Genomic DNA, 121,008 nt, shown 5'->3' with positions numbered 1-121,008 from the left:
TAAAATAATATTAAATAATAATATTAAATAATATTAAACTGGATTCAATGAGTCTGAATACTTTTCTGCACTTAGAGACTTTATGGTTTTAACATTCTTGGTATAATTTCACTTTGTTTGGTCAGTATTGCCTGCTATAAATGTCAGGTGTGCAATAGGGCTTCTTTTGTTTCATGGAGAGTAGAAGAATTACAGGTATAAAATGCTGGCCCAAAATGTTGATTTTGGAATTAGAATTGAAAGAAGGAAAAATAGGGAAAAGTCATGCCTGAGGCTTAAACTGAAATGTAGTTATTGTTCATAAATGCATTAAATTCTTTTCCCTGTGTGACAGAAAATGCAACTTAACAAGACCTAATTTAAGAAGTTGAGCTTAAAGTATTTATAAAGAAGAGCTTTTTAAAAAAAACACTTTTATTTAAAGCTCATCTTTTGCAAAATAGCAGTATTAATTTACTATTTAGTTGGAAATTTATTTTTCTTATTTAATCTATTTAATATAATTTTAAAAAATCATACCGTCTCCAATAGATGCAAATCCTCACTTTCAGTAGCAGAGCCTAGGCTATTGGGCTTTAAAAATAAGTTATCATTTTCCTAATAATTGTGCCTGTTTATATTTTAAACAGGAATAGTTCAGAGTATCAATAAATGTGGGGCTCAGCTATGATAATGCCTGCTAAAAAGAGAAAATACAGAGCACAAGGATTCAGCTTTCCTTAATCCCAGTTCCTGGTGGGATTGCTGCTCTACTGCCTACTGAACTTCAGGAGTTACTACACCATATCCAACACGCTGAACAAATATGTAGAATCCATTGTGAAAACTGAAATATTCCACAGATGAGGAAAGGTTTTCACTATTTTTTCCCCTCCCTTCTCCTATGGAGCAATACTTAAGTCTCTTAGACGTTGGTAAAGAGTGCAGTAACGAGGCCCATGTGTCTTAATCAGCAACCTGGATGGGTGACACAGGTATACTCAACAACTTTGTGATAATACTAAATTGAGGGGTGGCTGAAAAATGGCAGAGCTTCATTCTGGTAGGAGCTTGATAAACTTGAAGATCAGATGGACATAAATCTGGTAAGTGTCCACATCTGTGGCAGAAAACCCCATATATCACTGTGGTTTGGGAATTTGCTCCTCTGAGATGCATTGTAGGGTACAGTCTGAAGATGCCCTGGGTGTCCAAATACAGTCTAGCTTCTTCTGATGTTGTATTTATACATTTCCTTGAAAAGAAATGGTGTGACAGAATTGTTTAATGATGTTCAATTTTATGACATTGGTCAGTAGAAAGCCTTCCCCTTCCAACTGCAGGGTTTTCCTGTAGGGTTAAACTGTGGGTACACCATAGGTAAGCTCCAGGAACACAGTGCATTTTCCTGTTAGCCCATTCCATTACAAAGGCTGAGTCTATGTAGGTGTCTAAAGGCTATGTACATTTTTCTAATTTTTTTGTTGTTCTTTTCCGTTTTTTGGATGATCCTGTAACATGAAGAACATCAGCTCTAGCAAGGTGCTAGGTGTTCTGCTCTTGCTATTTTCACTCCCTATAAGTGTATACCTTCTTTTGTTGCATTTCTGCTACTCCGATTGTACTGACTGTGTTGCTAAAAAACAAAAAACAAAACCAAAAAAACCCTTCAACCTTTTCTGTAATCAAAAGTAGTATATGGGTTGTCAGTAGAATGAAGAGAGATGATGATGTTCAAAATTATATTAAATGTTCAATTTAAACAAATGGGAATAATAACAAAATATCTTTACAATACTTTGATAGCAGTCTTCACAATACAAGTCTTTGATAGCAGTGATATGGTTAAAAACGTGCAGGCTGAGATGTAGGGCTGTTTATTGGAGTTCGTAGGACTGGCTTTCACACAATTTCAGTTTGAAGGCAGCTGAGGAAAGCGCTGTTTTCTCCTGTGTTTGTTAGAACAGTCTCATTTCTTAAATTTATATCAATGGCTTGACACCTCTGATGTCAAAACTATTGTTGATTATTGGACCTGTAGACATATCCTTTATGCTTTTGAAGGGAAGGACTCCTTGCGTAACCTGCTTATTGCTGGAGGTGATTTTGGGATAATGCTTCTCCAGCTGCTAGTAGCTGGCTGCGAACTCTCTGTATCCAGATCCAGCTCTTCAGGGTGGCTGAACTGTGGAAGCCAAAAGCTGTTGCCACATGCTAGAAGGCAAGATGAAGCAGTCGAGCTTGATTCAGAGACTAAAGACTAAGGTTTTTTTTTTTAAGAAATAAATATAACAGATTATGTACTTGAACACAAGTTCTCAGTAAATACCAGGGACTGTGGGGTATGAACTGATGTTTTCTTATTCTCATGATCCATATAGACTGAAATTCACTGTATATCAAGCAAGAAAGTACTCCTCTTATCGCTGTCTACAACTACCTGAAAGGAGGTTGTAGCAAGGTGGGAGTCAGTCTCTTCTCCCAGGTAACAAATGATAAAATGAGAGGAAATGGCCTCAAATTGCACCAGGGGAGGTTTAGACTGGATATTAAGAAGAATTTCTTCACCAAAAGGGTTGTCAAGCACTGGAAGAGTCTGCCCAGGGGAGTGGTGGAGTCTATGCCTGGAGGTATTTAAAAGACATGTAGACGTGGTGCTTAGGGACATGGTTTAGTGGTGGGCTTGGCAGTGTTAGGTTAAGAGTTGAACTCAATGACCTTAAAGGTCTTTTCCAACCTGAACGATTCTATGCTGCTATGATTCTCTAAAGGCTCAAAATGTGACGCAGAGCTTTACCTTCTCAAGGTCACACATAATCACCTGGTGTTACATTAAATGATCTTCAGTAAAAAATACTTAGATTTGAAAACAGATACCAAATGAGAAGAAAATTTATTGTATTTTAATCTGCAGATGAAAGTTTTATGTTTTAGACAGCTTGTGATGATTTAGTCATGCTGTTTAACCCTTGTGTGGTGATCCCAAATCATTACCTACTAGAGTGCTCTAATGGACTCCATGATGTAATTATCTTCCCTGGATGTGCTAACTGCATAACACATGTCCCTGTGCAGATGCGTGGAAACAAATTCTGTATTTTTCCTGTGTGTGTTAGAATTAGAAGCTCAGGTGTCAGCATTAGTAGCATGTGAGATATATGGAAAGATTTAAGTGAAAACCTGTATTTACCTCTTCAATTCAATTGCCTTCAAAAAAGTATTGGGGTGCTCTGTTTAGAATACATTTATGGCACTATATCTAAATTCAGAATATTCTGTGGTAATTTTATAGTTGCATACTTTTGATCTAGGAAATATGAAAAAATAGAGCATTTTAATGCATATTTAATGACAAAACAACCTTCCTGCCTCAGAAAAAAAATTCAGCCAGGTGAACTATGATCTAATTTTCTTCTGTAATGAAAACAAAATCATAGCTCCTGAAGCATTATTCTTGGCTCCCAGCAGTTTCAAGGCATGCAAACATTACCATTTCGACTCCATCCTGCAGTTTAACTGGAAGGATTATGTCACAACATAGTATGTTTGTTTTCCAACTTTTTGTCTGTTTGTCCATCAAGACGGTTTTGTAGAAGTATTGGTGATTGTTGACTTTGGAGGTAGTGGAAGAAAAAATAATTATTAAAAAAAAAAAAAAGCAGACAGTACGATTGAAGTAACTGTGCTTCTGTCATTGGAGAATGAATACTCCTTTCAACAAATCTATAATTTGCAGAAGTTGCAAAAAGAAAATAGCCGTAAGGTGACTGTTAACATACTTCAGTTCATCCTGCCAAGAAAGTTAACTTCATAAAGTCATTAAACCAGTGATTACATTTTAAAATATTATTCCCCAGCCATTTCTTCTTAGACTTTAAAATACAGTTACTGTATATACTACCTTCTTTGTAATGTGAAAAATTGTAAAATACCCTTATTTTTCATAAACTCCTAATTATTAACAGAGCTATTTGCGCTCCTATAGTTAAAGTAGTTTCAACACTTCCGTTATTTAAACTTCACTTTTAGGGGTTCATAATTTGGCACTCATAAAAAATATATTCAGACTCTGAGGCCTCAAGTATTGTTTGGTGGTATTAGGAAATGTAGCCTGTTTTTCTTTAAAAAGCTAAGTAATTTGGATTACTTGCTGTTCTTCAAGGTAACCCCAAACAAAATATTTTGTAATTTGAAATAAATAATTTTAATCATTAAAAAAATTAGGAAAAAACAGTGAGTATGTTGGAACTACTGCTGCCCCAGATTCTGTGACTGGCACTGAATATCACTGAAGCTTGGAGAAGGGAGGTGGTGGGAGATTCTTGCCATATCATCTCCACTGTTGCCATATAGTAACCTCATATATGACAAGTTATTGCAGCATTTATATCACACCTATCATCTGGAGTCACGGGCAGTAGACCTGCTGCTCACAAAGTAAAAACCCCTTGTGCTTCCACTGCAGCGAAAGGTGAAAGACCTCCAGACTTCAAGGTTGCATAGCTGAAAATTGCTTTTCTGGAATGATAAATGCTTGAGTGCTCGGAGATGGATCGTTTCTTTGGTATGGCTTCCTGAAATCCCCCTTCATCGTGTAATGCAGCCACGGTAATGATTCAACAAGGCCTTCAGCTCCGGAAATTAAGGAATCAGGGCTTATTGCATATTAATGGCAACTCTGGGACAGTCAAATAAGACAGTTTGTTATAATACTAATTATAGCAAAGCACTCATGTTGTGGTTTGAATGAGTCAATTATGTGTGTGTTAAAACTATAAATACATCTTCCTCCCAACTTCGGCTGTGTGGTACGTAATTTTTTTTTAATTGCTTGGATACATATTTACCTGAGCATATCCTGGTTTCCCAGGTAAATATGTGTACCAATGCAGAACTCATTATGGTCTATCTGGATAAATAATCCATATTTTATAACTATACAGGAAGTAATTATTTTCGTATTTTGCTTTCTTTAAGCCAAAGAAATTAAATGCTGCATGTTCATTCCTTAAAATAAAATAGATGCAAAATTCGAGGCAATACGAGAATAAAGTTTTCATTGTTTTGGTAGAAACTGAAAATATTATTCCAGATTTTGATCTTGTGTTTAGCCCAGAATAACTCCGTTAAAGTAAACAGTGTTATTCAGGATTTACTTAGATGCAAATGGGACGTGAATTTGGCCTCCTCTCCTTACTCTCCCTTACTTCATTGGGAGGTTCCTATAAGCAGCTTGCACACAGTCTTTGCTTTAAATGACACTGTCACATGTTTATCATTCAGAAAACTAAGGTATTTCAGCTACACACAGAAATTAACATATCTGAATTTTGTCCTAAGAAAATTAATGTCGTATAGAATCAGAATGGTTTGGGTTGGAAGGAACTTTAAAAATTGTAGTTACAGTCCTATATTAGGGAACTAGAGCATACTTTCACATTGGATATTTCTGCCATTATTTTATAAGATATTTCAAAAAGCTGTGTTGTGTTATCACCGTGCTAAGGTCAGGTTTTGTAACACTTTTAAGCTTAGTGGGGCCAAAGTCAGCCTTGGCATAAATCCATTAACTGCAATAGATTTACACCAGAGATGAATATTGGCTCATTCTTGGTAAATTTATTTTTATCCAACTCTTTATATTTTATGTTAGAAATATAAGTAGCTTGTGTGCCCTCGAACTAATCAGAATAAGAAACAGTTTTGCTTATGCCAAAAAATAGAAGTATCATTTTTCACATTCTTACATTTTTCAAGTAAGATTATATTACTGTGACTTCTGAATTCCTGAAATCTCTCTGGTCTCTGTGACTGCAAGGGCCAAGAGAGGGTTTCAAGGGGAAAATCTGAAACTCTTCATGCAGTATGTTTTGTGTTGTGCAAACAAGATACAGTTAACGTTTTGTATGCATGTGATTAGTGTGGAAAAAAATTAATGCAGTTCAGTATTATGATTTATGGACTGAATCTTTTGCCCACTGAACACTTGCCAAAATGAAAATCTTTTTCCCCCCTCTCTCCTCCTTTGGATATTAGAAACAGCTACTGTTTTTGTTGATCTTTTTAACTTCTGAATAGGCCTATTTCAAGTCATAGCAGCATGGGAGCTCAGATTAATAATATACTTATTCAGCCAGTGATACTGAGTGAAACCATTGCTAGTGTGAGTATGAAGGATAGGATTTCTTTAAATTATTTTCAGGTGCATTAATGCATTTCTGAAAGAAGAATATAGAGATATTTGAAAATAAATTGCAGTTTATTGATCATGGTACAGGTGTGTATGAATTTTAATATCAAGAATTTTTTAAGGTGCCTCTCCTTTTGATAACTTTTGTACTGTGCTCACTGTCAGTTCATTCATCAGATGGTTAACAAGGATAAGAGCAAAGAAGCTATGATTTAATCTTGCCTTTTGGAAAATGTTTTTGAATTTAGAGGATAAGTTGTATTCCATGCTGTGAAGCGTCTATCCCACCTACTCTACAGCATCATCTTATGCCAGAACCAAAGGCTAGCAAGGTGAAAGGAGCAAATCCCGTAGACTTCCCGTGTGCATTTGGGCTGGACCTCCTTAGCCCAGTAGTTTGATAAGCATCAGCTTGCCCAAGTTTGGTTTCTAATCTTGTGCTAGTTTTGACATGATCTATTTGTATAAACTAGCCCGATTTCCTGCACCTACTGAAAGTGAATCCAGGGCTGATGTGCTTAGTCCCTTACAAAGAGATTTTTGCTCTTTACAGCACAGTTGGAGGAGCTTGGGGCCTTTAGAGGCACTGTCGCAGCGGAGGAGAGGACAGTTCTTTGCTTCACACTCCTTTGGCCACCTCTTATCAAATTTTGTGGCATTCATTGCTCAATCCCATCTTTATCTCTTTCATATCTGAATAGCCTGGTCTACTCAATAAGGTTTTTCAAATTACTTTACTAATAGGGTCAGTGTTTCCTATCAATTCATTTTCTTTCTCTCAAACGAAATAAGAATGTGCCTAAAAAAGTTCTTCATGTGAGTCTGGTTTGTACTAATGTTAAGTCAAGTAGGGGTAGAGTTTATTTCAAAAAATACTTAGATAAGCTGTTTAAAATTAATATTTGTTATTCTAAAAAATTGTGAGAGGGATCAGCCACCCTTCCACAGTTGCAGATAAGGTGCTATGGCAAGAATTTGGCATTTTTACATTGCCTGAGAGAATTATACATTCATTTTCTGGGCTAATGTGGTGCAAGGAAAGAAAAAAAGGGATGTAGTGCTTTTTAAAAGCAAACATTTTAAATATAAACAAAAAAGCTTTTGCTTGAGATTTGTTAAAAGTCTTTCAGGCTTTTCATAAAATTGTTGTTCACTTCTTGGCTAACAAGAGCTGAGTGAGTGACACCTCTGAGAGTCCCAGCTTGTGTTTTAGTGCATAACTTGTATTTTACTATGCACGACCATACAAAATATTAAGTGAACTTACTTAAAACAAACCCTAGTGAATAAATTTTTAACACAGAAACAGCCAACCTAATTTATTCATTTATTTTAGTTGCAGCAAGCAGCTGAAGTTTCTCAGCTGAGAGGAGCTCGAGTCATCTCTGCTGAAGATCTCCTGTTCTTAATGCGCAAAGATAAGGTACAGTAATGACAGAAATTTCTTACTTTACATAATAAGCTGCTTATCATGTTTTAAAGTGCTTACTTAACCTATGTGAAAGGAGTCCATCATCATGAATAACTTTATTTAAAAGTATAGCTGCTCTGCAATTGTATTGTATTGTGCACAGTACAATAATTGTATAACATTTTAATTATTCTCATTTTTTCCTGAAACTTCAATTATCAATAGATTTTTTTTCACTAAGCTTCAGGGTGGGTAATGTACCTTAGAGCTCAAAACAATTTCTTAATAAAGGTATAAATATTGATCCTTATCCTTTATATCCCTTTTATTGAAAATCAGTCATTCTAATTTCCCCCTAGTTATGCAGAGTGTTGGTGTGACACTTGACACTGTGACCATTACATTTTTGTCATCTAGGGTGTCAGTAAATCCTGTCTTGATTTTCCGTTATAGCATTTTTCCTGTACTCTATATCACTGAAATCTCCAAACTTAGGGATGATCTTGCTTTCTCTGCAGGTCAATAATTAAATAAAAAAAAAATCCATACAGAGATTAAATTAAATTTCTTTCTTCAAATTTCAAAATTATTAAAAAACTTATTGTCAACTATTTTTGTCATTATTTATTCTTCCTTTATCTCCTTTTCTTCCTTAGTTCCCCCCTTTCTCTACCCCTTTTCTCTCCCTTTGTTTTTCTTTCCTCTTTTGATAGATGAAACCTAATGACCAACCATATCAAAATTGAAAAACACTAAAATGTGAAAGCCAATTGCAGTTTCTTTATCTGATATGATCCCTAAGGCTATATTGAAAACAGTGGTTAATATAGATGTCAAAGTTCATGAAAATATGCATTTGTAAGCTTGAATTTCCAAACTAAGCGAAGATTTTGGAGTGCCCTAAAGACGACTGATTTCTGAATTTCTGCTTTCTGAAATTCAAACCCATTTCTGTCTCACAGTTGGCAAGGAAAGTACCAAGGAGCTCAAATAAATAAAATTTAATGTGGAATTGTTACTGACCTTGATGTATTTTCTATGTATGGATTTTCTGCAGAATCGAAAATTATGAACGTTTAAAAAAATATATTTACTAAATAATGTATTACACATTTGTATGTTTGTGTATTACAGTTAGTCTAAATAAAAAATAACTATGTAATATTAATTAATATAAATGTATTTTTTTTCTCTTAGAAGAAGCTTAGAAGGCTACTTAAATACATGTTTTTTCGAGACTATAAGTCTAAAATTGTCAAAGGAATAGAAGAAGATGACCTCCTTGAAGGTAGATAAAAGAAATTACTGAATTTGGGGGAAGCTTGATATTTTATAAATATGCTGAGCGGCTTAATGCAAAGTATTAAGGTCTTAATAGTTAAAGACACAAAAATACTGTCTTCAGAGTAATTTGGTTTAAAATCTCTGCTTTTCCATTTGAAATAGTTCTAAAATAAGTATTTGCATCTACCATCCAAATTATAACTAAGGCTGCTTAGTGTCAGAACTCTGTTGAAGTAAGAAACGGGTGCTGATTAAAGAGCTAATTGATTTCAGCGTGTGTAATTTAAATGCAGCAGCTACTGTGTGCAATTGAATAGACATTTGTTAAATTATTATCAAAGGGTTTTGACATGTTTTACAAAAAAATCTGGTAATCCGAAGTCATTGACTACTAATATATGACCTGGGTTTGTTTTCAGTGTGGTTTAACATTTTATGTTTTGAATCTGTAATTTAAAGAATGGGAAACGCTTTTGTTTCCCAATTCCATGAGCAAGTCAAAGATTTTAAAACCGATGCATTTAACGGAAAAGCTCTTTGAATTGAAAATATACTAATTTATCCCATATAGTTTGCTTGTATGAAGTTTTGTTGATTTATAGTACTAGAAGGATTAGCATTTCTTTTGTAGAAAGTTAGAACTTATCATAGCAAATCTAAACCTTGCCATACTTTTCTAACATCTAGCAATGTCCGTACACAACTTTTTGTATTTAACTTATTTCCTTTCTCAGAACCTTTTATTTTTTTTTTCCCTTACAATGTATTCCTTGTGTTTGATTCCTCTGAGCATCCACATTGATGTTAGGTAAACATTGTACTTCTTGCTTTGACTTAGTCAATCTATGGATAAGTTTTTGTCAAGTCATATGAGATTTTATTTGCCTATGGCTTTCTATTTTCTCCACACGTGAAAGTATATTGTTTTGTGTAAGCAATCTGGCAGTATGGCTTCCTACCTGGCAGCTTTGGTTTTTTAATACTGAAGTCTATGTCACTGTTTAAAACAAATAAACAATTTTTGTAAGACATTTAGACGCTCATGAAATGCTTCCTAAACACAGTTCATCTGGGAATTGAAGAATTGCATTTTCTGGTAGACTTTGGTAATTGAAGCCATTAATTTTGTTTTGTGAAGCTAATGTCTTCATAGCTCCTATGCTGTTTAGAACAACAGAGATCACCTTGCCAGGTTTCTCTAGGTTCCACTGTAGAGCAGTGGTCCATCACCTGTGGAGCTGCATCTTAATGTTTGTGTTATGATTTGCTTTAGGCTGTAGGTAATAAGGATAAGCTCTGATGCTTTCTGGATGCTTTCCTCTAGATAGTCTGTTCTACAAGTGAGGTTTTTTGTGCAACCAAAGAAAGGTGGTTTCTTCTGCAGCTCTGTCCACTGTGAATCCTTCAGTGAGAAATAATGTTATATCAGCAGTAGACTAGGTTTCTCTAGATTACGGGAAAACTCTAGGTTATACTAGAAAACACTGAAGGTGATTTTTTACTACAGTGCTACTGCAGCACACCAGTGGCATCATCTTGGTCAGGTAGCACAACTTGTATAGGCAGAACAGTAAGAACAGGCCTTTTCTTCATAGTGCATCTGACTCTAAAACATGTCCCTCCTAGGGACATCAGTTGATGTTTGGAGAAGCCAAATAACTTAAATTTGTTGTTCTTTGCTTGTCTCTGTGAAGACAAATTCAACAGTAATAACACCAACAAACGGCAGAAGCTTGCTCAAGACTTTCTCAACTCCATTGACCAGACTGGAGAGCTCTTAGCCATGTTTGAAGATGATGAAATTGATGATGTCAAGCAAGAACGGATGGAGGTAATTCTTTTCTTTTACTGATACCCAGCTCCAGCAGAGAAAACTGTGAAATATTTCATACATCATGCTGGTCTGATGCCTTTTTCATGCTGCATATTATATGATTGTTACATGTTTTTTCCTTTTGCCCAGATGGTCTAAAGGAATCCTATTTCCATATTTTTCCTATTCCCTCAAACGTTTCCTGATATCTAAGCACACATGCTGAGAAGGAAGATTACGAAAGAGTAGTTACGAATCTTTCTGTCTGCCATGTATTTGTATTTCCTTTCTGTAGAAAGCAGATTCTATTTATAAACACTTCACATGCATTTTTCACAATCTTTTTTTTCTTTTTCATTATTTGTCTCATTAGAAAATTGTTTCAATGGCGTTTGAGGACTCTTTTCATATAACACAACTTACAAATAAAATTAACATATTACGTGCAAACATGCTTCAGTATATGCTCTTCTCTCCATCCTTCTTTCAAGTCTTGTTTTCTGATCTATGCATTTATGAAAAATTATGTCTACATTACAGACAGTACCATATCACTCTCTTAAAAAGCTAGGTGGATCAAGAAGCAGTATAGGTGTGTTAGCATGGAAGTCTGTGGCATGATGGTTTTGATACCAGTTTTACTCAGTTTCACTGAGGTTTAGCTATACTGGCACAGAATACTGTATCATAGCAAGTATGCCTTATAGATCTTACCAACCCTATGTCCTCTCTATCATTAGAGCATCTTCTTGAATGTCATTTACTCTGAAGTATTTATAAGATCCAAATGCTTTATCTGTACCAATTAATAAACTAGGCCAGGACCAGTTCTCTAGCAGGTGACATGGCCTGGCTTGGATGCCTATGGCTAAATTTTCTGTAGGTGGACAGGACTACCATGTCTTTTTGGTAGTCTTGATCATAGCAAATACAGAGGAACAGTCCATGGCCACTGTTCATCCTCAGTTGCTCAATTCCTCAGCATGTCTTGTGTGGGCAATTAGAGGTCAAGGGCAAAATTGTGCTGGGAGCACGCTCACAATTCCACACTAGTGTTTGAGCCACTTTCCACCCATTTTTAGACAGCAATATGGTATCCATGGCTGTTGGAAATTTGCTATTTTTAGAGTGCTTTATATACCCTTTCGGTGCTTTGATTTTCTTTTCTATGCTGAGGTGGCTCATGTGTTCAGTAATATTTGTGTATTTAATATTTGACTATTAGGGCCTCATTTCACCTTCAAGATTTCATGGAAAATTCTAAGAAATAATGAAATTTTTATCCTGCCATAGTTGTAATTTGCATGTTTTCTTCTTAATGGAGCCCCTTTTCAAAACTGGGACTTTCCCAATCTTGTTTCCCCTTCCTTCTCCCCTGTAATGGGGAGAAATCAAAACCTAATCAAGGATCCCTTCTCTCTTAAGAATTTGGCTTGGAACAAGTCCCATTTCTCCCCAGCTGAGACTTAGTGTCATAGAACATTTGTTCCCAACTACTGTTTGTGTTTTGGAAATTGATGGTTCTTTTCTTTTCTCTTCTCTGCTTCCTTCCTTATTTATTTATGCAAAATGCTATGTTTTGCATAAAGGCGGGGAAGTCCTTTGAGCTTGTATGCACAAAAATACATAACGGCACTGTTCTGAATGAACAGGTAATGTGCTGAACTTTACATTCTGTTCTGTCATAATATTTTTTTGGTCTGAAAAACTACACAAGTTGCTAGAAGTATGAAGTTCCCTGTCCTGGAGAAGGACAAATCTCACTCTATGTTTGTCTGTCAAGGAATGTGTTCCTGTAATCAAATATTTATCTTTCATCTGGCTACATATTCTGTTTTTTTCTCACTAGACTATAATTCATGAACTGTAGTGTGTGCGCATATATATATATATACATATATAAAAAGTAATTTCTCTCTCTATTGCTCTACTTTATTACATTTTGTGAACTCTTGGTCTGTTTCCATGTTACAAAAAAAAAAAAAAGAAAAATCAAGATCTACTTATTTTATAATAGATCCTTGAATTATATACAGGTATGAAGTTAGTACTGTGTATTTTCTTTCATATTAGTTTTCAAAACTAATGACAAAACATGAAAGATTGCTTGAGATGTGCTATTCAAAACGTTTAACATATTTTTGGCTTTGTTTTGTTTGGGATTTTGTTGTCACTTTGAGGTGGATGGAAAGGAAACAAAGATAGTGGGAAATGTGATCCATTCCTAAAGGAAGAGTTGTTAGTGCACGGGCTAATCTCGTGTATCACATTTTCTTTGTGCAGTAGATTGTTTAATCCATGCTATGTTTTGGAGGAAATCCAATAGACGCTTTAACAGCGTTCTTTAAGAATTAGTATACTTAAATCATGAACTGCGATATAAAAGCAGTGTTCCTTTTAGGTATCAATTACCTCAGAAATGTGTAGTTATCTTAGTTTGGACAACTGTAAATCATTTCAGTTCCCCTTTGCCTTGGGCCAAAATCATGGTAAGTTGTCCAGAGCAGATGATAAACATATATTTCTGATGTCATTATGGGCTAAACAGGATACGATTGTTTAGCAATATGGTTTCAGTTATGATACAAAAAGCAAATATTGTTTATACTCATTTCTTTTAAAACATTTTATAAAATTAGAGCTAAGACTTCATGAGATCGCTTGCTGTTCTGTGAGGTCTATCCCGTATTTGTATGATGGAGGAGTAAGCAAAGCTCCAAGCCTGCTTTCAAACATTACTAAAGGAGAACAAACAATTCTACGCTTTTGACTGATAAACATCCACCCACTAACGCTATTATATTAAAAAGAAAGGACATTCTTCTAGGATTGTATACAGAACTTATTGACATATCCTGTGGTTTTAATTTGAAGCGAAGGGACTATCTCTAAAACAGTAATAATAGCAATGTGCAAAGGAAAGTGGAGTACTCTTAAAATACAGGGCAGAAATTAAGAACAAAATTCACATTACTTTGTCATAATACATGATTGTGTTATCAATACATTGTGATTAGATGAAGTATTACAAAAACTTCAATAGTAGCAAACAACAGTGGCAAACCATCCAACTGTAGTGGCAAAATCAAAACAAAATAAAAACTGGAATAGCACCTCTGTCTTACTTCATAACAGTTAGTATTTTGCCCTCCTAAGATAGCAATAAAACACCAGTGAAACACTGCTCCTCAGAGTAAGAACAGTTGTAGGTGGAATAAGCTATTTGCATTCATAGGTGTAATTGAACTGTGCACATGAAGGAGAGCTATCCGGATCACAGAAGTTGTCTTCATAACAGGTGACAGTCTCTTGAGAATAACACATATAATGGCGATCTACCTAACGCCCCTTTTTTATTGTACAGGCCAGGCTCTGGAATAACCAGAGCTGGTAGTGCTCAGGAATTCAATTTCCCTTCTATTGCCTGTTGTATGACAGAATCCACGAGAAATAAAACCTTGCAAGTAGATTGCAATCTTGCTTTCCTCTGTCTCTTAAAAATCATTTAGAGAGGAGAGTTGGAATCCCTGTGGGATATGGCTGAATTGGTGTGGGAAGAAGGTGCGTGTCCATTTAAAATCTTTGCATTTTTCTTTATTTTGCTGTCTGGGTAGGGATGCAGTTTTCGGTGCTTGTGTCCTTAAGTTGCTACTCTGAACCTCTCAGGTGACCTGTCCGTAGTAAAACTAACTGCAGGTTTGGCTGTGATTTTGTAACTGGTAACTCCAGGTCTGCTAAATTTTTGCATGAGAACCACTATCAAATTCTCCACGTCTTGTTATTAAAATCAAGTATAGCTATTTTAAAACTTCAGCCAATGTCATTGCAAAGCTTTCTCCCTCATTCTCTAAATATCCATTTTTTCATCTTTTTTTTAATAGTTCTAATACCTCCCCCACCAGGAAAAAGTCTTCCCATCAGAAATCTGAACTGACATTAAAGGGAATGCATGGAGCATCACACTGTGAATGCACTGTTTCACTTTTGTTCCCCTAGGGTTAAGAGAAACACCATTCATCTGTCACTCTGACTGCTAGTTTAGGGATGTATTTCCAACATTCAAATGTTACATAGCAATAATTCAGTTGCAGTAGCTACCATAATGCTTTCATAGTACATTGCAAGTTTGAATGAACAGTGGAGGGAAAATAGCTTCCCTAGAAGAGTACACTACCTTGAAAGCAGGCTAGATGCCAGCAAAATGTTAAAACTGTTACATCCCTACAGAAAGGGATTGGCAGAAGCTTGTGTTTCTTTAAGGTGTATTGTCCTATGAATTACATTAGGTATTTAAAAACTACAGATACATGTTATTGTTCTAGGAAGTTCATTGTGGATGTGATTTTTCCTGTGCTGCTCATTAGCATGCTTCTGTTAATGGAAAATCTGTACAAAGCTCACAGAAATGCAATGGGCCCTGTGCAAAATACAGTAGATTGCAATAAAATATAGGTGCATTTGGCATATATCCTTTTTTCACATGAGTCTTAATTAGTCCCATTTATTTGTTCAGATACAGTTAATTTGTGTCTGGACAAGACACCCAAACACACCTGAATGCACCTTGGGGTACGAGGAGCCATGCTCTGGAAGTCTGCTCTGTTTCAGTCATAAAAAGAAGGTAGACTTGGCATATAGTAGCAAATTAGACAGTGACCAACAAGACTTCTTTCTTCCTACTGGAACATCATCAGCTTTTGAGGGGTCACACTTTGACCTGAGCCAGGTAGTGTTGTCCCAAACGATTCCTGGGAGTCAGCCTGGGCCAGGAGCTCTCTCCACTGCACAGCTTGGATGTGGCCACTCTCTTTGGGAGGCTTGGAGAGCAGGAGCACGGACACAACTGCTCCATTCTGGCTGCCCTTGGACCTAGGGCATCGACCTGGCATTTTTTAATTGAGAGTGCTAAAATTTGGTGGCATAATTCAGAAAAAGAGATCATATGAGCTCTTCTGTTCAGGGAGGATCTGAAAGATGGTGTTGAAGTACTCAAAATCATTGTACTAATTTAGAAAAGATGTACAAAGTAAATAAGCAGGAAATGATTTAGAAAGAGCTCTGAGGCCTTTTGGTACTACTGTGCTCATTTCACTGGTGAAAATTATGCCAGTGTAAGTGCTGTGTGGGGTCATTACTCTTTAGGGAGTATCTGTTCATGCAGGGTGTATCAATAGCAAACTGGAATTTGATTTAAAGCCCATATGGAGAGCTTAGTGCTGTAGTACAGACAACACATACTTAATAGAAACTGCATGCCGAGAGACAGACTAAGAAGTTTTATGTTACTAAGTGTCAGGGCATTGTTTCTCAGAGCACATCTTTTTTGCTGTATGATTTTCATGATAAACTTATTTTTCTTCAGAAAGGAGTATTTTTAACTTTCTTACTGATTTCAGATTCTTGCTGACAGAATCTATATTTTGGGACAGAATATTTGCATTTAATTGAGCGGTGACTTCTGTTACCTCACAATATTGTGCTCTAATAATTTATTAATTTTTAGAATCACAGTTTATAAGCACTAACCCTTCTTCAATTCTAACAGCTATACCCTATGAAATAATGCATCTTTAGGGTAAGATTTGACTGCAGATGAAAATGTTTAAATTTGGTTTGGGTTTTTGCATGTGAGCTAGGTGTCTCATCTCCCACTGTAATTACTGGAGACCCAGACAGTATAAATAGCAGAGTTTAATTGAGCTATTCAACTGATGAAATATTTGTGATTTCTTTACAGTGAGCTACACAGGTCTGTAGACTCCTGGATGTATTTATCTTGCATGGGAATTTCTCTGTGTTGGCAGTGACCATTCTGCTTCTGTCCTGGCCATATGTGAGAAGTGGAGGCTAAAAGACTAAGATAAAAAGTTTTAGAAGTGGAAAAGGCTTGAGTTTGGGGGAACTAGTAAAGGGATGGAGTATTTATGCCTACAAGTAGATATGGTTGCTCAGGTTCACTTGAGAATAGGAGTTTAATCCTTGTTGTATATTTGTGCTGTCTTTAAAAAGTACTCTCACAGATCTATCATCTGTTTGTCTTGTGCTGGTCCACATATAGAGTTGAATCTTTCTAATATTGTATCATTTACACCAACAACTCAAGTTAAAGCCTTACATTTTAAGACATTAAGTTTTGAAAAAAAGGGAGTAGAAAATAAGATTCCTTATTCTTTACCCAACATTGTCAAATATGGGCAAAGGGATCCCAGTGATGAGATGCTGGACAAGCCATACCATTGAAAACCTTATATCTTATGATACATTCTTGTGTGGACTAAATAATTGTAGCCCTGAGTGTAAACCAGTATCATCCTCACCTGTGTGTCCAAGCTGAATAAGAGGAGGTTGTCTCGAATTTGAAAACAGACTTAAAATGGCTAAGTAATGTACTCGAATAGGAGTGTGAAAGTTCCTGCTTTTCCACAGTGAAGACGAAAACCCAGGATGTCCTTTTCCCAGCCCCTCATGCTGCTCTGAGAACTCGGTTCATCTCTACTACAAGTTGGGCTGAATTTCACTTAACTGTACCTGCCAAAAAGTTTAAACGTCCCAGTAATTTAGGCCAGCTTCTGTACTCAGAAATGAGAAAGAAACAATCCAGGAGGAAGTTCATTTCTTAGATCACAGAGAAAAATGCTTTTTCTTTGCTTTTTTTTTTTTTTTTTCCCCCTTCCCCAAAATCATTTAAGTTACATTTGAGTGTAATTCATCAGATGTTAGGAAGAGTGCTTCTGGTGCCTCCGGGGTGGTTCTTTTTGAGACTGTAGTTCTGTGTATGCAGTGGGACCTTGATGATATGAAAAAAAGGAGTGTAATGATGATCTTTAATATACTGTAAGGTCAACACCAGCTCCCTATATACTGTCTACTTCTTTTGATATACATAGATGCAAAGATTATAAAGGATGTGGATGGAACATCAATTGAGAAAAAAACTTTTATTCTGTAGGCAATTTTTTGGTTGATATTGCAAAACATACCTTACCAAAGTTAGGAATGCAAATATAGAAGGAATTAATTTCGCTGCCTCAGTCCAGTGTTTCCAGAGGAGTGCAAAGATAGCACAACTAGTAGTGTCTCAACTGCAAATTAGCTGTCTGGGCATCAAAGTGTTTGTAACCATTAGTTGGTATAAAAATAAGCCTGCTGGTATTAATGGTTTCTCTGATTACACATAGCTTGGGAATGTTTGGGATACTGGGAAAACACTATTTCTCTTGGGTAATGGTTGAATTGGTCAAAAGTAAAAATAAACAGAAACAGTTTTTTCATTATTATCTATACGTCTGTAAATATTGTGTCTTTCTCATGGGAATGGGGAAAAGCTATCAAGTGGAAAAGATTTCTTGTTATAGCCAGTAATACCAAGAGGCTTCTTACACTGCTACAAATCTAAGATTATTAGGGTTTTCTCACATTGGGGTTGATTGCTATGGATACATAAAGCATGCTATTTGTTTGGGTCTTTGGTCCTGGTAAAATATTGTTGTTTTTAGAGCATTTTAATGAATGTTGCTCATATTGCAAATTTAGGCAGTTTTGCTGGGAGGACAAGGTGTTATTTGTTTTTCTGTCTTTTAGTTCTTTGAGTGTTTTTTTGCCACTGTTTACTTTCTCTGAGGAAGAGAAAGATTCTAGGCTGTTGTGTTTTGTATTTTTGACACCCAAATGACTGTGTTTTAACTCAACTTTTGGAAGGAAGCTATATATATATATAATTTCTATCTATAATTAAATGTAGACACACATACATATAAACAGTATTTACACAGAACATTTGATTAGGAGCCAAATGTAAGACTAAATAAACATTCTCCTTCTAAGTGTATTTCAATACTGTATTTAATTGTGATGCTGTGTTTAACGTTTGTTGCTTAGATATACTAGTCGTGACATACTGGTACTCACAACACAGTTATTGTTTTTTTAAACTTTGGAGAATTGGGTACAAGGAATGATGCTGAAGTCTGACAAAGGTCTCATTGGTAGAAGGTTATTGAAATTGCTGTCATACTTTAAAGTAGTTAAACAAATCAGTGCTGATAATGACTTGTATTTCTGAGGTTGTGTAGAGATGTGATAACGAAAATCTTTTCTACAAGACAGGATGTAAATCAGATGCTTTGGGAGGGGAAAAAGTTATTTCTTCAGGTCTTTGAACCTTTACGTAGCAAATTACTGATCTTTTAAGCTCCATTAGCCTAATATTTAAGTCCTTTCTGAATAAAGAAAAAATGGCAACAGTTTATTTCTTAGGGTAAGAAGTTAATCAGGCCTGTAGTGAGAACAGTTTTAACATCTCAAGCTTTCCTGAAAGAATTAGTCACTTGCATAGCACCATTTTTGAGACTATTTTGCACAGGATTCACAAAACTCAAAAGAAAAATCCATGGATTTGTAAGGCAGATTAAAATTACATAAAAATTTCAAACACAGTATTACTGTATGACATTCCCACTTCTCACCTGTTGCAAGGAAGAGATTTCTGACACTATCGTGAAGAGTGAGACTGAAACCTCAGCACAGAGACCCCATATTTTTGGCAGAAAGCTTCATAACCACCCACTTCTCTAGCTCCCCACCTCAAAGCTCGGGGGTGCAGGAGCACCTTGGGTCATCAGCCACTGTTTGACCAAGCTTCAGTGCGCACTCCTGAATTTCTCTCTCCTTCCATTTAAGGAATCGTATCACAAAAAGCTTTCTATGGAAGAAAATAACATCTTCTAACAAATGAAGACAATAGAGGAAGGTTCCCTATGGCATGAAATAGAAGAGGGTTTGATGGTGTTCTTCTATTTAAACTACTGCAGAAGAGAGTGTTCTGAGATTTAACAAATAAGGTCCTGGATTTAACGGATAGGTGAGAACATTCACAAACCAATATTAAGAAAAGGATTTTTTTTCCTGCCTCATCCATAGGAGGCTGATGCATACCTCTCAACCTAAGGTGGTGCCAATTTAATTTATCTGAAGGTTCATTTATCTGCTATTTCTAGACATGACAGGTATAGTGGAGAAGTCCCTTTTTTCCTCTCCTTACTCTGTATATTCACTAAGGGAATAACAATGCCTCTCTCAGTATTATACTCCAGCCAGGAACCAAAAACCTAGTTTTAATCAGGCTCATGGGTTAGCCCTGCAAATACCTTCTACAAAATTACTGAGAATCCCTATTTTTCAATTTGGCATTTACCCTCTCGATAGCAGAGTGAACAAGCTATGTGTCATCATAGCCTCTCCATCCACAGTTTATGGCATGCAGACAATATAGGGGAGCACTGAAAGTAATTTTCAGGCTGCAGTCCAGCTAAATATAGCCAAAATGAGCTCAGATCTATTGAATTGCACAACTTAATGGGGAAAAAAAAAATCTATTGAAGGGTATTGAATACAAAGACGTTGCGTTTGGTTAAGGAAGTGCTTGAGACACAGATCACCGAGTGCTGTACAACTATTTGGGAAAATAATTGTTATAAGCTTCTCTTGTAGTTACACTATTCCCTAAGCCTTCACAGCTAGCTCCTGTTGGAGCCTGGGGTAAATGGAGATTTGTTCTGTCCCTCCTTACGTATATTTGATCTTTGCTTTTCTCCTTTTGTACATGGTTTGGGCTTTTGTTTTTCCTTTTTCTGACTGACCACAGGATTAGCCAGGACTAGTGCAATTTTTCCCTCAGAAGTAAAGAGGTGATTTTGCTAGCTTCTGGTCTATATTGTCCATTGTAGTTGATTGAATTCAGGTAGGATTTTGTGAACTTTTGTCGCAGGCACTTAAGCAAAAAATGGAGAATCACTTGATTCACTCAATAGTCACTCTGTGTGTATCGTCATCTTCCTTTGAGTAAGTTCCAGTCTAAAAGCTAGCATGTCACAAGATTTGATTACATATTACCCAGTTACTAAGGACAAGTGTTGTCATTGTTCGTTCCCATTTGCAAAGCCACCAGGGTCCAAGCCTTCCCACCTAAATTCACGCTGGAGTTCAGATGTCATTAGCGAAATGATCTGTTGTCTAAGGTGAAGGTCATTAAGATAATCTAATAGTAAACACATTTCTTCCTGTTAAATTAAGGGGTATATTAGAAATACCAGCCTTTTTGCTTTCAAAGCTCATTCTGATAGGGCTACACTTGTAACCTGACACTTAGACTATCCCTAAAATAGGATCCCATGACAGATTTTTAGAGGAGATACTGTTTTAGTACCAAAAGTAAGAATGAGAACACAAGTACAGTGAAGAATACAAAGTATGCATGTTAATGTGATTCTAGTTTTATCAGCTTTCCATGTAAATTAACATGCAAGGAATTAAAGTGAGCGTAGGACATCTCTTAGCCAGGGTAGTTGCCTCCCCTTGTACTGCATTTTCTTGAAGCATTTCTTTCTCTCTATGCATTAAACTCAGGCAAGATTAGCTGTTGAATCTTATAAACTAAACACAAGCAGTAATTCATAGCATGGCAAATAAATACTGTCATGATACCGGAGCAGTCAAATCTCTGGAAAGCAGGCCTGCCATTCAGAAGGACCTTGTTGATAGACTGGACAAATGGGCTGATGGGAACCTCTTGAAGTTCAACAAAAGCAAATGTGGGATGCAAAAACCCCATGCAACAGTACGGCTTGTGGGCCAGCCACATACTGGGCTGTGTTAGCAAGAGGTTAGCCAGCAGGTCAAAGGAAATAATGCTTCCCCTTTATTTGGCACTTGTGAGACCACATCTGGAATCTGTGTCCAATTTTGGGCTCCCAAGTACAAGAAGGAATTTGACATATTGAAGCAAGTCCAGCGGAGGGTCACCAACAAGTTTAGGGGGCTGGAGCACCTGACATATGATGAAAGGCTGGGAGACTAGAGCTTGTTCAGCCTGAAAAAGAGGAGACTAAAGGGAAATTTTGTATCTATCTACAGCTGACTAATGGCAGGATACAGAGGAGATGGAGCCAGACCCTGCTTGACCGTGCATGCTAAAGGACAGAATTTGGACTGATACATAATAGGAGAAAAAAAAATTCTGATCGAAGATTGAAACTAGTTGGCCAGAGAGGTTGAGGAAATCTCCAGCTTTGGAGATATTCCAAACTTAACTGGTCAAGGTCCTGAGCCACTTGATCTAACTGGACTTTTGAGCAGAGAGTCGAACTAGACATCTCTGGAAAGGTCCCAAAATTTTTCTCGTGTAAATTATTGTACCATTCTATGATTCTGCACTGAAGTTTCCTATTTCAGATATTAAAATAGCAGGTGGGTAGAAATAGAAGAACTTTTATAAAACACATAGATGATAAACCATCTCAAATTTCTAAAAACTGTTTAAAAATCTAGGTAGCGTATAATTGGACTTTCCAACTTCTGCACTTTCTGTAATCTGTAACTGCTGGTATTTCCTGGGATAGACATTTTATGTACATAAGGAACAGGGTTTTCTGTCTTTCATTTTGTCTCAGTCATTGTGGTTTATTTTATCTATAATGTTGCTTGCTGTATTCTTCCGTAAGAATATGATCTGGCTGCTGTGCAAAATTGCACTCGGTGATAGCTTCACACATGTGTGGCAGCTATGGAATCAGAAGCAGTAAGATTTAAGCGTCTTAAGTGTCTGTTGAAATGGTAAAGTAATATAATTAAGCTGTACATGTTGCAAAATGGGAGATGCATCCTTACCCAAGCCACTAGAAATGGACCCACAGTGTTCCTAACTGAACAGCATGAGTAATAATCTGGCATAGTTTATTAAGTCTACACAAGGTTGCATGTTTCTGTTTGTATGTTTTGCCCTTCAAGCTTTAAATTTTGTCTCCTCTCTTTTCTTCCATTTTGCTTTATCGTCGTTGATTAGAATTTAGAATACCTAGACAGTTATACACTTTCATTAAATGAATCAGAAAAGGTTATTTTAGTTTGGATACTCAGGAAAAACAGTTCTCATTTTCAGTTAGCCACCTTACTTAAAGTCCTCGTGCAGTGAACATGCAGAATTTAATCTTACAGATGTTCTTGAGATTGGCATTTGACCCTTTTAATAACCTGGGTTTCACATTTAGCTAACTTTAACATGGCAAAAATTAGGCATTGCTGCCACTTTGGCTTGACAAGGTACATCCACAGCTAGACCTAAATTTTCAAGGAAGGCAGGACCATAATGCTATCACTAGAAAAAATACTGACTTTGCATAGGGAATAAATTTTAGAAATTCATTTATATGAATTTAGTAAGATCTTTATCAGATGGGGGACCACAGGCTTATTTTTGAGTAAAAAAATATTCTTCTCAGTTGAATGTATGGATTTATGACTTAGGATGTAGCTCTTTTCAAATGTGTATGCAGGTAGTGGCAGTCTTTCAGAATTTCTTTGGTGTGATAGTATCTGTATCGTATACACTACACTTTAGGTGTTCTAAAAGAGATTTCTTTACATTGCTTTCCTGCCATTGTTTTTAAAGTGGTAACATAAAAAGTACATTGATATGCATATATTTTATTCTCAAACAAATCTTAAACATTTTTTCCAGACTCTTCTTTTTTGAGCAGCACATGTAAGGGGCAAAGATACGGACTCCTTGATAGAAGTGTTAAGTGCTGTTGAAACTTTGCCTCTGGAACTTCGGAAGCAATCATTAAATTTGGTTTTCCATTTGATCAAACAAAAGAAGGATGGGTAGTCTCTGTCAGATGGCTGGATTTTATTTCCCAAGGCTAACAGCCATTTCCAGGACTTTGTCAGACCCACTAGGAGTTTTTTCTACCATTGTCAGATGGTATTATTTAAAATCAGTTCATCCACTTGTGTGGGATTCATATCCTATATCATATAGTGACTCTGACACGAAGATGCTTTTACTAGGAGTGTTATTCAAAGCACTGTTGATTTTCTCAGGCTGCAGACATCTGCAGAAAAAGCTTGTAGAACATACAGCATCTGGTATCGAGTCCTCGCTCCTTACACAGACCATATCAAACAGCTTAGAAATGGAACACATACTCTACATCCGCTTGGAAATACTTTTTTTATGTTTATTGTAGATGTATTAGCTGTCAGCTCATATCATCAGCTAATTATTTTATATCTGAAAATTGTAATAGCATCCCCATATGTACTAAACTCAGGCAGATTTCCAGCTACTAATCACCCCCTTCTTAAATGGGAGTTAACTCTTGATGTTCCCAAGGCTGGAGATCTGATTTCTAGTTCCAGTATTTAAAGAAATGTATTAGTGAGATGACTGCTGTGTCTGCTAATCTTGTTACCCTGAATTGTATTTTAAAGAAAGAGGCAAAAATGCTGAAGAGACACTGGCATCTTTGAGAAGTGCTAGATGTGACTAAAAATGTCAGAAAAATTCAGAAACTCTGAGGAAGCCAAGCAACCAGCAATGAAGAGTAAATTTTCTTCAACAGAGTATATGATCGCATGAGAATCTACAGCAGCTTCTAACAGCGCAGTCAAGTAATTGATGCCAAACTGTGGTGGTTAGTGTTGCTACGCTGTAAGCGCCTTTAATACTAAATAGACTTCAACCTTCAAAACTGTGCTTCAAAATCTTGTTATTAAAAGTATTGTTCTTTGCATCCCAATTAGGTTAAATCGTTATGTGTAATATTTTCAACTGAAGACATTTTTCGATTATTCCATTGAGTAGGACTATGTGATTTTTAATTTTTCTTTTTTTATGTAGATCTTTGATTCACCTTGCCACCCCTCCACCTCCCAAAAAAACCCTAACCCTTCCATTTCAGACAGTCTGAACCTCCAAGAATATCTAAATAGAATGAGAGAAATCCTTAGGAATATGAACAGATTTTGACATATTCAAAATCAAATTATTTTCATTTTCAGGTTAAATTTACAAAGCTGTCAGTGTCCAGCAATAAGAACATCAATGTGAACTATGGCATATATTCAATATCTTTATAACTGATTTTGACCAGGAATTAGAGCCATGGCTTCCTTTTCAGGAGATTATCCTGGCAGTAGGATTCTGGGATATCTCTTGGTAAGCTCTTGAATTCAAAGCTTTCTACCTTTTAAAATAATTTGACCACCTGTAGAATAAAAGTAGAATAAAAAAAATTATTATTTCTGTATTTAAAAATGTTATGTGTTTTCCTGTTTTGTAAATGACTGAAAATTTTGCACGTTGACTTGAACGGTGCTAACATCTTTGGAAGGTATTGTTTTCATTGCAAGCAATTTTAAGAATGTGCCTTCTTAGGGAATAGTGTCTTGTTAAATTTATAACAGGCTGGATGAATGAATACTATATTGAAAATCTATTATTAATGCAGCATAGCAGTTTGTGTATCAGACACAGCAAATTAAGAAGATTGAAAGTCAAATTCCCCAAACTAGCCCTTTTTGTTTATGTCTTACAGTCTGAATACTCTTTATATTGCTTTTAATTGCTGATTTGAAATAAACAGTGGCTTCTCTCTTATGATGGAACTCAGAAGAGCTGTGCTGATTTAGAAGAACTGAAAATCCAAGCAGTTAGTTTAATAGTTCATAATTAAATTTACAAGTCAGGTTACATTTAAATTATTTATTTTCAAGTGATATTAAAATGACACATTTCTACAATGTACATTTACAATGAAAACTGGTGGTGTTGCTTTGAATTATTATGGGATTATTATGGCAATTTAGAAATGTTTCAAAATACTTTCTAATTATGCATATCTCTCCAAATGAGATAAAATTAAGCAAAGCTTTTTCTTAAAATAAATATTTTAAAATCCTCTTAGTAACTCAGAATATTGTACCTCAGGCTTCATAATAATTTATAATTCTGATACACTGGTAAATTTGATTTTTGTGGATATGTGTGGCTAATGTGAATTTAGATTTACACCCAAAAAGGAAAGTCCAATATCTGCATATTTAGACACTGCATAAAAATGGTTACTTTTGCAACTAAAATTAGCATCCAGCATCCAGCTCAGTTTATGAATTAGTGCTACATTATTAAGTATAGTTTAGAATTTCAGAGGTGATTGACATGCAGCAATCAGATACTTTCTGATTGATATAAAGATCTGTCCTCACTGAATTACGTCTTATTGTAAACTAAAGGAGTTTTAAACTAATTGCACGCATATAATGTCAAACAGTAGAAGAGTGCTGTAGGATTTAGCTGAGATAGTGTTAACATTAGCTCATTATATCAATATTTGTAAGATTCAGATTCTCAAGGGCTGTTTCTTTGGAAAGCTGCATATATTCATTATCAGTTTAAACCATCAGTATAAGAACTGCCTTTGTCTTGGAAATATAAATAAAGACTTGTCAGTAGAAGATGAAGACTCTTTACTACTTTACAAGTGAAGGGAATGTGTAACAAAGGCTGTAGAAGTCTGAAATTTCAGCTAACATAGTAGTTTTATGGCATGTCCTATACTGAAAAACTTAAAAATATTTTGCAAAAAATGTTTCTTCTAATGTGTTGTTTTAAATTCTATATTACTTAAGCAAATATTTAAATATTATATTAGTTTTTCTGCATACTTGACATGAATATAATTCTACCTTCTTGCCAAGTATGTCAAAACCCAAATTCACTTTCATTTGCCAGGGTAAATGTTTATTTTGTTTTCCCACATAATGTGCTCTTTAAAGTGTCACCAGGATACCAAATCTGATTGCTTTTTAATAGAGACACGGTGGGGGTTTTTTGCTTTCATTAGGAAACAGGATAAACTATCAGTAACGCTTATGGAAATTAATCCATATACTGTAGGTGCTCTTTGCTCTCCTTCCCCTCATCTCAGCCTTTAAAAAAAATTCCCATCAAAACTATTGTAATGGTACCTCATTTTTTAAAATTGCATGTAGGAGCTGTAGTAGTAAGGGGTGTTGGGGGGGGCAATCAGTGCTGCAGAGCAAGAGACTAGGATACGTAGGACCTGTTTCTTCTGTTAAAGGTAAGCTATGATGATTTGACGAGGCTCCCCAAAACAACTTCGTTTGTTTTGCCGTGAAATGGCTGAGATTATTCAAGATTTAATTTATTGGAAGGTCACTATTAAGAAACCGTGGTTTCACTGGTACAGAACATCTACATTTCAGATACTAAAAGCTGCCAGCATATGCTTGCGGAGTTTTTCATAACTCAGTAAGTTTCACTTTGACTTTCAGCCTTGAAATTCTCAAAGTATTCCTACGATCTCAACCAAACTAACAAAATCTGGGAGATTTTGTTCACAAATTAAAATTTTGAATTTTCTGCTTTTAAATGATATATTAGTAAAGTTTCATCTCAAAGTTTCAGTTCTGCTTCTTATTCAAAATGAAATGTAACTGCTTTTACTATGAAAGTTTTAGGCAATTCAGAAATACATTTTTTGAGATTTCATTTTTTTTCCAGAGAAGGGAAAGGGGATGTTTAATGAGAGAACTCCTGTAGTAGCTTTGGATGGTGGTGATTGTTTTGAATTAATGACAGCACATGTTTCTTTGGTTTTATGTAAACACTTAATAATTTTGTGGTATATTTATCAATGGACATGCTGTAAGGGACTAACTAAATAGGTTATTATAATGTTCCAAATTAGCCAAATTAGCTGATGGTTCAAATCAACTTAATTCCAAATGCTAAATCATTTTGTTAAATCCTGGAATCTTCACGTTTTCCTTTTCCTGTCTAACATTAGAAAGAGAAAAGCGAAAGTAGAGGGAAAAAAAAGAAGCATTTGACAATTAAACAAACTTCCTCTGGGAAAGTAATCTTTTTGTGATTCTATTTTGCATGCATATAGTGGAGATAATGCTCACAAGGCTACTATGAAGATAAATTTGTTCATATTTAAAGAAATTAAGAAACAATAATGAATAGCAGCATAGAAAATTTTGCATAGTTAAATAAATAGCAAGTGTCAGTCATTAACGTTAACATTGGCTAAGAAAATATTCACACTGGGCCAAATTCTGTTCTGAGTGTCGTGAATGAAGTCGCGATAAAATAAAAAGAAAATTGTAATGCTTTTGTTCAAAACCTTTCAATTCATACAGCAATTGTTAGGGTCTCCTTACTTTGCATACCTGGGCACATTGTGCAGTTTTGATTTTGCTTTTTCCTCCCCCAGCCTGTGCAAGCTGGGTATACACAGCTAGTGTGCATCATGGCATCATCGCGCACAAACTTTGCACTGGTTTAGTATCAGTGCAAATAACCCCATAAGCCTTGCAACAATTGTGAAATGAGCCTTAAAACATGATTAATTCAGCCTTCGTTTACACTCGGTCATGCTCAGGTGCCAAATTAGTAACAGAACCCAGGTAGGAGTTTTGAATATTGAAGTCCCATTCTCTTTCTGGTTGGGAAGCCTGGGCTGTTCAAGAGGCAGCAGGCAGCCAAATTCAGACAGTGGAGTTGAGAGAGACATCTCTCTTATCAGTTATTTTGAGCTTAGAGAGAAATGTACTTTTGTCTTTCTAAAAACACACGCAGATTGTATGTAATGCATACTGGTCACTTTTTCTGAGGGAAGCATTTCCTTTTGAACTCAATGTATGACTCACTCATTCCCTGAATTTCGTGATGTGATTTTTATCTGGAGTTCCATGTCTTGCAATTATCAAATTAGAAAGACTTTTCCAAAAGACTAAAAATCTAACCACAGCATTAGACTCAGTGGCATAAATGCCACAAGTTGAATGTGAAGTATCTATATGCACACTTCTTGTGTTAAGGAAGCAAGAATACATTTTTTGAATACCACTCTATGTTGTTCTCTCATTACAGTGGACTTGAACAGACAAAGTAAATTCAAGTAACTGTGTATTCTCCAGTCACGTGCCAAGCAGAGCAATCTACATACACGTAGTACCATGTAATTTAATTTTAAATAATTTTAATTAATTAATTTTAATGCTTCCATGCATTTACTAGTTAAAACCAGTGAACAAGAGGGCTGGTCCCTAGCTGTTTCCAAACTGACCTGCTGTTCAGTTTGACAACCTTTACTAGAAGTATTGCTTAATAAGTCATGACTGTAAAGTGAATAATTCTGAACATGTTGTAGTTGGGTGAATAGATAGAATATGTCTGGGAATTGAGTTTCACTGAAGATGATTATGTCTAGGATTGATCTGGTGAACTTTGAGTTGAAACAGCCCCTTTCACCTTATGCCATTCCATTTTGACCAGTAGGAGCAGGACTGGATCCTCCAACCCTCTTCTACACCCAGGATGGTGAGAAAGCGTGCAAGGCATGTTGTGCCCATACCACTCCAAGCCAGCCTCCACCCATGACCATAAAGAGCCTTTGAGCAAAAAAACAGGAGTTTCTGGCCACAAGACCAAACAACACATAAGCCTAGCATGGGAGGGCTTTCAGTGGAGTGGAAGGAGTGCAATTTCAGGGAGTCAGATTATTTGTAAGGCAACTCTTTAGTTATTCAGTGCTAGATTACCTATCCTGGGTGCAAGTGGCTGTACCTAAACTGGGTTTTAAAACAAGCTATCTGCAAATAACAATAGTGGAAAATATTATGAGAGTGAGAGGTACTTGAGAATTTTTTGAGATGACATGTAATATAGTAACCACAATAATTTTTCATAGAATCTAATATAAATATTAAATAAATACACATTTCTAAGCTATCTGTCCTTTTTTTTTGTCCATCTGTCCATATCTCTAGTCATAAAGCTAAAAGAAATCTTTTAAAACTTTCTTCTGGCTTACCGTATTTTCCTTTTGCTCACAAGTGCGCCTCTGTAGTTACTGTATTATGGTTAAATAGAGAGTGATGGCCGATTTTTACTGCAAATACAAGAAAAAATGTTAAACTCATTATGCAAAATGGACTGTTCTGCTGTTTATATCTCCCAGACAATGTGATGCCTATTTTGATGACCAAAAGCTTTACTTTTGAGATGCTAAAGCTGTTTGTATTAACCTCATCTATGAATTGATACAGAGTCAGGATTAAGTGTTTAGAAGAATGCTATCCAGAAGACATGAAGATATCCTAATATTAACCTTGTATGTAAAGTTTTTGATGTACAGCCAGATGGAAACCACAGAAAGGTGTTACAACGTCCTCAACCAGAAAGTGAGGGAAGGTCAGTTGTCTTAATATATTAATAAATCCCACGTAACTTGTTAAGTTTGGTAGCATCATTTATCCACAATTTTTTAATGTTTTTTGGAAAGCACTGGTAGAAGATAACCATAAATTTAACACATAGTTTTTACAAAATTCATGATGATACTTATTATAGCAGAAAAAAATATTTTTCTGTAGAAATCAAAGGTATTCCATGAAATGGAAATGTTTCGTTTGCAGGTTCCAGCTCCACATTTCAGACTAACAGTAATAAATTTAGACAAGGAATTTGGATATGATATGGAGCTCGTTCAAATAAATACAGCATGTGTAGATTTTGCATATGTTCAAGAGCAAAGTATTAAAGGGGCAGTGAGTCCCTATCAGAAAGTCAGTTTTATTTATTCCTTAAGCAATGAGATCATGAGTGCTGGGAATGAATCCATTCATTTTGTTATTGTCTGTGCAATTTCATTTGCTTCCTTTCTTCATAATTCCCTTGAAATTTTTACATAATCTTAAATAGTTTTGCCAGCTCCCTTCCCCCTACTTATCTGCGCGTAGTTTGCTAGATTATATTTTACATACTTTGAGGAAGATGAATGGAGCTGACACACACCCAGAGTACAAAGCCGCCTTTGTGTATAGTTGTATTGCTTTGAGATCAGAGCAGGAACCAAATTTACTGAGTCATTCTTTAGTCTTGGCTTTTGCTTAGCCCTAAAATGGAAGTTGCCCAATTGGTAATGGTGTTCTTCACTCATCAGAGCAGGATTCATCTTGCTTTTCTGAGGATGTCTGTACTGTGAACATGCAGACCAAAACCAGTGTCCCTAAAGCTCCGTTGCTGATGTCCACAGTTGATGAACTTCAGACAAATTCATAGATGTGATTCATCTGACTTATTTTAAACGTCTAGTTCAGGATGAAGTTGCTCTCTAAAAATACCTAATATCTTTTTCACTATAAAGGAACTTTAAGTGACTAATTAGGATACTGCAGATGTCTGACTTGTTCAAGTGAATCACATATTTTATCCCCGGACTGAAAATCACCAGTTTTCTGTAATGAAAAATTATAATAAAAAAAAATTATTTTTTAATTTGTATTTGTCATCATCCTGGCTTTCCTTTCATGTCATTTACAGCTGTAGATCCTTAACATCTCTGTAACAGATTTTTAAGGTTCTTAAGGTTTTAAACTCTGTTTCTTGGGAGGTATGGAGTTAATAGTATTGCAGAGAAAAAAGCAAAACTATTGTTACTATTTATAACTGTGAAAAAACATTAAAATTGGGATCATCTTGATCTGCCAGGAAAAGACCTCATGTTTTCTTCTAGTATTGGGAACTTTGTACTAAACACATGAGCACTCAAAACCAGTATTACATCAAAGGACTCAAGATTGCTGTGCAGACTTGTTCACATTAATGGTTACTGCAGAATGTATCATATGTTCTATAAGAGGTGAGTAAAAATGATAAAAATTCTCTGTATGTCTGTACTTTATAGCTAAATCAAGTATTACATTACAAAAGCTATTGATCTTTCCCCAAGTGGCATTTTTATTTTCTGTATAAAACTCTGAGTAAGCTTAATCTTTGAAAATGCTTACTCTTAAAACCCTTACCAATTCAAGTGATTCTCAGAAGAGTAAGTACATTTTTCCTTTATGTCACAAAAATTTTCAAATAGTGATAATCCTCAGATAATTTCAAGATACAGAAGACTAAAAATGTGGTTTCAGCATATTTTGTAAATGCTTCAATATTGAGCTACCTTGTGCTTTGTTTCTCAGATGTTTTGGGTTTTTTTAAATCTAGGTAATTTTTGACCTCAACCCTAGAGCTGTTTAGGTACAGCATACAGTGCCCTGTTATTCTTTAATCTAAATTAAAAAAAAAAAAATATTTAGCATACTTTTTTAGTAATATCAGCCATTTGCAGGGCAACTTTGTTTTTTCCTGGGGTAGTCACCTAGCTCCTTCGAAGCCGTGATAGGTAGACGATAAAGAGGTCTGTAGCAAAGGAAATCAGGAAATCACACCACAATATGAATATGCAAGCAGTTTGGGAAGCCAACATCTTCATCATTAACATTGTTGCCAAACACAGGGGTGTCCAGCCACGCTGCATACGTTTTTCAAATGTTCCAGCTTAGCAGCTACTCGGCACATTTCCTTCAAATATGAAATAGTTGGTAAGCAAGTTAACATTTGGCCTCTTGCCTTCTCCCCACACAAAGAGCTTTATATGTCAAATGTGAAAGTTTTAAAATGGAATCAAAATAAGATTATTTTTCATCTTGGATGGTAGGTGACAACGTGCAACTCTTTACTTTTTCTTCCTTTCTAGTCTTCCTTTTTAGTTCTTAATGCTGAAAGAAAGATATAATGCAACACATTTTTGGAAGACTAAGCGTACATGTATACTGTGCCAGGTCCTATCTACTGCATCCTTCAGCATGTTCCAAGGAAAGCATGCAAAGTATTTTAACTCCGCTGTACACTACATAACTCAGCTTCTTAACTGCTTAGAGTGACTAGTACTATTATAAAGGGAGGAAAAAATATATTTTTAATTCTTTTGATAAATTAGTGGGGCAGTGTCATTGATGTCATTTATTGTATTTGGTTCAAGCTGAGATTGCTTCAAGGTGGCGTATCATCAGGGGTTTCAGTATTTCTTCATCTAGGAAAGATTTCCAGCAAACTTGCTTTTATACTGATGAAAGAGGACTTCAGTCTTGTTGGACTGACTTGCTACTCCTTCCAAGAACAAAATTTGGAAAATTTCACTTGTATAAAATTGAAGTTGTTTCTTACTTAAAACATCCTGTATCATTTCTTGTTTCCAAGAAAAAACAGTTGAAAAATAAAGACTCTGAAAAAGAGCAAGTGGGTATCCTGTAGACTTAAAAGAAAGCTTTACTTACAGGTTATAGCATTTCACAAACTTTCTGTGACTTCCCCAGCATTGAATGCCGTTTCCTTTAAACTCTTTTGGCCTGGAGTAACACTGTGTTCATGGTAATGTACTCACTCTTTCTTCTCCCTTTTTATCCCATGTTATTGATTCATTTTGAGTTTATAAAATATACCATAGAGATGTAGAGATAAGGGAACATTAATTTTTTCCAAAGCAGGGATGATGTAAGAGAAGATAATTACTGTTTATAATCTTGAGAAGTGAAGATGAAAGATAATCTGCTGTTGTCTTCTGCTTTGGTGTTTCCTTAAAGATGGTATACCAATGCTATCCCTCGGTTTATTTCTCCTGCATTTGCTGGTTATTTATAGACTCTTTTAAAACTGATAGGACTGATGGAGTGGCTATTGTTATCCCTTAAACTGTGAGTTTCCATCCCATGATGTGGGTTTTTTTGTTAAACTGTATTGGGAAGAAAATAGAGTCCAGTTATGTATCATAAAAGCTGTTTTATTTGGTGGTGTTCTAGAGCATCACTCTAGAATCCACCTTTAAGAAAGGCTTCTTTTAGAGAGGAGAATTGAAGGGAAAAAGCGATTTTATTTCACAGATATATAGGTAATTTTACTACATAAAAATTAGTAGTACAAAGTAACTGTAAATATTTATTTAGTATATAAGAACAAAATTAAGTCCAGTGTTTAGACAACTACTGTAGACAATTTGTGGAGAGAAATGAAGTCCCCGTTGGAAAAATCCCTGAGCAACACCTTTCTTTTAATAAACCTTTGAGTAGTATTTTTTTGTTTCACTTTTATAAAGAAACTTGCAATGTTTTGGTAGTGAACGTACTGCGAGGCATATGACAAGTCTTTGACAGCATGCATTTTCAGAGTTTTATAGTCTGTTTGCTGAGAGTAGCCATTGCTAAATCATTTAATCAACGTAGCTGCTCTTGGGGTTAATCTGTTTTTGCAGTTTCCATATTACATTATGGGATCCCTGTAAAAGTTAAAAGTATCTTTGTCAAATTTCTAGATGTCTTTTTTCTTTGTCATCTCAGGTAGGACTTTGAAGCATAGCCCCTCATGTTAGCCTTTCACGTAATTTTGCTTTGCTGTGCCTTCCTTGTTGTTGCAAAGGGTTTTAAATTCCTGGGACTGCTGGATGTGAAGGGTAACAGCCAATGGCTTGACATATAGGTGGCAACAGCTAAGAACTGAATATCCTGGGAATAGATGTTGTTCAATATCTTCGTCAACAATGTGGACAAAAATGTGGGCAAAGATACAAAATGCCCATCCTGCAACTCTGTTGATGATAGTAAATGAAGAGTGGCTAGCATACTGGTTGATGGAGCTTCAGTCCAGACAGGTCTTGAAACCTTGAGAGCCGAACAAACAGAAACTTCACTGAGTTTCTTCATCTGGGACAGGGTAACCACATGCATCAGTGTGGGCTGGATACCAACTGTCTGGGTAGCAGCCCTCCTGGGAAGAACTCGGGGGGTGATAATGAAAATCAAGTTGAACATGAGTCCAAACAACAGTTTGGTCTCATCATATTAAAACAAAACTCACAGTTTTGCAGAAATGTGGCTGACAGGCTGAAGGAAGTTGTCATGCCCTTCTACTTTGTGCTGTTGAGCCAAATCTGGAACACTACATTCAGGTTTGGGGCCTTCAGTTCCACAGAAACGCTGAGAAACTGGAAAGGTTTAGCTGAAAGCTGCTGAGAGCTGAGGGCCTTGGAGCAACTTCTCTTAGTAGTGCTAGGTAGAATAAAGAAGGTCAAGAACCACAAATTGTTGCTTGGCAGGTTCAAGTAGGACATCAGAAATCTTTTTGAGTAGTGCAACACAGGTTACCTGGAGGAGACATAAAATCTCTGTCCTTGGAGGTTTTCAAGACTTAGCTAGAGAAAGTCATAGCTGACTTCATCTAGTGTTGCCAATAGTCCTCTTTTAAGACAGAGGTTGGGCTAAAGATCACCAGAGGGAGGGTTGTTGGAGTGGCATCTCAAGCAACATTTCTGTGAGCCTGTGCATTTCCATGTGTAAAATTTCAAGAAGTGTTTTCCTATTTAGAGAAGCTCGGTCTATTTGATTACCCACCTAAAGTTAAATTATGTCAATATTACCTGGGTGTGCCTAATGAGTAATTTCTGACTGGCAAACAAAGACACAAATTATTGAAAAATTTAAACCATATTGCATAAAAAGTTAGCATTTTAAATTATTTGAAGAAGTTATCCCTTAATATGTGAAAAAATGAAACCCAAATTAGATTCCTTTATAAAACATATAGTGAAATTATGCAAGAAATTTTAGGACTGCCATTTCTAGAATGCATTATGTGAGAAGTGTCCTATGTTATGCAGAAGCTCAGATTAGGTGATCCTGGTGGTGCCTTCTGTCTTCAAAAGTATCACTGATTTAATTCAGAGGCAAAACAGATCTCTGTTATGATTATGCTAGATGACAATTGAAGTTATGGCATGTAATGTGACAGTTATTTTTAAAGGATACAAAACCAGTCTAGACTTACTTAATGTCTTGAGGGAATAGATCGACTGGAAATTTTTATTTATGTGAAATGGCAGCTCCACAAAACACAGTATGCATGAGAGAACAACTGAAAAATGCTTAAGTAGAACACTTTGTATCCTGGTGACTAGAAGTCAAAATACAGTAGAAATGATTGACTGGGTAGAAAAGAAAAGAAAGAAGGAATATCCAGGTATGCTCCTGAGAGCTGGTGGTTCAGTTCACAACTAAATTGAACATATTGTCTTTTAACAAGATCTCGTAATTGATGGGTTGGAGAGTCATAGAAGAGTGATGTAAAAGGCAGAGAAAAGAGAAAGAAACTGTATATGAGGTACTGATTTTTTATTTTTTTTTTAAATTTCTTTCTGATTTGAGAAACTGCTAAGACCAAATGCTGGCTGTATAGTCAGTCTCCAAATACTCTTGTCAACATCCCTTTTGTTTTCCATTAAATCTGGTTAAAGAACTCCACAATTTTGACTTCATCAGATGTAAAAGTGCTCAGGGTGTCAGAGCAAAATTTGTGTGTGTGTGTTTTCTTTCTTTGTATTTGTCTTTAATGCAACACACCTGTACTTTACCTTCTTTGTGCAGAGTTTCTTGAGCTGTATAGACTCACTGCTTAAGTAAAGTCTCAGTGCCATCAGGCACTCCTGCTACCACTTTGTATCCTTTGTTACAGTTCTGTTCTTACCAGGTGTAATGCTTTATTCGTTGAATTACTGTTTGGAGGACAGTTATATGCCTTTCCTTGATGTTTAAGACAATCTATTTTCCTTGTTTGAGAGACTTAAGCTGTCTGCTTCTAAAGAGGATAATAGTTCTCTTTAATCTAACTACTGCTTCCTGCCTCCAATACGTGAAGGATGTAATCTCTTCTAGAGGCCAGATCCCTACCTGGTGAAAATCACCCCTGCTCTGTTGAAGTAAACAAAACTCAAACGTGCTCAAACCTAACGGTGAACTTCAATGCTGCTTCAACCACAATTCAATTATGGTAGACTCTATACATGAAGGGGAGGGTGTGCGTAATGTTTATGGCTTCTTATCTTTACTTTTTTGAGATATAATAATTTGGTTTACACTAGACTCTGTGTGAAATACATTCTTAAATCCACTAGTGAACACTTTAAACCATTTTTCTTGAATGAACTCTGATTCAGTCTAATTTCCTTTCTTCTCCTGTAGGTGTTCAGAAGTATAAAAAATCAAGCATAGAGTAACAGTGAAAAAAAAAAATTAAAAAAAGAGAAACAGACACATTTACCACTTAATTATTACTGTATATTCAATGTCTGTGTGGGAACGGGCACTTCAGTGCTCCTCTCTGTCTAATACATCCTCAATGTGATGGAATTCATTCATTTCACTACTGCTAATGCTCCCATTTTCAAAGCACACGGGATCAGTTCTGCTTAGCACAGAACACGTTGACGTTGATCCGGGAGAATGTTTTACTTGTCTGGTCATCTGTAAACACATAGGCAGCCTACTCATGTGCTTCAGTTTAAATGGGCACCTCAGTCAGGGCAGGAGTGCTCAGCACCTTTCCTGAGAGCCCTCATCACTGTCATAGGTGAGTGGTGCGCAAGCAGGTTTTTAAAATAAGAATTGACATGCTCCTCTGGGAAATTTTAACTCACGAGACTAATAACTAATCTGTGGTTTATATTTCTGCATCTTAACTTGTTCAATACATGTTAAATTTGGGAGGGTTACTTCAAGGTTATGGCAGGGGTGCTTTCTTGCTCTAATTTCTGTTGTGGAATGCAGTTCGTCTTGGAATAAGGTACATCATGTACTTCTACTCTTTTGTCAGAGAGCAGAAAGACAAACACGAATGATGGACTCGGTCCAGTATGCAGAATTTTGTGAAAGTCGGCAATTGAGTTTTTGTAAGTATATAATGGCTGTACTGTATTAAGATGTTCCATTATTATTTCATTTAATAGAGAACACAGCAGAACCTCATGTTTTTTGAAAGCACTTTTGTTTCATCCGCAGTAATAAAACTTTAAATTCTTTGTCTGCATAACTCCTGGGAACAGTTAATTCAGTATAGTTTCAAGCTGTCAGGCAGAGTATTTTATTTGAATATTTACCAAGCTTTCTATATGTTCAAATACTGTGCTGGTTGGGACGATTGCAAAGGTAGAACTGGTAAAGAGTTAATGGATTAAAACAACCATACTTGCCTGAAGTCTGTCATGGTGGTGTTATAATCAGCATATTAGTAAAGTTTCATGGTTGCAGGTTTTTCAGAATGCATCTAAAATTAGAGAAGAGCAGCAAGTTGTGCCTTTATTTCGCTATCCACAGAGACACAAAGAACTTACTAAAGAGTCTTTTCTATTTTAAGCTGTAAGCTCCTGCTGTGGAATTTGTTCAACATTAGCCAAATTCATCAGTATACGCCATTCCAACACTAATAACATGATGACAGAATTAGGGCTTTACTAGCACTGAAAACCAACTTACTAGAAGTACTTGTGGGCCACAACTATAATGAGCTGTAAATTAATGGGCTTGATCATGTAGCAAAACATCATTACAGAAGCGGTTAAGTGATGACTAAGGTTTTAGGTCAAATGTCAGAGAAAGTGAGGTGAAGGAGCCAGTAAAAATCATGACAGAACAGCACATGATCCTACAGCACAGACTTGAACACAATGATGTCTTTAAATGAGAGACCTTATCTTGTTCTTCCTTTTAAATTCGAAGAAAGAGTGAATCATTTATGGCAAATAAATGACACATTTTAAATACTGTTCTGTATTAGCAAATGTCAGCAAATGTAGGAAAACATATTTTGTAAGCATTTCTTTTCCCAATTCAGTATGTTTTGTAAGCTTAGTTATAATTTGGCATCACACATCTGTGAGCCATTAGATAAATGATACTTCAGATTAGGGTGACTTCAGGAAATGAGAGGTTTGTGATAAAGTCATTTTTAAAACCCAAAAATTACCGTCTGGAGACAGAACAAATAGAAATCTTAAATTTGTGAAATAAAATTGAATGTTGCTGACCAGGGGATTGTAATCTATAAAAATATCTCGATGATATTTTCATGATGTTTTTAAATTACCATGTCTATACAGTTCTTTTTCACTGACATTTAATGTCATTAAATAAGAGAATTACAGTGCTTTGAAAATAGTAGCAGGAGAGATTCATGCACAAATTCAGTTGCATAATATGAACTCAACTAGATGGAATATACTAAAGGCCATGCAGAACATTTGTTCGAAACTAACACAAAGGCTATTTTTTATTTATTTTCTTATATTTTAGTAAAAATTGTACGTATTGCTATGTTTAAAGTAGTAAACCCTTTTTACTGTAATATAAACCTATGAAAACTGTGTCACAAGAAAATAAGCCTGGAAGGGACTTCAAGAAGCCTATTTTAGCAGTATATATTAATAATTACAGCTCCACATAATTCTGTGCACTTTTAAAGACAGGCAAAAGAAAAGACCCATCAAAGGATCAAGTACTACAGGATTACAAATTTAAATTCTAAGGAACATTTTGTGGTCCTGCTGTCATCTTCACACTTCTCTTGCTTTGGTTTTGCTTTAGGGTTTTTTTTGTCTTTAGCGACTCAATGTAGCCTTCTCATTCACTCCTAAAAACCCCACATTATTTACACCTGTTTTCTGTTTAACGCCTGACTTGTCTTTAGCTTTTTAACCCTCATTGAAGACTCTCTTTGAAAGAGCTGTTTCAAATTATTCTCCCACCTTCTATCTACTTCATATTGGTTGTGCTGTCTTCACAAACAGCCCTCATTAAGACCTCTATATTGCTATCGCCTTTCTGTTCAAGTATCAACAGCTTTCTGTGATCAGCTTGTCCACCACGAACCTAAGTAAAATCATCCTTTTTTTTCCCCTCCTTTTACTCTCTCAGCAAATATCATGTTTCTTTGTCCCATATTTTTCTCTGTACTTTCTCCTAAGTGATCTCATCCATTAGCAGTGTGAAGTTCTCATATGAATGTTGATCATTTGCAGATTTACATCTATCCTTATTTCGTTGTATCCAAATCATGTTTTAAATTGCTCATCTACAAATCATTTTGGCTAGCTTGTCAGCACCTAATCCCTGTATAGTTCACACAAGGACTTCCTAGTTCTTCTGCCCTTCTTCATTCGTCTGCACTATTGTTAATACAATTATATCATTTTATCTGGACTAAGATTTGTGTTGATTTCTTCTAGTGCTTTCTCTCATTCATCTAAGATGTGATGCAATCATATTATTTCATTTCTTTTACAGTAATATATTCAAAACCAGGTTTGTCCCATATATGATCCTCTGAGGTAGACCCTTTGTTGTTCTGAAATCTCCTTTATGATTGATTAACTGTGTGTTTTTCTCATTACTTCATGCTGCTTATGGGTCTCCAAAATGTTGTATATGAAAGAACAGTCTTTCCCCACTAGTTCCATTTTGATAATTTCTTTCTTGACCAATCAAATCACATTCACACTCCTTGTTTCACATTTGCAGTATTTTCTACAACTGAGGAAAAAAAAAAAAAAAGCATTATTTTGGCCTACCTGTTGTTAACTTTTCGTTTTCCCCTTATGATTTTAACTGACAGCAAAGAAAGCATCCAAGTTTCGTGACTGGTTGGACTGTAGCAGTATGGAAATAAAGCCAAATGCAGTTGCAATGGAGATTTTGGCATATTTAGCATATGAGACTGTGGCACAGGTAAGGCAGTATACTGATTGACCTCTAGTTAAACAAAATGAATTAATTACTCTCGGATGTACTTCAGCCTCGGGTGTAAGCCCCTTCAGAAGTAAGTAATCACTCCTTCAGCTAACCAAGCTAACTGGATTACTGTCTTATCTTTCAATTTACTGTATGCCAGATGCGTACTATACCGTATTCATCCATCTGATACACAAATAAAAATGCTTTATAATGGTTACAGAGGAGAGAGGAGTCCAGCACGAACTTTATTCAAGTCCAGACTGAAACCACATACTTCACTATGTGACCTTTGGCAGTGCACTCAGGCTCATTCAACCCCATTGCACAATTGGATTAAAAAGCAGGATTTCCTGGAAAATAAAATGTTACCTTAGTGCCAAGCCAAGCCCTCTTGGGTAGATAAATTACTCCATATATTTACAGAATTGGAAAAGAAAGATTCCATAGACTGAAATATCTCTGAATAATTTTGTTTTCAACTGAGAAACATTAAGAATAATCTGCCTCAACCCACAGCTCCTCTCTCTCTTCATTGTTACGATGGCATTCGTAGTAAGTACCATGTCAGTGAACCTACCTGTTTGTCGGCTGTTTTTGTCCCTCCAGTTGGTGGACTTGGCCCTCTTGGTTAAGCAGGACATGGCTCCCAAAGCTGGTGACCCATTCAGTCATGCCATATCTGCCACCTTCATACAGTATCACAACTCTGCTGAGGTAAATCTTGCTTTTTCACATATTAATGCATTTTATGTTTTACTTTTACATGTATTTGGTAGTTTGTTGCTTTCAAGGTAGATGTTATTGAATCTGGTATTGATACAGACTTCTGTTATGGAGTTTATGAATATTGAAGTTATGGATTGAAACAGAAAGACATTTAATTATAGCTCCAAACATTAAATTCTTAGCAACATCTTTATATTTAAATGTAAATCCTCTTTTCTTGGGTGGAAACTCCTTCTCTCTGTATTGAAAGCTCTCTCTGTTGCAGATTTGGAGATTAAATTTATCGAGAGTGGCAGGTGCAGTAAGTGGTGTATTCTATGCATTGCTATGATACAGGTATTATAGCAACCTCTGGAATGAGCAAACTGAATTCAGTATTTCATCTCTTCTAAGAGTAAATCTAAGAAGGCAGTAATTTTTGGTTTTTTGTGATTTTATTACATGAAGGCTGTTTGACGTCTTGCTTTTATAGCCACATCTCTTAGGGCAATCTACAAGTGTGAAGACCAGTCTTGACTCTCCTGAAAACACGCCACCTCCTACACCCACACCCCCAGCATCAGCAGGCCAGCAACATCTTGGGAAAACCCCATCAGGAGCCCTGGGGAATGGTGGAATTGGACAGGACTCTACCAAATCCAAACAAAGGAAAAGAAAAAAGGTATTTGGTGCACAAGCCTGAAAAAAAAAAAGAAAAAGAAACAAAAATGTCTTCAAGAAGTAACATGTCTCACTTTATGTATTAATTTTAACCTGTATCACATGTTAACTGCCAGTGTTACTGTTGGGCCAAATGTGTGATTTGGTGTTTTTTCTATCAGAACTAGGCTAAAGCATCTCAGTAATGCCCGCAAACTGAATTTTGTTGAGGTAGCAACTGTTGCTTCTAAGATCAGCTGCTCCTCTACAGCCAGAGCAGTAGACACCACCCCAAGTAATCATCCCCTTCTTTGGCAGTAGCAGCTAGTGTAGGTTTTGGGGGTCAAAGCATAAGCAAAGTAGGCAAAAAGGTCATCGTGATTTTCCTGCTCCCAGCAGCCTTAGGCAACTGCTGTCTTTGTCTATAACAACTTTGCCTGACCTGCTTTATTTTTATGCCAGTTGGTTGCATTCAATCTAAATATTTGTTTACTTTGCATAAAATATGGACGTCTCATGTTCAGAGTGTGAAATGTAAATATTACAATTCCTGTCTTCTGTTGTAGAGCCTTGGTATTCTATCTGAGTGAGATATAAGTACCTTAAAACCACAAGGGAAATAGATTTGATTAAATAAACTGGATAGGAAGCACTGTGTTAGTCACTTAGGGCTTTTTTGAAAAAATGTGATAGCAGTACTCATTTTGCTGCAAAGCAATGGAATGACTTCTGATTTTCTCATGTGTGTTGTTATTCTTCTAAAACAAATACTCATTTTCACAGAGTTAAACCAGTAATTTTTACAATGACAGACAGAAAAAGAGGTATTTTCTCCTTCTAGTGTCATCAGTGCTGTAGATACTCCTAATACGTTCAACTTTCTCTCTGCCCTTATTACACTCTGTTTAGAAAGCCTTTAGTGAATCCTAAAAACCTCTCTGAAGACATGCTTTTTCCTCTTCCTTTTTTATTTTATGTTTGATTATGTTTTGTTTCTATGGCTGATTTCCATTATAATTCCTAGGAACAAGAATTTAGCTGGAGATGTAGTTTTTGATACATTATATTTCACTAATGCTGTGAGTTTATCTTAAATTCTTAGTGTTAGACTTAATGCCTTTTATAATAATTATATTCTAAAAAGTGCACAGTTTTAATGAAATGTTGCCATGACTTATCCAATTTGGTTGTATACTGGACATAACTGAGGCATTGAGACAAATGAGTTAACTTGTTGAAGAATGTTATTCTTCGTCCACGAAGGCCCAGTCCAGCAGAAAATATTTGAGTTTCATATTCCCTTTATGAACGTCAATCAGCAAGAGAAGAATCTGACATCGTATTATGAATAATTCTGTGTGTACACACATAGGCTCCAGTGGACTCAACACTCTTGAAAATAAAACATTTTGTAAAAAATATCCCAATTTTGAAAGCATTAGTATATAGTGTAAATGTATGAGCAGAATGTGTATGTGTGTACATTAAATTTCACTGTATAATTTAAGTTTTTATAATTCTTAGTGCATTCACTAATACTGTTTTCATTAATTTATTACCAAGCAGCCATCGTTCTGATAACTTGTCTGAATTCTGGCAAGCAGCCATGTCTAGATGAAGCCTAAACCAACATTTCAGTTTGACTATCAAAGAGAAAAGAGTAACTTTTTCTTTTAAAATCCTAGGGATATTATTGTAAAATCAATGGACCAGTAGCAGTGAATTCTTGTTTTTCCTGTTCAGAGTCCTTAATCCAAAAAGTCATTTGAAATTTGAAAACATTGCAGTTTGAAGTAATTAAAATATTTTTGCATCCTTCTAACACCATTATGTCACATGTTTCATCTTCAAATTTCAATCTGATATTACTGAGTGGTGATTTTGGTGTCAGATTACTTTCCATTTGGGGTACTTGTTCAATATTTTCCCCACCCCTTGACATCATAATTGGAGCCTGAAATGTTTTAAAAATAGTTTCTGTGGTTATTGCAGTATGACTTATATGACCCTTTCATTTTAGTCTGAACATTTTCTGCTCTTTTCAATTGCAACATACAGCAGCAGTAGGTGAAAGATTTAAGAGGACAAATATGGTGTTCTTTGGGTCTCTTAAGCAAAGTTCATGTAAAAGTCCTCTTTGATTTGTTAATAGCTTTTTTTCTGTAATGTAGTGTGCGGCAGCAATGATGTGTATCCTCAGGAAAAAAAAATTGGTCGATTTTATAAAGGTTTATTTTCATACTTTATGCACTGTAAGTCTGTTGTGTGTTTTTGATTTAGTAACAATTTATGTGTTTTTCTGTTGCAGAGCACTGCAGCCTGTGGTATAGAGGCTCAAAGCGATGCCATCCAGCCCAGCCACATCAGAGAGGCCATTCGACGCTATGGCCACAAGATTGGCCCCCTTTCCCCATTCACAGTACGTAATAACAGAGTTATAAAAAGTTATATTTATAATCTTAAGGAACTTTGATTTTCAAGTGGTCAAATGAAGAAGCTTTGGAATTGTTGAGAGCAATTTGTGGTGACTGTAATTTTCTTTATAAAAGTGGCATAATTCTCTCGGGAAATAAAACTTAGTAATTTCTGTCTCTTTTTGGAAGGACAAAAAGGTTTTTTTTTCTTTTAAATATTATTTTCTTTCAATTACAAATTATGCTTTTTTGTTAGTGCTTGAATTTTCTGTTTTTGCAAAGTTTAGGTTTACAGTTATTTTAAATTATATGTATTCCAATATGGTGAGGAGCACTTTATATTCTAAAATTAGTTGTGTGTCAGATACTGCTCCTATTGGAAGTTGAACTCTCAAGTGACACATTTACAGTTGGAGAAAGAAGAGAATGGTTTCTTTAGACAACTTTGAACCTCCACTAAAATGTAATAGAACTGAGCTTGTGGTAAAACACTGATGGGTTATGAGGTTTTGCCATCATTTTTTCTATGCAAATTGCAAATCCATTGTTCAGAGCAGCCAAACGAATTCTTTATTTAATTTTCTCAGCTGATAAAAATATGAAAGTAGTCTGTCTCCAATGTCACGAATTTGGGTCATTTCCTTCTGATCTGCGGTTCTATGTGACATATATCCTTGCTTACCTCAGAATATCTACATTTAGGAAAGAATGAATGTCAAAGAAATCATTATAGGAAAAGAAAACTCTAAAACACCAAACTAGATCTGAGCTCCTAAAAATCAGGAAGAAATTGTCCATTTTGGAAGGGATTTTAGGAAAGGAAAATTATTATGAATTTGGAGGAAATCCATCTACATAAAAATTATGCAGAAGTTTATGAAGACCATAAATATCAAGGAAATAGTGGGACTTGACCTTGAAAGTGAGGAACAAGAAAAAATAAGAGTAAATGGGTATGTGAAGTTATAATTTTCCTGGTGTCAAAACTGATCAATGCTTTTATAAATGGCAGTAAATGTTTGCTTTATTAATGATAGTTGATACATATTTGCAATGAATTACCTTTACATAATTTTACCTCTCTCTTGCCATTCACAAGTGCTAGATTAGTATCTTGTAAAACATAGGATAGAATTTCTAGTCCAAAACAGAGAAGTGTCTTTAGCAGAAGTTTGCGAAGAGATGTAGCTAAGAACATGGCAATAGCTTCTGAAAGCAGAGAATATATTTAATTTTATTATAAAGAAGAGTACACATAAACAATTACAGAGAGGTAAGTCTACCTTCCCTGACCCTCACTGGAATTGGTTTGGTTAATTATTAACCGAAGTTTGAGATTTCTATACAACAACAAGATATAATAACATACTCTGGTTTGGGTTGGGTTTTTTTATGTCCTGCAATCTTGTGAGCTTCCCAAACAGTACAACTAAATGAACAATTTAATTTGTTGGCATTACCTACTGTCAACATGGTTAATGTGATAAGCAGATCTTGTTCCCTCTAAACAAACCAAGAACGAGAGAGGGGATCTTCGGTCATCTTCTAGATGCATACAGATGCTGTAGAGCTGTAATACAATTCCTTTTTTAATGAGAAAGTTCAGGAAAAGCATTTTGAGAGTTATTATAGAGTATGCATTTAGGTTTGCCAATCTGCCTAATTTTCCTGTCAGTGCCCTCATTGTCAGTTTTGGGGAACAAACATTTGGGGAACAAACATTGCTCCCACAGTTGTGCAAAATGAAGGTACCCCAGACCTCCTGTGAGTTCCTTACAGGTGCAGAAAGCAGGAAGGTAGATTGATGCTTCCTTTGACCTTACCTTTTCATATTACCAGACTCTCACAGAGTTGTATTAAAAATATTATCTCTAGGCGTTCTGAACAGTACTGCTTTCTGCTATTGCCACTGCCCTCATAATAGTTTCTTTGTGTATCTGCATGACATACTAGAGAGGATGACAGAACCAGGAGGAAAGGTGGCTTTACTCAATGTGCATCTTGTGATTCTGTGGTTACACTTTAAAAACTACAGAGAGAGAAATATTAAATAGGTATCTGTCATTAGATTCAGTGAAGTCATGCTTTCAGCTGTTTCCACCCTTAAAACTAACCTGAAGGTCACGTAGAGAAGCTAGGAATATACATTTGCATATCATCTCTTCCATTTCTCTTAAACCTACTGATCATTCTTCCACATCAGATGTGATTTTATAATCAATAGGTGCCCTGTCAGAGCCTGCTGTAGGTGAGGAGGAAGGATTTTTATGCATGACGTGTTCGTGTTAGTAGTCCTACTACAGAAGCAAGGAAAAGAATGAAGAAACAGCCATTTTTGTGAGCTATATCCTTGTCAGATTCAGTCCATAAAATGTATAGATTAGACTGAGCTTTAAGTAAAAGCCATAGTTCTACATTCTTACAATAGTAACAAGAAAAAAGTGCAAGTCTGCTAATGCCAACGTGCTATATGACTGCAGCATAAGTTTATGATACTCGTATAGTAAGAATGTAGAATTAGTCCTAGAAACCTGAACGTGCACTTACCTATCCTGAATAACATGATGTGTTAGGAACATGCAGGAGATCTCATACGAGGAGTAATAGGCAAAATAAGTTATCCAAAATATTCACCTACAGTTTTTTGAAAACAAAAGCATGTTACTACTCTTGAGCGCTGACCATTGAAAAAAGATTGCAAAAAGAAAAAAGAATCATTTTAAATGCTTTTATGTCTTCCAAACTAATATTACAGGAACTTTAGCACAGTTCAATTGTTGGGATTTAATAAACTATTTTAATTTTGTAGGCCTATGTTATTCTGAAATTTTCTTGGATATGTGACTATTGAGCAGTAAGAAGGATTTACAGAAGAATTTTATCCTTGCTGTAAATTAGTAAGAAATAATGGACACTTCTGGACTATTTTTTCATTTTAAGTAATTTCCATCTCATTCCAGCCAGTCATACAAGGAGAGAGCAAACATTTTCTTTTTCATTTGAGAGATTATTTTTAATTTGGCTAGAGTTGGTTTTTTGGCTTTTTGCCATGCTGCCTAGTGTGAGGCATGCAGTAGTCTCCCTGAAATTCACTGTGTATTATTTTTAATGTTTACGATTTAACAACATTAGTTTTTGAAAGATTTTATCATCTGTACAAATGGATTGAGTTTAAATCAGCAGTACATCTGGAGAAATGAATAAAAATCTGGACCTGCAAAATATCTGATAATATTTCCCCATTTAAATTTGCTAGATACTATAAAATCAATATTGTCTGTATGAAAAATCCCTTGCAGATGGTTGCATTTTAAACCAAAACCAGACAAGAATATTCTAACTGCCCTTGATATTAAAATACAAATTTTGTCAATTCTCTTATTTCTTTTTTTTTTTTAACTCTCTGTGTTACAGTTTTTAATCTTCTTTTTTTTCTCACCTTCTTATCGTTTCTCACCTCTGGTGAGCCAGGACTTCTCAGTTCTTAGACTAAAGTTAATTTCTTCACTGTCTGGAAACTCACCTTCAGTAGTGTCAAGACCCTACACATAATTGCAGAGACAGATGAAGGTATGGATATTTTACTAGATTGCCAGCTGGGAAACCATCCTTGTTTGCTCCAGATTCAACATCACACGCCAAGAATGTGAAAACTCCCTACCTTCCTTCTCCTCCATGGGGTTACAGGAAGGGATCTTCCTTCCTTTTAAGACTTGATTAACATGTTTTTCAGTGACAACTCATTCATATTTGACCTAGGTACTTGCTTGTGGATACCTAAAGCTAACTCTCCAGAATGGCCTCTGTGTTTGAATCACTCTCCATGGAGACTGTGATGTATGAGGCCTTGATTCTGCTCAACTGAATAAAATTTACTTGTTTCCTTGGCACAGTTCACAAGAAGACATGAAATGATAGGACAGTCTTCTTCTTGTCTTGTATTTATCCTACCAGTACACAGCCTTCATTGTGGTGTGGATTGTTCGGCTTTTTCTCGGGCCACTTTTCCATTCCTCAAAGTGGTTGAGAGCAAAAGAACCAGGTACACCAGATCAGAGGACCATAAGGACCTTACACATGTAGGTATTGGTTCTAATCTTGTCTTGGTAGTAAAGTGGTGGTTTCATCAAGAAACTTCCATGTATGAGGGACTGACTTTGGGATGGATGCACTCAATATGCGATTCATCCATAGGCAGACTGAGTTCTTCCCTAAGTATCATCAGGCATGGTCTCATATTGAAGCTTGATGTTGGAGGAGACAGAGTGAGTGGATCTCATAGGTTGGTTCCATACCAGGAATTTCCAAAGTCAATCTTTCCATTTTAGATGTAAACAAGAAAGCAGTAGTTCATATCTGGGTTTCTCTGGTGAAACTGATGTAGATCTTGCCTTATGTTCCAGGTCCTCATGTGGGATTCAGGACAACAAGTTATCTCAGTTTTCCGTATGCCATCTCATAGCTTGGGCACCAAGCTGTTCTCAGTGTTAGGGTTCTCATCGCTTATCTCCGTTTCTTACACACTGCTGCTCTAAATGATTAAAAGAAGCTGACTTAGTTTTTTCTCCTCATTTGACTAACATTTTTCATTCCTCAAGTCTGTCTTTTTAGAAAAGGTGAAAGACTTTCCATTAATAACATTGGGGTGCAGTTGGTGGCTGTCTTTCCACATCACCCATCCTTGTTTAGGATAGCACATGATTCTTTCTTCTAGTTAGAAAGCTAATTCCATAGCAGTTTTGGTTCAAATATTTACTTTCTGAGTACAGCAGGCCCTTGACAATTGCCAGTATGTTGGTTATTACAATGATCCATAAAAATATCCCTTCTAGTTGCTTCAAAGAGATCAAGGAGGGTTTAGGTCCTTCTGATACAGTTTCTCGCTCAGACACCACAGAGAGTAGCTCAGACTTCTGTCTAACGTTATATTAAGGTTTTGCACTACCTAGAAAAATAAACATAGCCTACGTCAAATAGTTCTTGTTACTGAGATCTGAAGAAATGGCCATACCTGGTTATATAAAAGTCAGCTATAGGACTGTTAATGTATCTCCTCCATGTTTGGTTACACACATGCCACCAGACCTCTACATCATTGAAGTGTATTTGTTGTGGAAGTCTTTTTTCATGTAAATTGCAGGGGTCTACTCAGTGCTCCATCTACGTTTTTACCAAATTAAGACACAATGGTCATTGTTATTGGATGAAAACTCAAAGGTGTGCTTGTGTGTCTGGATAGGGAATTGTGTCATTGGAGCTGTGCACTGTGTGAACATGCATGGAAATAAGCCCTTGAAGAAGGAGAGGCTAATTTTCTGTAATGGATTTGCATATATTTTGGTTGTATGTTTTCCCATATGCATATCTTTTCTCAATTTTTTTCAGACTCCCAGGGTGAGAGAAACAAAGGGCTTTTGTGACAGTTTAGCCAATGCAGAAAATAACCGATTATGGCTAAAAATCCACTTGTCTGGGAATCGTAATGGCTTCTCAGTACTTCAGGAAGGAGTTATTCCTGAATACACCAAGAGTCATTTTGTACTCAGCATCCAGTGTTTAAGTGGGTATGAATGTAAGATTACACTTACTGCGTTAGTGTCCTGGTGTGCTTTGCTTCCTTGTGTGACCAGGCTTCCCTGAAGAATCGAGGTGTGTTTCCTAAATGCAGTCATAGTGGAACGGTGACTCTTTAGCCCAGAACCAGTTATGTCACTATCTGAGAATTAACATAAATTGTTCTAAGTGAATAAATAAATATTTTGAGACTGTTAGCTAACTATTAGTTTTGTTAGATGGATGTTTTTTACGGAAATAGAGATACTGAGTATTTGCAAGTATTAAACCAATTATAGAAGTGAATAGCTCTAATAGCGATAATAATTGCCATGACACTTGAATTTTTATAACACTTTTGTTATGGACGTCTCAAACTGCAAAGTTTTTGCTGGTAACATCCATTGAAGTGTTCTCTTGATATTAATGATGTAACAACGTGCTGTGTTTGGCAATTTTCTCTGAAAGAATTGCAGTGTATTGTATCTTAAGTCTGGGACACCAGAATGAGGGACAAGGGAAAGGGAAGAGCAGAAATAAAGCAAAATTTCTTTGAGTATGCATCCTAGGATGCTTACTGACCGTGAGAAACCCTTACCATACAGAATTCCTCATAGAACCTGTGGCTCATGGACTTGCATGCCAGCTGACTGAGTCTGGTAGTGAGGAAATCAAAGCACATTATGGGATAAGGGATGTTCTCTGACTCCAGGCTTCTGCATATATAAAAAGGAATTTGGAGCTTACACCCAAGATGAGGATTCCACAGTTTCTAGGTTCTCTACTCTGAGGTCCAGGATATTAATCGTAGAATCATAGAAAGGTTTGGGTTGGTAGAGACATTTAAAAATCATCTAGTCCAACCTTCCTACCACGGGCAGGGACATCTTCCACTAGCTCAGGTTGCTCAAAGCCTCATGCAACTTGACTTTGGACACTTCCAGGGATGGGACATTCACAACTTCTCTGGATAACCTGTTCCGGTGTCTCACCATCCTCATCCTGATAGGATTCCTATCAGCTTCATTCTTTCAGCTTTCAGAAAGAGTTCATCTAGGTTGACCTATATTCAAATGATTTTGCACTGTGCTACAGTTTGCGGCATACATGCTAGAACCCTGCTATTGATGAGTTGTATTGGTGTGATTCATGTTTTATTTTTGGTTTCACTGAATCTTGCTTGTTTTGATTGGTTGAACGTTGATGAAATTGAGATGAATCTCAGCAATTTTAGTTGCCAGAGGCAAACATACTTTATTTCCAAACTTTCCAAAATGGCTAGATTTCTGAAGGAAATCAGTGAAGAACTTTTATTCTGTAGAATGCTTAAAAATACTAGTGTTACTTCTAAAATGGAAAACCTGAATGTAAGTACAAGTTTTATCTTTTGCTACTGAATAAATCAGTCCCATACATAGAATTTAGGTTTTATTTCTGTTTAAGAAACAAATACAGGAGAATATTTTATTAAAAAACCCACCCTATTCTTTTGGGACTATTAAGATGGTTAATACGTATTTGTAAAGCATGAACAGTGATATTTTATGGCATCTTTCCCTTTTTTACCGTTTCATCATGATTGACTCTCTATTCCATCTGATTTGGTGATAAGTGTTCCTAATAAGGCAGTTTTGGAAGAAGAGTTAAGCTGTGTAATTTATTCTTTAGCAGCATTTGATGGATGTTGATTTGGACAAAAAGAGCACTTTTAAAGTTTTATAATCATATGGTAAATGAGAACTAACATTAAACTAGTGAAAATGATCCATTTGCATTTATTTTGACCTTAATAGCTATGTCAAAATGACTAACATAATTAGAGCATTTAGGATTTGTCTCCAAGAGCAAACCACGATGGAAAGCAGCAAGTGTACTCAAGATTCTTCTGCATTGTATCACATCTAAGGTAGTCTAAACATGTATTTTATCGATATATTCTCTACTAACAGTATTGGGTGATACTCAGTATTGCCTACTTTAAAGCATGGTCCAGACTTTCAAGAAGCAGAGAAATATATAACTGATTTAAAAAATCACACCATACAATTTTGCAAGACAGGAATGGGAAATATGTAACTCTTCATCATATGGGATGATGCAGTTCCATGTGCTGTAACTGAATCTATTTCTCAGTGCTCTGTGCATTTAAGTTGAGGAGATGAGACATTTTATGAGTATTAATTCATTGCAGGCTAAATCTTGCTTCCTTGGTCAAGGAAAATGAGAAATTTTTTTACATAGGATTAACAGACTTTTTATATTGAGAGACGAATTTATATTTGGCTATAAAGTTAGTATATATGAATATTCTAATGTTTTTGTATAACATCTATTTGTAATTGTACTCTTCTACACATGTTTGGGTTTTTTTCTTATTATTCGTTTAGATAGTTAAGGAGTAGAATAATCCTGAATGCCCAGTTGTTAAACATCAGCTCAGTCTATGCCAGGATCTCAAGTGCAATGATAATGGTATTACATCCCTTTACATGGAGGCTGTAACCACATGATTAGATCATTTCATGGTTGACACATTGAAGTGCGAGCTAGAATGAAGAAGGTAAGAGGATTACTTCTCTTACATGTACAGAATGTATTGGAGTTCAATGGGAAGTCAGCAGAAAGTCATTTTGAGAAACAGCAAATTGATATATCTTGTAGCATGACCTGGGTATATCCTTCTTTCCTCATGAAACTTTGCTTCTGGACTCTTACTTTACAATATGGCAGCATCATTGAATTCAGTAAGATTCAGGATTTAAATGGGATCAAAATCAATACCAAACCAAATTATAACAAGCTCAATCTTTCTACAGACTGACCAAAAAGGTAAAATAATAACAATGTATTAGATTTAGATTAATCTAAAAAGCTCATCTTTGTAAAGTGCATAGTGAAAATGATCTGCAGTCTTGACTGGGCCTATAGGTATAATCCATATATTAATCCAAATATTATTCTAAATAATAATATTTAGTATGCCAAGGTGTTCTCAAAAATATCAGGTGGGTATTTCTTACCAGGAATACAAGCATAATGTCTCTAGAGAAATTAATTTATTTGAATTGATTGTATTTCTAACAGTTGGAGTAACAAACAGTAAATAATTATTTAAAAATATTTCTTCTGTGATCAATATATAGTGATTACCTGAAACCCTGATATGAACAGCTGTAACTACACGTACATTTTGTAAGTAGTACTTGTGACCACGGGAGAAAACCTCTAGTAAAAAGTACAGCTAGCATCCTCTACTCTGAAATTAAAAATAAAGTGGTCAGCTACAACAGTGGAAGAACATAGGCAAAAAGAATGAGAAAAAGTTTCCAAAACAGATTCTTTGTCCCCTCTAGTTTATGCCAGTTCTGAAATGGAGTGTTTTAGGTGTTTAGTTAAAGGGAAACTGAGTTTATAAATATAAATTGTAATCCTGCACAGACCTGTGGAAGACAGTGGCCATTATTCAGCAGCATATGCATGTGTAAACGGAGCATATTGAATGAACAGAGGGCATAACCAACTTTTGTTTGGGTATTTACTTTTTGGGGAGAATGCTCCTTCAGGCTCCAAGTCATTTCAGTATGAAAAGACTTGCTAGTTGAACCTTCTCTTGTTAAAAATTTCAGTCCTATAAAATTGCCTAAGCATCATAAAACAATGAATATTTACAAAACCTTGTTTATGATACTGCTTGTGACGTTCCCTGCACAAAGATCATCTAACACCAGAGAATGCTATTTGACAGAGACTTACATTATATGGGCCTTGTACAGCCCTGCCTATACTCTTATATGTTCTTAAATAAAAAATGCAACTGTTCCATGTAGACTTCAATACATTACATGTACATGTAAATAATAGTTTCACAATCAAATTATACACTTATTCCAGACCTTTCAGTTCTGATGTTTTAAAAGTGCTCGTTATTGATCCTGATTGAGCTCAGCTTTTATGCAAATGCTTAAATCCATTTCTGTTGCGAAAAATACTGAAGTTCATTGCAAACCTTTAGTAATTTAAATTTATTAAAGATGATATTGATTCTACTATTTCCCACAGAAAACAAAATTTGTGGAATAGTAGCTGAAGATCTGGCAAAGCTGAGTTTGTGAGAGACTAAACCAGCAGATTCTGGGGGTGGAAAGAAGAGAGGGAAACTTTGAAAATATAAAGGATGGTGTGGCAGTATGATATTTGTGGAGATAAACAGAATAGAATATTTTGAAAAGCAAGTTTGTTTTAGGTGCCTTAAATGTCATGAAAAATTCAGCTTCACATTTGATCTGCAACTTAGTCTTCTGAACTGAAAGAAATTTTTTTCTGCATATTTCAGACCAAAATAGTAGTGAGAAGAAGTTCTGGAATACAATCTTCAATAATTGCTTCAATATACACGATGTGGATACATTACGTATAAATTTTTGCTGAAGCACTTTAATGATAAAAATATTGAATGCCGTTTCCGAAAGAAATTAGGTACATAGATACCAAATAAAAATTCTCTGATATTTAGGGTCCTGTATATTATATACTGCCCCTATTAATATTAAAAATCAAATGATACTGATTTTGAAGAAGTCAGGATTTCATTCTTAACACGTTTTCAAAAATGAAATGTATGTATTTATGTCAAAAGGCATTTGAAAACTTTTCCTTCAGTTATACATTCAATTTCTGATATAAAAAAAGTCAAATTGACATTTTTATTGTTTCTTCTCATTTTGAAAGCAAAAAAAAAGCATTTTATTTCATTAAACAGTTATATACTTATGATGCCTTTGTTTATACTTCAAGCTATTGTCTATAGTTGTTTGTTATTCTACAGTGTTAACACTGTGCATTTGAAAAATATGAGTTATTATTCTATAAAACCAGTAGGAAGTAAAATCTCAGTTTGGAAATCTTGTTCCCTTCTCTCCCAACCCCCAACCCAAGGTTCCTCCTTTCAGATTTATGAAAGAAAACATTTCTTTCTGTAAAAGGTTTTTGTATGCCAGCATCTGGAAGTGTTTATTTCAGTGGCGTGTAATCTATCTGTGGATTTAGTTAGCACCAGACCCCCTTTTGTGTACTCCTGACTTAAAATTTTTATAAATGATCTTGTTGAATTTGTGCCAGTGTGCACATGGTTTGGCTGATTGCTGCATATATCCTTTACCTGCCAGTCACCTTTGATTTATATTCCTTCCCCTCTGCTTTTGCCTTCCAAAAATGGTGCCACTGAACTGTCCTCTAAATCATCTTACTGGATAAATTACTCCAAGATGAGATGGTACGGTTTTGGCCGACTCCTTGACAGAAGGCATTCCTATAATCCATCCTTGCCCGCTCTGTGTAGAACCATTCAAAAAAGAGAACGAACAGGGAAATCAGACTCCCTCTTCGATCTGAGCACTATTTCTTCCAGTGCAATTCAAAAATGCAAAATCGGACGTTTGATTTATGTAGCTCTTAGTACCGTATGAAGACACATAAACTGTTTGAGAATCTTTCACATACCCTCTCTTGAACTGAACTTCTTCGTTATATGAGTTTAATCCCAAGAATATGATTTTACAGTGTTCTTCCTGAAAGATTAAAATGTGAAAGAATAGCATATTTAAGAATATTTTAAGGCATTTCATTTGGAATAGATTATACAATATACATGACAATTCTTTCCATGATAAAAATCCCCATTGGTTTCCTTAAACTAAACAGCTAATACTCCTTCAGAATAACAACAGTTCTGTAAGCTTTACTTAATGACATTACTAATTTGGAGAGTTTTATGAAGTTTCCTGGAGAAAAGCAGGTGGCTTGGCAGTAATTTAAAAGGTTCACAATTTGTGGTAGCGGTTTCAGGGGGTTTCATGTTTCTAAAGAGGGAGACCAAGCTGCATATTGCTTAAGAGTGTCTGACACAATGATGTATCATTTTGGACTAAGTTTCTAGAAGTTCATTGGTCATTAAATGTGCTGCTTGACTTTATATTGCAGTTTCCCAGCTGTCTCTACTGGGGGTAATCCTAACGCTCAAACAGATTTTATTAATGAAGGCATAAGCTTGCAGTACTGATGAAACAGTAAGTTGCCCAGATGACTTTATTAAACAGGAACATAGATTTTTAGATAAGACAAAAATGTCATTTAAGTAGATTTGAAAAGAACTGGCTCATTTTCTGCAGAGCACTGGGAAAGTATTTACAAACGGTCTGGATAGTATTTGATATCCTGTGGGGACATTTAAAATTCTTGGATTGCACATACATCAGTGTCTTACTACACAACACAGTACATGAATTGTTGCAAGCAGCATGCAAAGCTTTCAGACAGTATAGATGTGGTTCTGTTGAGGTAGGAGATACTGGCGTGAAATGACTCTGCTAATGTAGTTTGCACAACCGCGTGGAGGGTTCCTACTCCATTGTGTCGCTGCCTGTTCTGGCACATTACACTGGAAGTACTAAATGAAACATGTGCATCTTACTAAACGTAGGAGCTTGCTGTGTAAGATTTGAGCTTGCTGTGTAAGATTTTATTACTTCTCATATCTAATAATTTTTAAAAAGTCTGATTTAGCAAATAAATTTACTAACTCTATTAGTGCGAAGATAATAAGTAAGCTATGAAGTTTGCAATCATCTGAATCTCTCATATGAAACAAAGCAACTCCTAATCTCGTAAACCTTATATAATAATTTTTTTCTAACTGTATGACCAGATTCAAATACATACTAGAGACATTTTACACACAGTTGTACTGATGTGAAAGGATCTGAATACATTACTTTTTAAATGAAGTGTATATTCTTATATGCCTCCTGAGAGGCTTAAAAGACCTTAGTATAAATGAGAATCTGACTTCTGGTACTTTGCTCAAGGCATTCTAACATGTAATACATAAATACGTGCTTCAAGGGTAAGGTGGGCAAATATAATTCTACAGCAGACACTAGGAAAAGAAAGGTAACTTAATGGAGTGTTCCGGGATATTACACAAACATAAACACGCCTATCTTCATAATTTACATTAATTTTTGTGAAGATACTGACATTGCATCCATGTAGCATGTACATTCTGGTACAAAGGTTAATAAATAGAAATTTGATAATTGAAGAATCTTAAGAACAAAATCGAAGAATCTTGAGAACAAAGTAGGGTTTTCTTACTTGTCGTTACACAGAACAATAGTGCAGCTCTCTGCAGGTTTCATGTTTTTGTCAGTCTGTTAGATTTTTGACAATATCATGTACTGACATCATCATATAATGCAAGACGAGTTGTCTTCTGTACAATTCTTTCAGATTTCCCTTGAAAATGAGCGTTCATTCATATTTTTCTCCCTGAAAGATTTAAAAGTGCTTTATGAACTGAAATTGCTGATAGTTGTCGGTTCACCTATGCACTGGACTGAGCTGGCTCAGATGTGAAATGCAGCAGCTGTGCAGGTCTACAGTGATGCTGCACAGCTTTGTAGCACAGGATGTGAGCTGTCTAGATGAAACATTATGAGAACTTTAGGATCATGTACTATAACTGTTTGAGTTGGAATTAATCTATGGTTGAAGAAAATGGCATGGAAATTAATTTCTTGTGAACAGGATCTCCATTTTAGATGCTATTTCTACCACTGACGCTTGACAGACTTATCCTATTGTAGTGAGCTTAGATAGAAGCTATACCTGTGCACATCTCTGGCATGACGGACTTGTCACTTTGCAAATAAAGATTGTAAAATATCTACAATAGCAGGGTAAATCTGGAAAGGAACAAATAATGATCTAGGAATACCAAGACCGAGTGGAAATATTTTTTATAACTCTTATTATCTGTTATTTTCCATTCTAGTTGCCTACTCTCTTGTTCATCAAGTCCTATAATCATACTCAAACTTGAGCACACAGGAAAAGACAACAGATTTCTGAAGTTTAAACAGGGACTTTGTGTTTTGTTTCTGTCCATCTGTCATGCCCCACAGAGTGAGGTGTCAGTTCTCATTTAAATCTCTGATACCACTAACAGCAAAAAAAGGTGTTTAGTGAGCAATGGTACAAATGATGCTTGGTTTCCTCTGGTTTGTGTCCTCTGTCCTCACTATTCCCCGTGGCAATCGTGCTCATTCTCCCCTTATTCCTCTGAGATGCCTTCAGGCAGCAGAAGGCAATGCTGCTGTATGGTTGCTAGAAAATCTCTTTAACACCTAAGTTCTCCTTTTCTCCAAACTAGACCCATTTCAGGGAGCCTGACTGCACACTTGGTAGTGCTTGCAAATATTTCTCTAGCAGAATCAAATGAAAACCTCAGACTTGAGGCGACTGAACACGTTTTATGAATTTCAGTTTGGGGTTTCTGTGTTTCGTCCCTTCCTTGAGGTTTTGCATTATTCCAGCTTTCTGACTTTAACTTCAAGGTCGTGTAAACCTCAATTCAGCAAAGCAATCATCTGCTTAATTTTTAAACTATACCTTCAGTCTGACAAAAGCATGTGCTAAATTGAGGCTTTCAGTATTATTACTAATATATGTTTTGATTCATCTGTTATTTCAATATTCTTTTTTTAAAATTTATTGCACATAGAAAAAGATGGAGGAGGATACTTGTGGGAGGAAAGGATTTTCAGAGGTGTAAACAGATGCAGAGAAATATATGTTTATACTTTATAAATATATGTATCTAAATGAGTATTAGTAAACAAAACTAAGAAAATAGTTTATGCCTTTTGAAAAGTTTTAATGTTTTTTATTTGTGCATAAAGTGATTCTTCCTGGCATCTTGATTTCTCTGGACATTTAATTCACTTTAGTTCTTCTGTCAGTGATGGTGACCTTAAAGGCACCAGTAGCAGATTTTATGAAGAAGACAAGATCCTGGCATTTCTGCTGCTGAGATGAAAGGTAGAATGTTTAAAAAATATATTTAGTGGAGAGAGAGAACGGATTAAGAAAAAGGTGGACTGAAATTTGAGATTCAGTTATTTTTTCTGTGTTCCATTTCTGAAAATAAGCATCGATAGTGCTCAGCTGAGTAAGTGCATCTGTGTGTACTGTAAAGGTAGGTGCCAGAATAAAAGAAGATAGCTAAGGGTCCTTAAAAAGTACTAGGAAATTGCATAAAATGAGATGAAATTAAGATCAGTTCCTTTTTCTGGCCTTGTAATGTTTGGCTCAGTGGAAAGTTTTGGAAGATACTTAATGATTTAAGCTTAAATAGGATACGGCTCTGCGTCAATAGTGTGTTGTTAGCAGAACTAGAGAAAAATCATGAAATGAAGGGAAATTCTTGAAATTAACTTAAAAATAGTTAATCAGGTACCAGTCACGTTCTTAGTGCTGTGTGGTACTGTATTTAGATTTGTGACTGTGATGTCTAGTTTATGATTAAGCTTCAACCAAGGCTTTCAAGTACATCGCTTGTATCTACTGTTCCACAGTGACAAAACTTCACAATCATGGTGGTTTTCTTGCTTTTAAACCAAGAGCTTCTTACTCCTAGTTATATCACTCGGGATAATTGAGTTCCCTTCTCAGTGATTAAGTTCTTCAGTTATTTATTGGTAGAATTTATACCCTTTTCCTCCATGTCACTTGCTTATAGGAGAGAGGACGCGAGGACGGATTTTTCCTTGGTGAGACACACTTCTGTGTCTCTGTAAGTATTTACGTTAGTTAATATGCACATGGATAAAAATGTAATGTATTGGTCTTTCATAAAGATCTTGAGCTATTCTGCAAAGCACTGAGAACATGTGTCAAATAGATGGTTTCCTTCAGACTTCAATTGCTGAATGACTATGGAACCTGCAATATACCTGAGTGGTTAAAAAACATCCTGTTCTGTTTTACCAATTTGGAATGAATTCCACAGGTAAGAGATTTGCCTAAGAATTATATGCTTCTAATTTCACATAATTTAAATTCCAATATGCTAGGAGAATAATAATAATAATAATAAAAATAATAATAATAAAGACTAAGAATAAAAATAAGAAAAAGTCACACAATAAATGTTTGCCTGGGGTTGCTAGCACTGGTGGATTAGGTAGGTGGGAAAGAGGCTGGTGTCCAGCCTGGAGAAATTTTACTAATGCAACATTTCAGGCTGTGTACTGGCACAGGTCAGTCTTTAAATGTGGTGATATGCTGACAGGATTGTCATTTTTGATGGTAAAGAATTGAGACAACAGGAAAAAAATAAGACTCTCTAGAGATCTACATGTGTTAGGTTTACTGCCGAAGGTGATAAAACTGCTGGAAGCAAGCAGTCTCCATGCAGAATTATTGCAATACAAACAGCCTGGAAGTGAGACATTAATTTCAGTAGGTTAATTTTGTCGGTGGTGAAGGGTTTGGGTATTTTTTTTTCTTGCAAGAAGGAGGACAAATTATTAATATTTACCACCAAGAAGACTGTAGTTCTAATTGGCGTTTAGATACGGTACTTAAATTACCATCAGAAGATGTAGTGTAGATTCAGAGTGTAGATTATGTGCTTCTGAGAAAAAGCATACAGCTTTTTCTGCATCTGTTAACAAGAAAGTTTAAACAATCTCACCATTGTACATGGAGGGTTTTTTAAAAAATAGGCATATGGTACAGAAGACAGGTATATGCTTGTTGCCACTTTAGGAAGCTTGGGATTTAGTAGCTTACGAGGTAGATGGGGTCCATCTTTGTCCATAATTTACTACAGTAATACTTAGGTGATAAGAAGAGATAACTAGGTACAAATGCGAGAAACTGGATGGCTCAACAAATTGCTAAAAAGCTCTTAATCGCAGCTCTTTAAAACGTGTTGAAAACCATTCATGTGATCAAGAAATATAAATTTTGAGACATAATTTTATAACTAGTTCCAAATTATCAAAAGTGACTAGACATTCTGAATGCCTAGCATGAAATATGTAAAAGAGTACCGGTTTTATTGTGTTTTTTAAAGGTGCATGATGGCATTTCCTGAAAGTGCGTTTTTTTTCTGGAGTCTCAACTTCCATAACAGAAGTAAACTGTCATTTAACTTTAAAAAGGGAAAAAAAATCTTATTACTAATGCTTTTCAATGTAAAAACATTAGTCAAGATCCAGGACTCCCCTGTATTTGTATATTATTTGTAATACACAAATGCTAAACAGAAGTTAATGATGGCTGAGTAGATTTTTCAATATATATAGAAGGCAAATGACAAGATTCGATAAGATACACTGGAGAGTAAAAAAACATTATTTAGCTTGTGAGGAAGTGGCATCAGTATATAAATTATCCAATTACTGTGAGATTTTTTTCTGTAGGAGTCATGGCACAGAAGAGTTGTAAGAATTAAGTGACAGTGGGTGATGAAGTCAGTCTGCTGTTTGCTTGTTCCTACCAAAAAGATGTTGCAGAAGGTGTGCTGGCTTGAACATTTGGTGTGTGCACGGCAAAGAGTGGCAAATGCACTCATCCAGGTTGGAATCTGACATTTGATGGTAGATGTGCTGCTGCACAGGAGCAGGATATGTCATGGAGGAAAATGAAAAGTTGCTTCTAATGCATGCAACTGAGAGGAAGATTCAAAGTGCTGGACAGGAGAAATGATCTTGGCAGGACCCTTACAACTTGGTCCAAAGCAATAAAATGTTGGTTGCTTTCAAAGCTATATTTATAAGTGTTTCTGTAACTTCCTCGGTGAGAAGATCAGAATCTGGACGAAGGGTAAGGCAGGCATTTACCTGCCACTAGGATTGTTATCTGGAAAGAAAAAGATAAAGTATAGCTGCAATCTGAATGTGAACATAGAGAGCATCCAGTATCAGAAATGACACACACATTATACACTTTGATGGTGGTGATGGTGGTCATGAGGTTCTTGATGAACAGAGATGGAGGATTTGGAATAGGCAGGAGATGAGGAATTCCTGTTTATCCGTGTTCAGCCTGAGCTGGCAGCTTGACATGAGAGCTCTCAGAGGGGCATGAAAAGCTAACTAGCCCTGAGTTATTCCGCCAAGAATCTTTATCGGTTGTATTACACGGTAAGAAATGCTGCCATGTCTGAGCAGAGGTTACAATGCGTAGTATTATTTGCTTCCCCTAATTTATTACACGCTTCCCAATTCATCAAAGCACAGTTTCCTTTAGGTTGCTGAAGCAACCCCTTATATTTCTTATTTTTCATGGAAAGAATTAATTCCCAACTTCATAAACTTTATTTTTAAGAAATCGTGGGTTCAAGGTTTCTAATAATGTCTTTTTCCAAAAAAGTAATATTTCACTTTAATGTTGCGGTATTCAGTTGCCTGTAGTCAGCAGCAGCCTTTTGGCTTTAGTACTTATTGACATATACCCCAAGAAAAGAACTAGATATTGGGAAGTTCTGACTTTCACCATTGTAACCGAGACCAGCATTGTAATATCAAGTCAGAGAAACTTTTCCCAGAGGGACAAACCCAGGCTGTCCAGGTCTGCATATCCTTATCTGTGTAGTTCTTTAACACTATGCCAGGAAGCCTTGCACATGCAAACACCACTGTGTGTTTTTAAGCCACATATCAACTGAATTCAACACATACCCTCGATTTCATGCTATGAAGATGTGATTCTGGTAGGGTACCCCAGCATCATTGTAGATGCTTTGAATTGAAGCAGACACGCAGAATAATATTCTATCTTGGGACCTTTGGACACCTTGTCAGGGTGCAGAAGAAATCTGGAGTCAAGTGCAGTGTAATGTAAAGGCAGTAAGGCTTTGATGGTTGGTCTGAGAGGTCCCTGATGCTGCTGTATTTTATAATATAGATGCAGGCGGAGTGGCTGGAGCTCTGCATTCATAGTAAGTGTTGTAGGTTTGGAAAATTTACATTGCAAACTCTTAAACTTTCCAGTTCTCCAAATGTAGTTTATTTAGGGTCTAGTTTCCTTGTCAAATATTTTTGGAAAAAAGTTAATTGGGGATTGTAAAGTAGTGAAGAGGACAAGCTAGTGACAGAGAGTTACTGAGTTACCATTTGATAAATGAAGTGTAAGCAAACTATTTTCATTCCAGAAGAACCAGATGTTAAGTATTTCATCTGTGAATTAAGAAAATGGGCAACGTTTACAGTCTCTGGGGCTGTATCTTGCAAAGAAGTGATTTTAAAAGTGTGTCCTGGAGTCTTGAGGAATCAGTTGAACATGATGGGGCCAATACAGCACTGTAGCTGAAGGGGTTGATACAGTCCTTGGGCAGGCAGGCAGGGGAATAGGAAGTAGAAGAGTTTTCTGCTGTACCAGGGCAAGCACAGCTAAAACGTCATTCCAGTTTGTGGGTTTGTGTTTTAGTAAAAACCTCCCCAACAATTGGAGAGAGCTCAAAGATCTAGGAGAAATTGTGAAAGACTAGAAAATCCCAACATGGAGATACACACAGTGCTTTGTCTCTGGAGTTTATCAAACTGAAGAAAATGTTGTGTAGTCAGTCTTTAAAGACCCACTAAAGAAGAATCTCATGGTTTAGGGTTTTTCAGTCCTAGCATTCAAAGTTGTAAGGATATTCAAGGTGGGGTTGTTCTGGCTAGATACAAACATCTGTATCTGAGCACAATGACTAGATTTCCCTTATAGTCAATTGAGAGAAATAAGCATTTCTGGGCTGTAATTTACCTCTTCCTAAGGCAGATGTTTAAGAGGGGTCAAATGAACCATGCTGTGGAAGTGCCTTTTTCTCTACCTTGACAGGATGATGTGTATAAGATATGGACATTGCAGAGCTCTAGGTTAGGTGAGAGGAGTCCTTCGCCTCATATGCAGCTTGACATTTAAGCTAGACAAATTCCAACTAGAAATAAGGCATATATATTTTTAACAACATAACTAAGTGCTGAAATAACTTAACCAATGATTGTGACAGATTGTCCATGAATGGGAATTTTAAAATCAAGATGAGATGTTTCTGTAAAAGCTATGCTCAAGTTCAACCACAGCTATTAGATCTGGAGACCTGATGCAAGAAAATTGTGTGGGTTGTGTTATGCAGCAAAGTTAGATTTTAGATAGTCCTTTCTGTCCCTAAGAGCTATGAATCATACTTTACTAGTGCTTTGGTAAACTGTAAATGTGAAATATACTTTGAATGCAGGTCAGCAGCTTACCCAATTTGAATTCTTGATGTTCAGGTGCATAGTTTCAGAGGAAATAATTTGCAAAATTTGCAGTAATTTGCCTTTCTAAATATAGCAGTTTCACTTCAGAGTTACAGTTTTCAGTATCTTTTCATTAGTTTTGTGTTACACATCGTAGTCTGATTTTTTTTTCTAAAAAAGTAAATATTGCAACTGTAACATAAGTCTTTGGGAAGAAGCTATTGATTATGTAATAGTGCCATTTGGTTTTAGAAATAAAATTTTGATAATTCATTATTACAATAGGTAGATTAGAAAAAAATCAGTATTACTCTTAAAAGTCAATGGAATAACCCTTTTTTCAAACCTTTCAGAAAATTTGGGTCATTATTTCTATATGTGATATCTCTATACATTCTTATAAATATTCATATTACTCATATTGTGAATAAAATGGACTAAATACACCACCTTAATTAGAGTAGTGCAAATAACAAGTTATTTCCATTCTTTGAATGTCTTTGGCAAATTTCCATTGTGTCAACATAATTAAGATATATTAATATTAATCTGGTAAGTACTATAACTTTACATAGTGGAAAAATAAAATAAAATGGACCATGAGAACATTTTTCAATATCAGTTTCAATTTTAATACTTCATATTGTTGTGAAAAGTTATAAAAATGTGTTATTATTTTATTACCCTATTAAGAAAACAACGCAGCAACAGATGCTTGTTACCCTGATTTTCTCAGTCTGTTTATGGGGACGTTTTATCAAAATGGGTCTTTTAAAAGTTATAAAGATGTAATACTCTCCTAAATTAGGTCATAAATGCCTAATGTGGAAAACTAATACATTTTATTATTTTTCAAGTATGGGTTTATGTATATTAAAATATGCAGCTGTTAGGAAGTCTGGAGTGTGTATAACAGAAACATATTGCATTACAAGATGTTAGTGTCTCTCTGAGTATGTACATTCTTTATGCACATACCCACACAATTTTTTGGCATGTGGAAGAGACTGCATTAACATTTTGGCACAGTATTATTCTCTAATATTTTGGATTAATTTTTAATGAATAGATGTAAACGCTAAATATACTGAGCACATACTTGTATTTTTACTCTGTATTTGCCAAAATCTTCTCTTACATAAATTGAGCAAGTAGATCTAAAATGAGTATATAAACAACATCACGTCAGCAACTGTATGCTGCATTTCTGAAAAATGGTAGATGTTCCCACACCAGGAGAGGTAACAAGGTGATGTCTTAGTTTAAACTTTGTTCTGTCTTCCATGCTAACCAGCTGGGATAGATTTGTGATGGAGGAGAAGGAAGGATTCAAACACCTGCTTGTTGTAGGTAGCATGGTGACCATGACTGCTTTAGGAAATGGTAGAACCAGAAGGATTTTCAAATTTCTCCATAATTTGAGGTGAATAGACCAGTTGTCAAAGATATACTTACTGAACCTCATACTTCATGTCTCCAGTGATGAAAGCCTTTAATGGTCACAAAAAAGTGTAAAGTATACACTAAATTTTGTGGCAATGATGGGGGTGCAACAAATTAATAGGGGCCCACTTCTGCCCCATACACATCCTCTTCCTTGCTAATTTATTTGTATGGGAAGATCTATGTATAGAATTATTTCGTTATAAAGGAGCAACAGGATTTTTATGACCTTTTATTCTAATTATTGCAGCCTTGCTTGTCCACTTATACTACTTTTTAAAAAAAAAACAGCAACCAAGCAAAAATCTTTGTGCCATGTTGAGGCCCTCATGCTTGTGAAGAAGTGATAAATATCTACAAAACTATCCTACCATCTTTCAAATACTTCCTTTGAAACACTCCTTTTTTCCATGATGCTTACAAAAACCTTGTCAGTAATTAGGTTGTCAATGTGCTGATATCAGTCATACTGGTGAACGTTTTTTTTCTTTGCGTTGCCTTTTTTTTTCTGTGTGTACTTTTTGCCCTTACATGAAGGCTGTTAACATCTGAAGAAGTAGTTTTATTTTGTTTACTATTCCTCTTGTACTTTAAAAAGTAGGGTCATGGGGTGTGAGTATGGGCTTAGCACTGCAGCATTAAAATAAGTAATTATATACATCATAAAGCAGAAATTTAAATTAAGATAAATTAGTAATAGTTACTTTTAATATAAGCAATGTGAAAACTCAACCTTGAACCAGGAAAACCAAGTTAGTCTCTAATATTTATAGCTTCACCTTTGGTGTGTCTTACCAAGATCAAAATAAAACAGCAACAATCCTGATCCTGACATAAAGGAAAACTTTTTCTTCTTGCTGGGTCTGGTCTCAGTGTGTATGATTTCATATAACCCTGAGGATGTGGAATCATTGCAGACCTTATCATTGCAGACTGTCCACACACACTTGCCTTTAACCTCACTTTTAAGCTTTCTGTTTGCAGGAGGTGCTGAACTGTGGAAGACGATTTCCTCCATGTTCAGAGGAATTTTCCATTTTAATGCACTGCAAGCTTGGATCTGCCTATAAAATTCTTCTTTCTTCAAATCTGGGTTTAAGTTTTAGTTTGAGTGACATGTCAGTCATGCTGCTTCACTCACTTCTGTGTCTAAAGTTTCCGCAAGTTCAGAGATATCTGGCCCAGGGTTTTGCTTTTGGCCTAATTCTTATGATGGTAATTTTCCGTCTTCTTTTTTTCTTATATATATTTTCTGTGAGGATTAGAAAGTTTGCTACCTTTTTTTACTGGCCAGCAAATATCGATCCGGTTGTGTTGTGGCTCTGTTTATGTTGACAGAGTTTGTCGGAAAAATCTGCAGCATGGTACCCTCTCTTATCCATGTTCCATTTGCTTATTTGTTTTGGCTGGAGACATCTGGTTGGTGTGGCATGATACTGTCCTCAGGGTGGCTTATATTCAGGTTTTCAACCTGTGTTGGGACTCCGTTGTCGCATGTCGTGTGAGGTCTTTCCACAGGGAAGCATCTGAAAAAGGAGCTTTGCAGAAAAAGGCCTGTGGGTCCTGGTGGACACCAAGTTGACTATGTGCCGGCGACGTGCCCTTGTGACAAAGAAGGCCAGCAGCACCCTGGGCTGCATTAGGCAGGGCATTGCCCACAGATCGAGGGAGGTGATCCTTCCCCTCTGCTCGGCACTGGTCAGACCCCTCTGGAGTGCTGGGTCCACTGCTGGGCTTCCCAGTACAAGAGAGACATGGATGTACTGGAGCAAGTCCAGTGAAGGGCCACAAAGGTGATTAGGGGACTGGAGCATCTCTCGTACGAGGAGAGACTGAGAGAGCTGAGATGGTTCAGCTGGGAGAAGAGAAGCCTCAGAAGGACTTTATCAAGATGTATAAATACTTGATTAGGGGAGCATGAAGAAGACAGAGCCAGACTTTTTTCAGTGGTTCCTTGTGAAAGGACAAGAGGCAATGGGCACAGATTGAAATACAGGAAATTGCACTTAAAAACACCCCAACTTTTTCATTGTGAGGGTGATCAAACATGAGAACAGGCTGCACAGAGTGGCTGTGGAGTCTCCATCCTTGGAGATGTTCCAAACCCAAGTGGACACATCCCTGAGCAACCTGCTCTAAGTGATCCTGCCTTGAACAGAGGGTTGGACTAGACAATCTCTAGAGATGCCTTCATGCCTTGATGAGTCTGTGAATTGCAATGTTGTGGAAAGCATGTTTAGGGATTGCGTAAATTCAAGGTTTCTGTCTTGTCATCACTCTCTGGATTCAAAACCTGCATTCAAAAGGCTTTATAGATGTACCCGATACAGTTAAAATCATGCTGTAGCACATTTGCCTCCCTTCTAACCATGTTAGGAATTGCACATGAAGCCTGCATGCCATATAGTTTTAATTAACCTAATTGATCACAGTAGCTGTGCTGCCAACCACCAAAGTGTTGATAGAACTTCAGTGGAAGCTCAGCTAGTCTGTCATCATCTGGTCTCAAAATGTAGTTAAGATGATCCTCCACTTTCAGAACTGTAGGTTTTTATGAAGTCTGAAATTCAAGCCAATGTGCAAAAGGCTGAAATTGCTGTCATTTTCTACTTTTCAAGCTTTGCAAATAGGTGACTTAGTGAAGTGTCCTGGATGTAATTCACATTAATGAAGCAGATTCTATAAAGGCAGCATAAAATATACCATGGTTTCATTATCGGGGATCCATGGTCAACAAAGAATTTAGTCAGTCCTTCTGCCAGGAGTTAGTGCTTCAGAAAAGATCAGTCAGAGGTGAGCTTTTACAAAACTAAAAACTTGAGACGTGTTTTTCTGAGTGAGTTTCGTAAGAGGTGGTTGTTCCTGGTGGCTAGATATGCCTGTTGCTTCGTTATAACCTGATAACGTATCTTATGGCCTGCTCCTTGTTGAGGCGTATTTCTTAATTTAGCACTGAGTCAAAGTGTTCTTAACAAAGTGGAGGAAGACTTGGTAAACAGTTGCTTTATGACTTCAAGGTTGTTTTCTGAGATATCTTTTCTGGATTAAATATTTCAGAACCAACTTTGTTATCTGCTTGTCACTTCTTTCTAAATCAAACTAAAAGGCATTAACACTTAGTTGTACACTTTTCGAGGCCCAGGCTTCATTAATAGAATATGTATTCTCTGTCTGCATTCTCCAGAAAAGTGGGAGGAATAATAATAATAATTCAAGATTCTATCTGAAAGTCATTTTTCTCTGCTGTGCAGCCAGATTAATTTTGGGTCTCTACACACTACTAATACCAATCCTGTCAGAGACAAATGCTGAAAATGGCATTTTCTGAACAATAAGGTGAATTGCTTATCCTGAGAAGGCACGATGGTTCATCTGGAAACACATCCCCAAATTGTGCGGTGTTGAGTGTGCTGAACTGGACCAGGCTGCAAGGCCACGCACATGCTCTTGCTCAGCAGGGACCCAGACGACTGCAGCTCTACCAGTTGGCTCGCGTATAGGAGGGTACTGCTGTAGCTAATTTAAATGTTACATACGTTTTAAAAAACAACAAAATTTGGGGGTAGCTGAGTGTTGTAGGATGCACTTGCTGAGGATGCGGTCCAGTGTCTCGACTGGAATATACGATTGTGTGGTCTAAGAAAGCCACAAGGATGGTTCTCTGCATTCTCATTATACCCTCAGACTTTTTAAATGAAATGTTTTTGTCATCCTACACATGAATGAAAGGTGTATGCTTTTCTGAACTGTTCACTTTCCAGTTGGTAAGGTGTGTAAATTCAGGACAGTTATACTATTTCTCCTCTTTGTAAAAAGATCTAGGCACTCTTGTTTTCATACTGAGAACTCCTGTCTTTAAGGTGCAGTAAGTTAGGAGGGTTCCTTGTGTGGCAAGTAACTCTTTAAGAATATAATTTTCTGAACTTTGCAGTCACCAAAAAAAAGGAACTACGATTTCAGGAGTTTCCGTTAATAATCTGATTTGTTGACAACTGGTTTGATATTTAAAGGAAGCCAGTAACAATTTATCATTTGATGAAAATGTTCGTGATTAGCTACTCTTTTTCTCAGAAAACTCAACTTTATATGGCTAACATGGTTAAAATAACATATAAAATCAAATCAATTGTGGAGTTTTATATGGTTAAACTAAACAAGTTCGGATTTTCCAAAGCAATGAGATTGGAATTCATCTTGCCAAATGCAGGCATATAGGAGAAGGCACTTTCAGAGAAGTAAGTCCTTCTAAACAACATATTTCTCAATGCTGACTATAAATGGAGGTGAGGGTAACTAGCTCAGATTGAGAGATGTTTATATTCTAGAATGAAAAAAGTTAATTGAAATGAATGCACCTTAAATGAGCAGAAAAGATTTCGGGATGTCTTAGTTTTAGTTCATATAGAATGTGACGTTAGACAGCACTGTAATGACTTAATGGTAGGATTGTTAGATACAGTGCAAATTATGTTTCTTTTATTAAGCCTAAAATATTACTAATTCATGCCATTTTTATATTTAGAATACTATTTTCAGATTTTTCTTTCACATCTTGGTACTTGTTAGTCTTCTTCAAAGTGGTTTCGATATCCATTATGCCTCTGAATTTTCTTAACAGTTTTATAATCACTTCTTATTAATTATATAAATCTATTTTGTTTCTGTTCTCACTGAATAAAATATACAAATACAGATTAAAAAACGAAAGGTAAGAGAGGAGCTGGAACTTACTATACCAAAAATATTCTCAGATTTATTAAAAAAGTAAAATAAACAATAAGATATTTTTTCTCTCTCTTTCAATTGCAGCTATGAGGGATCTTGCTTATAACAGTAATTAGTAAAAACATTTTAAGATAGAAGTTTATTTTTCTGTTGGATTTTTCCATCTCATATTAACAGTATTTGAAAACTCTACATAGATAGAATATTTTATGTTACTAAGTATATTGTATAACTTTAAAAAGTTTTTTAAAAGTTTTATTTAACAGCAGCAGCAGTTCTATGCAATGTTATTACATCCTATCCCTTTAAACAAGTTATGTGTTAAGAATTAGGTAGAAAAGGAACTGCATTTTAAATGTATGCTTAATAGGAATCAGATTCAGTGTTATGAATAGACAGATACTTACCTGCAAGGAAATACCCAAATATAGATAAATGTAGCACTCAGAAGTTTAAAGTAATTGATGGATTTGAAAATTCAAAATACCATTGGAGATTTCTGTCATTTTTTGTCATGTTTCTTAAAATTACACCCTAAGACTCTTAATTGGAACTGGAAACCTCATTGAGCTAAGCAGTGTATGAATGCAAGTCTCGTTTTAGACGTGTGAAGTGGATTAAAATGAGAAATATTTAGTCGGAGCTGCCAAGGACAGCCATGGAGAGGCAGGATCAGACAGAAGAGATGAGAGGGAAGTCCAAAGGCAGATGTATAAGCACTATTGGTGCACATGTCATTAGCTCAAGCCAGCACAGAAATTACCTAAAAATAACATAGAAAATAAATAGAAGGGGGCTGAATTACTGTAGGCCCTAGAGAAAAGGACTGAAGAAGTAGGTCTCTTAAAGGGAGATCCTAAAGGGATGACGAGAAGTGGAAGGTGAGAGGGGAGAGGATAAAGTCGTGACTGCTAAAGGAAACTGTGGTTTTAAGGATATACAACTGACCGTATCCAAAGCAGCTAAATAAACCAGGACAAGCAGGCTACGAGGGTACCCATTAGATTTGATCATGAAGCCACCTTTATGCACCTTGGTGAAGGTGATTGAGAGTTGTGGAGGTGGCAGCTGTTAAACTGAAAGAAATTTCTGACAGAATTGAACTTTTAGGTTTGCTGCTAATGGACTGTACTGATGTGAATAAGGCTTATGAAACACACAGCCATAACTGTTCGTATTTATATGCATAATATAAATATCACATTGTATAATAACTGTAAGACAATCCAGAGCATTTCCGGGGGATTATTGGACATCTCGGGTAGTTTAAGTCATCCAGCCTTTTGGCTTCATGCCTTAAAACACTACCAGAGACATGTTATAATCGTCCAGAAATGCACTGCCTGTTGCGAATTACTGCTTAAACCAAAATACTCAGTACATTACACGTATACCCAAAATATACAATTTAACAGGTAATGTGAGGTGTGTATTTTTAAAAAAAATCTAAATATGGAGAAGTTCAATATGCTGTTCCACAAGCTGAAGGGAGAATTTACCTACCCATCCAGAACAGCTCCAGAAGGTCCTTGCTAGTTTGTGATGTCACTTGCTTCTGCATTTCATGATCTCATTATCGTCATCTTTGACCTTTCTCTCTTTTCCCTTCTTTTTGGCTTTTTTTGTTATTTGGCCTCTGCGTTGGATCCCTGAAGTGCCCCATATGCTTTGAGACACTCAAATATGGGATGTAATTATAGCACTGAAGTGTAAAGAATGTCACAAATAGTGTTCAAGACTGAACAGAGAAAATTAAAGAAAGAATAAATAATGACTAAAACTCTAGCTCAATTACTATGATGTTTCTCTAAGATACACTTCCCAGGCAGAGGTTTTCCTATAGCAGAACTATATCTTATCCAAGTGTTCATATAAATACCTGTATTAAACTGTCTCAGCGATAGGTTTAAATGTCATTATTTATTTATTTTCCTGATTTCTCTTACATGAAAGATGAAATAGGAGATCCCAATTTACCTTCTCTCGACCTTTTTCTGCTATTCACCCACTCTAAACTCTGCCATCCTGGGCTGTTCTCTCTCTCACCCTGAAGAACAGATTTCTCAGCCTAATGTTTTATTGCTCCTGTCTTTATCGGCCCTATGATAGTTTGCTCTGAATCAAGCCAAGCATTCCCCACTAGATAGGGTTAAGGAGTTGCTGGCAGCCAGGCACACCTCATGTTGCTTCTTTTTCCCCAACCACCTTGTTTTTGTCAGATAAAATTGCAAGCAAAAAGCAAATTACAATGTTTTCTGATATTAACTGTAATATTATGTCTTCTTCCTTGTAGGCAATTTAGCTCAAGCTGGCAGGCTGCCCATTCTAATGCGCAAGGACACTACTTTTCTGGGAGGCTGTGTCAGATAAAGCAGTTAGCTTTTCTGAAAGTGAAGGCTATTTTTTTTCCCCTCGTTAGTGGAACAAGACCTTATCAGCATATAAACACAGCCTGCATGGCAACACAAAGATACCTGTTTTGCCTCATATTCAGCTTCCTCAACAAAGCATATTTCTTGGGTGGATATTAAAAGAATAGCTTTTAAGTTAGAAAGTATGCTTGCTTACACTGCAATTATTAACTGCTCAATTAGGACACTTTTCCAACTATCTGGGCTGAGGTTTTCAGAGGAGCCTAGGGAGTTGACTGCATAAAGCTATGTCTGTACCAGGAGATTAACTGTGTCTGTGCTCTCTGACACTGAGGCTAACAAGCATGGAGTGGCCCGTGTCCATATTATTTAATTTTCTTATCCTCCAAAATAGGGTGGCTGTCTCCAAACCATCTCCTGAGAATAGTTTCTGGCCCCCGCATGCCTCTGAGCTGTGTCCCAGCGTTGGGGAATGGTAGTTGCCTTGTGCCAAAAGCATTCCTGGGGCTACTTGAACAATTTAAGTGTAAAGGACTTTTTCTGAGAGTCCAGGAGTATTCCCTGAGACTGTTTTAACTTGAGGTCAAGTTTTACTGTCGCTGGCTGCTCTAAAGCTGAAGTCTTAAACCCTGGCCCTCAGAGCAGCCACATGCGCAGTCTTCATGGTGTTACCACATGCTGTTTGATCTACAAAAAAAGGTGCCTTCCAGTCAGTAACTTTATGTGATCAATAGTATTTTATAAGTCATTTTTAAGTACTAAAGTATAGAAAATGCAGTCATCCTTAAGAACTGCACAGCTCTGTCATGTTAGATCCCCTTCAATGGCATTCAGTATCTGATGCATCTTTTTAGATGATGCTTATTAAAAATAGCAATAATAAGAAGGATATCATAGTCTCTCATTTTTGTAGGCTTCAGCATTATATAAAGTTGCCCTGTCTTACTGCACGCTGCAGATATCGCTACTGCTCAGCTCAGGGTTGTGTGAACTACAGATGATGATGATGATGATGTCAACTTGCTGTTGACAAGTAGAATACAAACAAATATATTGGTTTTTTTCCATTTTGCTTTCCTGTAAGAATATCTTTTATCTTCTTTAGTGCCATTGGGAGGATTAATGTCAACCCATGCTTTGAGATCCTCTGATCAAACACTGTATAGCTGTAACTGGTATTCTCGTGTACCCCAGTGAGGTCTATATATTTGCTATATGTTCCTGATGGTCAGAGACCTGCTCCAAAGCTTCTGTTGTTTTTTGATTCAGGCACTGGATATGTATTGTGTAGACTGGTAATGTTTTCACACAATCCTTCTGTGTTCTATATACATATAATGAAGTTGTGGCACTTGCTGTGTGACATCAAAGCCTGTTGCTATGAGAATAAGCGTAATCGAGCAAACAATGATCACATTGTGTGTGTAAGTAGGGAAAAGAGAAGGCAAGTTGTAAAGCAGAACCTTTTTTATTTACACAGCAATGTTTTAATAACCAGCAGATTTTGGGAAAAGGGCTGAAAAAATAATAAAAAGATAAATGTACTTATGTTTCAATATTGTGATTTTTTTTAACAAGTACAAAAGTTCATTTCTATGTATTAAAATAAAAAATACCCTTGAATTTCAGCTTTTTAGGACTTTTGGCATTCCCAATCAATGCTTGTCAGGATATTTTTTTTTTTTTTTTCCCCCAATCCTTCTATGGTACTATTAATACTAACCTCCTTAGCTGCACACTTGGAAAAGCCCCGTGTGATAGCTTTACTACAAAGGGCTTCTGTGTATTCCAGGAGTCAGGATATAGCACTCTTCTGACAGAAAATGCCCTGTAATGAAGGTGAAGCTTAGACATTATTTATTCCAAATACAGGATCTTTCCATCTGCAAGTTTATAGAGGCTGAGAAATTGTTGAATTTGGAGATTTGCAAATACAAATTACAAGCTCGCCTCTGAAAATATTCCCTCCTGGAAAACAAGTCCTATTCCCTCTTGTGAGCATTATCCTTATGCAGCGTTAGATCAGTACAGAAGGCATTTCTAAGGTGGACAGCTTTGCTCATAAAGACACGGCACCACCCTCTCCTGGAACGGAGCAACTAAAACATTTTGATCCCATGCTTGGGTACCTAGAGAGAACAGACTGTCACTTGTGTTGAATTACGTGGAATATTTTTTGTGTCTCTTAACCAGGTCCACTTTTTAGGCTGCAGCAGGTTAAAGTTAGAGCTGTGCAAACTTTGAGAAGCCTAAATCCAAATTAAGGCTGGCTTGCTTCCAGAAATGGCTGGAGCTGGCAAATTTAAATCATTTTCAAGTTGGAGCTGTTTTTTTCTGGGTTTTATGTCATCACTTATGAGTTAAAACTGAGGAAAAACCTGGTTGTAACTGATTTAACCTCTTTCTGCCTCCTGCCTTGGTCTAGAGTCTTTTTTCCATATGTGTGACTTGTTTGTTGAGAACTAACCACTGATGGGATTATACAGTGTGTCGAGTCTCTGGAATTGCCCATCTAATAAAGCAGGAGATTTAAAAGCTTTTATTTTAAACCTTTATAAAGCATCAATTGCTGAAGTATCTAGAAGAAAGTGGTTCTTAAAACATTTTCTATAAAATAAATTATTTTTCCACTTTATGTTTTTATACAATTCAAACGTTAAATGACAATTTTTAAATTGACACATTGGGAAGTGTCATGCTTCTGACTTAAGATCGGTAATAAATTAAAAGTTTCTTAGCACTTATGTTTTCTGAATTATTCCTGTGATGGGGGATAATTTGTATACATAATGAGTTTGCAGGTGGAATCACTCTGAAGCCCCAAATCAGTGCCTAACTTTACGCACACGGATGATTATTATGAATGTGGATGATTATTATGAACTGATCTGAGAGGCTTTGGAGAAGGGTACCATGATCATATCATGGGAATCCGAGGAAACAGTTTACTTCAGTAAAATACAGATGCCTGGTTAGGACCTGACCTTTTGAAGAGCTATCCAAACATTTACTCACTCTCACAACACCCTCATGAAGTAGAGGATAAATATTATCTCAATTTTATGGAACAAGAAGGTGAGCACCAAGAGAGTCTGGATTAAAACTCAGGAATTTGTGGCATGCAGTTGCTTGCTTAATCCATTAGACCGTGGTGTTTGGTTTGTCAATAGTCCCATGCTTTATAAACTAGACAAAACCTTTAAAATACCGTTTAGATAGGCAGGAGTTCAGTTCTCTTTGCGTAGAACAGAGATGAAGCCATTTCACATCATCATCATAGCCACACTTGGTGAATTTGTTCCTTATTTGTATTAAAGTAAGGATTGCTCTTGAAGGTGGTAGTGTATCAAACAAATCAAAAATGAAGGGGAGCTCAGAAAAAGGGGTGGTATTTCCATGTTAAATGAAGTAGATCATCACTTTAGCATTAATTTACCAAAGCACATTGTTAGGGAAGCAATGCTGTACATGTAATTATCTTGGTGAATGGTTCTGTCATGTTTCCATTCAATGACTTTACATTTGTTTTACACAGAATAGAATTTATAAAGCATTTCTGTCATTTACGGCAAGTCCTTGTGATGCTTTCTATCATCCATCAGTTGAAACAAGGCTAAAAAGCAATGTAGAAACAACAAAGGCTACCACCATCATCTCTTCCAAACTGCAGTGGAACTGAAATGATACAGGACAAGAGGGCAAATGTTGAGAACTGGAAAAATAGAAAAACAGAGCAGCATGAAATGTCAAACCACATTTTTAAGGCACTTTTCACTATATTTCCATAAATGCATGAGGGAATTATGTTGCAAATACTTGAAACTGTTTATTTTCATTTTTGGCTTGATTTTCTAGCATTGAAAAAACCATGTCTAATGATCTTGAGCATTCTTAAAGAAAAAAATTATATTTTACATAATGGTTTGCATGTGTGAGTTCCCTCTGGCAGGAGCACTATAATTAGCCTGTCGTCTCTCAGAGAAGAGACTATCTGTCTTAAAGATGCAACAGCGAGTCTTGGCTGCTAGAGCTAGGAGCAGAACATTGTGATTTTGTTAAAAGATAAACATTATCCCTTTTCACTTATTCATCTTTCTCCTCTTCCTGCTTCTTTGGCTCAAAGCTAGCCTGAAGAAGCAAAGGACAGCTGAGTACAAACAGTTTTCTTCCTTCCTCATTCAGCAAGCCATGGCGAAAGATCTTGGCTTCTTGACATCAATAACTTTGCTTCAACTCAACTTGGAACTGTTTGGGCAGCCTTTCAAAAATAAAAAGGTACAATAAAAGGGGACTGAACTTCCTGTTTTACTCATAAAGTAGCAGATGCAGCTAAGGCACATTTTCGTTTGGGATTGTCCATGTACTGCACAGGAGAGTCATAGAATCATAGAATAATTTAGGTTGGAAAAGACCTTTAAGATCATCGAGTCCAAACATAAACCTAGCATGGCCAAGCCCACCACTAAACCATGTCCCTAAGCACCACATCTACACGTCTTTTAAATACCTCCAGGGATGGGAACTCCACCACTTCCCTGGGCAGCCTCTTCCAATGCTTGAGAAGCCTTTCTGTGAAGAAATTTTTCCTAATATCCAATCTGAACCTCCCCTGGTGCAACTTGAGGCCATTTCCTCTTGTCCTATCCCTTGTTACTTGGGAGAAGAGACCGACCCCCACCTCACTACACCCTCCTTTCAGGTAGTTGTCGGGAGCGATCAGGTCTCCCCTCAGCCTCCTCTTCTCCAGACCAAACACCCCCAGCTCCCTCAACCGCTCCCCATCAGACTTGTGCTCCAGGCCCTTCACTAGCGAGCTGAGGATGTGGAATATTATTCCTTTGTACAACTTTATTGTAGCTATTAAAAGACAATCAACCAGAATAGGGTGGTGGCAGACAGTGCTGTGTGTTTCAGTTTTTTGCGGTCTTGTTACTAAAGGAGAGTAATTTTGGTAGAAAGGCTTTGCTGCTTTTGGGTAGCCATGTGTGTCCTTGATCAGAGGAGGGGGAAGGAGAGAAGGAAAACTCAAAACCACCACAGAGTCAGAAAAATGTAACTGGTTTGAGCTGGCATAGCAGTGCTGGTGTGTGTTAGCTCTTGGTATTATCATGCCTGAGGTTTCGTTTCCAGCATTGACAATGAAAGCCGTAATACAGGAGATGATCACATATGGCACCTTTCCAGGCCCAACTGGTTACATTAGCAGGGACTGGGTAAGAAGGTAAGGTTTCCAGTGGGGACAGGAGTATATTGAATTTCATTTTGAAGACTCTCATGTACGTATGCCAGTCCACCAGAGAATATGTTGACATGCTGGTGAAAACTAATGGCAATGGTAAGGACATTTCTCCATGGATAACGATATATGGACCGGGTTCCTTGAACATACCCGTTGTCAAATTCTTTAACTTGTGCCATGTCTGTTTATTCTTGAGCTTGTTTTGTGATTCTTCTGCTGTTGCTGTCATTCTGCTCCTCTTCTCTCCTACGTTGTGTAATTTGTCTGAACAGTATAATTTTCTTTTCTTATTCCTTACAACCTTTCCTTCTCCACCCCTCTGCTTTCCTGATACTTTCCTTTGCCAAATAGTCAGAGATTTTCTCAATTCTGAGTTCCTATGTAAGCTATAATTTTATTCTATTATGAGTGAGCACTGCTACTGCAGGCCTGGAACTGATTACTGTTTGCATATATCCAGCATCACCAGCCAATGAGTCAAAGACCAAAGAGACTTCTCAGAACCTTACAAGGTTTTCAAAATCACCTTGTTATTCTTTTCAGCTTCCCCCTTTTGTTGGGAATTTCTTTTTTTTTTTTTCAGTTGTATGTGAAATTCAAAGACCAAGCTTATCTTTTGAAAAGTTCTTGTGGATATTGGTTACCTTCCCAAATAGTCCAAAACCTAAAATCTTATTCTAAATTAGCACCTATTTGCAGTGTTGCATGTCGCAAAAAGTCATTGATTAGATCAACATGAACTCTGTCTGCTCTTTTCTGCAGTGCATTTCAGCCTTCTGGATTGACGGACCTTTGCTGGGAGGCTGACAGCAAAGCTTTTGTGTGTTTTATGGTGGTACTTGGCCCTGATTGGAACAAATATTTTCATTGTTTTTGTAATATTTCAGTACTTCAGTTCTTCATCCCAGAAAGGAGAAATCACAAAAATAAAAGAAATAAAAAGTAAAATAATCCATTGGAAAGTTGAAAATATTAGAAGCAAAAAAAAAGGAGTTTGTTTTTTTTTTATCAGAACACTAAAGAGAGATTTGTGCTATTCTGAAAGCGCAAGCTGAAATTTCCTATGACTGTTTTTCCCTTTAGAAAAGTTATATGCTACTACTGTGTTCTGAAAAGATGGGATAATTAGGAACTGTGCTATAGAAGAGGTCATACTGGCCAATCTGATATCTCTTCTTCCTTTCAACTCCTGGAAATGAATACTTACAGGAAATATGATTTAGAAGATGAAGAAAACTGTGGTGAACTAAGACTGAAATAGTTCTTACTTCTGCTATGTCAGTCACTTCCATAAAGATCTCTGTAATAAATCTTGGTTTGCCATGATCACCTATGTATTGACTTTTATACTCTCCAGGAAGTTTCCTCAACAAAAATAAAAAATATTTTGAAGTGACCATTGATCTAGCCATCTTCTTGCTGCTCTTTGCTCGTTTCTTGGTAGTTTCTGTCCCACACAGGAACACTTATTTCTGAGAATGGCACTGCTGGTCTGGCAGCCACAAAAAAACAACTTTCTTAAGTGGTCTTGTGTAGAATTGCATGTCTCGTTTTGTCTTCTTTAGCATGAAATGCTTAATTGACCGATATCTCTGGACTGGGTAAATGGATGCAAGTTCTGATGATGAATTCCTATTCTTCTTCCCTTTAACAGTATATTGAAAGTCATTGACTGGAAACAAAGAATTAAAACAACTATGCTAATTGTCTGTAATTTGTGAAACAGCCATTTCTGAATCTTTAATTCTGTTATTTATTAGGTCAGATTTGTTGTCCTTTTTCCATGTCAGTCTCCCTTCATCTCTTCCTGGCAATTGTCCTAGAAGCCCTTTGTTTCCGACTTGGTCTTTTCAGGATGAGACAGGTGAATTAGTCTACAATATTTTTTTATTTCCTAAACGTAAGGATACCACTGAAAAAAGAACTCTATTGGCTGTATTATTACTTTCTGATCGCTGCCACTGTTCTTCGGATTATGGATTAATACCCAGCTATTGTTCAGCTAAGTTAATTCCCCCAATTACTGTTCTCCTGAAATGGTTTGCTAACTCTTGATTTTCTGTTCTCTGCTGCTGTTGGCACGAGGTTCTGTAAAGTCAGGGGGAATTAGGCTGTGACTGCTTTGCAAGTAGTACAAATAGGAGCAGATGTGCAGAAGACAAATGGTTGGTGCTGACTCGACATGCACACAATGAGCATTTCAGTGGGGTTTACTTCCACTCTAGCACTAGGTCTAGTCTGGCCCCGTTGACTGAATGCCTGTTAGTGGTTGAAGTGCGTCTTTTGATTTGGTTTTATCCAAAAGGAGTCCAGTTAGTGTTCTCTGAAATCATGCCACAGTGCAAACTGATGTGCAATAAGTGGGGATGAATGGGAGATTTGTTTCAAAACCGCACCCCTCATCCAAACTAAAATGCTTCCATAGATGTATCCTTTTGTACCTGACTCAGACATCTCGGTAATTCCAATAATGGGCTTATCTGGATCAGCTGATGCTTAAATATTTCTGTGCGTGTGGCCAAAAGGCTTCTTAAGATCCCAATTGGACATGTTCTGTTCACATTAATGTTACCATTATTGTGGAGACAGTCATAATTGCTGTTCTTATAACTTGTATTTATGTAGAAAAGTAGTACCAGAGAAATTCAAGTTAGAAATAAGGCACAAGAAAATTATCAGTGGAACAAACTACTAAGTTCTGCATTGTCTAGTTCTTGGTGACTCCAAATGGAGGTCAAATGAATTTCTGGAAAATAAGCTTTTGTTAAACTAGTTACTGGCCCAAAATAGGGGCAACTGGCTGAAATTCTGTGGTCTGTGGTACGCAGGAGGTCAGACTAGATGATCTAATTTTCCCTTCTGGCTTTAAAGTGTATGAATGTGAGCAATTCCCCTGATTACAGGACATTTCTGGCCATTGAAAACTGCAGGATCAAGCTCTCAGTTACCAGTAAAGAACATTTGCTATTCTGCCATCAAATTAAGAAATTAATTTTAGTATATCACATTGTTGTATCCTGGTTTATGATGCAAAGAGCTTTGCGTAAGCAAGGAAAAAAACCCCACCATCTATAGCATGATTTAGATTAGGACAACTGTGTACTGTAAACTTAGCCTTTGGTATTGCTTATCACAATTCAGATTCAAAATTAGAGCTGAAATAGGACTTTGTTTTAGAGTTTCATTGCCAGGAAGGTTAACGGGTTATTGACAGCTTTAGGAATGAAATGTCAGGGAGGAAATTAGAGCAAACATGTATCATGAGCCAGCACGCAGCATGGCTGGTTTTAATAGACACGGCAGATCTTCTGTAGTAACGCCTCCATTAATAGTGCAGTTATCACTGTTTCCAGATGGTGTGATCATAAACACACAGAGCTTTTGCAGGGACCTATAATTTAACTTGATCCCTTCTTCCTCTGGATTCACCCAGAAGGAAGGCAAGTGGTACCACAGCCCACCCCAACTGTTTTCTTTTTTTACCAGGAAGTGTGGGGTGGGGGCAGGATTACATCTGGGGGTCCGTGGAGCCCACCAACAGAGACTGCTCTGAGTCTTTATTGAAGAAGAGCATCCACTGCCGTTCTTAGCCACTTCCTTCTCACATCACTGTTTCACTTGTACCGGGCTGGTCCATGCCCCATATTAGAAGATAGTTGCAGCTCCTTTGCACTCATTTTAGACCCTCAATGTAAGTCTTTTTTTTTTTCTTTTTTCTTTGAATCAATATTTTATTAACTAAGTACACATCGTTCTCAAAGAGTTTTACTCAACCACTGCAAAATCATCATTACTGATAAAAACTTGGAAAAGTAGAAAATGGGAGATGTTTTTAACTCTATTCATGACAAAGCATATTCCTTGAAAAATTGATAAACTGCTTTAGTCTTCATAATAAGTATGAGTTTGAACACATTTGAGAAGCAGAAGAATAAAGGGTGTCTCCTAAAGAAGAAAACTGCAGCAAAAATGTTTTTCTCTTCCTATCTACTAACATAAAGATGCAGCACCATGAAAAAGCATGTCTCCCTGTGAAAAAGCATATCTCAAAATATACTGAAATGATACAATGTTCTTTTCAGAAATCTCAGATCTTAATGTTTCTAGAAAGTAGGAGACACAGATGGCAATTTTAAAAATTTTCGTTATTGTAAATGCTTTAAGAAATTTTACACTTCTCAGTTTATATCCCTGGGTTGCCTAAGCAAGCGTATAAGTGAAAAAGGTATCTTCTTTTGGCCTTTAATTGTACAAAAAAGAACAACATACATTACCAGTGTATTTCTTTGCTGTGTCTGTCTTATACATTTTATAGGAAGGAGCGGGAAAAGAAAGAAGGACACAGCTTCTACTGAGCTCTGTTTGGTTTTGAACTGTTTGAGTATTTCCCAAAGCCAACTCTGGTGCCTTAAATCTTGCTTTCATCAAGAAGATGGTAGTTCAAAATAGTTAGCTGAGTTTTGGTTAGTATAGTAGCAGGTCTCTTCATATCTCACTTTTTGCTATTTGTAAGTAAATACACATGATTTATAGAATATTTTATTTCAGTTACTTTGACTTTGCCTTTCACCTCTTTGACCTAGAAAATCTAGAGTGCTTTAATAACCAGTGTCCTTGTTAGAAGCTTATTATGTGGCTTTTTTTTGGAAAGGCAAGTTGAATATGTGGCATAGCATAAGGAATTTTGATGTAATTTGTTTAGAGAGGCTGTTGCTCGACAAACCTTTTCTGAACAGGCTACATGGTAACTGAGAAATTGGAAGTCTCGAGGCTGGACTGGATAATGGACAATAGATGCTTTCATTTCTGTTGCCTGTTCAAAGCCAATCTGTCAAAGATTGAAAATTGTTCCCTTTTCATACTGGGCAAGTGGCCTGTGACTAATTAGTTGGTTGACTCTGCCTGGTGCCTGATTAAAATTTGCCCACTAGACGAAAACACCACCCCATTTGGCACCCTGGCTGGTTTCTTCAAAAGCCAAAGCTGAATCAGCAGCTGTCTTTGATATATTCTCGTCCAGATCAAGACCAAGATGTTTTATTGGGCAGTGTGGACATGCTCATATTTTGTTGTCCCCATTTTTGTTCTCTGTAACACCTGTCATGAGTACTACGTGTAACATAGGAAAAAAAGGGTTGCTTCCTTGGGGATGGATGAATTTCATCCCCCTACAGAGGACCAGGATCAGTGGTTCACTCCATCAGCAGCTCCCTTTGAGGAATAAATATCACCCCAAAACACACCTGGCTCCGCAATATTTCTGCATTGGCTAAGAGCTATATGAGACTTAGTCATGCATATTCAGTTGACTCATGCCTGGCTAAAGACAAAGGTAGGAAATATTACAGCAATTAAATGACACCAATTTATCAAGGAAAAATAGAAGCTTGCTAGAAATGATGGCTTGTGAGTTCATCCAGTCACAGAGCAAGGCAAACCTAGGGGCCACCATTTCTGGGGCAGAAGCCCCAGTCTTTCACAAGGGGAATATTTCCACAAAGTTGAAGTGGTTTTGAGCAATTTCTTCAATGGACTGGGCACAAGCATGCTTCTCTTTGACACAAACGTGGCATGTGCCCTTTCCCCCCCCTCCCACTTACTTTCTTTTCCTTAAGCAAACTGAATAATTACAGCCAAAAAAAAAAAAAAGAAAATTGCATGCTCCATTTATATTTAATATCCAAGATTGAACTTAAGCTTGTGGGAAGTACAAAAACTCCCTCAAGCTTTTGAGGGCTCTTCAGCCTGGATGCCAACATCTGACTACTCCAGATTGGCGTTTATGATCCTCCTGCTCCTATACACAAACACTGAATTTCTCTTGCATGCCCAATGCCCCCTTTGGTATTGCCAAAACTCTTCTTCTGTCCTACAACTATCGTAAGCAGTAGGTCCAGTTTTCTATAGATTCTGCAACAACTGCTAATACAGTTGTAGAGCCAAAAGCTGGTTGGGAGAGGATGAAGTAAGATGGAATTATATCAAGACAGAGAAGCCCTTCACTTCTTTACAGAGGAGGTGATGTCAGCAAGAGACAAGGACCTGCAGAAATAAGGTTGGAAAGAAAAACGGCAGAGAGACAAAGAGAGATGCTGAGCAAAAGTGAGTGAGAGTGATGACTTACAGAAAGATGGGAGAGCAGGCTGGCAAGCAAGGAGTGGATAAGCTGAACTGAGGGACAAAGACAGAGATAAATAGAAGGAAAGATTTAATTAAGGTTAAAGAGAATAGAGTTGGTAATAAAGAGTTAGAAAAAAATGCTGTCGTGAGGAACAGAAAAAGGTGAGCATGAAAATATGTTGAAAGAAGAAAAGATTTCAGGTTATTGGGGAATATCTTGTAGATTCTAAGAAATTAGTCAACGGTAGTGCACATTTTAGAAAACTGAGAAGCAAACAAGAATGAAAAAGCAAAAAAGAAAGAAGAAAATTTTAATTAGATATTATTTAAGGTTTATTTCTGAGCCTACTCAAAGTTTTAGCCATAGCTCCTGGTGAAATGACCAGGAGTGAAATAGCTAAAATCACTAGTTGGCTTTCAAAATCTCAACATTAGAGTTTATTTTATAGAAATGTTAGAGATTATATTACTATTATGCAATAATATGTAATAACTAATGGCAAAATATACAAACTAGTATCTTTATGTGTTACAAATGTTGGCTAACATGAAGAAACATAATGGTCCAGTTACAAATTAAATATAGACTAACAGAGATGGTTCCATGCCTTGTCTAAAACCAAAAGCATAGGGAAATGGGCAAAAATGATTATTTTTTTTAACACAAATTCTGTGTTTGTTTGGCTTCTTTTTTGTTCTGAAGTTTAATGCTTTTGCGATAAGATAAATGTGTTTTGAGAAAGGAGTGGTTGAGATGAGAAAATGCCTCCATTACACATTGACCTTTTAGAAAGTTGTACTTGCATTCAAGACTCAAGTTTTAGAATAGCTCCTGCAGCCAAAAAAAGTGTCAGGATTTATGAAAGGACAAAACATCCTGAGTACACCTAGGGTGATGAACTCTTTTGAACCAGACTATAAGCATGACAAAATGGTGCTTTAGAGCTCTAAGATCTTGTGAAGATGCGATTCACATTACAGGTGCTGAACATTTGGAAATACAGCTGTGCTCTCTTAAAAGTCCAGCAGTGCTTCTAAGTCCATTTTAACTATAGTTGTTATTATCTATTGATAGGAGCAACACAAAACATGGGGCAGCAGCATCTGAAGCCTAGTCTGGCTTCTCTTGACCACTTACCCCAGAGTATGTTTGCAGTACACTGGTAAAATGGGAAGCTGAAGAGTCAAAATCCTCACCATAAATGGGCTACAGCGGTGCATATTCCTGCCCTATACAATGAAAATCAGCTTGTTCATTTACAATACGTGCTGATGGAGGCTTCTGTGCAATATCATTTACAGCCGTGTTGTCTTTGTAGATGCCTTCTACGATGTGAGAACACTGATGAGTGGAGGGGGAAGGGGCCGACCTTCCACTTACCATATGGAAAACATCTGTAACGGGCAACATATCTCTCCTTAAAGAAATGTGTTGCTGTTTCATAGTTTCTTCAAAGTGTTACATAGACAAAAGATATCAACTTGATTTTTTACCAGGATTAACTGTCCCAGCCTCTAGAGCCGTTTACCGTAATACCAAAGTATTCTTTCAAACGAGACAGGCAGTAATGTTTTACACAGTCTCACACAAAAAGAATGTACCATCAACTGGAAAAGTATAGAGTAGTCAAAGTGCTCCAAAAATAAAACAAAAGAGACATTATCATGCCCTTTATTGTGGCCCCTTAACTCTAGTCCTCTGAGAACAGCACTAATTGATGTCGGTGATGCAACCTAAAAATTACTGTCAGTTACCCAAAACAAAATGCACATAGGCAACATTAAGGGTCTGATTTCAGTCCACAAAAGCCAGGAAATTCAGAGCTACTGGAGAGATGAAAACCTGGATCTGACATTCCCATCTTACCAACAGCCACTCTGCTGGGGGGAAGAGGAGAAACAAAGAAAAAGGGAGTTACATCATTACAATAAATAATGTGATTGAAGCAACACGCTCTCTCTTTGCTGAAGTCAGGATCCACTGGGTCCCATTAGCTTTAAGACCAGGAACTGCAATGTGGTCTAGGTTTGGGGCTCAGTAACTCCCCTACCACCTTTCTGCTTTGTTTAATATAAACTTTTTAATTGCTTTAGTAACAATGACGTTTAATGAGACCTAACTAACTCTTCATTTACAGTAATTATTTACCATTCTTGTACTTCCAGCCATCGGAAGTGGGGGTGTTGCTGTCAGCATGATTAGCGCATGTTATGTATTTGATGCAATAATTGTGCATCCGAATGGGATTGACCCTGCACTCTTTGATAAATGAACATACAGTAATCGAGATGTTCTGGTGTCAGCATGCACACAAATCAAAATGTTCTAACATCAAAGAAGTACTTATGAAAAAACTTTCATACAGGATTTAAATATTCCTCAATGTTATTAAAAAAATATGGGCTGCGATATCATGAAAAGGCCTTGATGGAGTTAGAAGCAAGTAATCCATCTCCCTATTCGTAAGCCTAGATTTAATGACTGAACAATGGCAATCAGCCAGAAGAATATCATGGCCTGGGCAGTTTGTTTTCAGACAAGTATCAGTTTTTTTAAATGTGCGAATAAATGTATGCCTTCTGTAAAACTGGATACAAAAGAAAAAGACGAGATGTGGTACTGAAGAAGAGGGAGTTTGATGTGATGAGTTAGACTGCTGAGATATTGTTAATGGCATTGGTCTGTCCTAGCATTTCAAAATAACTTTAATTCAAAAGTAAAGTGTGCCATAGCAAGTAATGTGTGTAAGTGGGTCTATGGAGAGGGAGTGTAGTATGAAAGTTCAGAGTCTGCCTAGTTATTTCATTTTCTTTGCAAAGTAAATATTATTGCCCCTTCCACAAACCAATCAGTCAGAAATGACCAAAAGGTATTTTTAGTCAGTTCTAGGAAGGATATTTTAAAAATTCTGCTATTCTCACCAACCGTCCGGTGTCTCTGGCATGGTCCATTTTGCCAACGCATTAGGCAAGTAAGGAATAGACAGACAGAAAGACATTTGGAAAGATTATGGATAACTTGAGCCACATGTTAGAGAGACTCAAAGTCCATCTTGTCTTATGAACCAGCTATTCCAACATATGAATGTGGATATAATGTCATTTAAAAGGTAGAATGTAAAAAAAAGCCTGGCCTCCCTTGGGATCCCAAGTTTCTCGGTACATCTTTGCAGCTCATAACTTACCAGAAGCTCTTTGAAGGTGCAACTCTTTTCTGTTTAGGCTGCCTTATGCAGGAGCCTGCAAGGCTTTGAGCAGTCTTGGCGTGCTGGCCGATGTGCCATTAGCGCTGTTAGTGCTCGTCAGACCCCTGTCTAAATACGTGAAGGAGTCTGTCTGCCCTGCCGGTAGCCGCTGCTGGGCAGAGACCCAGGTCCTGGGGCAGCAGGACCAGTCCCTACAGCATGAGTGATCATTAGGAGGAGGCTGCCCTCGTTACATGTCCCCACTTGCTCGTTTACAAATGAAGGCACCCACAGTTGAGCTCTTCATGTGCTCAGCATGATTCAGCGTTGAGATCCTAATTGCAGGTTGTCAGGAGATAGTGAGCAGGGCTGCTATGACACAGACCACGTCAGGGGACCTGATATTGTTCACAGATGACCAGATCATTCCTGTTACTGATTTTTTTCGTTCTCTTATTTGCATTGCATATACTGAAGAAATCTGTTCTTCATACTACTTTCTTTTCCACATCCTCATGCTTAGATCTGGCTTGAATGGGATAAATGTGTCATTACTTTGACATGGCTGGCCAGTACTAAAATGGGTTGTTACTTAAGGGAGGAGCATCTTTCTGTGATTATCACCAATTACAAGTAAAGTGTTAACTGTTCAAAGGAATTAACTGATCTGCTTTATATTTTTTACAGGCACATTACATTCTTTGCATAAGGAGTAGGACATCCTGCATATAATTAAAGAATAACCTTTAATTGCCTAAATTAGAAATACTTCCCATCATCAAAAATCAAATAACTGTATCAATATATGCCTGGATTAAAGTTCAAATTAGGGATGGAGCTTTGTTTTGAAGGATAAAGGCGTTTGGCTTTCATACTTAATGGACCATTTTTTAAGTTTGGATTTGATCCTGGTCTTCAGCAGTTCAAGAGGGACCAGAAAATATATTTTGATTCAGGGCTATTTCTAATATAAATGTCAGAAAACCTGGTAGTGTATAATAATTTATTCTGCTGCTAAAGTATTGTTTTAACTGGTTAAACTGCCTCAGCAGTTGGATTTTTTTTCTCCAGCGTGTTGTAGAAATACACGTGAAAGATCGATTGGATGCCATTCTGCAGCCTAATCCTAGGTAATTTATTCAGTTTTACCTGAGGGAAAGGTCCAAATATACGTTCTTCTGTTTTTAATCAGTGCAACTACAATTGATTCAACTTTTGCCTGAATAAGGAGTGAGTAAAAACTGAGCGAGAGCCTCAAGATTTGGCTCTTATTCATTAACCTCAGGGCAGACTTCATTTTGTATGATTTTTAAGCTATTAAAATGTTGGTTGGCTTCCATTTGAGCTCAAATTCCTAGTATCACCAAATAATTATGTGTAGATGATGAAATGAAAAAACAGGCATGTAGTCTCCAAACGTGCATTTCAGTCTGGGTGGCTGAAATGGCTCATAACATTCAATGCATGAAAATGGGGTGGATTGAATAAATTAGCAGAATCACAAAAGGAAACCACTATAGGAAATAGTTTTACACGTGTAATCACTGAAATACTCTAGTGAATGTGTCAATCTGTACTAAATAAATATATTTGTTTATAGACATGCTCTGTATTAGCTTCCACTCTTTCACAGCACTTTGCCAAACAAAATCCCACTAGAAGTAGGATGTTCGCACCCGAGTAGGAGTTTCTTGGATAAATATTTTTTCTATATTGAGACCAAAACCACTTCTACAAATTTCAGACTTTGATTGAAATAGTATATTTCTTTTGCCTTTTTTTTTTTTTGGCCTTTTTTTTTCTTCCCATCTCCTCCACTGGCAACCACTGATGCATTACCTTAATTCCTCTTACCTCCCACCGCTCCGGTGAGCAGGCGCCCCGTTGCAGACAGAGTGCATCAGTCAGTAAAGAGCAGGGCTAGAAGTGGCCTCACCCAAATGCCGCCACCAGCAAAGGGCCTCGGAGCCTGAGAAAATTTCTCTGTTTACAGACTGACTCTCTGCCCTGCGTTGTTGGTTGGGTTCTCATTTCCCTGGTGAAATCCTTCCTTGAATCAAAGGGAGAATAGAGACGCTGTGCCCTCTGCAGAGAGCATTCACAGGATGTTTTCAGGGGGTGGGGGAAGAGAATTATGTTGCAAAATGTCATTAGATGCTCCTTTTCATTACAATTTCAACAGTTTTAAGAAAAGAACGTAGGTGAACTCTCTTGTTTTTCCCAAATAATTTAATTTATTTCAAAGTAATACCTGCTCCTTCTATCCAGTAACTGCCAATTTCAGCATCCATTTCTGTACATCTGGAATTTTAACCGTTACAATGGAAGATATAATGTAGTGAAAATAATAATTATGGAATAGCATACAGTGTTTTCAAAACACCATGTATTAGCTCTGTAATCAAGCAATCCTCAAAAAAGGTTTTAGTGAGTGATAGTATTTCTGTTTCAAAGGCAAGGGAAATTGAAACACAGAGACATTAAGTGGTTTGTCTGAGGCCACACAGCAAGTAAGTGTCAGAGCTGGGAGCAGAGCCCAGCCCTGGCTCCTGCCCTTGTACTCAGACGGCTGTACCACACCATATTGTTTCCAAATAAATTCGCTAAAAATCATATGCTGAACTCGTAAGCAGTAGTGACATGGAGGGGGAATGTAACCTCTTCTGTCACTTCCTACAGAAAAAAAAAAAAAAAAAAAAAAAAAAAAGAGCCTCTACAGCAGTAGAAGGAAACCTTAAAAAGTCAAGAAAACCATCCTTGGAGAGAGGGAGCCATCCAGGTTATTTCATGCTGAATTACTCTCAGGTTGAAAGAGTTTTTATTATTAGTGCTGTATTTTCACATGGGAGTGCTGTGACTGTGCAGTGCCCTGAGTCATAAACCAAAGGTTTTAGTATCTAATCATACCTAAAGTCTTTTATTTCTATGTCTCAAGGCTTCTAGCTTTAACTTCATTCTCAGACGTAACAAAGTTGCCTGCATACATCATTGCTGCCGTACAGCTAAAGCAGCGAGTTGAGACGCGTCAGAAGAGGAGACACTGGCCTCTGAGCAACTCCAAAATGTTTTGACCAGTTTGACGTAAGGGGGTAAAATTATTAGTGAACTAATTGCGATGCTCATGAGGAGATCAGTGATACTCAGGAACCACTGCATTTCCATTGCGGTGGGGGTAGATTAAGCTTTCCCAGTTACGCTGGGATCCAACAGGTCATATCCATCGAGGGCTGGTGCCTCATGGAGACCTGCTGTGTGCTTTGCCAGTAGCATGTCATGGGCAGACAGTGATGGGCCGTTAGACCCATGGCAATAATAACTTGCTGGATTTTGGCTTGCTCCGCGGGAGAAGCAGCCTGCTCCCTCGACCCAGGGAAGGGTGATGATGGAGCCCAGCTACAGGTTTTGCAGCCTAGGGGAAGGACTTTCTCTCTTTGACTGTGAGAGGAGAGCAGCGTGTGGTTGAAGTAGGGCTCAGAAGAGGAATTTCTATCAGTGTGCTAAGCAGCATCACCTTTTCTCTGACAATTAAAAAGGGTTTCTTGCTCTCAGACAAATAAAACCGATTAAAATTGGTGGCAGTGATGGGAAGAACTTTGTGAAAATATGTTTGTTTTGCAAAGCTGGCTGCCAAGTATTGTTTTATAGTTACATTTCTTCCTTCTTTCTCCACTGTTTACTCAGAAACTTAAAATGATCTCTCTCTCCCTAGCAATTTTGTTCTTTTTTTCTTTTGGCAGACATCGGTACCCCACTCCCACACCCCAGTTCTTGCTGCAACAGAAGCCATGATCCTTTTGCCTTGTTTTTCTTTCTTATAATACCAGCCCAGCCCTGAGAACAGCATTTGCTAGTTAACTGCAGCATCGCAAATTTGGCCAAATGAGCTGAAGGACAGCAGTACAAACCGTACATTTTGTGCTGCTTCCACTGGTGGTATCGCATGAGGTGTCTGAGAAATACATTTGGTCCTTGTTTTTCAGAGATCCTACATTTCCATCAGCCTTGGGAATGTCATTATTCCCAGTAGCAGAGAGCAATAATAAAAAAGTTGGGTAGTTGAGATCTAGATTATGTTCTTTAATGGACTTGGATGATATATCCTGGATATATCCTGTTCCTGGACACAGCAACACAGTTTTATGTGATTATTGAAAAAGTTTACACCGTTGGCAGATAAAAGGTAAACCAAAGCCCCGAACGGACTTCGCTGGAAAGCATTTTGTTACAAGCTGTTGAAGGGTGGTTTACTGAAGCAGTGGTTTTATCAGTGCGTGATGTTTGTGGTCACCTACATAAAGTGTGGTGGTGATCTTGGCCCCCGTCCCGGAGGGCAGGTACTCACGGCGTGGAAGTTGCTGCTGTTGCTGGTGTCGGACTGGATGGCTGAAGACTCAGGGAACAGACCTGAGAAATAAAGTTGTTTTGTTGGTGTTTCTTACACCTATCTGCGGTTTCTCAGGGAGTAGCTTAAGCGCAAATGTGGTTGTGCTTCCAGCTGGGCTGTTACTGTATGGATGAATGGATGCTGTAGCTTTCAGCACATCGGTCTGGCCCCGTCATAAATGAAATCTGTGAGATTTCATGAATACAGCAGGGCAGATCATCCAGAGTGTTGTACAAGTACTAAACCTGGGTGTTCACAGATATATATTTGGGATTTGTTATTCATTATTGATGATGTAGTAGACATTATATACAGAAAATGTTCCCTCACCCTCTGAGTAATATCAGACATCTGTGCTTTGGCTACTGATTAAAGATGGGTTTGTAGAATTAGAACCTTCAGAGCTATTGTTTTAAATTGGAGAGAGAATTGTCCATTATATTTCTTTTGTAACACGTATGCAGTTTTAATAAGGAGAGTTTATATCCACACATTATTTAAACTTAAACAGAAACAACTAATTCTAAACAACATATGGATTTTCTTTCTTAAACAATGTTGGTTATACTTTGCCTCCTAAACTAATTATTTTTTTTAATCTCTAAATAAGCTGACACTTCTTTGCAAGTGGTTTGTCTGTGCAGGCTGGGAAAAATTAGAGGAGTAACCTTTTAATCACAGGGATTTTAAGGTAGATGTTTTTATATACAAAGAGCTATGAATCTGTCTAGGATGACTTGTTTGATATTATGGCGGGCTAATGAAATTTCAAAGTTAATATTCCCCAAATAAAATGGAAAGAAGACACAGGGAGAAAAGGAGCAGATTTAAAATTAGAGAATCTCTGTGGTTTATGGGTTCCAGGTTATTTGGAATAGAATGAAAGTTAATGCTACATCCTTTTTTCCATCCTGCCAGCCAGTGTCTGATCCAAGAATGTCTCTTATTTAAAGGGCAGGGCTCCCTCCACTGTTCTTAAATAAAGGCTTTCACTGTCTGAGATCCAATCCTCCTTGATTTTCACAGTAACATTGTAAGACTGCATGAAGAGAATTATTTACTGAAAAGAAGTTTTGCATATGATTCCCCTATCATAAGGCTGTTCAAGTCATATGGTTCGATTTACATTTATGGAAATATCAGAGAATAGAGTAAAATTACCAAAGGAGGAAAGGACCGTGGCATGTCACAAACAAGATGTGCCTATTTGTATTTATGTTTGCTAATGAAGTTCAGCCAAGGCTTGCTCTTTGATTTTGATGTCTCTGTCTGCCATTCCACTTTATGCATTGTAATTAAACCACTTGCCCACACACATACAAGAGGACACCAAGAAAGGAAGACTTCACATTTTTAAAATGCTGTTCTGTAACTTGCTTATACAGGACCTATAATTCAGGATTTATCATCTTTAAGTGATACAACAGACCTGTGGTGTGACATTGTGCCTTAGCTTTCATGTGAGCAGAACTGCAGACTTAAACCAATGGAGGATTTGGCTCAATGAACTGTAGGGTCTAGGATGCTCGCTGGAGGTGTTTTACCCCAGACTTTGCAAATTTTATCCCAAATAAGAAATAAACATCAGCCCACTCACAAATCACAGCTGTTTCTTTTTCTTGCTAAAATTATTCTTTCTCGTCATGCTACAGGTGTGAAGTTATGCACCAGTGTAAATTATTAACTGGAAACCATTTCTAGCTAAGGTGCCTGTTCAGAAGTGTTAGTTTTCTAATCTGATATGTTGCCTAATTGAGGAGTACTCACATCTTCAGGTTTGGCTGGGACTTGTTTCTGTAAATCCCAGCTTCAATGTATCTTGTGTTAATAAACACATGATTCTCTGCCCCTAAATGAGTCCTATGAACTCTGGAGTAAGCTGTTTCGTTTTGTGTGACCTGCTGTGGGGACAGGAGTTTTGCTGCCCTCTTCATGGAGTGGTCCTTTGTAATACACTACCTTGGGCTAGCACTACAGGAGAGACGTGGGACCAAACAAGAGAGTAGAAAATGGATGATTTTTCATGAAATTTGAGGAGTTACTTGACCAAGGTCTCTTGTTCCAGGTTGCCTTTTTAAGCTGTTAGTTTTCCCTTCTTTCACCAAAACTAAGGGCAAAGCATGATCTTGCTTTTAGGTGACTAACAGCAGTGAACACTGCTCATCTTTTCTGCTTCATTGTACCTCCTTTCAGACTGTTGGGGAAAAAAAACACTTTCATTTATTAAATAATGATAGCATTCCCAGAGAAGATCTTTATATCAGCATCCAATGTGCTTTGATATCTTGAAGGAGTAACATTTTCAAGGTAGGGTTCCTATACTATAGGCAAATTGAGGATGCCTGAGAAGGTTCTTCACATGTCAGGGCTGGGAAGTAGGGGACTAAGCAGCAAGATCCTCATGCCTCTCCCCTACATGGGAGCAAGTGGCGAGAGTGGACTGGGGAATATGAAGGTCGTTTTTCTGCTTTTGCTTTGGTCCAGCCTGCTTAGCCTCTGGTCATGGATAGCAGCAATCTGTCCTTTCACCTTTAATGAGGTCAGAGAAGGGGATGCAAAATCTTGTCATATGATAGCAAGGAGCAAGAAGAGTTTCTGTGAGAGCTAGCTTGGCCAAATAAGGTTATATCAGCTTTTCAGAGCATGGAATCCTGTTCTGGGAAGGTGAACTGTGTAATTTGTGCCAAGCTAGGTGATTTCCCATGTCTAAAAGGTGGTCCTTTGGCCACCCGTGCACATAATGGGTACACTAACAGGCTGACGGACCTTCAACCATGGCAAAGAGTCAGCCCACAGCAGGAAAAATCAAAGCACAGACTGGTAGACAGTAAATTTTAAGAGAGCACACAAAAAAATTTGGATGCAGTAGACACTTTTCCAAAACGGGCTCCAGGAGGGACTGTGGGCTTATGTTACCTCCTGACGTTGGGCTATAGCAAGATGTATCCAGCAAAATAGATACAGCTATGGCTTGCCATTTTAATCCCACATTGAGTCTGCATCATCCTCTATCTGTAATTCTGAGCCAAATAATCATATTCTTTAAAAAAACATTGTATACTGCCAAAGTGGCATAAAGCACCCAAAAGTGTCATCCAAACCCTTTGCATTATATCAAACCACATTAAATGACTTCCACATACATATAAACTCTCACTTAAAAGGGCACATACACATGCAAGTTTTATAAAAAACATCTTGCTCTTTCTCTTCAGAGTTCTTGGCATGTACAGATATGTCTTTTAGTATCACAAATTCAGCTGTTTAGATCTTAAAGATATATGGTGTAACTCAGAACTATTGGATGACTGTAAAATAGTTTTGCTATGCATAAAAGCATTTTGGAGGTTAACCTTTATTATCTAGTAATGTATCAAAATAAGAATGAACTGATATCTTGTTATGGAATGGGATGAATCAAGCTCCCTCCTCTGAAATCCTGATTTTCAAAACAATTACCTTTAAGCTGAGGTTGAAGGTAAAGATGGTTTCTGAGTAAAATGCTTCAATTTATGGCTAAATTCCGTAATAAAATATGCATATATCAGAATCACTTTCCCTGGCTTGGAAAGAAGAAATGTGGTGTTTTCATTATTGCTGAACTTCAAAATGGCTTAAGGAATTTTGTTGGTCCTTTCCAAAGAAATTGAACTTCAGGCAGAGATTAAAGCAGAGGAAATTTCAGCCCAAGGGCAAATGCTTCAGAAAGTTTAAAGTATGTGCAACAGGGAGTTAAGTAGGAAATAGTTTTCGATCCTAACTATAGCCACACTTGTTATACTATATTGCTAAATATAGACTGGTGGGTGTGTCCAACTTTCTGAAGGTGTTATCTTCTCTTCTCTGAAACTTGCTTCTAAAATGACCTTTTCAGCGATATAACTAACTGTTAATATTGCCCACGTTGGAAAACGTTAAACTTCATTATTTCCCAGGTGAACCTAGCCAAGCCCAACTTTGCTTTGCAACCAAAATTCCTTTTGCAAAATTCAACCTTTTATCTTTCGTGTAGATCCAGCTTTATACTTGGGTTCATTTGCCTTCAAGCAAACTGCACAATAGCCCTGAATTTTTTTTGGTTTATATGTTAAAAAGCTCGTAAAAATATTGGGGTCAATGAGCTAAAAACATGACTTTTGCATCAACTTCAAAATGCCAGCCATAATGGTTTGGGCAAGCTGCAGATCCAAACTCCCTTGGACTTGCTGCTTGTGGTTGTGGGAATGTATTGGATCCTTTCAAAATTATTGGCTACTCTGTTTTTGTGCATTTCATGTTTGGATATAGAGTCTTTGGATTTATTTTTTGTTTCGTTTGCGGTGATACTGTGATGTCTGATGACTGGCTGTATATCCCAGAGCTAATATTCTGGTCTTTGACTTTAATGCCATATGCTGCTAGATCTCTATCTTGAAGTACGGTGTTAATGTAAAGGATGCTGTAATGAACATCTTGTACATATTTCCTTTTGCATATTCAGTGACTGTAAATGTCTGTCTGAATACATGCTTGCTGTTTTTGAAACACTTTCCTTACAGTTCAGTATAAATACTATTTATATACAAAGTTGTTTGAGGTTATCCTTTGCTCTTAATGATACTCTTCTAATTCTAGTTTAAGAGAGGAGAAATTGATCTCGCTGAAATTAATTAGGAAATTGGTGGAGCCACTAAAAATGGTACTTATATATGGCACTTCCTAAGAGCTTGAACTTAGGAGGTACAAAATAAATCTGACGAAGCACTAACTGTAATGAAATAGATGACTATATTTTCATTTTCAAAGCTGAATGACTGCTGAAGGTGAACCAAATAAAGCAAAAATATTTAAACTCATTTCCTTTTTGAAGATATCATTAATATCACACACACAAAAAAAAAAGCAATACATTTTTAATCTGAGAATATCCCCTTAAAATATAGGGTTTCCAGTGTGCTTGGTGTAAAAAGCTATAGTTTCCTATATTGATTCAGAAACAGATGTTAAAAATGCATGAAGGTATTTTATTGAGACAATGTCACAGGATCTTTTAAAATTATTTTCTCAGATGCTGTTTAACTCTTGTGCTTCTTTACCATTGGAAACACTTGATCCTAAGTTACAATACATGGGATATCAAATTATTTTGTACTGACCAGAGGGTCTTTAAGATTAATTTGGTTTTGGGGAGTGGGGATTTTACCAGTGTCTGTTTACATAGCTTTAGATTCAGACCATAAATTAGGTTTGGAAAACTGTAATTATTCAGTAATTTATAGACTATTAAGATAGGTTAGAAATGATTCTTGAACGTAGTGAATAGAGAACACATGCTTATAAAGGACAAACAGATTCAGTATAATAGTGTATTTTTGGCCTCATCTATTTTGCAGGCAATTAACGAAATAGGATGTTACATTTTTGCATATCTCTCGCTCTCCTGAAATAGAGTCGCTAACCACTTGTTAACCACACTGATTTTTTAATAGACAAAGTGGTTGCTCATAGCTTCCCCACCAGAAATGTTCAGATTAAGCGCACTATTAGATTGCAGCCAGAATAGTCTACAAAACAGGAAGAAAGCCTTGCCTTTCTCTCTGCCTTCTTCCCTTGGTTAAGTTGATGTGATAATTCATTACAGATTTTTCTCTTTCTTTGACAGAGTGCCTACCGCAGAAACGGGATGACTTTTCTTGCCTGCTAATGTGGATGTGGCTGCAGCAACAGGAAAGACAGTGTTATATTAAGGTGATTTTCTTTTCCCCTCCGTGGAAGGAAAAAAAATACAAACTCCAATGTCTCCGTGTACCAGTGAGTGGGCTGGTTTGTTGTGACTATCTACTGGCTGACTCTGTCTCTTTTTCCAGCCCCCTCAATCGTTATTCTTGTTTACTAGCTGGAACATTTAGCTAATTAATGGCAGGATGTTTGGGATAGGGTGTAGGTGGACAAGAATGCAGATCAGACAATGCTGAAGTTTGCAGGGGACTTACTGCTGTCAGCCTCTTTCTGAAATGCCATGTCATTTTTATTTAAGTGTTTGGAAGTCTGTATGTTCCCCTAGATATTTTTTTTTTTTTTTTTTTTTTGTGGTTAAACAGAATGGGGCAGAAAGAGGCCAGAGATAGAGACTGGGTTATGTAGGTTTGTATAGGTTATATAAAGGTTATATAGGGTTTTTTTTTACAAAAGGCAAAACTGTTTTCCACTATTTTCCACTGATTTCTCTCAACTAGTTTTTAAGTGTTCAGACAGTGTAACTCAGTTTAATCCAGTGAGAGGCTTTTTGATGAGAGTAATAACAAGTTCAGATCCAAAGGTATTCAGAAAAAAGTTCAGGTAAACTGTACTTTACCAGTTAGAGACTTGTCTTTTTGCAGATCCAAGGATAGGCTAAGTGATCAGCCCCAAATTCTCAATATTTACATCTCCTGAGGCTCGAGCCATCACTCTCTGAAATCAAGGAAAGCCTTTGCAATGATTTGGCACTGGATTGGGCCCCTATTCAGAAAAATACATCCTAAAGTATTTAAATAACTGTGTCTGTCTCAGTGGTTCTAGGCAAAGGCTTAACATTATGTACTTGCTCAGCGTTTGCTGCAGAAAGCAGATGTTGTCTCTGTTGTTGACAAAGGCAGCGTTACTGTTGGATTTGGTGAAAGAAGAAACGGGCTCTTTTTTTGCCTATTTTTTATTTTAGTTCACGTTGTTTGTTTTCAGATTTAGTTTTTAAATCTCAGTCCTTCCCTCTATGCTTCTTCCCGTCCCCTGCTCCTCCAGCCTTTGCTCACCTCACAAACACATTCACTTCTTCCCATAAAAACTGTACAAATATAGAGCTAACCACGATGATGCTTGACGGGAGAAAAGGGCTCATACTTCAGCCCATCATCAGGCTCTACAGCCATGTACTGCTTGTGTCTCTGTGGTACCCCAGGGGTCCAGGGGTCTGCATCAGCCTCTCTTAGCCCAGGCTTGACATCTAACTTAAACCTTAAATTAAGACAGAACACTCGAGATCGAGAGGAGATCAGCAAAATATTACTTTTATGTAGTGCAGCCATCCTCCTGCTTTGTGCTTAGTATCTGAGGTCTTAATTTTTACTCCCACTGTATGCTCTTGTGGTCATTTGTAAGTGGTTTTGTTGCTCTGCTTTCCTGGACCTGCTTGCAAAAACTTAAAAAAAATACATATATTTTAAATAAACAGAAAAATGTCTCTACTCTTTGCAACCAAAAGATTGTAAAATTGAACTTTGTACGTCAAGTGTTACTGCCATTCATAAATTGCTTTTTTCTTTTACCTGCTTACACTTCTGTTTTCTGGAATTAATCTGTATGTAAAGGACTAAAAGTAATGTGTACAATGCAGCGTATTAAACGGGGGGCGGGGCGGGGGGAAGTTTTCTGATGTTCCATCTGTGCTTCTTGAAATATATGATTAAACTTTTCTTTTTATCATCACTCTTATTTTTGTTGGCGTCCTTAATCATGGAAAATTATATGCTTGCTGTAAACATCCAGACTTTTAAAAGGACACCAGCATTTATTGTATTTGGTTTCGATCTGCAGGGATATAGACAGAAGAAACCATTTCAGGCACTGGGTACTGGAATCAAAATTCCTTCTGTAGCTGTATCTCTCCCAGATTTTACATTTTAAAATATGCATAAGCAGGAAAAATACTGGCACTTATTTTTTACTGGTCTACTTAAAGTCCCAGAGAATGAAGACTCAACATACATTTCTCTCAGAAATATGACAGATCATGTTTTTGTTGGTCTGCTGTATGTTTGTCTATCTTGAACAGTCTGACAGGCAATTATTTATAAAATCTGGGTTTGCCGAGTAAACCCATATAATAACCTTTCACTTCTCTACATAAGTCAGTGAGCTGAATTTAGACTAAAACAAGGTAGGTTATGTCTCCCTATCTTGGACTAAACCAGTTTATTCTTATTTTGGGAAGTAATCGCTTTTTTCCTCATCTTCAGAGTTTTCTTTAACTCTGTTTAAAACAAAAATGAGACCACTAGGACTCGAGCTGCATACGGACTGTGTCTTAGCAGCACTTTATGTGCTGCAGAAACAGAGATGTACGTTTAAGCTGGTATTACACATTTTCTCTTCAACTTTTTTCTTTATGAGATGTATAAAAATCAGTTTGAGATTCAGTTAATGTCTGCATACAAATAGCTTTGTGCTTGTGTAATTTCAACTCGCAAATTGTTTTGATTCTTAGCAAGGATTTATAGTAACTGAATCAGGTTATGCTGATTATTTAACATTACCTACCAGAAGAAGGGAAACAGAACCAATTTCAGTAGGAATAAGACTGTATAACATTTAAGGGAGTTTGAAATTTGCTCACAGTTCAATGTCTGCCTTACTGTGTGATTATACTACCTAGTTCTTCAGTTTCTTCGTCCAGTCGTCCGCAAAACAGGGATAATAATTCAGCTTGAAAATTGTCAGAGGTGAGGGAGTCACAACACAGGATTCTAATTGGGCTTCATCTTCTTTCCTGACCTGTCCTTCCTCAGGCTTTCTTCCGAGAAAATAAAGCCCTTTAAATTAAGGCTCTTGCCTTCGTCTGGAAATAGGGAGAAGCTGTCAGTGCTTCATATTTCTCCGGAAACACTCAGGACCTTGCAGAATTTGGCCCCCCCGGGTTTTCAGAGTGGACTTCTCTTTGTCAAGTGAAGATCTCACTGGGGAAAAGAAAAAAGTGTTTTCTGGCGCTTCTTGAATTTAGATGAACCTTAGCGTTGTATTAACGTTCTGCCGTCAGCCATGTGTAGATGTCATAAAATGTTTTATAGCTTCCCGTCTAGCTCATACAGAATGTTTCATAGTACATAAACACTTCTACTAATAATTTAAGAATAAATAGATAGTGACATTAGTCACAAGTCTAACCTCTAGTTGAAACTTACACAGTTATAGGTTTTGGGGTTTTTTTTTTTGCCTGAGAGAATCATCTTGTCCAAGGCTTTTTATACCTCTACTATATATCTACACTGAGCAGCGGTGCAGCTAGGGAAACGCAGTGGTGGCATGCATTAAATCCAGGGCTTTATTTGGAGGGCACAGAGCCAGCGCAAAGCAACAGAGCCATCCCTGAAGGAATTGAATGTAAATTTGATGGTTTAAATAAGGCCAGATGCCTTAAAAAATTATTTCGCAAGCTGTATCTTTAATGTAGCTCTTAACATATTTTTTTTTCTGCTTAAGATAATGATGTTGCCTTTACAAAATAATAGTAAAAAAAAGCTCTCGCCTATCGTGGGGAGACAAAATTCAGATACTTTGACTTCTATAAATCACTGAAATGTTGGCAACTGATACAAACTTTTAGAAGGCAGATGACTGCAAATTTGAAGGAAACCTTCATATTTTACTGTTCAAAGCCTTTTAACTGTCTAGAGAGCACTCTGAGACACTACATTAATAGCCATTCTCAGTAATCAAGCTCCACTATACTTATATACTATTTTTCCTAAACAAGATAGATTAGTAGTGGAAGAGAGCTGGAAAGATAAATAAGGAAAATCAAGAACTAAATTTAAAATAATACAGGTTTTTTTTTACATTTTATAGCTCTCCTATATTTGTGATTGATCTTAACTCCTATCAGACAGAAATATTGGCACAAGAGTCTTATACCAGTATCTGTGTATTTCTAGACTAGTCTTCATCCAGATGCTTTACAGATTTTCTTACGGAGTTTGTAGAGATATGATCTGTCAATCTTTGGTACTTGTATGACTTTGATTACCATAGTATCTGCATACTTCACAGTCTTCCATCTATTTATGCCTGCAGCACCACTTTGAAATAATAATGTGTTGTTATCTCCATTTCTTCTGAGGCACAGAAGCTAAATGACTGGCCCCATGTTGGGAAACCTGGGATAGTTCAGAAAACCTGGATTTCCCAAGTCCATACTGGTGCTCTCAGCTCTGAGTCATCTTCCCTCTGCAGTGAAAATGATAAGTGTATCAGAAAGCATGTAATTCAGCCCCGCAGGTTAGGAGAAAAAGTGGCAAAAGCCACTGGATCTGCGAGAGGAATTTGGGGAGGAAGAATGCAATCACTCAATTTGGATCCAATCCAGGACTCAATGCTTTAAAACCTTCCAGCTGAAATGTGCCACAGCCACTTAATGACCTCGTGCAGAAACATAAACGTTACATTTCCACCAAAACATGGACTGTGGGACACTTTTCCTCCTCCACACTCTGCTGGATTTCTGCATCAGAAATCACCACGAGGGATGTACTCATTAAAAAAATCCCACTTTGGCAATGCCAGTGTTCTTACATTGATCTCCTCCCAACCTGCCTTTGCATAATGCATCAGAGCTGCAAGAAATAATAGGAGAAACACAATTAAGAAATGTAAATGCCCTCTTTTAAATGGGCAGCAGCTGCGATGGGTGTTCGCAAAGATAAAGTAAAACGTTAACTTTTAATAAATTAACTGGGTCTGAATTTAATAAAGTGCAGCTGAAGTGTGGTGGTTGATTTTCAGCCTATAACTAGATCTTGAAGAAGAGAAGGTGTAAGATACCTGAAGCCATAGCGGGATTCAGATAGTCAAGAGTCAATAAAGCAAGTTGGCTCAAACCACCAGTTCTGTTTAGCTCTCATTTCCATAAGTATTTAATTAATCTGCAAAATAAATAAAAAAAAAAACCCAAAGAAACTAAAGAAACTATTGAATTTCTTGTACTGACATGATTTCTTCAGATCTGCAAATGAAATGGCAGCAACTCTGTGTCAAGCCTAGGTGAAGACAAATCTGAAACATCCCTGCAGAAGGAGACAGAAGGCTTTTACAGGAGCAAGGCTCCAGCTGAGCTTCTCTCCCTGAGCTCCCTTGCTCAGATCATTGCGTATCTGCTGATCATCAGTGCCGAAATCTGCTGCACATGCACAAATTTTGTTGCAGCTTCAAGTAAATCGGACGTGATCTGTCTAGTGTTCTCCATGTCACCTTGTCCTTATTTAACTATTAAAAGAAGTTATATTCCTCTGTTTTGGAATGTTATCAACATTTTACTAGTCCTAAATTTTCACTGTTCAGGAGACTTTGCTGTAGACAGAACACAAATAAATTGAAGCAATTATTAAGGGGTACATTTAGCACCTGGGAAAGAGTGTCTTTGACAGCCAGTTTCTCCATGGAAGGTGCTGCTCTTATTCATCATCCCTGGGATGGTGGCAAAATTGATCCATGGCTTCTATAGGGCTTGAACTTATACAACAAACAGTTAAAGTCAACCTTGAGGTCTCCCTCAAACTCGTATGTGTCCCACTTGTCTTGTCACTTGCAAATCAGACACAAGCCCAAGAGGAAAAACAGGACAGATTCTTCCACTGGAAGATCAAGAACCGCAACACTGAATATTCCAAAGTAAGACAAAATAAAATAACCTTGGTCTGACTGGAGTCAGCTACATATCACTTGAGAATTATTTGTTTTTTTCCTATTTGACATTTGCTTTATGATAATTTCGACGCTTTGGTGATCAAAACTTTGTCCTCATATATTTGACAGTGAAATAGTTAAGAATAGTTATTTCTCAAATGCAACCAGGTTTCAGAGTCAATACAGTGGTAAACAGCTCTCTGTCTTTCTGCAGCTGTTGTTTTTGCCTAGTGGGTTAAGAACCTTTCACATTTTAAGGGCAAAAGTATTTTGGAGCAGAGTCTGAGTCAGTTACTTTTATTGATGGTACCCAAATAGGTGTAGCAATCTAAGCTCGTCCACATTGCTCTACTGATGTGTCCAGAAGAGAGAGTGTGTATGAATATTGTCCCTGCAACAAAATCATCCAAGAAACGGCCAAAACTCCATCCACACATGGGTTAATGGGAGCAGTACGAAGATTATTCCACCAGGACTCTGGAGTTTAAATATCTGTTAGTCTCTATGCTCAAAACCCCATTAAACGTCTTTGGACAGGTGTCTATGAAGCAGAGGACTATATCCTCATGTCTATGAATGGGGCTTATGTAGGAAATTAACGTTGCCGTGGGATCAGATGTACGCTGCTGTCAAACTAAGTGAGAAGAAGGAAAGGCTTGGCTATGGACTGTGAGAAGAGGTGTGGCCAGGCTTGCAGGTTACAGTCTTCCCAATGTTGTGGTAGTGAAGATAAAATTTGGTATGAGCAGCAAAACTTTTGAATTTTTGGCCAAAGTCCAAACCTTTCCAGCTTTTGCCACAGCTAGTTTTCCTGTGCGTTTTTTATGGTGTTGAAATTGGGCTTGTAGATGATGCTGGATTCATTTCTATTTTGTTGAGGCTTGTTTTATTTGCACTTTGGTATGTATTTGTGGTGCACAGTCTGAAGGGATTTGCATCTTAGTTGGTTTCTTTGGTGGTCCTAAAGGCAGGGCAAAATTAATGCAGCATTTAAAGAGCCTGTTATTAAAACTTTACTCATAGATGAGCAGGAGAAGCAAAGAAAATGTATTTATTTATATGCATATACATTAAATAAATATGAATATATATATTCATAGTTTTCAGGAAGGCTGAATTCCAAAAAACAGCTCTGCTTTTACAAAAGTAAACTTGACCATGTTTTGACACCTCCCTCTCTCTGCAATGACAGTAGTTTTCCCTTGTAAAGATGAAGTTTTTTACTTTGTGGAAGTAATTTGATTGTAACCTTTGGTTTGTTTCCTGTCTATATTACTCATTTTTCTCTTGCACAAAGTTTAATGTCACATTTTGGATCTTTATGAGATTGTGAAGCCTCATGAAGTTTTAGAAAAATCATCTCTGACCTCCTGTATGAAAAGGGCATTTCCAAAGCTGCAAGTGTGTGGAGGAGGTTGCTGTTGGTTTGTTGGGGGGTGTTTTAAATCTGATATAGAATATTGTTTGAGAGGGAGAGCTCCCAAAGATCTGGGAATAAGTCCCCAGTTTATGCAATGAGGGCAACAGCAGGTATTTTTATAGTGCTTGAATGTTGAAGGGAGTTGTCAGAGCTGGACACTGCAGAGATACCTCATTGCTGCCTTAAATTGTGTCTGAAATTTCTTTATATTTTATAACACGAGTTGTGCTCTTGGCTGCCATTTCCTTCCTTCAGACTCCCAAAGGTAAGTGGATTGTGCCCTCTGGGGGCTCTCTACTGCTTTAACTTAGATTTAATGGTGGTAGTTTTTCTTCTTTTCTTTCTTTCTTTTTCTTTCTTACTTTCTCTCTCTCTCTCTCTTTAGCATAAAATATCACATTGATTTTCCCCCCCCTCCTTGTGTCTTATGAAGGAAGAAATTTATGACCTTTTTACATCAGGAAGTCTAGCTTTTCCTGACGTTTTATTGCTTTGAATATTTGAAACATTTCAATCCCAGACAATAAATATTACATGATTATTGTTTTCATATGGATAGGCTATTTCCCCCTGTTTTTCCTATCCAACTTTTTACTAGCAAGTGACACCCAAAAATTTATGGATACTAAAAACATTACTATTCAACTTTGCTGGGAAGGTCAGAGATAGTCCCACAATTTGCATGCAGTATATAGGGAAAACAAGTTAAAATCATCTCGTATGTTTAGAATCCTGTGGTGATACAAACTTACATCAGAAAAGAAGACACCATTTTTTTCTTTCAAAAAAGTGCTCTTATTATAGATCAAGCCTTGTTTCCACTGAATTAAATAATAACTCTTGAGGCTTAGGTGGGAAGAGCAGTGAACCCCAACTGAGCATTTCCCAGATCAGCAACTGGTAGCCTGCAGGTGCAGAGCTTAGGAGTTTACTTGAAACTGGTGGCATGGGTTATGCACTTTTGTGACTCACTTTTGTGAGCAGTGTAGGTTTTCTGCTCACCCAGGTCAGTATCTTGTTGCTTCCATGGTAGAAAGATTTCTTTGTCAAGTGGGAAGCATGAAATCCAGCCTGAGGTTACACTTTTTAACGCTTTCTGTTTGGGAGAAGGCAGCTGACTCCTCGCTGTGTGTATGGAGCACCAGTTCTGCAGTATGAGCCGTGGCAACCAAGTCCATCTTGCAGTCCCAGGTTTGATTTGGCAACCAGCAGATAAAGCAATATGTGAAATCTCTGGTCAAGTAGCTAAGGTTATAAGAATATAAGAGGCACAAGTTCTACTCAGAAGCACTAGATTGTCTAATTTTTTTATATTGACAGTTTTTCATCAATACAATGCAGGACCCTGCTGCCCATGCTCCATTGGCCGTCATATTATCAATGACTTCATATTGATCTTGATTGCAGAACTGGGTCCTAGATAACCAATAAATCTCCCCCTTTCTGTCAGGTCCTGATTGAATGTTTCATCCAAATTCAGTGACTGCCTATATAACTATGAAGAGTGTAATCCTAATGTGTTTCAGGAGGGGGCAAGCGGTCAAGTTGTGGAGACAGTAAACGTACGTATAGGTCTTTGGAAGTTTGTCTGCAGAGATGCATCAGACCACACTTGGGATGGATAAAGGTTTGGTATGGGGATAAGAAAAAAGACAAGAGCTTTCACGTGAGTCGGTGTGTTTTTTCTCTCCTTGCCTTGTGCAAACAAAGAGAACCAGAGTCTAAATCCATTCAGAAGGAAACACTAGTAAGTACTTGTTTAAAGGCTTTTTTAAGTGTTGTTGCGTCTTTACCCTCTCTCCTGTCTCATTCTCTTTTGGGAATGTTGAAAATAACATTCAGTTCTATGCTGCCTTTGTCTGTCCTTTTCCATGTGGTAAACATGGACTTTTCCCTCCCTGTTCCTTACAGACTTTCAGCCAACTCAGCTTTTCCTGTTTACTTCCTTGTCAAAGACGTCATTGCTGATATCATTCCAAGTCTAGAAATAAGAGGTTTGCTGCTTTTCCTAGCTACCTGCTGCTCCATTTGGTATTATGTTGATTTTGCATCGTATCAGATTTGGCACATCTACTGATTAATTTATTTGTTTTTCAAGGAAAGCAGATGCTTTTTCCCCCCTTACCAACACATGCTGAAAGTGAAGGCACTGCAGTGGCTTTCTGGAGACCTGGGCTCCCATCCAGACCTCTCAGTGCCTCAATTCATTATAGCTGTATCATGGGAATGAATCTGTGGGCTCCATCTTTTTAAAATAGTAATTACAATAAAGATAATGAGAAACCCATAGGCCCCAAAATTCAAATGAAAGGTGATGGTGTGGAAGCTGCAATAACTCTGTGACCAAAAAACTGACCACCACAGCTTTGCAAAACCTATTTTCTTCTTGCACAGACGGAGATGAATGCAGCAGAGCAGCTGCTTCATCAAGTGCTGTGTTTGTTTCTTCTGATTTGGAAACCCCAAATATTTCAGTGCCTCAGGAAGACACTGAGTCCTGATAAAGGCAGTTACTGGCTCAGCGTTCCCTCTACGGTTTGGAGACAATTCTTATATTCTACACAATAGAAAGCAAAAAAAATAAAGTGTGTTTGTATGTAAACCCTCCATATTTATCAAAACAGGCTCTGATTTAATCTCTCCAAATCTGTGATTTGTTGCTGAACAATAAACATACTGCATGTAAGGTAATCTTTTGAGTTTTCTTAACTGGTGATATTTGTATATCTACAACATACTCCTCATGAAAGCACCAGCTTCATGGCTGAAATCAGAATTTCAGGTTTTCATTCAAGAAAGTGCTGCTTTCGAAGCACCTCTTGGGCCTGTCCATAACCGATTTACTGAGGTCTTCCTGACACCGTTGGCAGCTTGGAGGAATACCTCTGAGAGGAACAAAGTCATCCATTTTTCTCAGCGAGGTATTAGCAAACACCTATTTCTCCTTGAACCCTGCTCAGAAATACCTTTACATTGCAGATGTAAGTATATGCTGTCTTGCCACCATCACTGCATTTGCAAGGACCAGAGGCAGCATCTGTCACCCATCTGACATGAAGCTGGCTTGATCATTGATGTCAGTCTTAAAGGAAGACTGTAAATAGGAATGTTTTCCTGAATTGAAGTCTACACGATCAGGAAAGAAGGAAAAAAAGAAAAGCCCGTGGACATCCAGGCAGGAAAATAAGTTAATGGTCTGTTGTGTGATACTGAAGGTAATCAGCTGCACTGCTGGGAAGTGGTGATCTACAACCGTCAGTGAGTCTTGCTAGCTAGAGCTAATACCCTTACCCTTGGGTCCCTCACCATTTTATTGCTGCTCTGTAACAGGATGTGCAACTGCTATGCATTAATACGTTATTACAGATTGGCTAGTGTAAACTCCAGGTGTTGAGAACATGATTTATTCTATTAGTATAAAAAGGTGTTTTCTGTAGCCATATTAAAAATTATACTAACTGTTGGGCTTGCCACTGCACTGTGTGTGGCACATGCCAATTTAAACCTGTCATTTCCTCTAATTTAAGGATATGTCCTCAGAAGATCATTAATTTGGGGTGGAGTTGGGGATCATAGGACAGCTGTGGCCTATTAACCTCCACCTGGCCGTTAATCCCTGCAAAGCACCTTCCCCAAAAATGTCTGCTACTGCCGTATAGTCACTGAAGCAGAGACCAAAGAAATTACTTTCTTTTTGGTGTATTTTATATTTAAATGTATTTTACATTGCATTTTTAATTTAGAGTGAATTGTACCTATTATGTGATGTATGAACTCGGTAGCTGATAGGGCTGTATTTGTAGTGAATTCACTATTTAGTGGACTGCAGAACCCTAAAGAACTACATAAGAGCCCACAATGTTTCCTCTATGTTCCCCTGGGCTTATCCCAAAGCAGCACATATTCCTGCAGGCACCAACCCTGACCACCACTGGGATGAGCAGACATGGCTTCGTATACCTCCTAATTGGTCTCCCCTCTGCCAGTGCAAGACTCAGGAATCCTGGTCACGCGTTAGACTGCCCCACCGGAGATTCAGTCTCTGTGGCTTGTATGTTTCGTGTGTGTGTGAAGGCAGTGGAGGGACGTCAGTCTGTCCCAGATGACTCCTAAAACCCCAGGATTACCCATGTAATCCTCTTGCTGAGAACCCCCAAACCATCTTTGTGCTGCCTTCCCTCTGCATGTTCCTTTGAGGGATTTTACCATTTTACTTTCCCACTCTCAAATACTGTCGACTTTACTGGGCTTTAGACTTAGCCCCAGTAAGCCAAAGACCGAGCTTGCTTTCCTAATGCAGCCCAGCAAATGTCAAAATCATCCTTTTTGGGAAGTCCACATCAGCTCATCTGCCAAATGCTGAAAGCGGAGGGGCTGGGTCAGGAATGTGGCATCAGCCACAGGGAGAGTTACAATATCTGACGCCACACTGCTTGATTTTCCAGTTCTTTGTGCCTTGTGTCCCCACAGCTTTGATAGAAGCCCTTGTTCCAGACCTGGTTTGAGATGACCTTGGGGAAAGCACAGAGAAAAGACTCAGATCTGCACATGACCCAGCCTTATGCACTTGGGATACTTTTTCCCCATCTACCCTTTCAGTAGTATTGCACAACCTCTGTATCTCCTAGAAAAGTCCCAATCTTGCCTGCTGTAAAATCAGCTCGTATTTTTTAGGCATCTTGAGAGAGGATTATCTCTGTATGCTGCACTGAGCTACCAGCAAACTGTTACCCAGGTGATGCCAATGCACAAAGCCTGGCCAGAAGCACATCAAGCTTCAGGACATCCTTCAAATGCACACAGAAAACCTATAGCAGATTTACCTATCTTAAGCAGGGATGCTTATACCTGTTTTTCCTGGCAAAAGTTTATCCAGCCTGTGTCTAAAGACCCCCAAGGATGGAGATTTCACAGTCTTGAATCTACTGATGTTCTTGATCCTCATAAATTTTTTTCCTATCTTGTTTGAATTTTTCTTTGCAGCAATGTAAAGACATTTCTTAATCTACCAGTGAGGATAGATTGTACCAGTGCACTTTGTAACAACCTTTTCTATGCTTAAAGGCAGTTGTATTCCACCAAGACTCTCTCTTTTGGCTAATAAATGTAACTCGATCAATCTGTCCTCCCAGGTTGTGTTTTCTGGATTTCCAGCACCGCTTTCTGTTTTGACAATGAGCCATTGATAACTGCTCTCTTGGTGCATATATCTACAGCCTTGTCCCCACTCTCTAGCAGTTTTATCTAGACCCATGTTTCCCTCACCTGATTAGGAAAGTGAATATGAGACAGTGTCAGAAGCCTGCAAGCGCCAATGATGAATCTATTGCTTTTTCCTTCACCGTAAGGCCTGTTACCTGTCACAGAGATCTCACAACAAGAGTTCAAATGGCCACCAAAAGTCACACTTTGCATACTCAAGAGCAGACAAAGGATTAGTTAAAAGTGGGGATTATTCAACCTGTTGGTGAACCAGGTAACAGAAGGACTGAGATGCCAGAGTCCCAGTGCAGCCAGACAGGCATCACAAGCAAGAGGTGGACCACATCTCTCCAAAATCCCATGCTCTTGCTGTGTAGTGTCTTCACATCGGTACCAGTGGCCCTGTGACAGCTGTTGCAACATCTACTCTTCTAATTTACAGTGTGAATGACCTGTTGCCATCCTGCTGATAATCAGGTGTTTTCCCCTGACTTTGCTCAGCAGGGGAACTGAAATGAATATCCTTTACAGTGAAGTTAAATTAATTTCTAGTGATTATCTAATGGCTCTTTTAATTTTATCTGGGTTTTCTAGCTTTGAGCGTGTTGTTACTACATGTGTGGGGAGAGCCAGAGTGCTCTCATCCATATGATCCTCCCACTGATCTGGATAAAAAGCTTCATCAGTTTAATTTCCAGGTTTTCATTTCCTGCATCCTACTTCTCACAAGACCATGAAACAAAAGGAGCTTCATCCCTCAGAGTGTACATGGGAATGGGACTCATGACTCCTGGACTTCATTTCCAGCTCTCTCTCCAACTTCATCAGTGTTACCATCACCTCTGCACGCCTCAGTGACCCCATCTGAAAAAATAACAACATCTTGCTTGGTTCATCCCTAGATCTCAAGGCAGCTTTCAAAGGAAGAAGAAATCATCATCATGATTTTATAGATGGAGAAACTGAGGCCCCAGCAAAGGAAAGTGACTACTGTTAGCTTCCCACAAGGCACCATGTCCTCGGCCTTGTGGCTCTGTGCTCGGGGGCTCGTCCGCCGGACCAGACAAGTGCTGGAGTGGAAATAAATATTCCTCCTGATGACTGTGGTCTCTGTGGTCAGGGCTAAGGGTCGAAATGTTCGCACAAGGCCTGCACACAGAAACCACAGAATCCCCCACAGCTCCACTGCACTTTATTAAAAGTCACTGCTTCTGTGAAAAATGGGTTTTATAAGAGTTAGGTGCCTTAATTATAAAGTCATGTGCGTTTGAATGACTTCTTCCCTGCTAACCGTTTGTGACAGCCTACAAATGTGAAAAGTATTACCAAGCCTATTTTTAACGTGGCTATGGAGAGGCTGTAGTTGTAGAAAACCAAATCCTATAGGATCCTAATGAGAAAGACCAGTGATTCTTTAAATAGGGTTAGCATTATCTGAGTTTAGCAACAATGCCAATGCTATCCAAGAAACAGGAGACACAGGAGTCTTGTGGTAGCAAAGGTGTGTTAAATAAATAACCGATAGATGCAAGTGATGTACAGGGCTAAATTTTTCCCTTGGAAGTGGCTGAACAGTCTGTGTATGGAGAGAAAAAAAATCATTTCCAGGGGTGCTGGCCTATGTCAGCAGTGTGCAGGTTTTACATGTGTTTTCTGCAGAGCTGTAAACTTGCAAGAATTTATTCCATCTTTACTAGACAAACTGCCATCTAATGGGGTACGCAAACAGCAGGGGGTCCAATGCTTTGCAGAACTGAGTCCTTAATGCTGCTTCTTCGTGGGTTGTGGCAGACTCAAGGCCTGAAGCATCATCTTTATCACCAACTCTTGGCCATAGACTCTGCAGGGGAGGAGGAAAACACACAAGGTCTCTCCGGCAGCCTTATTGCCTGAATCCAGTAAGAGTTTCAGCTCTTCTTATAACAGGGCTAGACACGGGAGAAGGAGAGCAGTCCGAAAGCAACATTAATGTTAGACCAGTAAGTGTCAAACTTGGTTTGAAAGGAAATGAAAATGGTGAAAAGGAACTATTCCAAATAGGAGGAAGGAGAGAGAGAGAGAGAGAGTGAGAGAATGCTGTTCTTTTTCATGAAAAAGATAAAGAATGAGGTGCAGAAAACGGATAAAAAATGACATAACTGTGGATAAAAGTTTTGTTGTGAATTAGATTTAAGATTCGTGCACACCATTATTGGAATTTCCTCTCTCTCTCTATATATATACATACATATAACATATACATACATATATATATACATACATATATACATATACATATAACTCTAGTTTTAGCTCTGACCTTGTGATTCTTCCTCCATCCATAACTTCTCATGGGATTATAGAGACCTTAATCTTGGCATAAGGTCTTCAAAGAGTACTACTTCATCCCTGGATAAATCATTTTAGTGCTAAGCGACAGTAGAAAATTTACACCTTAGTTTTAGTCAATTGTGTTTTATCCTCATTTCTCCACCATTGATTTATGTCAATTTTGAGTGATGAGTTATCTCCCTCTACCCCAGTATCATAAATATTCTATGCATATAAACTGTAAATAAGTTGCGTCTTAATTATTTCTTAGATTAATAAAAGACTAGATTTCTCTAGTCCAAAGCAGATTTTCCAGACTTAAGTTGATTGTCAGAAATCTGCGAACTCTTCTAATTTCATCAGCACTTTTTTTTTAAAAAAAAAAGTGATCAGCAGAACTGGATGTGGCTTTTTTCACTCGTACCATGGGCAGTGGGAATATCCCTTCCTTAGTGGTACTTGATGTTTATATAGTCAAGTGTTGGTTTGCATACACCTTGGCCATCACTTGGTCTTGAGAGTCTCATTGGCTTTGTGGGCAGTGGCAAGCAATGGTGGGGGTCATCCTTGGAGACCACCAGATGCAGTACAGCCACATCAATGCCATTAACTTCTCAGTCTGCCAAGCAGCATGGACATACCTAAATTGCCTGTTAGAAATGGGCTCTGGACCAGACCAGTTCCCAAATTGTTATTTGCGATGTATACCACACGTATGTTTCTATGTATGTAGTTCACTCCTAGGTGTACATAGTTACATTTATGAAGACATTATACCTGTGTCCCCAGGTACTAGATGAAAAGGTAGATATGCACATACGTACATGCACATACATATGAATATATAGATGCAATCTGTGTGTACACACCATCATGCACTTTTTTTATAAATACTAATAAAATGTGAATTACTGTCAATGTTAAAACAACTTAAACTAACTATATTTTCTAAAAAAATAGCAGATTTTAGCTCCTGGCTGACTTGACTAGGAGCAAATGTAGTATATCAAGCATTTAAGTCCTGATGCTGTCCTGGTTATTCCCTTTTTTAAAAAAAAAAAACAAAGCCCTAAACCAAAATATTGGCAATCCAAGGCTTCCTGTGATTACTTGCTCATAGATACTTCAGTGACTAAAACTTTTTTTTGGTTCAGAAGGCCAGCAAAGAGACTATTGCAGACATATTGCTATATGACTGCTTATCTTCTGCAGCTCAGATGTAAGTAATGCTGAGGACCAGAGCTGGCCTTCTGCAGAGGATGGGTTTTCCCTTAGTCTTAGCTTAATAATAGAGCTGAGATCTAGGGTAGGATCATTATTCCGAAAGACTGGATAACATCTAGAAGAGAGGTAGCTTCAGATCATTTATTCCCCTACCTTTTGATTCATCCAGACACTAAAAGCAATTCCTTTGCTCCAAAGTGGATTGGCAGTGGGAGAGATGTGAAGATTGTGAACCAAAGAAAGACAACATCCCGCTTCACTATTTTTCTTTTCCCCACTTAGGAAAAATAGGTGGATTTTGGTACCTGATGGATTTTGGTACCCAGTGTATTTCTCGTATGACCCTGCAATGAAACTTCTTTTACTGCTTACAGATCGGTGTGTTTGTACTGCTGTGAGGAATAGCAATGCATTCGTAGATGTCTAAGGAAATATATTCTTTGTGCAGCATTTCTTTGTCTCTCATTTTTTTAGTTGTAAGAAACTTTATAAAAGCTCCAGACTAAAAGCGATGTTATTTAGAATTCTCTAAAGATAAAGAGTGAATCTGATGGTCATAAGATCCTTCACACCATAGCAGAAAAAATAAGTGGCTTGCTTTCAAGTCTTTTTCATTTTTTTAGTTGGGTACCATGAATGTGCATCTGAAAAGAACTTTTTCTCTTTGTAACGCAGGCTGAGACTGAAGCACATCTTATCGCTTGAAAGAGCCATTAGTACCAAGCTGTCAAGGCACTACCTGCAGTCAGACAGAACAAAACTAAAAGGTTAGAACTTCATCTTACGTATTAAATCTTTGATTAACTTCCAGTGGGACTCTCTGTCTTTCCTCTACATTTTTGCATTGCATTCATCCATGTCTTTCACAATGCCAATGGCAAATTTATCAGAACATCCACTAGCTTGCAATAAGCTCCAGGGGCTCCACAACTAAAATTGCAAAGGAGCTTTCCATTCCTCTGCCAAGTCCACATGCGTAGGTATGGCATACATAGACTTATCCAGTGATGTTTATTTAAAAAAAAAAAATCAATTAAAAATACTGAAACTTCTTGGAAAAGTCAAAATTGAAGTTAAAAATAATGATGAATAATGGTATAATAATGGTAACAGACTGTAAATATACATTGGGGGATATAAAATGCTCACGCTGCAGATATAAATCTAGGGAGAGCAAGTGACCTGTTGCATGCAAATTTGTGCCTAATCTATTCCACTTGCACTGCTTGTGGGGTTTGAACTTGCAATCTGCAATGCTAAAAAGGATTGTTGCTATATAAGCTAAAAGAGTAGTTTTGATGCTAGAACGTTCCTAGATTGTGGACAAGCTGCTGGGGCACATCTGCACCTCCTGAGATATTCTTTAAACAGTGACATTTCAGAATATCCCTGCCACTGGCAAGACAAGCCCTGCCTCAACTCAAGCCCTGGTTCTTGACTCATCCTATGTTGGAACAGAAAATAGGTGGTACTTAAACCTCACTGACTTTTTGTTTCCACCTATACATTTTGCTTGATGAAAACATAGAACAATTTTCTCATTGGCGTATTGAAATGTACTTACTTTCTGGTTAAATCAAGCCCATAGTCATGAGGCTCTGACACGTTAAGGCCTAGTGTTGAAGTCTAGGTTAGTTTTTACTGTTTTCTTTCATGACAAACACTGAACTCAGATTTTCACTGTAATCACACTGGTCTGAATCAGGAGTCTGAGTCATGAGTTTGTCAGACATCTTTGCCATGCAGTCCATCTGGAGACCTAAGGGCTCAGGAAGACTGAATACTTAGGGGGATGTAATTGGAAATAACAGGGAAATTTGGAAAAGGAGATGGGAGATCATATTTTTTTTCTGGTACATGATTTCCCTGATCATGTATCTTTGTAGATTTTGTCTTGTTTTTTTAAACTTAATAGAAACTCCTTTCCAGTCTAAACTGTGGAGGAGACAGAAAAAAACGCACTGTGAAGGTGAAACACTGGCCATAATAGATGTTGTCTGACTTAGAAATGGAGCCTGTCATTATAAGGCTATGATTACCATTGAGGGAATCAAATTCAGTCTGGTTGTGGCTCTTCCCTGGAGGTGTCACTCTCTAAAGTGACTCTTAAATCTGAGAAACTGATCTGGAAATCTTAAACCTGGCTTTCTCCTCCCTGACACAGGCTATGAACCTGCAACAAGGAGACACAACTGCCCTTCTCATGGTGTTCCCTACATTCAAACACAGCATGGGAGAAACTTACGATTCAGAAAAAAGATGTAAAAAAATAACTTGGCAAAATAATTAACAGTGCATTGCAGAGAATGTGTCTGGTTGCAGAAACCAGCAAGAGTTTGGCAGCTGTGGTATGGTTATTTACACTTCCTTAACAATTTGGCTGTCACAATCTGCATCTCTTATGGCTATAAGAATTAAACATCTTCAGCGTAACCCTAGTGTACCTTTTCATCAACTAAGATAATAATAACATGCTGAGATTTTTTTGTCAGAGGAGGACAGCTGGTCAATCTGTGTTGATCTGCAGTCCCATATTTTTTACAAGAGGTACTGTCATGGGGCACAGGTCTAGATAAACACAAGAGAGAGGACCTCACAGTCCTGCATAGGCAAGTCAAGTGAAGAGTGGAAGAGGAACAGGAGGTAAATTGACTGATTTCAGGCAGGCAGGTCATGGGTACCAGGTTGAGACAGGCACAGTCACGTTTCCTGACTTGTTGCGTTCCGCGCTATTGTGTCTTCAATGATGTAATACTTCCTATGGCTCTTTCCAAAAATATTTTCATAAGCTTTGGGTGATGTGCCGCCTCTAAGGAATTGCCTAATACTATGATCCCATGAGGGTTTGGAGCTTTAATGTTTTTAATCACTTCTAGCTGGGTTTATTTCCTCAGATTCATATCGTACAGAATCAGCTACTATTGGTTATTCCTCATTACAACTATGACGACTATACGTTCTTACTTACCTAACAAAATATCAGAGGAGTTTATTTTGTTTCCTTTAGCTAATGGTTGTATACTGATCCTATATTACTGCAAATATAGAGGGTTTTGTGCTGAGCGAGTTCATGTGCACCTGTGTTTTCCCAAGAAATCTTGGTAAGTTTGGTTGACCCACATTGCTCAGGTTTGGTCACATCATGAGCTTTCTAATTTTTGGCTACTTCTGGTTTCTTTCTCCAACCAAAATGAGGCTATTGGTGAACTTTTAGTGTGGAGTTCATCTCACCTAGCATTCACCTCTCAGCTCCTTCTCATAGATTCCCCTTCCAGCCAGTGGAGAGAATTAGATGCTTTTAGGGAGTGATCAATATCTGACCTATTTTTATTATCTGCTTTAATATTAGATGAGGTGTACCCTAAAGACACCTGTTCCCTTGAACTGAGTACAAAAGGAGAGTAAATGTAGTTGTCAACATTGCAGCTGTCTACACTTGATCAGATGAATACTGCCCTTTAAGCCATATTTAAACTTGTCTATGATGGGATGCATCTGACAGATGATGAATGTCTTTGTGTAACCTGGATGTCTAGAATGTCTTCATAGTCAGAGCAAATAAATAGGCTTTTTTTTTAGGGTGGAATCTGCCCCACATAATGGCATATATCTGAAATACCTTAGTTGAACTGTTATTGACTACAGGAGGGAGCCCACGATGACTAAAAATTAATTCTGCAGTTTATATATACACCTATAAAGTTACATGAGACTAAATCCATCCCAAGGAAAGACACCTGACTTCTTTATAGTGCAGAGCATCCCACAACTCCCTCTGAGACCAGTGGGCATTGAGCATGTTGGATAAACATGTTGCTTGTTTGCATGTGTAAAGATTGATTCAAGAGTCTACCTGGGCACCCACACTAAAAAATCCAGACTTTCAGTGACATTTTTTATTTCTTTCCTTGCCTAATATGCTCGTGGTATTAATGCTAAAATAAAAAAAAATGTTTAAAAGTCTGAGAAAATAAAAATCCCCATCCCCCTACTTGTGAGAATTGTTTCACAGAGCCAATACTCATGAAGGAGGTTGTGAAGTCAGTATATTACGAAACAGAAGAAGTATATTACATCTGCAAACTTCTTATAATTTACAGAATTTTTCATCCAGAGGCATTATCGTCATAGTCATAGGAAGAATAAAGAATGAGGGGAATGAAGAGTAGGGGGAAGAGTAAACCTTAGGCATTAAACAAGGTTCATCACCAGGTTGATTCCTCACTCGTAGATATCCAGGTTTGTGCAGAAGAAACTGGAGGTAATTATACCGTGTAATATGGGGCAGATTATCCCGAATTGCAACTGCATCCAACTGTGCATATAGGGCAAACCTGTCGTACCTTTCCCTCTAGCAGACTATGCCAGCCAAGGTAATGGACATGCTGTTTCCAATTAGTCCCCTTTTGATGAACCCATTATGATCTGGTTTGGGGGAGGCTGTAGCAATCCCATACCTTTGGGTCTGCTGTGATGAAAAAATCATGACTTTTTTTAAACAGTTGTAGGCCAAGATTTGAATGCACCTGGGCCAGTTTATGGTTACGGGTGAACACTGTGCGAAACAAGGTGATTTCAGCCTGAAAACAGGCAAAACACGTTGGCTTTGCCTGACTTTGCTTTGAGTCACGGAGTTTGTAGGAACCCAAAACTCAGAAGGGGATAAGTCCACACAAGCCAAAGCAAAAGGAGTGATTCACATGAGTGCCCGCAAACTGAACCTGTGCAGTTTGGCGAGTTACTCCATGCCTCACCTCCCAGCTTGGGCGTTCAGAGTCCCGCGGTGGCTGGTGGTGTTGCAGAGGTACTCGGCTCATTTCCTGATGTGCTTGGGAGTTTTCCCCTCTTGGATGTTTCGTTGATTAGGATAAAAGAATACAACCATCTTCTCCAGAGGTGAAGTAGCTTTTTGAGTTCCATTTTTCTCTATCCATGTCTCTGTTTCTCCTCACGTTGCTGCTCTGATCTTTGTAGCACTTGAGTACTTGATTCTGGTCCCACAGAATCACGTAGCTGAAAGCTACAGAAACGCTCTCGCACTCTCTCAACATTGCTGGTGCCAGCACAAGACAAAGGCATTTGTGTCTAAAATTTCACCCAAGCCTTCTCTAGAGAACTCAGAAATAAAAATGCTGCAGACTGATGCTAATTTAAGAAGCCCTTATAATCCACAAAATAACAAATCAAAACTCTTCTAACAATGATGAGTCTCACTCAGTGTAGTGAGAGGTTTTGTCCACAGATCTATTCATGCATGAATTTGAAAATCTTTTTCATTATTCAAGTTTACTGTGAGCTTTGCTTTTGTTTGCAGCATCTCTGTAGCAAACAATAGCTAAGATATGTGTTTGTCAAATAATTAGATTCGTTAAAAGCAATGTTTACTTGTTGTTTCCAGCCACAGCAAATTAAGTAAAGGCATAATATGGAAAGGAGAAATTTCTTATATATGCTACATAAAAATCAGGATAGAATTATGATGACTACAGCTAATGGAATAATTCACCACAAATAATTTATTCAAATGTAGCCTTTTTTCCGGCTGAGGGGATAGCTCTGAGCTAAGTGCAGTTTCCTACACAGTACTTGCTTGGACAAATATCATTATGAACTTTTTTGCCCTCTGGCTTATTCATCAATAACAAAATTTGAGATGTATTGGTCAAGTCAGTCACATGGTGCTGTTCCTGCTCACTTCATTGAAATATTGCTGCAACTGCTTCCAGTACAAATATCCAGGCGCACACATTTAAGATTCTGTTCTTCTGGACACTCTTCCATTCAACCCTGAAATGTTCTGTCCTGGCCCATTTAAGCCTGTGAACTTCAATCACAGGAATGTCCAAATGGAATCTGAACCCAATTAATTAAAAAGTAAACTGTAACAAACATTCAGTTAATGAAAAGAAAAATCCAAACCTCAGTAACTTATATATATTTGGAAGCTGCCATACCCCATACTTGTCATTGAACCAAAGTATGCAATGTCAGCTCAATCACTGATGTCCAAATTTTACTCCTTGCTTTAAAAAGTAAGGTGAATTCCATTCTTAATTCATTTTGTTGTGGTGGGCATAATCTTATGTTTCTTGTGGAACATAATCTTGCGTTGTACATACATTCCAGATGGACTATAATACCGATCTTCTTCGCAAGGGAGGATTAACAGTACTGCAGCTACTTAACTGTGAAATTTCAAGTCTGATATCATCAATCATCAGTGTGTTACAATGCATACTACAGACGGGGCTGGTTGCCTATTATTGAGGTTGTCTGACACTTCCCATTACAAGGCTCTGTTTTCAGTTGCTCAGAGCTTTGCCAAGCTTTAACCATTTGGATTTAAATTCTTCATGCTGAGTGTCTGCCTCAGGCTGAATAAATTTAGAAAATGTCAGCCAAAATCAGAAAAATGCATAAAAATTCTGACAACCTTTATGTGAACTGCTCTTTTGCCCCCTGTACTTTGCAGTAAGGGCTTGACATCTGGCAAACAGACTGACCTTTGTGTCAAGGATGAAAATGCATTGAAAGTCTGTATGAAAACTCACAGAATCCCAAACTTGCTAAAGTCTTCAACCTTTTGCTAAGCTGCAAGGTGCAAGACCCAGACGAGACTTTGATTTCACACACAATGGATGTGCTTTTGCCTGCGCTGTTGTTGTCATGGGGTCCAAGAATGTTCTTCATCATCATCATTGAAAACAAAAAGAAAACCGTAACTTCTTTAGTCATTCTCAGACCTGTGAGTACCTCATATTGTCTCTACTTCATCTATCATTGTTCTCTTTTCATTCATGTGACTAGAGAGAAACATTTTTATTATTTACACTATTAATCATTGGAGATGCCCCATGTCTCACTCCCAGTTCTCACTTTATTCCTGCATTACTTTAGCGATTCCTAAAATGCTTAAAGTACAATTTATATTAACTGTCCTGAAGGCATTTGAAGTAAATATGGGATGAAGAACAAGACATCATAGTGTTAAACCATGTACATGACCTTCTTATAGATGGCATTTTGGCTGGGGAAAAGGATGTCATCCTTTTGCCATGTGCAAAATATTTGCACTCTAGAGATACCCCTTGATTTTCCGGATCAAGCAACACACTTTTACATGAAGGTCAATGTTTAATTCAGCCCTTTCATGTAAATCTTGGAGCTGGACAAATTGCAAGTGAAGGAAGTAAAAGACTCCTAGCAATCTGTTATGAAAAGGCTGATGATTACAGCTGAGATTCCTCCCGTATGAGAAAACCATCCCTTGGCTGACGGCATGGCTGCATCTTGAAACATCAAGCATGATCTTTATGTAAATCTCAGTGTTCTTCTGCTTGTTCTGCTGCAAAAGCCATTCTCACTGGAACACAGAAGGAAATCCAGTGAGACAAGGTAATAGTGATGGAAGTTTGCTAATGGAAAGATTAAGTCTCTGGGCTGTCAGACTTGTCTCTCTTAAGCACATGTTTATGCTTTAAGTTAAATAATACAGTGTGCTTATGTATGCAAATATATATATATATGCTGCATATGTATCTGAATGTATGAATGGTAAGATGCTGTTCTGTGTAAGAAAGTTGCAGCAGAGGCTGGTTTCACATTTGTATATATTGTATTACATTTCATTACATTTATATTACAATGTAAAAGGTTTTTTCCTTTCCCCAGAAAACACAATCTTAACATTCATGTACTCATGTACAACAAGCCTGTACATACACAGGATCTTGGAGAGCAAGTTGTTTGGGGTGTTACTAGAATTTTCTTACCCTGCAGATAGTTTCTGTGACTCCTAGCTCTGGGTAAAATATGTCATTTTCACTAAAATGAATGCTTCAACGCTGAACTCAGGGCCTTTTGAGGGAATCAGTGAGTCGGAGTTCTTGGTACTCCAGGTCTCCTTGTCCTTTTGTTCCATAAAAACATTTTTATATATTCCTGTCACTGTGGTTAAAAAACGACAGAAAAAAAACCCAATCCATTGCCTATTCTACTTTACCAAGTCTTATTTTTCTGCACATTGCAAACTCTTCTGTTACTTGCAGCAACTTCTACTTGCTGCAGCACAACTGCACTTAGAGACCAGGTCTCTCCATCTGTCTCTATTTGTAGGAGTAAGGTTTGATTTACTGGTTTGTGCCTGTTAACACTGGAACAGAAATAGCTTTGTGTATTTATTTTCTATGATAGTCTTAGTAGAGCTCTTCAGAGATATCTTATAGTCCTTGAACATAATGGCAGGGGAGCAGAAGGAGTTATCTTGCTTCAACTTCTTCCTCATTGTCTTCCCACTTCTTTTTTTCCACCTTGAGGGGGAGAGAGGACACTAAATGAAGAGTTCGTGCCTCCCACTATGAAGCCTTTACCTGATATGTGCCATGTCTGGTGGGTATTTGTGGAAGCAATGCATGTCAGCAGAATTTTCAAGACCACAGTCCTGAGAGGAAAAGGCTGAGTTTAGATGTCCAGATTTGATTCTATGTTCTTGGATAAGATGATAAATACTGACATAAGAAGCCAGTAATTGTATCAGCAATAGTGTGGCCAGTAGGACCAGGGCAGTGATCGTCCCCCTGTACTCGGCACTGGTGAGGCCGCACCTCAAGTGCTGTGTCCAGTTCTGGGCCCCTCA

General features: G+C 37.3%; 1 protein-coding gene across 1 annotated transcript; it reads left to right on the top strand.

The window, feature by feature from the left end:
* Positions 1 to 7,505: 7,505 nt before the first annotated feature.
* SUPT3H (suppressor of Ty 3 homolog (S. cerevisiae)) lies at positions 7,506 to 96,911 on the top strand (the record flags this gene model as incomplete). The annotated part of the gene is made up of 9 exons (XM_009709931.1): positions 7,506 to 7,592; positions 8,778 to 8,868; positions 10,559 to 10,695; positions 37,019 to 37,094; positions 39,812 to 39,924; positions 40,537 to 40,644; positions 41,129 to 41,317; positions 43,604 to 43,714; positions 96,447 to 96,911. Coding segments are annotated over 9 exons (954 nt in total), but the record flags the coding sequence as incomplete, so codon positions are not given.
* Between the last annotated feature and the right edge of the window lie 24,097 nt (positions 96,912 to 121,008).

This window comes from Cariama cristata, unplaced genomic scaffold, assembly GCF_000690535.1.
Source record: "Cariama cristata isolate BGI_N322 unplaced genomic scaffold, ASM69053v1 scaffold19001, whole genome shotgun sequence".
In the NCBI taxonomy this organism is placed as follows: domain Eukaryota; kingdom Metazoa; phylum Chordata; class Aves; order Cariamiformes; family Cariamidae; genus Cariama; species Cariama cristata.
Note: the sequence above shows the minus strand (reverse complement) of the source record. Positions and strands in the feature narration are given on the sequence as shown.